At 45.0% G+C, this 117,003-nt stretch overlaps 2 long non-coding RNA genes and 1 pseudogene across 3 annotated transcripts; 1 reads left to right on the top strand and 2 right to left on the bottom strand.

Moving 5' to 3' along the window:
• Window positions 1-1,949: 1,949 nt before the first annotated feature.
• LOC132656911 (uncharacterized) lies at window positions 1,950-10,286 on the bottom strand. Of its 2 annotated transcripts, XR_009594715.1 has the most exons (6): window positions 9,444-10,286; window positions 8,386-8,533; window positions 6,623-6,793; window positions 4,631-4,725; window positions 3,186-3,901; window positions 1,950-3,058 (listed from the first exon to the last, which is right to left on the bottom strand). It is a non-coding gene; the product is annotated as an uncharacterized LOC132656911 (long non-coding RNA). The 2 variants fall into 2 exon arrangements; XR_009594714.1 differs by having other exon boundaries at window positions 1,950-3,901.
• Window positions 10,287-52,744: 42,458 nt separating this feature from the next.
• Window positions 52,745-115,265, top strand: LOC110559855 (uncharacterized). Its single transcript, XR_009594713.1, has 9 exons — window positions 52,745-52,956; window positions 59,341-59,531; window positions 81,876-81,970; window positions 85,162-85,378; window positions 96,469-97,259; window positions 112,722-112,806; window positions 113,249-113,348; window positions 113,756-113,991; window positions 114,889-115,265. It is a non-coding gene; the product is annotated as an uncharacterized LOC110559855 (long non-coding RNA).
• LOC132657053 (large ribosomal subunit protein uL15-like) lies at window positions 77,126-77,572 on the bottom strand (annotated as a pseudogene).
• Window positions 115,266-117,003: the final 1,738 nt, after the last annotated feature.

The raw sequence follows: 117,003 nt of genomic DNA, 5'->3' as shown, positions 1-117,003 counted from the left end.
GTACTCACTGTGTAGACCAGACTGACCTTGAACTCAGAGCTCCGTGTGCGTCTTCCTCCTGAGTCCTGTGCTTAAAGGTATGGTGTGCCTAGATTCCTTCCTTTTAAAGACAGTGTCTGGCTGCAGAGCTCAGGTTAAACACATGCTCAGTCTCTCAAAGCTCTTGGGTTAGAACCATGAGTCAACACGTGGGGCCCAACTTGAGAAATACCGTTCCTGGTGGTCACTTTAAATTAGAGGTTCGTGCAATGCTTACCTTACAAGAGAAATTGATTTGACACTCCTACAAAATTTAGGTTTAGTTTTGAATTTACTTGAAAGGCATCTAAATAAACAAAGAAAGCGAAACCACACCCTAGAATGGTTTGTACAACCGTCAGAGTTCTGATGAATAAGCTCCTGTTACTTCTATGGGTTGCTCTGTTCTGCTTAACGTTTTCCAGAAGCCTGTTGGGTGGAAAGTGGAATCTTGACCTGTGGGATGAGAGAGGCAGCCAGCAGTTCACCCTGAAGCAGGCACTCTAGTCCGTGTATCTAAATCGTAGTACATCCGGAACATGGCAGTCCGTTCATGATCATATGACCCAGAGGAGGGGAGGGGGAGTAGGGGTGGCCTGTGTTAACACTGTTGTTTCTGGCTTCTCCAGTATGTGGTTCATCCGTGACAATTTATTGTTTGTTACGAACATTTACTGTTTATACCAAAAATAACAAGAGAGTTTAGAAACTCTGAACCAGATCTGAATAGACCGTGTAAGCACAGTGTTCTGAAAGGTCATAGTTATCTGAAGGTCAATTTAGGGTTACGTATTAAATTAGAGGAAGATTCTAATTTTGGCTTATAAGCTGTTAGCAGCACAAATCAAAGCCTCTAAAGTTCTTTGCTCGTTTCTGTCCATTTTTTGTAATCAGATAGAGGCCTCTTTCTATTACTGATGCTGTCTCCTTACATAAATCTATCACTTGCAGTCCCAAAGCACTCTGGGGAAAATGTGGGTGGGGACGGGAAGCAGTCTGCCGGCCTGAGCCCTGACCAGTGAGACTTCTGTCTCCACGGCCAAAGAAAACCAACCTGGGATAAACTGCTCTTTCTTTCCTGTCTGCTCTTTCCCTTCTCTGCTGTACGTGGACAGGAGGGACAGTCACCAGAGCCCTGGTGTCTGTCACAGAACTGTCCTGGAGAAACAAAACAAGCAGATTAGCCAGTCTGCATTCAGTGGTTATCCCAAGCCCCAGGAGAGCTGAGAGATGGAAATGGGCTCCAGAGGGATGCAGAAAAACTGATGCATGAGCTGTGCCTCCATGAACCTAGAAGTGAGCTAGGCTAGTCTTACCATTTCATTGCCTTTTGCCAGCTATAGACCATACTCAACAGTTTCTAGCCTCCAGGTTGCTCTACTATTGTTCCTTAAAATGTGTGATGAGGAAGAAAGAGCATTGACATTAAGCCGGTGAACTAGCCTTTTACAACCCCTTCCACTCACAGTAAAAATATGAGCATTATTGTAGATGTGAAGTGCCCACACACAGCAGGGTCCTGACCCAGCATTACATACATGAATGAACTGTCAGAAAGAGACACCCTCATACATTCGTGAGGACCAACACCCAAGATCTTAGAAGACCCAGAGGATAAGCTGTGAGGACACTGGCCTGTGGTCCCTGCCACCTCATCCACTGCAAAATGCTCACTTTCCAGAACAGCACAGCCCTGGCACAAGTGCATGACAGGTCTGCTATTAGGCTCCACCCCTCACTGAACTTACCTATCAGAGAGAAGGATACTACCGCTCACTTAAGAAAGAACAGGAAGTCCAGCCAGCACTGAGGCTTTGCAGCTCAGGCCATTGGATTTTCCTCTTGTCATCTGTGCTCACCAGACAGAGGTCAATGACCAAGTCATCAAGCACAGACATCAGTCTTTCAGAGCAGAAAACAGAGCAGGGAGTTTTATTTCCTGTTGGGTCACATCCTGTTCATGGTGGCAGGAAGGGGGAAGCATAGCCCAACATAGATGGGAAAATAAGACCTTTGGAGGCATTTGCACGAAATGTGTATGTGAACTTTTGGTAGTTCCTAACAATACTGTGAATGAAAGCTCATAAGTCATGGTTTGGGAAGCCCTTAAATTCTTGTCAGATAAAGCTAGCTAAAAGCCACATCTTTATTCGCCTGTGTTCAACCTAACATTATGCAAATCTAAAAAAAAAAAAAGTCTTATTGGTCATCTGAAAATGCATCATAAGCCATGAGTGTTGTCGCTAAGAATAGAGATGCAATGTTGGGAATTTCTTGGTGACAGTCCCTGGGACCATGGGATTACGGACCTTGTTCAGAACTGAGGATGTTGTTGATGAAAAGGGATGTGTGTCAGAAGTCATGGGCATCCCAGAGAACATTGCCCGGGGTACAGCAGGCTTGTGCAGAATTGTGGCCATACCATACTCCCTGCTCATGGCACAACTCATTTTTCCTTGGTTTGGTGGTGATGTAATCTTTTCAAAAGAGCTGCTTCAAGAACAGCAGACATCCCTTGGGGCCTTTGCCTCACCTTCACCACTCTTATCTGCTTTCTCTTCTCTTCTTCATTTTTGTGTTACAGGGGCAGGACGATGGCTCTGGAAGGCTCCCATGCTGCTTCTTAAGGTGTGATGGAAGGGAAAGGTGACTACACTTTCTTGGGACTAGGTGGATAAACAGCAACTTCAGGAAGCTATTTGAGTGGTCCCTCTAGTCCTGGGCTTTCTGGTAACTCAGAAAGTCTGGTGAGTGGTACTCAGGGTTTTGGTTCCTTGCCCCAGGAATCACTCTTTAAGGTTTAAGAACTATGTGCTCAGAAAATCTCATTTAATGGTTTCTTATTTATTTTTATTTATTTACTTTACTTTTTATCCAGCTTCTTTTCACCTCTGTGAAGTATACGTGCTGGAAATGGACCACAGTTGGTGGGAATTTCTCTCCTAGGATCATCCACATTTTATGAGCGTAAAGGAAGCTCACAGCTAGGTAGGCAGCCTAAAGGCTTCATCGGCCATCCAGGGATTTAAGGTTGCAATGACTAGAAAAAGAGATAGACATCTCTGACATCTGAGATTAATATAGCAATGGTTTAAAAATTATAAATCCTTTAATATTACAACAAAGTGGCATTTCAGCTTGTACGAATGAAAAAAAATGCAACTTACGGATAGCTGTCTAAAGAAGAAGTCCTTGGTTAGAGCATTAATTGATGCATGAGTTTAGAATCACTCAGAAATGTTCTCAAGTGCTGCCACATGTCTAAAAAGTCTAGATATCTGGCAGGGTCAGCAGTCAAAACTATGTGCTTCTGTATTTATGCACTGCTACTTCTTTCTTTCTTTCCTTCTTTTGTCTTACTGTTTTCATTCTTTGGGAAGTGTGGGATCTGGAAGATTCCTCAGCTAATCTCCACAGTGCTTGCTGTAGGACACACAATGCATTATACCCTGAGCTTGCACCTCACTTAGTCCTGCTGCCCGGAAACAGGGGGTATCTATCATTGCTCTATAATGCAGAAGAAGGGCTGGAACAGCCAAGGCATGCTTTCTTTGTCTTGCTCTGGGTCACACCTTCAGGAAGTGATACAGCCAGAGCTGACTCAGGTCTTCTCAAACCTGTCCTCTTGTGGCTCAGATTCTCTTGCTTCACTGCCTTCCAACACAGATCCTGGGACAGATATGAGTGAAAAAAGACAGTGTGCTCTAAAGTGGCCTGCGTATCCTTCAGGCAGTGTGGTCTCCGTCTTCCTTTATTCGTAGTCTGGTTCGGAAGCTCCAGTTGATAGTCACTCGTTTCTACAAGCTGGGACAGTCATTACTGGACAGCCTTGGTTACAGAATATAGTTTTATGTAATAGGAAAAGGTCTTTCAGAAACATAATCTGGAGGAAGAGAAACGTCATGAATTTCAGGATGTTTGGGTTCCCCTTAGCCCCCCTCCCCCGCCATGAACTATTTGGTTTCATGTGGGGGAAAAAAACCTGCTTAAGAGGACAAAAATAATTTCCTTTGTAGCTTTACCTCATAAAGCAATAACACATTGTGTTTTTTCATGGAAAGGTCTATTTCTAGAAAGAATGTGGGGCCCTCAGCCTCATGAGTAATAACTATTTGGCAAGATGATGCTTTCCAACAGACGGTCACCCTGAGCCTGTCTTTGGAAGGTTTATGTGTTTTTCCCTCCCATAACTCCCCTCCCATTTACTTATTTATTTATTTATTTAATCTCTTTACAGCCTGATCCCAGCCACCTCCCCCCCCTCCCAGTCCCACCCTCACACCCCTTCCCCTACTCCCCCCTCTCCTTTTATTCAGAGAAGGGGAGGCCGCCAATGGGTACCAACCCACCCAGGCACCTCAAGTCACCATAGGACTAAGCGCATCCTCTCCTACTGGGGCCTGACAAGGCAGTGGCAGGCAACAGAGTCAGACACAGCCCTTACTCCCATGGTTATGGGACCTACACGTTGACCATAATGTTCATAGGCCACATATGTGTAGGGGTCTCGATCCAGCCCGTGCATGCTCTTTGGACTCCGTAGGTCTTCTTGTGGCGTCCTTGACTCCTCTGGCTCCCTCAGTCCTTCCTCCCACGCTTCTACAGCACTCACCAAACTCAGCCTATCGTTTGGCTGTGGGTCTCTGCATCTGTTTCCATCAGCTTCTGGATGAGGCCTCTCAGAAGGCAGTTATTCTATGTTCCTGTCTGCAAACAGAGCAGAGTATCATTACTAGCGTCAGGGGTTGGCTCTCTCCCATGGGGTGGGTCTCAAGTTTTGCTGGTCATTGGTTTGCCATTTTCTCAATCTCTGCTCCATCTTTACCCCTACACTTCTTGTAGGCAGGACAAATTTTGGGTCTAAGGTTTTATGGTTGGTGCCTCACCCCCCTTCCACTGGAAGTTCCACCTGGCTACAGGAGGTGGCCACTTCAGGCTCTTCAACCTCTGCTGTTAGAAGTCTCAGCTAAGGTCACCCCCATAAGCTCCTCGGAGCATATCCTGTCCTAGAGATGTCCCACCCCACCAATTCTTTTTCTCTCTCCTGGTGGTCCCCTAACCCTGCTCTCCGAACACCTGATCTCCACCCCTGTGACCCTCCCCAAGTCCTCTCCCACCCAGGTCCCTCTCTCCATCTATGTCAGACATCTATTTTATTTTCTGTTCTGAGTGAGAGTCAGCATCCTAGCCTGTCGTACTCAAAACCTAATTATTAGAAAACCAAAGAGATAAGTGAACAAGGCTGTGGAAACTTCTTTTATTTTTTAGGTAATGCCTTGGCAATTTAGATGTACCACGCATAGCCGAGAGAGAGAGAGAGAGAGAGAGAGAGAGAGAGAGAGAGAGAGAGAATCACTCCTGGCTTTACAAAAACTAAAACCATAAGAAACTACAGACCCTGCAAGTTCACAGGCCTTCTCCCAGGGAAGGTGACAGACTCTATAGATTGTATGCGGAGTCCATGAAAGGAGATGCTCGGCGGTAAGAAAGGGATGGTCACAGGAAAAAAAGTGTGCCCTATTATTTTTTTCTTGGGCTTCAGTTCACAATTTTTCACTTTTTTTTTAGTTGTGGTACAGGTTCCTGTGAACTCAGGTGTTTAACAGTAAATGCAGCTAGAATTAGTTCCTTCCTCTCTTTCTAGACTAGTCAAATCGATGCCAACACACAAAGATTGACCAAGCTGTAGAACAGTGGGTCTTAACCTTCCTCATGCTGAGACCCTTTGATACAGTTCCTCATGCTGTGCTGACACCCGACCATAACATTGTTGCTACTTCATAACTGTATTTTTGCTACTGTTATGAATCGTAGTGTAAATATCTGATGTGAAGGACATCTGATATGTGACCCTGTGAAAGGGTCATCTAACTCCCAAAGGGTCACGACCCACAGGTTGAGAGTCTCTGGCCTTGGGCGTCATGATTTAGTAGAGTTATAAACATGAGCAAGGATGCTATAGAACTGATTCCTGAGTCAGGAGGATGGCCTCTACCCTGCTTTTACATCATTCCATGGCTCTCTGGGATCTTGTAAATTTTTCCTGGAAGACAATAGTTCAGTCACCCAGAATCTCAGAGAAGTTTTGATCAAATAATTTGTAACTCAATGTCAGAAACTCTCCTTACCAGGGGAAAAAAAACCCTCAAAATTGGAAAAACAAAAACAAAAAACAAAAACAGATTAAACTTAAATATATATCAATAATTATCATTATTCATTATCAATATCAATAGTTATTATTATTGGTATAGGCAAAAATAACACATAGCTTCACACAAGTTATATGTCAGTCTTTACCTCCATTGTGAATAAAGTCACATCTCTGCTGACTCTGAATTTGGCACCCATGCTTTTTGGAGCCACATGTGCTCGGCTATGAATTTTCTTGTACAAACAGAACGAACGTAGTTTGGCTCAGATTTCATCCACCTTATTGGAAGTGCCAATTTAATTGATAACTCAAGTAAGTTGAAATTTCCAGATTTAGAAAGCAGTTGTGGCCATGCCTTCCTTCATTTGTGTTACATATTTATGAACATAAGTGAAAACTCCTTTGAACCACGTATCACTTCCTAATAGGAAGGGGCCATAGTCTGTGCACCTGTGATTCCGCAGCTCTGCCCTGTGTGTGGAAGGAGTACAGAATGGGCTCCCGAGAGGCTTGCTGCTGGCTTCACTTCATTCAGGGCGAGGAGACTCAACTAGAAAGGAGAAGACTTGGTCTGCAAACTCTTCTTGAGAGTACAGTGACCTTGGATCCGAGTGATTGCTGCTACAGGTTTAGAAAAAAGAGAATACTCATGAGAATGGTCTCCGTGCCCTGAGATTTCCTGTCAATGCTGATCGAGTGTCTGAACCAAATGGAATAATCACAAAAGTTTTAAAAACAACAGTTCTAGAGGCAAAGGAGTCGAAGGCACACCACATGGTCTCTGTGCCTACTCAAAGCTGCCTTTGTCTCCGTTCCTGCAATGCTAGGTTTATTCTTCAGAAAGCTAAAGCTGATAGGTCTGGATATAAGCATGTAACACTAAACTCCCAGGCCCCAAAAGATAAGCTCGGTTTTGTTTTTTTTAAAGAACTGATATATTTTTTTTCTGATATAGTTTTTTTTTGAGAATTTTATGCAAGTGCATTTTGATTGTATTTATTTCTCCATTTAATTTAATTTAATTTTTTAATTTAATTTATTTTATTTTTAGTTACACTTTATTTACTTTGTATTCCCCCCTCTAGTTCCCTCCCTCCTCCCCTCCCAACCCCTCCCTTTCTCCCCCTTCTCCACGCATGCCCCTCCCCAAGTCCACTGGTAGGGGAGGGCTTCTTTTTCTTCCTTCTGATCCTAGTCTGTTAGGTCTCATCAGGAGTGGCTGCCTTGTCTTAATTTTATTTTTTAAATTTAATTTGAAATGTTTTAGTTTTATTTTATAGGCATGTGTACCACATACATGCAGTGCCTACAAGGGCCAAAAGAGGGCACCAGATCCCTTGCAGCTGGAGTTTCAGACACTTGTGAACTATCCCACGTGGGTGCTGGGACCAGAACACAGGACCTCTGCAAAATCAGTAACCCACTCTGTAGACCAGGCTGGCTTGAGTTTCCAGAGACCCACCTGCCTCTACCGCCCCAGTGTGGAGATCGAAGGTGTGAGAGTCATCTCTCTAGCCCCATTTGTTCCTTTTTGTTCTTATGACTTAGCAAAAATCCTGATGAGTCCTTTATTGAACATGTGATTTGCAAATATCTTCCCTTAGGTTGTGACTTGTCTTTTAACTTTCTTTCTCAGAGTTTCTTTTAAGATGCATCAAACATAAAAATTACACATGTCAATGGGTGAGTTTTGTATTTGTTTTGATACAGGCACATGTTGTGTAATGTTTAAATCTGATTAACTATATTTATTCCCCCAACCTTTACCATTTCTTCAAAGTGAGTCCTTTCTTTTTTCTGAAATGTATAGCGCATCTTTTTAATTTTCTTAGTGACTACTTTGGAAGACCAAAGCCTGATTTTGATGAAGCCCAATGTTACACTTTGAAATGTATAGGTCATGCCTTTGGTTTCAAACATTGGGCATAGAAAATGTTTACATAACCCAAGGTGGTAATGTCTGTAGTTTTACAATTTAAAATTTTGGTTATGATCTGTCTTGAATTGTATACGGTGTGGGGGAGGGCCTCCTCCTCCTCCTTCTCTTTTATGAATGTCTAATTATTCCATTCATTGAAATTTTGAGGCAGAAAAAGCGTTACTGAACCAAGAGTCGCTCGCATATCACAGTGGTGTCCAGGCGAGCTGACTTGCAATGAAAGCACATCGTGAAGGTCATCAGTCATAACCTGGCTAAGGCTATTAGAACCCACCGTCATTCTCCAAGATCTGTCTGCTCTCTGCATTGGCTCCACGGGCTAGCCAGAGACATGGCAGGGGCCACTACTCCGAGCCCTTCTTCTCTTTCGCCGTGGTTATTACTCTCCGCAGTTCCCTCTAGGGATGCAGTATTGCCTCTTCCTGCAGGGGAATAGCAAGTTCAAGGCTTGCCTGGGCCTTGGCAGAGTGAATTCGGGACCATCCCGGATAACTTAGTGAGACTTTTGTTCATTCTCAAACAAAAGGTTTAAAAGGGACCAAAATGTAGCTCAGGGGTGCAAAGCTTGCCTGGCACGCAGGAGGCTGGAAGTACAGCCCCCCAGTATTGAAACAGAAAAGAGAAACAAAGAGTTCCAACATCAAAAACCACCTTTCTCCTCAAGCTCGACTTTGCAGACCTTCCTGCTACAACCTTTTCTGCCTCACTAAGCCACAGCACTAAATCCGGAATCCCTGCTTAGTGGATCATGGCAACAAATTGGGACTCTTCTAACTTCACCTCATACTCTTTTTAAAATTACCTTTAAAAATTCATTCTTTCGTTTATTACATCCTGACCTGTTTCCCCTCTTTCCTCTCCTACCCAGCCTCCCCCTACTTCCCCCCCATCCCAAATTCTTAATGTCCATCCCCAAATATAGTCCCTAGAATTCTGTCTGTATAGGTTGGAAAAAAAATCATGTATCCTTTTTGGAGTGTAATTACACCTTCATTCGGGTCTCACTTTGTACCTCATGGCTGGGACTTGAACTTAGGAATTTAGGGGCAACGAGGGCCCGGAGGTGGGCTTTGAGGAGAACCAGAAGTGTCTGGTCAGGTGTCCACCCCCGGAAAGGTCATCACGGTTTCCTCAGGCGACACAGTCATGAGCTCTCTGTGTGGGAGCCAGCGGAAGGTCCGCTTTTACTGGCACAGAACGCTCATTTAGTCCCTGTTTGATTTGTCGAGGAGGAAATTCCAGCCCAGTCACTTGAAGGACTCTGCCTTGACCGGGAGTGGTCTGTACCTAGTCATTGAGAGTCTCCGTGAGTTCCGAGTTGTCTGTACGTACCGCCTAAGTTACCCGTTGGCCTAGGCACTGGTAGAAGCTCTCCGTCTTCCCGTCCGGTCTAAGCTTTGGTTCCCGGGATCCTTGGTGAGCATGGAGCCAGTTTCCAGAAGCCCGTTCCTAGCTCACTGCTCCTCAAGCTGCCCTTCCTGCCCACGTCTCTGGTGTCTATCGCTCCGGGCTGACATCTGCTCTCCGTTTTACCAAAGCTCCCACTTGGTTTCTCGGTCGAAAGATGGGGCTGGAGAAAATGCAGGGAGCGCCAGCGCAGTTCAAAGCTTCAGCCCCCGATTACACTGCCCTCGCTGGAATGCCCCTTTCCCAAGTGTGCAAACGCATCTCGAATTTCCCCAGAACCGGGCATTATCCCTTCCTCCGCATCCTCCTTGCCAGCCGCGGAGGTGAAGGCTTATGTATTGGGAGTTCGTAAGCGTTACAGTCTGTGAGTCTCCGCTTCTGGTGCTAAATCTTGTGTGTGACTTGTGGAATGGCTGGCATCCAAAGGAAACAGGGACTTGGTGGTGAAAAGCTGTATGGGCGGCTCGCTGGCTCTGCTTCAGGGGCTGGGCCGCCTCCTCAGCCAAGCTGCCAGGCGACTGTGGGTTTCCTTGAGGCTTTGGGGAAGGCTGGCCTGGGTTTCCAAGGAGAGCTCTTTCCCACCGTCTCCCTTGCCGGGCTCTTACCAATTCTGCCCTTCCCACCAGCGATCAGATCTGTTGGATGACTGAAGGGTACACTCTGGATTGGTGTCCCCACGTCAGAGAGACAGCAGTGAGTCGGAGGGTCCCACACACTCCATCCTCGGCAAGGATCTTCCCAATAGCCAGGCAGCCCCTCTCCTCAGGCTGTTTGCTGAGCCCGGAAGAAGAAAGCGATTCTCGGCAAGCTCCTAGAAAAAGAAGCCCATGGCTGCCGCCCAACCTCACTCCTGTCTTTTCTTTGATATTCTCTCTGCCTGGAACGTCTGGCCTGTTCTCTCCTGTCCTGATGAAACCCTACTTAATCTCGGAAGCTCAATGAAGAGACCATATTTTCTAGGAATCGCTTCACCCTTGTTCCCAAACCCTTGTTCCTATAGCTTTGTGGGCCTGTCTTATCACGCCATATCACCAGAGTGACTTGCTTATCTGCCTAAGTGCAGGAGTTAAAAATCAGGACACAACCCTTTAGCCTTGGCACGTGGGGTGGTGCTTGGCATGTAGGTGCTGCTCTGAACACAGAAATTACAGTGACGGCTTGATATAGTAGTACTAATGGCTTTCCTGTCAGCAGGTGCCAGGCCCTGTGCTGGAAACCCTTGTTTGTGACATCATGGAGTCCCCACCACCCTTTCAGGGGAAATTGCTGGTCTAATCCTAGTTGTGGAGTGGGGTGTATGGAACTTTTATAACCTGCTGAAGTCTCACAGGTGGTAAAGGTAGAGCTAAGCCTGGAACCCTGATCGTACCACATTTAGAAGAACGCCGCTTTAACGGTAAAGCTATAGCAATCTAAGAAAAGCTTTGAGCACACGGCTGAATTACTCTGTTGGCGCACAGGCACCCCAGCCCTTCCCACCGTAGCCCAACATCTCAGGAGGGCTGCTTCATTCTTTGGGCATTGGGTGGTATGGTGGTGATTTGGCCCAGCTTCCTTGCTTATTCATGGTGTCTTTCCTCCCATTTTAAAAGGCAGTAGGGATCAAAAGGTCCTCACGACAGGGAGAAGCTCCTGTCAAGCTTAGAAAAACACCCATCTTAATATCAGGTCAGCATCCTGTCACGGCCACAGTCATGGCTTACCGTTAACCCTAGGGCTGGTGGTATGAACCTGATGAGCACACCAGCTTTCATTTGTCTTGAATCATCTGAGGGCCAAAAGTGGTCTTTCCCCTGCCTTCCTTGTGGAACCGTACAGAATGTGGAGGGATTAGGGTCAGGGAATGTATGATGAACACTGTATGTCTCCTTCTCATTTCCATATTACACATAAGAGAAGGCACCTGCCCCTCTGCGTTGATGCCGTTACAAATGGAATCAAATATCAAAGGATACAGCTGAAGGCATGAAGAAAGTTGACACTCAAATTAATGACCCTTGCCTCTTTCCCCCACTAATTTCCATTTCTGGCTGAACATCTGGCACACAGCAGATGTTCAACTAATATTTATTTGTTGAAATAAATTACATTCATTAACACCTGACATATCTATGGTCTATTTGTGTTTTGAGACAGAGTTTCTCTGTGTAGCCCTGCCTGCCCTGGACTCACTATGTAAAAGAGGCTGGTCTAGAACTCACAGCAATCTGCCTGCCTCTGCCTCCCCGAGCGCTGGGATTACAGCCACCGTGCCTAGCTGCTTCTACGGTCTTTTATGAGCATTTCAAAGGTATTTTCATAGCTGTTGTTTCTGCTGATCCCTGTATTCGTTTTTAAGAAAGATGATCTTAAATAGCAGAAGAATGCATTGACCTACTCAAAATTACCAGCTCCTCAGAAGCAGAGTCAAGGACAGAATCAAGGCTTGTGACTTTGAACCTAGCACTTAAAACAACAGTAAAAGAAGTTTTAAGAGATGTTAAATACCTCAACTTAAAAAAAAATGTGGGTGAATGTTTTGTCTGCATGTATGTTATGTGTACCATATGTGTGCCTGCTGTCCCAGAAGGCCAGAAGTAGGTGTCAGATCCTCTGGAATTGGGGTTACAGACAGTCGTGAGCCGCCATGTGGGTGCTGGAACTGAACCTGGGTTCTCTGCAAAAAAAAAAAAAAAAAACAGCCAGTGCTCGTAATCACTGAGTCATCTCTCCAGTCCCCCAACATCTAAACTGTTTATCTTAAAGCAAATTATACTTAGTTTTGTCCTCTTTTTGACCAGTAACTGGCCTTATTCAGTCCAAGGTGAGCATTGTCTTCCTGCCATTTTATATTAAAACCATCCTATCTAAGGTAATTGTATTGCTCTTGGAGATTTCTACTGATCTTGCTACAAGCCTTCAAGTGGAAGAAAAGTTAGAATTTTTATTTCCCAAATCATTATTGTGCATTCACTGTAAAAGCAATGTATTTCATAATGACGTTTTTGTACTAACATTTATACCTCCTCCTACTGGGTAGCCCTTCCCTTCTCCTGTCATCACCATGCCTTCCTCTTTCTGATTAGTCTCCTTCCACTTTTAGCATCTCTGTCTGTGTGCATGTGTGTGTGTGTGTGTGTGTGTGTGTGTGATCTGAGTTCTCCATATGAGAGAAAACACGATGTTTGTCTTTCTCAGCCTTTCTTACTTTACCTAACATGGTGAGTTCTAACACTATCAATTTTCCTACAATGCCATACTTGCTCATGGCTGAATAAAACTCCATCATGCATACGAAGACACATGGCTTCCTTATCCGTTCATCTGTTGACAGACTCTGAGGCTGACTTTACAACGAAGCTGTCGTGAACTGTGCCACAGTGAGCACAGACGAACAGATGACCCTGTCGGATGCGGACTTGGATTCTTTTGTAAACCCAGGAATGACTGGAGGCCATGAAACTTCTCTTTTCAGGTTTCTCAGGAGCCTCTCTCCTGACTTCCACAGTGGCTGTGCTAGCTCACATTCCCCCAGCAGAGTGAGCAGGTCCTTCCCCACCCTCAAGCCTCACCAACATTTGTTTTGCTTGCTCTTTTATTTTAATGATAACCATTCTGAGATGTGATTTTGACTTGCGTTTTCCTCATGGATAAGGATGTTGAGAATATTTTTTTTCTCATCCATCCGTTTCCTAAATTACTTCAAATCGACATCCCCTTATCGAGTAGCTGCTATGCTAGGATACAGAGACTAGCAAAGCATGACTCATGGATGGCACATTGAAATTTATGCTTGTATAAAATCAGAAACAGACTCTCACCCCTAGGGCCATGAGGGAATAAGAGTTTCAAAGCTTCCAAAGAAGCCGAGGGAAAAGATATTTTGATGGGCGCATCACAGCAGCAGTGGCTCTTCAACTGATCTATGAATAAGTTGTAGTTATTTTTAGAAATTCCCTGGGTGGAAAGCATGGTCTTTTCAGGGCCGGATGAATGCACACATATATAAACACATACATATACAAACACACACACATGCCCACACACATATATGAACTGGATCCACACTGTAGAAGCTCCTGGATGGATGGTGTATTTGGTGGGCTGTAGGGAGTCCAGAAGAGGTGAGGGAGGAAGAGGAGCATGCTATGAGCTGCAGAAGAGGAGCCAGGAGGAAGCTACGGGAATGACCCATGGGAGGCAACTCCTGCATCACACATCCGACTTCACTTGAGGGTGTGACGCCATGCTGGAGGCTGGCGTTGAACTAAAGGCCCAGCCAGGACCAGGCCTGTGGGTACCGCATTCACACACACAGGTCATATAGAGGCCGAGGTACCATTGCATATGTGTGTGTCCCGCTCAGCAGGTGCACAAAAAAGGGAGGGGCTTACAGGGCCCCCGGGGCATCAGGAAAGCTTTCTGGTGGAGTTGGTGCTCAAGCTGAGAATCTTTATTTGCTGGAAAGGAAAGAGCTGGGGTGGAGGAGTTTGCCAGAGGAACAAACTGTTGAGGCACACGTTGCTGAACTTCCAGCAGGACTGGCCCAGTTCCGTTTCTCTTTGTTTTGTATGGTCATCTTGCTTAAAGTAATACTTTTCATGAGCAGAAAATGGATAATGAAGTAGGGAAGAACAACAGAGAAAAGCACCCATTACCTAGACATAATAATTTTGAAGGCTAGAAGGGTGTTTGTGATGGCTGATCTTCCTCATCAACTTGACGGGGTTTAGAATCACTCAGACACCCAGAAGTGTGTCTGTGAGGATGCTTCTGGAAACCATCAAATGAGCAAAGAAGGCCTACCTGGGACAAGGCTGGCTGACACCATCATGGGCTGGGGGCCCAGACTGAGCATAGAGAAAAAACAGGAAGCTGGATGAGTGCTGACAGTCACTGTTCTCTGTTTCCTGTTCCACCAAGATGTGAGGAGGGGACGAGTGCCAGCCTCATGCTCACACCACCCCAGAGCCGCCGCCGCCACCACCATGCCGTCACTAGCAGAAGAACTGCATCCCACAAACCACGAGCCAAGATATATCTTTTCTCCCTCAAATTGCTGCTTGTCAGGCGTTGGGTCATAACAATGAGAAAAGTAGCTGATACAGTATCTTCCCACCTTTATGTGACTGTGTGTGTGTGACTGACTAACAAATGAGTGTGTGCATGTGCATGGTACGCTGTGTATGTGTGTACACACATATCGCATTATAGCATAAGCAGAGAACTATGAACGGTCAGCCGGGATGAGCCCATTTCATCTCTATCTACAAATATGGGCTCTCCTGATCCCCTATCTTTAGGGGTGAAATAAGTTTACATTTCTTTAATGTCCAAACAGCCCTGTCCTAGCATACTTACCAGCCCAGCCTAATAAGACAGTCCAGCCTTCCAGTGGGGGTCTAGAGATATATAAGATAATTTCTAGAGATATATAAGAGATCCCTATATATTTTTGGGCCTGAGCTAATGCTGGCTGCTTCCCATCTGCTCACTGACAGTGAATGTATTTAACTAGGAAAGGCAAATATTTGTAGAAGATTCATTCCAGCTAGACAGTAAATATTTCCTGAGCTACTCAACTTGTCTCTCAGCCACTGCTCTGTCCCCAGTGCTGTAGATGATACTCACCACAGAGCAGGTGTTCAAAACTACGCTTTGTGAAAGGATGAAGTAGAACTTCTACATCTTCAAAGAAAAAAATTGAACATTTTTTTTTATGTGCTCGGTAGCAATGCACACATAAAAAAAGAAAACTTTCCTATAGGTGGTTTTAGAGATAAGAACCCTTAAAAACAAGGAGCTGGGCACATCTTTCATCTCAACAGAGGCAGGTGGCTCTCTGAGTTCGAGTCCAGCCTGGTCTACAGAGTGAATTCCAGGACAGCCAGGGGTACATAGAGAAACCCTGTCTCAAAAAAGCATAAAAACATAAAAACAAAACAAAACAACAAAAACAAACAAACAAAAAGCAACCCCCCAAAACTGATGCTCCAAAAAAAAAAAACAAAAATAAAAAAACCCAAACCCAAAGCAAACAATAATAACAGCAAAAAACAACACACACGTACACACACCAAACAAAAAAAGAGAAACAAAAACAAAACACAACAAGGTTTCCATGGGAGTTAGTGAGCTCCCCAGCAACTGAGGAGATCAAGCAGATGAGAAGACCAAGGCTTGCAAGGGATTCCTGGTTTGAGAGAAATGTTAGACTAAGGGACCACTGACAACTCTCCCAGTGTAAGATTCTGCCATTGGAAACTTTCATTAATCTCCTCTAGTGTGTTAGTAATGTGTTACTAATGAGAATGAAGAAGACTCCAAAGGAGACACAGTTACGAATGAAAACCATATCCGGGATGGGATCCAGATATCTGTGGATAAACAATGAGAGTTAAGCCCCCAGAATGTTGCTCTTGATAAGAGGCAGACGACTTTCAAATGATGGAATTTCGAGAAGTATTAAATGTCAGGCTGTGTTTAAACATTTGTTCCTTAATTTGATCTACCATATCTAAAGTTCACATCGGCAAACGAAATGGCCAAGAATTTGTTAAGACAAGTAAAACAAACTTATTTTTCTTTCCTCCCCTCCCCCTTCTTTATCTTTTTACTTTTATTTTCTACCGAGTCTCATTGCGTAACCCAAGTTGACCTTCAAAATTCAGCCCTCATAGGCATGTGCCACATATCTGGCCGATGGATCTTTTCTCAGACAAACAGAGGAGAAGAGACGGCAGCACTTCCAGAGCACCCTGGCTCGATTCCCAGCACCCACATGGCCGCTCACGACCACGCCCGTGGTCCACAGACAGACATGTAGTCAAAATACCCAGGTGCATAATTATCATGTAAATAGCTACTGCTGTATTTTTCTGTTCCCTTCTAGAGTTCTTAGGCATATACATTTAAATTTTTAAATTTTGTTATTTGTGTGTGTGTGTGTGTGTGTGTGTGTGTGTGTGTGTGTGTGCAGTACTGTACAAATGAGAATGTTACAGGACAATGTGTGGAGGCAGGTTATTTCCTTCTACCATGTGGATTCCAGGGATTTGAACCCAGGTCACCAGGCTTGGCAGCAAGTACCTGCTAAGCCATCTCCCCAGCATCACGTAAGTTTTAGGTAATTGTGAGAGTTCTGTAGGGGCTGTTTTGAGCTTTCAATCGTTCATTGTTAGGTAGACTGGTAGGAATATCTCACTTTGTTGGGATAGAAACTTTGTTCCCTAGAGCTTTGATACCTGTGTCTCATCTTTTCCTTGTACAGGTTAAATGTAACTTCTGAATGGACAACAAGTTTTAACGTAGAGGTTGTGAATTTGGTCAGCATAATGTTGGGGTCACAAAATTAGACTGCAGCTTGCCAGCTGGGTACCCCGGCTGGTGCCATACAGCCTTCTGTCGGGGCCATTGGCTGAAACACCACACCTAACTTCCCAATAGCTAAACACTTGGCTACTGTTTCTTTCATGACCCACCCCCTGTTAGTTTCTGTTTAGGTCACAGCTTATTGTCTGGTACAGCCCTGGTTCTTGTGAATACAACTACGTGGGTGAATGAAAAACTTACTTATTGGGGGATTTTGTCAGTGGGGTGTGTCAGGATCAGGGGCTGGGTTTTGCCAGCCCTAACAAACCTGCGTTCAGCCACCCATCCCTAGCATGCCAGTTAATAGACAGAGGACATTTGTTCAGTGTGGCCACATTAGGAAGAAGAATGAGGCATGACTAATTTCACTAAGTAGTCTGGAGAAGACAAAGCATGTGAAGGCTGAGCTTCACAGTTAGTTGAGGAGCCTCTGGCACTGGAAGAAGAAGGCTTGTGTCACGTACCTCCGAGTTCTTTGTGTCTCAAAGGACTGAGTGGGACATAAGGTACTAATTGTGAAAGCAAAGATGTATATAGAGTGAAAGCAGAGGATCCACTGTGTGTGTAGACAGGAGCAGGACCAAGCAGACCTATGGCTCAAGAATCCCACTGTCCATTCCAAAGGGAAGGGTAGGGATGCTTTGAAAGGGCTGCTCTTTCTTTGTAGATGAGTGATTTTCTTTGCTGGAGGGGGTTTGTACAATCCTCAGGGCAGTCCAAACAACAGCCTTTCTTGGTTGCTGGGTCTCAGAGTTGACTTCCTTGTGATTCATAGTCACAGGCATCTTGTCATGTCTCCCTGCCTTATCTGCACTTCAGACAATGGGAAAAGGAGGGCTTCCAGTCAGGAGGCTCAGACCTTCTTTCCAGTAGGACAATCCCAACCATCCACCTGAAGACCATGGGGGGAAAAGAAAAAAAAGAAGAAAAAAGCCAACTCTGAGCATGCGCGATTTTTCACTCCTCCCAGTGGAGACAATCCTCTGTTGTGTCCTGTACTTCTTTGTCAGAGCCGTAATCACAGCCTCTTCTCAAACCCTTACTGGTCTCAGGTCAGCGACTCCCACACCCACTTCGTGAGCACAGGAACCAACCCAGTTTCTTTCACCTCTTTGTGTAGCTCACACAGGGAGCCCTGGAGGCACTAAAAAAAAAAAGTGACAAGCTGATCCCCAGTGTTCTGATCCCCAGTGAATCCCAAGGATGAGGACAAATTAACCTGCAAAGGTAGGTGCTTCAGGTGGCCGGGCTGTGATGAGGAGAGCCACGGGCACCTGAGGACAACTGTTCTCAGCTCACATCGAGAACCCAGGTTGGTGTGTTTGCTTAATCTCCAGATTACTGTTTGTTCTTACTCACGGGCCAGAGGGAGCGATGGCATTTGTTCCAGGTGAAACTACACTTTCTCTGCCCCATTGTGAGATTCCCCACCCTGGAGTGTCTGTGAGAGAGGTCACCCGGGATGTCTCTGAGAAACCCCACTCCTAACCAGCTGATGCCAACGAGGGAATGGGAAGTCAGTCAAGGTACCCAGCCACTTCCTGGAAGGGGTCTCCACAAAAGCCCTGTAGCTTCCATTTTGCAATTCACTTCTCGAAGAGAGGTGAGAACAGAATGGCGTGCCCATGGTCCGGAAGAGGTGAGTGGGCAGAAAGATGGGGCTTCCCAGCACCTCACAATGGAGAGAATCTGAAATGGCAAGTTGGCTAGTCTCCCCCAGACACGGGTGGCTAAAATCTCCATGAAAAGACCTGGTGTGGCTGCAGCCTTATTCCTCCAGCTGTTTGTGGAGGAACGAGATCTTTACTAGCTTTGGCTGGTTTTTCTTTAGGGTAGACAACTGGGCAGCAGGCCTGGGACAGGCACACCCGGGTTCATCCTGTTCCTCATCCCATCAGGGTGCCTGGCTACCCTCAGGGCTGATCTGCCTGTGTGGACATTGACTCTTCTTGCAAAGCCAAGCCTGGGCTTGGTTTCATTCATAGGTGCAAAACAATAAGGCCTGGATTCTGGAATGAGAACATTAGTCAACCAGGGCATAGCCAGCCCAGCGCGTCTGTTCCCCAACACCTCAAGTTCACTCCCCCGTGCACTAATGTTCTCATAGTTATTTCCCTCTTAGTGGAGAGTTCGAAGACTTAAAACATTCAGGGCCTGGGGAGACAGTAAGCATCGGGACCTGAGTCCAACCTCCAGCGTCCATGTAAGAAGCTGGGAATGGCGGTATGAGTTATAATCCCATTTCTGGATAAATGGAGATTTATCCAGAGGTTGGGGCTCACTGGCCAGCCTGAACTAATTAGTGGACCCCAGGTTTCGATGAGAGACTAAGGAATGACACTTGAGTTTGACCTCTACATTCACAGACATGCCCCACCCCCAACATGCGCACCTGCTCATACATGACCAAGCATGCTCACTTCCGTACAGGTACACAAATGATTTATAACATCTAACTAAACATAATAGGCAAAGTTGCTATTTCAGCCTCTGTCTGATGACCTGCTTGACCTAGCTTTGACAGCTCAGGATCCAGGATGCAGATAAAAATGCCTTATTATTTCTTTCCCACCTTTTAAAAACTCCTTCAGTGGAAACCCTGGATCGGAAGGACGTTCAGATTAATCTGGCTAACCCCTGCGTTGCCCACTGCAGCACAAAGGCACAGACATGTTGTTTCCTGCTGGGGATCCCATTGTTAGCAAGAACAGGAGAGTCACCCATGATGCAGGGGCCCTTCCGAGGTCCAGCTCAACACTTGGCCTGCTACCCCTGCTTCCTTCCTTACCTCTAGCTGTGGGTATTTTGTTACATTCTGCCCCCTCCCCCCAGGCTTTTGTGGGCTTGCTGCCAGGGCACAGCGTTCTTTGTGTAAACCGTACTTAAGAAGAGGGCTGCCCAACTTTCTGTTTGCTTCGAGGTATGGGCTTCGGGCAATGTCTTGAAAATGTGTAGGGGTTCTGCAAGGCACCCTCTGTGCCCTTCCTGGCTTTCAAGGACTAGGGTGGTGAGGTTATTCATTTTTTTAATAGACAGAACAAGCACAGCTTGTGTCCAGAGTACAATGTTACATGCAGACTCTGTTGGGTGGTGTAAAGGGCCAGGGCTCTGGATCTCTTGGGAAAATCATCTTCTCCAATCTAGGGGGAAAAAGTAGAAGGTTTATGGGGTTGGAGAGGTGGCTCAGTGGTTAAGAGCATTGGCTGCTCTTCCAGAGGTCCTGGGTCTAGTTCCCAGAACCCATTTGGCAGCTCACAACTGTCTGTAACCCCAGCTCCAGGGGATCTGATACATCCCCACATCCATACATGGAGGCAAAACACCAGTGCACATAAAATAAAAATGAATAAATGATTAAAAAAAGAAAAGAAAGTACAATGTTTGTCATTCATATGAGGAAAGCTTGAGTGTTTTGATTACTTTTCTACTGCTTAAACAAAACACAGATACCAAGGCAACTTATAGAAGAAAGAGTTTATTGAGGCTTACAATCTCAGAGGATGAGTCTATGACCATCGTGGCAGGAAGCATGGTGGCAGTCAGGCATGGAATTGGAGCAGTCGCTGAGAGCGCACATATGATCCACAAGCAGGAGGCAGAGAGAGCTAACTGGCAAACGATGTGGGTTTTTGAAACCTCATAGCCTACTACCAGGAACACACTTCTAACAAAGAGATGCCTCCTAATCCTTCCCAAACAGTTCCACCAACTGTGGGCCAAGCACTTAAAAATATATGAGCCTATGAGGGCCACTTTCACTCAGACCACTACACTGATTTATAACCTTAGAACACCAGCTGTCACTCTGCCACGATTACTTCGTTATGCGCCATTAGGCAATGTCTGTTATGCTGGGCAAATATCTACTCATCTCATCCTCTTCCCCAAATGGCAGCATCAGATATTATCCCCAAGAGATGAATGATGCTCACCTTCTCATCCAAAATCGCAGCCAGGAGGTGGCAGAGTCTAGAGTTAAGCCAGCTTATATAAGCTTCCATTTCCTCAAATGGTGATACATGCTTTTGAAGATATGGCTGCAGGGCTCCCCAGAGCAGAGGCCACTTGCAGTTGAGTTGCTAGCTCCAGGCGAGTGCTAGGCTTCTGTTCTTCACGTTCAGATTCCGGAAAGGGACAGAGGATACTTGTTTATCTCTCCCTGTGATGGTTGGTCTTGACTGTCAGTGTGATGGATTCCAGAGTCATCTAAGAGATGCAGATGACGTTTGTAGAGATTTAGCTAAAGAAGCCTAGGCTGAGTGTCATCTCATGGGCTGAATAAAAAGGTGAAAGGAGGAAATGAGCTGAGCACCAGCAGTCATCTCTCTCTGCTTCCCGATTGTCTATGGAGGTGAGCAGCTGCCTCAGTTCTCTGTCACCACATCTCCCCTCCCTGACAGGCTGTGTCTCCTCTCAAACTGGACCCCATTCCTTCTTTAAATTCCTTTTGCCAGGCATTTTGTAACAGCAGTGAGAAAAGTAACCGACACATCCCATTTCTGGTTTCACTTCCATGTCATGGGGAAGCGGGAGAAGGGGAGCAGGTCCACCTACCTTCATTCACTCCCTCGGTGTTTGAACCAGGGACCACGGTGATGGAAGGGACTGGACTATGGTGCCATGGGCAGTGTCAGGAGGTTTCAGTGCTGGGTTTGGGCACATAGCTGTGCTTGTTCCGGAGAAAAGGGATGTTGCTTATAAACATTGAGCATTTGAGTTCATTTCAGTGGGGGAAGCTTAGTTTCTGTGGGAATAGTAATCAGGGCGTTAACAAGTCCTTTACCCCCATGTAGCACATGGTGATAATGTATTACTGCAAATACATGTCATTATCATCTTCCAAGATCTTACACAAACATATTCCAGAAACAATTCCTATGTCTTTGAAAGACTGCTTCCTCCACCCCCTCTGGTATCAGAGTAATAGGAAAATGTGACAATCCTGTAAAGAAAGCCAAATTTTGAACAATATTAACATAGGGCTTTTTAAAAGGTTTTATTTTTATTTATTTATTTTTTTTATGGGCATGGGTGATTTGCCTGCCTGTATGTCTGTGTACCACATGTGTGCCTGCTGTGGAAGACAGAATACAGCATCAGATCCCCTGGAACTGGAGTCATGGATGTTTGTGAGCCACCTTGTTAGTACCAGGAATTGAACCCAGGTCCTCTGCAAGGGCAGCCCATGCTCCTAGCTGCTGGGCCATCTCTCCAGTTCCCCACTCATGGTAATATTCCCCCACCATATCAACAGGAATTAATAACACTCCCTGTAATAAGAAAGCACACAAAAGAGGTGATAGGGAAGTCACTGGCTTTTTGCGACTATTGTGAACCCCTTTTAAAGGAAAAGCAGCAAAGACAAACGTCCAAGTTTTACACTTTCTTGCCTCCTCCCCTCCAAGTGTTGCTTTTATTTCCTTAGATGAGGGGATGAGATGAGAGACATGCCCACGTTATACAAATACATGGCTTGGGGCTGATCCCAGAGTGTTTCTTTTTCTGTTCTATCTATACCTAGGCCTAGGAAGCTTCTAACAACCAATGCCAATCTTCTGCAAACCCAAACCTTGAGGGCTTTGGCTTCCAGACTGCTAATTTAGGCCTAGAATGTTTCTGCCTCAGAGACTTACTGCTGAGTAAGCCCACCATTTGTAGCTCTTTCGGAACTCTGGCTGGCTGCTTCAACTCAGCTGTTCTGGCCCAAATTCCTCTCCAAGCTGACTGATTCAATCTGGCTTTCTCTCTTGGCTTCTGACTGAATTGCTCTGGTTGGCCTCAAACTAACTCTGAAAATATGTCTCTAATCTCCTGGCTCCTTCTCAGTGTCTGGCTCCTTCTCTCTGCCACCTGCTTCTGTAAAACCGCCTCAGCAAAACTGCTCCCACGACACTCGCCACCACTCCTCCCCGTGCTGCTCTTGGTAGCCTCTCTTTCTTGTACTGTTCCTGAGAGTTGGGTGTATCCTATCTCTGACTCATTCTTGTCAAATGTTTCTCTGATTCATCACTTTGTCTGCCCCTCTAGCAGACGTCACTTTCAAACACAGCTGCTTCCTTCTATCAAGTAACCTTACTTTCATTGTTCGGGATTAAAGGTGTGTACTAAGGGCATTTCCGTATTCCAGCCAGATCTCATAGCCCTAGAAGGTCTTTAGATGTGATCCCTTGCCAGAGCAGTCATGTTGCTGGATAAAATTCCTCTACACTCCTCCTCCTTTTTTTATTTCCTGGTGCTAGGGATTGAACCCGGGGCTTTGTGTATGCATGCACATTAGACAATCTCTCTGCCACTGAGTTATGCTCCCAGTTCTTAAAACAAGTTACCTCTTCTTCTTTTCTTTGTAGAAAGGGAAGCCCAGAGTAAAATCCTGCCTAGAACATGGGGTGACCGAACCCATCAAGGAAGGAGGAATGCTGCAGGTGAGCTCAGTGGTCCCGGCTCTGTCATTTCCTGGCCAGCCAAGTAGCTCTCAGGGTCTAGCCTCTTTCTCAGCCCCCAGTCTGCAGCACAGGACGACGTAATCCACAAGGGAGGAACGTTTCTACCCTATGCTCATAGTTACTCTGTATGTCGCCTGTGCTTTCAGAATGCTCGATCTTCTATCTGAACAAAATCAAGCTCAGTGGCTCCTATTGGATCATTGTATCTGGACATCTTGGGTCCATGCTTCTCCGTGGAAGCTGTCATCTGCTTGTCACTGAGCTATGGCAGTATTCTCAGACACGTGCGCGAACTTCCACCCAGCCCTACACTCTGTAACCTTAGAAGCCTCTGAAAATGCCTGTGACTACAGGATTTACATGAATGCACATTTACTCTAATACAAAGTTTAGTATAATTAAGCACAGAGTTTAGCCAATTAAGGAGGAAAAGGAGGAGCTCCACAGTGCTTTGCGATGTCATACTCTTGGCCATTCTCATTCAAACCACTACACTGGCTAAGAGTGCTTTCTGCACAAACATGGCGACCTGAGTTAGACCTCCAGTACCCATGAAAAAACAAAGACAGCTATTCATACCTGTAACCCCAGCACCAGGGGGCCAACGAGTAGAGTTAGAAAGATCCTGGGAGCTTGCTGGCTAGCCAGTCTAACTGGATGGTGAGTGCACTGAGAGACTTAACTGACAGGCTAACAGGACAAAGAGTACAGGACACGTGTCCTCCTCCTCTGGCTCCTGTGCATACCCATGGTGTATGTATTTCCTGATACATACACATGTACGTATATACAAACACATGTACTGCACACAAACACACATACCACACACATTCAATAACCATTTGTGGGAGTGAAAGAATGCTTGACAAAACAGGAGAGTTTTTTCATGCTCGCTTGGCAAGTCAGGTGGCTGAGAAATGTGTTCCCAGAGTCTCAAGTTAGACATTGACATCCAGCCTGAGCTTTCCTGTGGGATCCAGGGCTTGAACTCAGGTTTTGGCAAGCACTCTGACCTGCTAGGCCACCTCACCAGCCTGGGACAAATGCTTTCGTATCCCGAACTACAATTACAGAGTTAACAAAGATTTTTGTTTGTGTATTTTTTTCTTTCTTCTGCATTTTCTAAGTAAGATAATTTTGTTAATTCAAGGTTATTTAATTTGAAAGTTTCATTATTTGGGCAAGATCTTTCTTAAATGCAATTCTTAGCCTCTTTTAAGGTCAGGAAAAGACTTTTAATAGGGCTCTTTAAAGTCATAAAAACTCTTTCTAAGACAGGGAACAAAAAATTATTTTTTATTTGCACAATATGTAGCCAGGTTATTAGACTGTTATTATGTCACAAATGCCACAAATATAACTTAAATTCAATTCTTTTACTGAGTTGGGAAATTTATTTGCTATGTTAGTTTGTCTCACAATGCTAAAAGACATTAAAAGTAACCAATGTGTAGAAGAGAGATATAAAAAACATATAAGTATGAAAACATATTTTGATAGGAAAGTATTTTTATAAACTAAAGTAAGAGTTTGGCCTAAGGTAAAATGACTAAATTTTTCTGAAACAAAAAAACAAAATAAGTCCTATCACAAAATCAAAAAGTAAAAGCATGAGCAGCACAAAAGTCACAGAAAGATAAAACTTAAAAGTAGTGTGTACGTAATGATTAAAGTTCATTAACTTCGTAAGGTTAAAATCCTGTTTAAGAGACCATGAAATTTGCTGAAGTTCTTGATCTGCTCTTGGTAACATTTACACAAACTACCTTGAAAAAACAAAGTTTGTGCTTTATCACGATAATTTTGTTTTCTGCCAACTTTAACTACTTAAAAAGCTGAGTCATCTGGAACCGAATAGAAGACCCAGAAATAAACCCACACAGTTATGGACACCTGATCTTTGACAAAGATGCCAAAACCATACATTGGAAAAAAAGATAACATCTTCAACAAATGGTGCTGGTCTAACTGGATGTCTACATGTAGAAAAATGCAAATATATCCATACTTATCACCTTGCACAAAACTAAAGTCCAAGTGGATCAAAGACCTCAACATAAAACCAGATACTCTAAATCAGTTAGAAGAAAAAGTGGAGAAGACCCTAGAACTCATTGGCACAGGAGACAACTTCCTGAACAGAACACCAACAGCACAGGCTCTAAGATCAACAATCAATAAATGGGACCTCATGAAACTGAAAAGCTTCTGTAAAGCAAAAGACACCGTCCTCAAAACAAAATGACTGCCTACAGATTGGGAAAGAATTTTCACCAACCCTCTATCTGACAGAGGGCTAATATCCAGTATATATAAAGAACTAAAGAAGTTGAAAAGCAACAAATCAAGCAATCCAATTAAAAAATGGGGAACAGAGCTAAACAGAGAATTCTCAATAGAGGAATATCAAATGGCAGAGAAACATTTAAAGAAATGCTTAACATCATTAGCCATCAGAGAGATACAAATCAAAACGATCCTGAGATTTCATCTTACACCCATCAGAATGGACAAGATGAAAAACTCAAGTGACAACACCTGCTGGAGAGGTTGTGGAGAAAGGGCAACCCTCCTCCACTGCTGGTGGGAATATCAACTTGTGCAACCACTCTGGAAATCAATCTGGTGCTTTCTCAGACAACAAGGAATAGCTCTTCCTCAAGATCCAGCTATACCACTCCTAGGCATATATCCAAAAGAGGCTCAAGTACACAAAAAGAACATTTACTCAACCACGTTTGTAGCAGCTTTATTTGTAATAGCCAGAAGCTGGAAACAACCCAGATGCCCCTCAACTGAAGAATGGATGCAGAAATTGTGGTACAGCTACACAATGGAATATTACTCAGCAATGAAAAACAAGGAAATCATGAAATTTGCAGGTAAATGGTGGGATCTGGAAAGGATCATCCTGAGTGAGCTATCCCAGAAGCAGAAAGACACACACAATATATACTCACTCATATAGACATATAATATAGGATAAGCCTACTAAAATCTGTACACCTAAAGAAACTAATCAAGAGGGAGGACTCTGGCTAAAATGCTCAATCCCCACTTCGAAAGGCAAAGAGGATGGACACCAGAAGAAGAAGAAAACAGGAAACAAGTTAGGAGCCTCCAACAAAGGGCCTCTGAAAGGCTCTGCCCTGCAGAGTATCAAAGCAGATGTTGAGATTTATGGCCAAACTTTGGGCAGAATGCAGGGAATCTTATGAAAGAAGTGGGAAATAATAGTTAGATCTGGAGAGGACAGGAGGTCTACAAGGAGAGCAACAGAACCAAAAAATTTGAGCACAGGGGTCTTTCCTAAGACTCATACTCCAACCAAGTACCATGCATGGAGGTAACCTAGAACCCCTGCACAGATGTAGCCCATGGCAGTTCAGTGTCCAAGTGGGTTCCATAGTAATGGGAACAGGGGCTGCCTCTGACATGAACTGATTGGCCTGCTCTTTGATCACCTCCCCCTGAGGCGGGAGCAGCCTTACCAGGCCACAGAGGAAGACAATGCACCCACTCCTGATGAGACCTAACAGACTAGGATCAGAAGGAAGAAAAAGAAACCCTCCCCTATCAGTGGACTTGGGGAGGGGAGTGTGTAGAGAAGGGGGAGGAAGGGTAGGATTGGGAGGGGAGGAGGGAGGGAACTAGAGGGGGGATACAAAGTAAATAAAGTATAATTTAAAAAAAAAAAGCTGAGTCATAAAAAAATCTGGCTTTATTTTAAAAACTGTTTTTGTCTAAATTTTGTCTAAACAGTTACTCAAAAGTTCAAACTAAAACCCATTATTTCTTCTTTAAGGTTAAAAAAAAAAAGGATCTCCCAGATGTTCAGCAACCAAAGCCAGGAGGCCTAACCCAAGAGGACAGAAAAGGACAAACATGACTTTTAAGATTTTAGTCATTGTTCTCCAAAGTCATCAGGGAATTAGCAGATTTGGCTAAAGGGGCCCAGCACCTCTGGTAAAGTTTCTTGCGGTCTTTGTCAGAGAGACCATGGAGATCCCAAGAGCTGGAATCTAACTAGCAGACACTTCTGTCGAAGAAGAGAGTCACTACAGGAAAAGTGTCCTCTAAGTGTCCAGGAATGGTCGCATGGTCAACAGCACCCCGATCCAACACAGCAGGCGGTAAAATGATAGAAGAAAAAGCAAACTGCCTTCATAACTCCCTATGAGAAACCTGCTTAGAATCTCAAATGACCTGAACGGAGCAGAAGAAAAGTTAATTTTTTTTTTGTCTAGTTACCCAGTCTTGAACTCAGCAAGGAAGTATAACCAAATAATAACAGCAATAATTGACAGAAAAAAAAAAAAAAACACCACAAGATTTTGAGCCAGATTCTCTTCCTGACCTGGTTCAGACATAGGACTTGGTACTCCTAAACAGTACACAATAGTCATTAGGATAACCAGCTTTGGCTGTTTAAAAGCGACCTCTGTCAGACCTCCTAAGTAACCCAACAGCTGTCAGGTTCTGTGGAGGTACTAATGGGCTCACCTCCCTAGGAAGCAAAGGCTCAAAGAGAGAAGAGAGCTCATTAGAGCAGTAAACCAATGGTTGGTGTAACAAGGCCCCAACTTCTACAGCAGACCCACAGACTCATGGTACCCAGCTCCTGGCTCTGGGATTGATCAAATGCGAGGTGCTTTCCTACCATCTAAGCTCACCCATACTTTCATCCCACTGGACAAATCCTTTCTTGAATGACAAAAATCCCTTCAGGATGTTTGTTTCATCCTTCTGTCAGAACTGATTTGTCTGGCTCCGAGTAAATAAAATCCAGCCCTGTTTAGTGCCTATTTCAGGAGAAGAGCTCCATCACAGCTGGCTCTCTCACAGTCATCCTTGGGCCTCGCTTCCACTTTTCCCCAGTTCACAAAATATACTCTTAGTACCTCCTTTAAGTCTCAGGCCCTAGAGGACCACTCCCACGCCCTGCCAGGACATTGCCAGGCAACTGGCAGACATGAATTGACCATATGTAAGTTTGTTTCCTGGTTTGAGTCTCCTCTACTTTATGCATGTTTCTGAAGGAAAAATAGAACCCAAATCTCCTATATCCTCATGGCCCAACAGGCTCTTATCTTCCTACCAATTTCCCAGTGAGTAAAGGTTTCCCCTTGCACCAGGCCTTCAGCCCTCTTCTTCTCATTGCCAGTTTTCATCATCCCTCTAATAGATTTCTTCTCCTGCTCTACATTTGCAGTTCCTGCCTCCTTCAAAGACTGATCACATTTGTATGTTCCAAAATTCAATAGACCTGGTCAGGACAACTCTCGAGTAACTTCTCCAGACACCTTTAGACTGCCTTGGTTCCCAACTCTGCCTCCCCCCTTTTTAACTAGGCTTTGTGTTTTCAGCCCTTGCCTCCTTAACCTTTTGTTACTATTGACTTCCTCCAGATGACAAGCCATTGAGTTTGAGATAGCATTGCCTCATGGCTAATAACCTAAATAACCGAAACCTGTCTCATACCGCCAAGGACCTGTCGGACTCCAAACGGTGTCACAGTGCGGTGGCCTTTGACCTCTTGTGGCACTGAACCCCACCCATTTCCAAAATGCCTTTTGGGCCTTCTATGCACTGTGGTTCTGAGGCTACTATGGCGAATCAGCCACGCTTCCTCCTTCCCCCACTCAGCTCTGAAGAAGCCCCAGCAGCTAGACTTTTGTCCCTTGTCAGTGATTTGACTTTGTTGATCTACCTGGGGCAGGGATGGAGAGGAGGGGTATATAGAGACAAAAGGCCGAAAATAAAAGTCTCACATTTTGACAATCAGGCCACAGCCTTTTGGAGCCTAATCCGCTAATCCCCCAATATGACATTTTATACAAATGAGGAGTCTTGAGAAAAACTACTTTTACTGTAAAATCCACTATTTAACAAGAAAATCAGAGGTCTGCAGGATGCCTCAGATACAGGCTCAAGTGAATCCCAAGATGATAAGACCAAGTAACTTCCCCTCAACTGCTACAAAGAACTCTGGCCCCCTCACTAAAGCAACATTCTCTTCTGGAGCATTGCTTCCTATCTCTTACAGTGTAGTCTAAGACAGTCTCTCTCTGTGCTAGATTCTTTCTTTGCCAGCATCACTGGTCTTCCAGATGCTCTTGTCTCCAGCAAATAGTTGTGTCCCCTGCCGGGAACTCCTCTGCCAATGCCCAAATGTGGGGGCACTAGTAGCCCAGATGTGGACGGGGTTAAGCCACAAAAAGCACAGAGCAGACTGAGCAGAAACACCAACTACATTTAGGTGGTCACTGCTAAAGGGACAATAAAGAGGACTGCTTTGGCTCCAAGCTCATCTCCTTTCATATTTGTTAGCAGAGAAGGGAAGAAAAATTCCCAGGCTGCTACATGACAGTCTAACACAGGTCATTACCATGACCTTTGACCAGCCAGGCCTGAGGCAAGTAAGCACACTTGATCCCTAGGTCTGACATTGGTAGAAAAGTGCTCCCACCCTGTCCAAGTTGAATAAACTCCTAGTCTACAGAAGAGGGCTTTTGTGCTGAGTGGAGAAATGCATTTCCACACTTCCTGACACTTCCTGACCACAACGTATGAGAAGGGGTGTGAGTCAAAGCCAGAGCTTAATGAGGGACCAATCACCTGAGGCCTTCACATCGTGGCTATTGTTCCTAGAAAGTGAGGGGGATTTCCTTGATCTTTCTAGAACATTAAGTAAAATACACTCAAACATGTGACTTACCAATAAGTGGAAGAGAAAATTGGGGAAGGCAGGCAGGATGATAAGAGGGAACTCTGCTCTAGCACCAACACATATAAATGGCATCACTTAGCATAAAGGAGGAAATGAGGCAAGAATCAAAACCAAGAAGTAGGTATTTCTGAGGGTATGGGTGCGTAAGGGTAAGATTGATGTATCATCGGTGTTAATATCATTACCTAAACCCTAGGTTATTTCCTTTATTGTGATATTAGATGAGAGCAACATTTTTATTTCTTATTCATTCTCTTCTAAGTGTTAACTTAATCTTATGACTCTTTTCCTTCAAGTCAGGCCTCTTGTCTTCTTCGTGGGTGCCTCTTTGAAGAACCTGTCCAGACTGATGAAGGGAGAGCTCCTATTTTGTCCTTTTCAGCCTCTCACTGAAGCCATCACCATGGTATAAGCTGTGGGATTTGAGATGCATCTCCTAGCTTCTCTGAGCTCCCACTGGGATACAGACAAACCCTTCTCAGAGGGGTGCTGGAAAGAGTTAAATGGCAATGAACAGATGTAGGAAAGGGGCTGAGCAGAATAACTGCACAGTGAGCATTCAGAGCATGTAAGCACTTAACATTTGAGTATTTGTTCTTATTAAAATAACAAGTAACTATCTGTACATTCTTAGCTAGATGGCTATGTCCATCAGGGAAGGGACTGCTCTGCCATCATTGCACATACCCTACTACGAAAGAAATCGAGTATAAGGGAGGAGAGAAAGAGAGGAGGGAAATATGGAAGCCAGACACAATATGGCAATGTCTGTTTTGTTCAGAAATAACAGCTCCCAGTAGCCTGAACTCTCCTGTCCCACTAGGAGGGGGTCTCACAACCTTTGTTTTGTGGATGAGGAAACAGAGGCACAGTTGGCATTCGTGAGGCTGGAACATGAGCTCATTCCTAGGTTATTTCCCATTTGTCTGTTGTTACCTGCGTTATCAGCTTCTCCATCCCCTTTAGCAGTGCCCGAGTGTGTCTATATGGCTGAATTCTCCCTCCAGGTAGGAAGTAAGGAGAAAACGGGCATCTTAGTCAGTGTTCTATTGCTGGAAAGAGACAAAAGGGCCACAGCAACTCTTATAAAAGAAAGCACTTAATTTGGGCTTGCTTTCAGTTTCAGAGGCATTCGGGCAGACATGTTGCTGGAGAACTAGCTGAGAGCTCTCCACCCGGATCTGCAGGCAGCAGAAAGAGCCTCCATGCTTGGAACTGGCCTTTTGAAATCTCAAAGCCCACCGTCAGTGCCAAACTTCCCCCAACAAGGCCACACTTCCTAATCCTTTCAAATAGTGTCACTCCCTGGTGACCTAGTATTTAAATCTATGAGCCATTGGTGAGGGGTGGGGCATTCTCATTCAAAACACCACAGTGAGTACTTGGTAAGAGTCTTTCACATCTCCCTTCTGAAAACCAGAAGGCAGCCATGGAAGAATGATAAAACCTTGGTCTTGATCTCATGGACTCCAAGAGACCGAACCCTATCCTCAACCACGACCGTTAATTAATTACCAACTCCAATAGCCAATTAGAAGGCAAGGAAACAGAACCTATTTTTCTTTGAATATAGGTTTGGACTGGTGTTCCTAAGGGTGGTTGCCTTCTTTGGGAGCTGGGAAGACACTGCCGCTGGCCTAAGAGCTGCTGGGTAGCCGCAGCTCAGCTGCTGACAGTATTGGAAAGGAAGCCCATCTCTCTGTCAAGGTGGGTTCCCCGGAGGTGAAAGTGAATAGTGAGGCCTGCTTGGTGCTTGGAAGGGAAAATGCGAATGAAATTGAGGCAAGAGAGACAGACAGGCTGGGTGTTACAATGTCCATAATTCATCTCCATGTAGCCACTGACTGAGTGACCTCATACGCAGTTTGCTGATTTCAGTAAACCCTAGACACAGTTGTATGTCTTTGGTAGGAATTCACACCCTTGAGCAGAAAAACAGTGTTCTAGGAAGCTCGTACTTCAGAAGTGCCTCTTCTAGAACCTTCCATGAACAAACAGTGTCTCTGTCAAGAGCAGAGCCTTTGCTGGTTGGCTGGCATACTTATTGTTAGAAACATCTTGGCATTGATGAAATTAGTGGCTTTGAAATCAGCACAAAGGCTGCTGAGAATGGGCTTTCCTTAGTGAGCCAGGCAGTGCTGAAGATAACGCCTGCTCATCTAAAAACCTCAGAGTAGGTCCAGCCCTTGGTTGAGGAGAATATATGAATGTAATCAGTGCTGTAGCTCCAAACTCTAAAACCCCACATCTGGATGTAGAATCAGAAGACTGTAGTAACTTGATGCCTATTACAAGCTGGGCCTGGCGGAGCATGCCTATAATCCCAGAACTCAGGGAGGTAGAGGCAGGCAGATATCTGTGAGTTCAAGGCCAGCCTGGTCTACAGAGCAAGTTGAGAACAGCCAAGGCTACACAGAGAAACCCTGTCTCAAAAACACCAAAATAAAAATAAAAATAAAAATAATAAAAATAAACAAATAAAATAGAACCAATTGAATTCTGCCCTGATATCCTGCCCGACACATTGTTTATCCAACTGATGACACTTAGGCACTGTAGTAGCCACCCCTTAACCACGAAGGGGCAGAACAAAGGACCACAGGCTCCTTAACCTAAAGCCTAGCGGCTTAAAACAACACTAGTTGCTTATTATCTCCTCTGGTTTCTATGAGTCAGGATTCTGAGAGCAGTTCTTGGCTGCAAGGCCTCCCATGGGGTTACAGTCACATGTTGGCCAGAGCTGTAAACTATCTGGAGTCTGGCATGGGCTGCCAGACCCACTCCCAAGACAGGTCTTTGACATGGCGGCAAGCTGGTGCTCCCGGCTGGAGGGGGCCTTAGTTTTCAGCAAGACGGCCTCTCTAAGGCTTAAACACAACATAGTGAGGCTTAAACACAACGTAGTGGCTGATCTACAAAGGTAAGCATCCTGACAGAGAAAGCCAAGGTGCCCTGGGACACCTAAGCAAGGAGACCCGTTTCCTCCATAACGCTGCTGTGAAAGAAAACAGCCTAGGTTTGGTTCTGTGACGGAAAAATATCTTGACCTTTCTGTTTTAATAGATAGTCTTCTATCCAAATAGTTATATGAAATTTAAGAAGAAAAGGAACAATAAATGAACAGAAATGTGAGCCCCGATGTCCTTTAAAAATGCCTTTACGATTTTCCATGGATTTTTATTTTTTAAGTCAAGAAAAGCAAGCTAGTCATTTTTTTTTTTTTCCTCATTGCCTCAAACTATCAGGTTTGTAATTCTTAAAGGAGTCACTAACTCAGTAAAGTGTGATTCTACCAAATACCCATTGCCTTCTTGGAAGTGGGAGAGTCCTCTGGGGAATGGTTATCGGTAGGCTCAAGGGCAGCAGAAGAGAATAGTCCTGCACCTGGGTGCTGTCTGAGGTAGGGCAAGCAATGGAGCTGGTCCAAAAGGATTAATCTGCAGGTATCAGGAGAGAGAGCGGGCTGGGCTTTGCATCCTGTGATCGGCTTTCCTCCTCAGCTTCACTTCCCGCAAAGCACTGAGCTTTCTTGCCAAGTCATCACCATGGCTTGTGTAGATGCAAGAAGGAAGACAGAAAGACACTTTTATTTTGTTTTTCCTTGGAAATTCACATTGACCTCCCAAAGCAGCACTTTCTCCAAATATAACCGCTGCCATCTGGGTGGCCAGACTGCCATTGACCTGAGCCTTGCCAGCCATGAAAGTTTTCAGAGGAGCAAGCCATTCACCAGGCCCACATTCTTCTGAAGGCCAGAAAACCAGGCACTTTTAGAAGGGGTCCTGGGGCTGCACGAACACTGCCTCAGATACTGGTTGAACACAAGAACTAGACCCCGACCAAAATAAACTAGAAGTGTCATCACAGCTAGCTCAGGTCTCTGTGACATGTCCCTTTTTTTTTTTGTGGTGTCTTTTGTAGGTAAATATTGGTGCATGACTACAACCAAAGCTCCTCCCACTCAGCACTCTGCCCCCAACCTGCATCCACACCCTGAGTGAAGAGTCACATCTCTCTCCACTGGCACGAGAGGCCAAATAATGCCTGGGATGATTTCTTTTAGCTCTTCTAATCTAAACATTAAGTTCTTTAATATGTTTTATCGTATACATGTAGCTGAGAAAATGTAAATCCAGGCAGCCATGCTTCTGCTTTGCATATAAAGAACTCCATTTTAAAAGAGACATAGTTTAGAAGATGTATTGTTACTTTATGTGTCTGGGTGTTTTACTTGTATGGATATAGGGGCACTGTGTGCCTTCCTAGTCCTGGAGGCCAGAAGAGAATGTGGAAACCCTAGAACTGGAGTTACAAGCACTTGTGAGTTGTTATGTGGGTGCTGGGAAACAGACCTGGGTCCTCTGGATGTTCTTAACTGTTGAGCCAGGCCCTAAAAAGATATATATATTTTTTAAGTTTTAGAAATTATGTCTCACTGTTTAACACAGGTTGGTCTGAAACTGCTACGCAGTCCAGGCTGTCTTTGAACTCATGATCCACTGGCCACTTTTTCCCAAGTTCTATGGTTAAAGGCACAGACTGCCATGTCCTGCTAGATTTCATTTTTATTCACAGAAGCGTCTCACCCTTATTAAGGTTGAGCAAAACGGCTCAGAGGGCAGATGTATCATAGGCTGTCTTAGGGGCCCTGTGTCTGTCCTGACTCTGCAGACAGAGGCCTGACTCACCTGCTTGACTTGCTGAAATCATGGATTTGTTAGGTCTGGGAATCGCTAAAAGGAGACCTCAGACTCTGGTGGTAGGCAAAAGCAGAGAGCGTTTATTCTGCAGAGATCGCCAGCATGCTGGGGCCACCATTCCATAGGACGGCGGCCGGGAAGTGGGCAAGCAGACTTCACTTAAAGACAGGATTTCTCTTGTGTTATTAGGTAATCTTTTCATTGATTGGTTGGTGCTGATCGAAGGGATGGGGGGGGTGACTTATGATGATTGGTTCTACAGTTGGGGGACTTCATGGAGTGTCCAGGTAACAAGGAGTGCCCAGGTAACACAGTATCATTTTGAATAGCTAGCATCAAGTGCATGGAACTTTAGCAAGTTAGTATTTCTGGTTTTCAGGGAGGTTACTGAGATACTGCATCTTATTCTCATGGACTATAGTTTTGTTTTCTGAGAAATAGACTCAGGCTGGTTCAGTCTGAGGCCATTTTTGAAGCCTGTCATGGAGTCAGACTGGCTTATTAAAAATCATTCCCCTCAGGTTCTTTTTCTTAGCAGCTATGAGCAGGTCCTGGGAGAGGAACACGGGACCTATGGAAGCCAGGGGTTCTGGCAGAGTGCTCTCTAGCTGTCAGGATGGAACGGCCAACCACCTTAATCTGAGGCACTAAAACCAGGAAAGCCAGGGCCCAGTTGCTTGCTATGTGTCAGGATCGCTTAGACCAGATAAGATGTGGGCTCTGGAGCCCAGCGTAGACAGTTTAAGACTCAATGCCTATTATTTTACTCTCTGTGTAACACTGAAAGAGTTAATGGCCCTGCTTCTCAGTTTTTTTCACAGATGGAAATGGGGATAGTGACACCCGTTTCTCAGCATGGAACAGTGTGTGTAGAGTGCCTGGGGTATGTTGAGCATACAGAAAGTGCTCATCTACGTTAGCTATTATTATTTTTGCCATCACTATTATTGAAATACACTGGCTTTATATCGCCTTAGGAGCGGGACAGGCAGTTCTGTAATAGCAACGATGAATGTACCTGATGTCTGCCCAGATCTAGAGAGAGCTCACATTGGTATTCTTGACAGCTTAAGAAAGCGGAAGCACTTGTGTTACCCCTTTTGGAAACTGTTAGATCAAAATAAGATTGTAGGGGCCGGGGGGTGAGCTCACTTGGTGGAGTCCTTACCCAGCAAGCACAAAGCTCTGGGTTCGACAGAGAACGGTTGTGCAGGGTAATAATCCTAGCATTGAGGAGGTAGGAGCAGTGTAAAACCTACTAAAACCCGACATTAACCTGTGAGTCCCACCTACCCAAGAATCAGGTAACTTCCTAGAATGCTGGGAGTTGTAGTTCTTGGAAAATAACAAAGCCACATGGGAAAATGTGATGGCTATATGGGTGTGTCCTTAAATAGCCTCTACAACGGGGGTCTGGTCATTGCTTTAGCTGGGAATTCCAGGGAGAGTGGTCTTCCCCAAAACCCGTCCTGGTTAGTAGTTAATCAATTAAAGCTTGCTTCAAATTTGGCTCAGGAATGGTGGAATTGGTTTTTCTTGCAAATCTCAGGATTAACAACAGGAAGGCCAGAACACAAGCTTATTGTCCACTCCACAGTGAGTCTGCGGCTTGCTTCAGATATGTGAGACCTTGAAAGCTAGGAAAAAAGGGAAGAAAAAACCAAAACAGAACAGTTACTAACTTTAAAAACCTTGGTTGCTTACAGGACCAAGTTTTAATTATCTGGAAAGTTCTAAAATGGAATTCTTTGATGAGGGAGGCACAGAGCTGTGTGGGCCTAAGAGGCCCTCTGGGCTCGAGCGCCAGGATGCAGAAGTTGCTGTGAGCTGCAGCAACCTTCCCCAGCTCCCACTCACAGGCTCCAGGCACATGTGTTTTCCATCAGTGCTAATATCGGCTGCTTTCCAAAGCTCTCATTTCCTATCGTTTGGCCTGAAAATATTTGCTGAGTCACTTGACCTCACGACTCTTCAGAAACAGCAGTCACATGACCAGAAACTGCTGTAGGCTTACAGCTCAGCTCCAGGCAAGTCTTTTTTTTTCTAACTGTTTCAAGCCCTATTTACAGATTTAGACACAAGGCAAGCCCTGCGGCAAGAGAGACCTGGAGCTGCCTGGGAGGTGCAGGGGACCTGGCTTCATTCATAAAGAGCTTGTTTTCTAGTGAGGAGGGCAGGTCTTTATCCACGGCCGGCCTACGCTTGAGGGCCTGAGAGGTTCTCTAACAAAACAAAAGCTGCACCGCATGACAGAGAGCGGAGGAGTCCTTTGTGCCTGGGAATCAGAAAGGATGGTCCAGCCGTCTAGGCGGAAAGAGAACAGGAGGCTTGAAAGGCCGAGGAAGCTTGAGGTGGACGGAAGGCATATACAAGTTCACAGTGTTAATCCTGAAGGCGCGACATAAGTGAGGTAGAAGTAGGGGCTGTTAGGGACTGAAACTGCAATCTCCCCCCCCACCCCCCACCAGCACGTGTTCTGATCACTTGGCTCCCAGCCTGCAGTGGGGATTATGAAGGCCGTGGAGGTCTTAGGAGACAGGGCTGGGATGGTAGAAGCAGGTCGCTGGGGTAAGTCTTTGAAGGTTGGGCCTGCCCTTGGCTCTGGTCCAGCTCTCCCAGCTCTCTTGTCTGCAATCACGAGATGCCGTCTTAATGCTCCTGCCACCACAGGAGGGAACTGATGGGGTGCCCCCCCCCCCGCCATGCCATCCCTTCCATGACTCGCTTGAAGTTCTTCTGAGCCCTGAGACAGATAAATCTTACCTCTTACCTAAGTTCTTTCCGTCAGATATTTGGTCCCACCAATGCAATACAGGAACCTTCGTGAGGGACAAGAGACAACAGATGCTCAAGTCCTCGCTCCACGACTCTTGCTAGCCACTAAGGCTTTCTCCGCATCCTGCGAACGGTGTACAGGATGTGCTCCTGCCTTACCCCTTTACTTAATCAGCGCTAAAGAGTGCCTGGCGACCTCAAAGGAGAAGGAGGAAGACATTTCTTTAAAAATGCTGTTCTCTGACTGACAAAATTTGCCCTACTTTAGACCACACCAACGACCTAATAAAATGCATGTTTAGGGAGCTGGAGAGATGGCTCATTTACTGCTTTGGTAGCGGACCGAGGTCACGACAACCTGTAACTCTCGTTCCAGACTGGGTGCCTCCTCTGACCTCCGGGGACTCCTGCCTGCTCGTAGTGTGCCCACATACACATAAAACAAGCAAATGTTTACAGTGCTTGTTTATTTTCCTTGGTTGGTGGGGGTAGCCTAGCTCTCTGCAGCCAATCTTATTTTCCTTCCAACTTGACTTTTACCTGACACTTTAGTCTCAGTTTTTATTTCTATATTCACTGGGGGCAGTGGAGTGGAAAGGATCAGCTAACGGAGCATGTAAATTGGGCGAATGACCACCGAGACGAAGCTTTATTTCACACACACGAGGGAAGGCTTTCTGGCCACCCCAGGAAGAAACACTAGTGAAGGGGGAGCCTCCGGAAGCCATTGTATGTGGGATGCAGAAGACAGCTCAGAGAAGACAGTTACAAACAAAAGATGGGAGTTGAGAATGGGAAGAAAGGAGCCTAAGGAAAGTTTCCCCCTATATTGGGAATTGACCAGCAAGGGGACAGCAAGCTGGACTGTAATCTAGCTAGGACTAGACATCATGATTACGGTAACAATGGAAGCAGTGTCATCATAGAGCCCAGAAGAGAAAAAAGGTTGAGTAATACCTTACTGCTTGCATGTATAAGGAAGAGACTAATAACATGTTTTATCTCCAAGGAAAAAAAAAAAAAAGGCCAGCAACCTGAACAACTTAGATGTGAGAATTTCCAAACGGGAGGCTTGGGGACGTTTTTCTTTTCAGGTGGGATTTGTTTCCAAGTCAAAGGCCTTGTGTCACTCCCTTGTGATGGGAAGAAGTCTGCCTCCTTCCTGCCCCCATGCTGGGAAACCAGGTCAGCCATCCTTGGTTAGCAGTTTCCGCTTTCACCAGCACTGCCGCTTTAAGGAAAAGCGGAAGTAGGTGCTGTCATCTGCCTTTGAAAATGGAAATGGCTGTACTAAATTTGTTAGCGACTATTCCAGGTGTGAATAGTAGAACTCGTGTTGTGTAGCAATCAGAATCAAATCTCTTGGAGGTAGGAAAAAAAATGCAGAATCGCTTGTCAGTGAATGACAGGGACAGGCATGCGTTGTTAGGCAATTCCATTGTTCTGCAAACCCTGAAGAGTGTTCTGACAGAAACCAAGGTGGTGGCTATGACACAGTAACCAACATATGTCTTGGGACCATTCCTGTGTATACAGGCCATCTACTGCGATGTCATCATGATCCAAGTGGAAGCATCTCTAGGCACCCAGGAAAGAACATGACAGAGACTTACCTGTAGACCGAGGCTATCAATTTTTCCTCCTCTGCTTCTCTCAGGGTTGATTGCCATCTATATTGCATGCTTTTCTTAGTGTGGTGAACAAATGCCTGGCAGGAAAAAAAAAAAAAAAGTCAAGAAAGATTCCATTTGGGCTCATGGTTTCAAGGGAGACTGTCAATCATGATGAGGACGATGTGGTGTGCCTGGGGCTGATCACTCTGTGGAGTCAGGAGCTTGTGGTGGATGTGTGGATCAGAAAACATTGAGAGAGGGCTGGCTGTAGGCAGAAACAGGCTGTAATCTGCAAGGCCTGTCCTCAGGGTCTATGTCTACTAGTCAGCTTCCTATCCCCAAAGTTCCAAAATGTGGCACCTTCAGCCAGAGACCAAGTGTTCAAACACACGGGCCTGTGTGAGCGCTCCAGACCCAAATGGCTGGCCAGTCTGTTCTTCAGTGTGCTACAGAGACAGTTGGATCATGTGTCTGTGTGCCAACTCTCCATCCCTGATGAAGAAACCTGAGTCCAATTCAGAAAGCACAACCACAGAGCTAAAGCACAAGGCTCCAGAAGGCATGCTCCACTGTCAGGACAGGCAGTTCTGGGAAGGGTGTCATGGACCAGACAGTCACTACCTAAAAACATTTAAAAAATCATGTCGGGCTGAAAACCTGAGTCTTCTCTAAGAACATAGCATGTATCAGAAATGTAGAGACGAGGAGTACATTAACAGACTTAAAGAATTTCTTGGCCCAGATCATGTAGAAATGTCAACATCTAGGACAGGAGACTTGTGATATAACCATATTGCTGATTGAGGCAGCCAGCAAAGGAAACACTGGCCAGCCCTTGGCATTCTAGAAGTGGAGAACCAGCCAGTTGCCTGCCATTGCTTGTTGGCCTTTGGGGTAAGGGCAAGTGTTTTATTTAAATATTTGTCCACCTAGCTGAAATGTTTCACAGTTATTGACATAGTATTGGTTTTGGTGGTCTCTTTTTTAGTATTTTAAATTCTATTTTTGTGTGTGGGTGTGTGTGCATGCGTGTGCATGGGTGTGCCACCATGGATGTGGAGGGCAGAGGACAACTTGTGGAAGTCAGTTCTTTCCGTCCATCGTGTGTGTTCCTGGGATTGAACTCAGGTCGTCTGGCTCAGGGACAGACATCTTTAACCACTGAGCCACCCAGCTAGCCCTCACTGCAGACTCCTAACGACTGACTCTCCTCTCTCATACATGACAATTGCCCTTGTGTCAGCTCTGTTTTTATCTGTAGTCTGACTAGAGGTTTATGTCTTTTCAATGAGCCTGCTTTCAGTTTCACTGCTCTTATCTTTCCCACATTGTTCCTTTTCTCCACCATAGTTAGAAAAAGATATTTACTGAAATCTCTACTTTATCAAGATTTCCCAAGTTTTTACCTAATGTCCCTAACACCTTTTGGGCTTTGCCTGTTTAGATGATTGTGATTTTTCAATTACTTTCCAAGTGGGGTATATCTAATGCCTTTCCTCGTGGTTAAGCTGGGATTATAGGGTTTTAGGAAGAACACAGGGGCAAGGCACTGTTTTCAGCATGTCACGAATAGGGAATCAACACCTGTCACTGGTGGGGTGAATCTTGGTCACTGGTCTCAGTTCTTCGCTGTTACTCTGTCCCACTATCAATGGCGGAAGGAAATTATTGTGAGCAGTCTTCACTCTCCCCACCTCCCCACCCCCCGAGACAGGGTTTCTCTGTGTATCCTTGGCTGTCCTGGACTCACTTTGTAGACCAGGCTGCCCTCGAACTCACAGAGATCAGCCTATCTCTGCCTCCCTGAGTGCTGGGATTAGTGTGCATCCTCACTGCCCAGCTTAGTCTCCACTTTTAATGAATCCAGTGGTATACTTTCTTTCCGTGAGGGCAGAGACTACACAAATTATTTAGAATTCCTTTATTTTTTCTTCTTCATTTATTTCTTTATTCCATCATTTACTTAATCAATAAGGACTTTTGCATATTTAGCTTATAGTTTGGTGCAAATGATATATTTTAACGTTTACTCATTTCAAAATACATTTTAATTCTCCTTGTGACTTCCTTTATGATCTATGGATTACTTGAAAATATAAAATTTGTCTTTTAAGTTTTTGTGGATTTTCCAGTTATCTTTGTTACCAATTTTCTGTTTGATTTCATTTTATCCAGGGGATATACTTTAGATACATCTAAATGTGTTGAAACTTGCTTTGCTACTCACAGTCTGTTCCATATGCATTTGCGAAGAATTCTGCTATTTTTGTCTCTTTATTAGGAAAATGTTCTATATTATATCAACTACGTCAGGCTGGGTGATTATCCTCTAAGTCAATACCTTTAGTGATTTTCTTTCTGATGAGATTTTTTTTTCAGTCACTGAGAGGAGATGGCAACTTATCTAGCTTTAAATTTATATTTGTTAACATTTCTTGCAATTCTGAACATATTCAATTTCCCCTTTATTTTGAAGGAAAGTTACTGGCACTATAAAGGTTATGATTTCTTTGTCTTTTTGTTAATTCCACCCTCTTGTTATTGTTAGAAACTCTTATCTCTGCTGATATTTTATGTTCTGGAGTCTGGCTTTTTTTTTATATTGTCACCTCTCGTTACTATTTACTTCCTTTAGCTTTTCAGTCACTTGTGTCTTTTTACTTAGTGAGTTTTCTTACGGACCACACAGCATGGCTCATCATTTCTGAGCTTTCAGTCTAAGACTGGATCCATTGCTCCAAGTCGGAGGCAAAGCAGAATATCAGGACAGTGGACACTCATGACAAGGGTGCTCACCTCCTGGCAACAAAGAAGCAGAGATGGAGAAGGAACCAGCGACCAGGTGCAATCTCCAAAGACTCACTCCCAGCCATGGCTCATCCTCCAGGAAGCACTGCCTCCTAAAACAACATCACCAGCTGGGGGTGGGGACTCTAGCACATGAGCTTGTGGGAATATGTCAGATTCAAGCCACAAAAATATTACGTTATCTAAATATAAGAACCAGGGTCTGGGATATCCCCCAAAACATCACAGGTGAGTTTTAAATAAAATAGTAGAAGCTTTTAGTTTTGGGAAACAAGCTTAGATCAGGTCAAAACATTGTAAGAATTATTCAGTGTTGAAAGAAAGAAAGATTGTGTAATTGAATATTTATGTTTTTAAGAGATAAAGATTAGATAATCTGACTAGCTCGCCCACTCTGCGTGCGTGTGTGTGTGTGTGTGTGTGTGTGTGTGCGCGTGTGCGCGTGTGTGCGCGCACACATGGGTGTGTGATTGACTGTCCCTCTTTCATTAATTTATTCAAAGTACTTGAAAGCAAATATTTTTAGTGCCTAGTGTTCCTTGAGCTCTGTCCTGGCACTTTGGGAGTTAATATAATAACAAGCTTTCTTGAGGATCTTAAGGGAGAAAAGGGTCATTTTGCCTTATAGTGTAAGGGGATATGGTTTATTATGGTGGGAACATACCGGCAGGAACAGCTCCTAACGGTGGTGGTGGCAGTGTTGGTGGGGAACTTGTTTGCATCTGGGTAGAGCAGGGAGCAGAGAGACAGTAATGAGGTGCTTGGCTGGTTTTTTCCTTCTCCACTCCAGCCCATGGGACAGTACTGCCCATATTCATGGGGGGGTCCTCCCTCTCAGTCAATGCTCTCTGGAAATGCCATCGCAGATGCACCCACAGCTGTGCCTTACCAATAGCCTGGTTGTTTTATAGTCTAATCGAGTTGATAGTGAAAGTCAGTGATCCAGAGGTGAACCAAATGGACCCCAGGACAGAAGTCCAGGACAGATGGGGGTTCTGACCTGCATCCTGGCATACCCACATGCTCTGGGGTGCTTCAGCCAGGCAGGAACCTGTTCCATGTGGCTGCAGAAGGCCATTTCCCATCAGGCAGCTGAAGTTAAGAAGGCAGCAGGGCTCAGGGCTAGTAAGGCCTCCCTCCACTCAGAACAGGTTTCCTCTACAGGTCAGCTCTTCCTGTCATGAAAGCCATTCCAGCTCTGGCTTAAAGCTTGAATGTTGCTGAGGGAACCCAGACCCCAGCTAGGGGAAGTGAGAATGGAACACTGACACCCATTCCAGCCTGCGAACATGCGATTCTAGGAACCCATCACTGTCCCCTCCCAGGGCTCTAGCATTTCCCGTCTGCAGCTAGGATTATCGTCTCTCTGTGTCTTTACCCATCTTGTCATCTGTGGTCCCTCAGTTGCACCCAGAATTATAGCAGAGACATGAGCTGCTATGCAGGTAGGCCAGGCACCCTGCAGTGGGAGATAAACTGTTCCTACGTCCCTTCTGCTAGGGCTGCTTTCTTCAGTACCTGTGGCTCGAGTTTGGGAAGGCTGGAAGCAAAAAGCAGGATAGGCTGTTTGTAAACATTGTCTTACTTGCTTTCCTCCCTGTTTTCATTAGCTTGGAAAATAGTGACGTATGTTTAGCCGAGTGAGAACTCTCCCCTACCCCAAAGATTTCTTCTTAACTAACCCCTCAGGAAATACTGTTTCTGAGTCGGTTTCTAGCCTGGCACTACTCACAACACCTGAGAAGGAAGATTTGGGATGTGTGCCTTTGATTTGAAAATGATTCTGTCTGTGCTCCTGTTGCATTGAAATCAGGAAGTGAGAGGTGTTTGTTTTGTGTGTGTGTGTGTGATGTGTGTATATGTATGTGTCTGTGTGTTGGTGTGTGTATGTATGTATGCGTATGTGTGTGTATGTGTGTGTGCATGTAGGTCAAGGCAACACCCAGTCTTTTGACAGTTGTGACAAGGAGGACCTTTTGGACCAGCAGGCTCCTACCTTACCACATTGAATACACTTAAATCCAAACACGTACTGTGATAGAAAGTGCACGCATTTCTGGCCCCAGTTTTCTCTCATGCTACTACAGTCTATCCTTTTCTTCATAGTCAGTCAAGTTGCTTGAAATTCTTGTAGTGTTACTCACACACCTGCAGGGGTACTGGAGGACTAGTAAGAGATGCCTGACGAGAACAGTTTAAGGAAGATCATGGTTTGAGACCATGAGGGGAGGTGAGTCAGAGCAGCTCCGTTCAGAATTTCAGCAGTGTGTGACTGCTGGGGCTGTCCACATTACCACAGGCCAGAGAGAACCAAGGATAGGCATTGAATATAACACCAAAGGCCCATTTCTAGGGTCTCACTTCCCTAGCTAGACCGTGCCTCTGAAAAGCTCTACCCAGCAAATGCTGAAACTCATAGCCAAACTTTGGGCAGAGTGCAGGGAATCTTGCGAAAGAAGGGAAACATAGAAAGACATGGGGGTGGTGGTGGGGAGACAGGAACACCACGAAGAGAGCAACAGAACCAAAAAAATCTGGGCCCAGGGGGGTCTTATCTGAGACTGATACTCCAACCAAGGATCATGCATGGAGGTAACCTAAGACCCCTGCTCAGATGTAGCCCATGGCAGCTCAGTGTCCAAGTGGGTATGTGAACAGGGACTGTCTCTGATATGAACTCAGTGGCTGGCTCTTCTATCACTTTCCTCTGAGTAGGGAGCAGCCTTACCAGGCCACAAAGGAAGACAATGCAGCCAGTCTAGATGAGACCTGATAGGCTAGGGTCAGAGGGAAGGAGGACCTCCCCTATCAATGGACTGGGGAAGGGGCATGGGAGGAGAAGAGGGAGGGAGGGCAGGATTGGGAGGGCATGAGGAAGGGGGCTACAGCTGGGATACAAAGTGAATAAATTGTAATAAATTAAAAAAGAAAAAAAGTTCCACAGCTTCCTAAAATAGCCCTACCAGCTGGGGAACAAGTATTCAAGACATGAGCCTATGGGGAAACATTTAGATTCAAACTGCCATACGTTAAAATGATAAGGCGTTATGGTGCTCTCATTAATGTCTTAGCAGCCATCTTGGTGGAAATTGCTTTATTGTTTAAAAAAATATCCAGGCACAAAGGCCCAGGGAGTCAACAGAGGATAGGGATGGCTTTGAGGACCCCACACAGAACCCCAGAATGCCCCACCCAGAACCTGAGACTGCATCTAATGGGGAAGGAACATCTTCAGAAGTCACCTGAGCTCTCAGGAGCACAGGAAGTACCTTTGCAGTATGGTTCTGGTTTGTTCACATGCCACAATAAACCACCCAACAGGCACATAGGCCATGAACAATACACTTACATCTCAAAGCTAGAGTTTCTGCGGCATGTCTCTGCCACAAAGTGTCCTCAGTGGCCCCAGCCAGATGGAAAGGGGCGAATTCCCAACTCTACCCACTGCTCTTAACACAGCCTCACAGGCACACGAATTCCTAATCATACTTAATCATTAAGAGCGGTATAGGGGGCTCCAGTTTTCCCCAGCATTGTCATGACTTCCTCCTCAAGGGTTCAGAGAGGCCTTAGTCCATTTCCTCAATTAAAGAGCATTGGTCTGGACCCTCACCAAGTAGGCCAGCTGGGCAGTGAGCACCAAGGGCCCACTTGTCTCTACCTGCCACATATCCACTGTTGGGATGACAAGTGCGTGTCACCATGGCCATCTGTTTGTATGAAATACAGGGGTCTGAACTTCGATACTCCTACCTTCAAGGCAAGCATTTTACCAACGGAGCTGTTTCCCTACTCCCAAGAAAAGCATGTTCTGGTTGTCCTCTCAAAAAAAAAAAAATTTCAAGGACAATATTTACATAGAATATGGAAGGCTCTTGAATTAACCCCAGTAGTAACAAACATACACACACACACACACACACACACACACACAGAACAATGAATTTCTCATTTACAGAGTAAGGGACATAGCCTGAGACAACAAAGGTGAGAAGAGATGAGTTAATGCACACAATCAGGAGGCAGAAAATATTGTCAAAAGGTCATAGAGGAAAGACTCATGCCACATTGCTTGCTATTTTGCTGCTGCCGGCAGAAGAACTGAAATGGGAACATGGCTATAATAGGGACAGGGATGGAATGAGGAGGAGAAGGGCTTTCATAGTACTCTACCACTTGAATGTAAACTTCATCACCTGCAGAGATTATTTTAAAATGAATAATCTAACCAGTGCTCATGTTAGTGAAAACAAAGTTTCTCTTGTATTCCTCTCCCATCTTTGTCCCTCTCCCTTCCCCTTCTCTTCTCTGTTCTTAGCTCCTGCTCCCTTCCTTTCTTCTCCCCCTTTCCTTCCTTCACCTTCCCTGTTTTTCCCTCTTTCCCCTCTGCCCCCTTTCTTCCTCTCTCCTCCTCTCCCTTCCCTCCCTTCCCCTCCCCTCCCCTCTTTTCCCTCCCTCTTCTCCCCTTCCCTTCCCTTCCCTTCCCTTCCCTTCCCTTCCCTTCCCTTCCCTTCCCTTCCCTTCCCTTCCCTTCCCTTCCCTTCCCTTCCCTTCCCTTCCCTTCCCTTCCCTTCCCTTCCCTTCCCTTCCCTTCCCTTCCCTCACCTTTTCCTTCCCTTCCCTCACCTTTTCCTTCCCTTCCCTCACCTTTTCCTTCCCTTCCCTCACCTTTTCCTTCCCTTCCCTCACCTTTTCCTTCCCTTCCCTCACCTTTTCCTTCCCTTCCCCTCCCTCTCTTGAGGCAGCATAGCACACAACCTAGTAAAAAATGACCTTGAACCTTGATTCTCATGCCCTCACCTCCTGAGTACTCTGATGACAGGCTCATGCCATCACTCTTGGTTTATTCAATGCTGGGGACTTAATCCAGGGCCTCTTGCGTGCTAGGCCAGCAGTTTCTCAGCTGATCCACATCGCCAACCCAACTCAAAACTCAGGCATTTCTGCAGCGTTGAACAGAACCAGGCACACCCTCTAATAACACCATTGTATATATTACTAGTCTTCTTGGACGATGTTGAACAGCAGCTGGCAAACTGACCAAGGAGGAGGCACAAGCACACACAAGGCATTCCTTCATTACACGTGGGCATGCGCACGAGCCTGCCCTCGGCACATCTCCCAGTGACTCATTACAATGGACACAGTGGCCACCCAGGTGCCTCGAGTGCCCACATCTTCAGCTTTGGGTCTTTATCGTGATCCTCCAATGGACGTCTGGCTCTGGTGGTTTCTCCATCCCACATGACTCATTTTGGTTTAATTTTGAGGGAGCAACTAAATTAGGCACAGGGACTTTTTCCCTCTTTCCAGAGTTTGAGGCAAACCACACGATTCCAAAGTCCCTGGAGGCAGGCCAGGCCTCTGGAGATGTGCTCCACTGTCTGACTGTCCCCTCCCTGGAGTATCAGCAGTGGTCCCCCCGGTCTAACATGCTCTCTCTCCCTGTGTCATCGCTGATGTTATGGGAAAGAGAACACTGCCTTTGCACAGCCTCTGTGGTGGCTATCCCACTTGACTTAAGAGGGAGTCAGGTTCTTTACATGATTCAATGATGACGCTCCTGGGACATGTCAGTGATTGAACTACATTTTTTTTTTACAGCACTTATCAGTTCCCATATGATTAATCCCAATAGTCCCGTAATCTCTATTTTCTATTGCTTATGAAAAGTCCCGGCCATTCAGTTAGAAGACAGCAAAGAGAGATTTTAATCAAAATAGTTACCGATTTTTAAATTTGTCCCCCTGTGTATTTTTCTCTTTTCATATCTGTCTGTAATACCGGTGGGAGTCTTTTCTTAATCCAGTAGTTGTGGGGATTTGACAAGAAGTTCTTTACTGTCTTCAGGGTTTCGGAGCTTCAGAGATCCTGTTTTGGATGCTGGAATTCAGTATGTGCTTCACTGAGCGCTAGCTGCTATGTGAAAGGGCCCATTCGAAACACGCTGGACGCATGAGACACCCATGGAAAGTTCCTTCTCCGATGAACCCCACTTAACTACTCTCAGGTGTTTGCAGAACAGTCACTTTAAAAAGTAGCCGACAAGCCTGTAATCTCAGCTCCTCAGGAGGCTGAGGGAGCAGAGCTGTGAATTTGAGGCCACCATGGACCATATAGTAAGACCTCCACTCAACAATAACAACAACAAAAAGATGATTTGAAATCAAATGGATTGAAAACTTAAACGTACAATCTCAAACTGTCAGAAGGAAAAATAGAGGAAAGCCTTCACAGAAAGGGCCACGTTTTGGAAATATTCCTCAAGATAAATGAAACAAAGGTAGCATAAATCAGGCTATGTTAACTTACAACCCTGTTTCTCAACAAAGTGGACAGTTACCTGAGTGAAGAGACTACAGACAGAGTAGAAGACAAGAGGTCAGCACCCGGGAGAAAGAAGACACTCCAGAGCCTTAGTAAAGTAAACCAAGCCACCCAGCTGAAAGGTGGGCAGTACAGCTACATAGGCATTGCTCCAAAGAAGAGACACAAATGACTAATGGGCCATTTAGAAAAGCGTTCAACATCAACAAACCTCAGGAAAACGTAAATCAAAACCATAAGGAGATATTGCAAACCCCTGCCACCAAGCAAGAACGATAGTGGTCCAAAAGATCCAAGATACTAGGCGCCGGCGGGAGGTGGAGAAATGGGAATCCTTGCAAACTGTGCACACAGGCATGACTCTGAGTGTGTGCGTGTGTGCGTGTGAATTTGTACAGAGATGGAAAATGACATTACAGATCCCAAGAAACAAGTGAATAAAAATAAAGTTCTTGTATGATCCAGAAATCCCACTCCTCTTTTTATATCTGAAGGAAGTTGAAGGCCAGTGTGTTGAAGAGGCAGCTTCCATGTTTGTTGCATTATTCATAACAAAGAGAAAAGGAAACAGCCAAAGTGTCCACTAGTTAATGAATGGATAACAGAAATATAATAAGCATACACCACAGAACACCATTCAGCTGTAAAAAGAAATTGTGGTATTTGCAACAATACAGATGGAGCTGGAGAACACTGGACTATATAAGTCAGTTGCAGAAAGACAAATTCCACATGATCTCAATCGTTTGTGGAATCTCAGAGATAACAAGCCAGCCTCTCTCTCTCTCTCTCTCTCTCTCTCTCACACACACACACACATACACATACACACACACACACACACACACACAGAACCATCTCACAGCAGGTAGGAATAGAATGGTGGCAACCAGAGGCCTGGGACAGTAGAGTGAGAATGGTCGGGAAGCCAAACAATGGGTGTTAAGTTGCAAGGGGAGCAAGAGATTCTGATGTGTTATTTCTTGTACAGTAGTGTGACTATAGTTAATAATGGACCATCCATTTCAATAAAGCTAGAAGAGACTTTGAAAGCTCTCACCATAGACAGATTGATGGCTAGACAGAGATGTTATATTATAAAAGATATTTTAACTACATTGAAATACTATGAGACACATACATGCCCCACACACCTCATTACAACTTCGTAGCAGCTAACATCAACACATGGGCTGAGGATACAGTTCGGCGATTGAGCGAATTTCACACAGCATGTGCTTCAAATCTGTGTCAGAAAAAAAAATCCATCTCAGGCAGGACTGTGCTTAAGGGACCCAGGCTCGTACATTTAAATTATCAAGAATGTTCATAACAAAGATGCAAGAGAAAAAAATGTCAAATATCCCGGCTGTTACAGCCCAAGGTAGGGTGCTGTTGGCAGCTGATGGGTAAAGGGCAAGAGATACGTTCTATCATGTCCCCTCCTCCCCACCAAACAAAGACTTACCTAGCTTCCAGATGTCACCAATATGGATGCATGAGTGCTCCTGGGTATGCTTGTCGACCAACACGTCAGGGATGTAGAGGTTGAGCAGGTCCGATTTAGAGCTCTCATTCCTGGCAACAAACCTACCAGGCAGAAAACAAGGAGAAAAAGCCCTGAGTGAGAATCTCAACAGGGCTGATGATGACTGAAACCCTGCCAGTGAGAAGGCTTAGTTTTTGTCACAAATCCTTTCCTCCAAACCTTCTGATTTAACAGAACCATGCATTTCTAGATTCCCACCAAACTGTAATAGGGTCATTCCAACTTTGAAACGTATGTTTTTACTCTATTTTATACTTTACAAATTGTGGGGGATGCCTCATTTTGTATTTACAGTTTGGTATAATTGTTCTGATTTCATAGTCCCTAAGCTTGAATTCTAATATTTAGAGGTTATTGGCTCTGTGTCTTAGGCTGATAAAAGCTTAGTTTGGGTCATGGTGGGCAGACCTGATTGATGGGCGTGATAGGGGATGCAGGCATGAAGAGAACCTTGGCAGTTTCCAGGGAGAGAATCTGGAAGAAAACCCAGTCATTTGCTTGAGGTTACAAGAGCAGAGACTGCCAGAGCTAGGTCCTGAGGTCCTTCGAGTCTCAAGTATGGCCTGTGTCTTGGCATGACAATTTAATGTCCTTCTCTGTTTTGGCTCTTTGAGGCAAAATAGACCTATAAATCACAGGGTGGGTGGGGGACAGAACATTGCAGAAACTGTGGGGCCAGGGTGGCCTATTCAAAGGACGGATAAGGAGATAAAACTTGGCAGGAGGGAAGAATAAAGCCTCCTCCGCGCCAATGTCCTTGTGGTTGGATGGAGTTATGTCAAGACCCACACCCTGACAGGAGTGTGACTTTGAGGAGCAGGAAAACAAATCTCTCGTGGCCAACCTAAGTTCCTTCTGTCACAAGTTAAAGCGATGGGTGAAGAAATGTCCATTTAGGGAGATGGTTTGTGTGCGTGGGAAGGCCTGGCTAACAACCGCAAGGTAAATATGAGGGAGGGCACAACACGTGACCACTTCTCCCGGGTCTGCATTTCTCTAGTCAGCGCTTCCCCCCTCCCTCCCTTCTACCCCCACGTTTAGATGGAAACCTGAACCACAGTCCGCCTCCAGTTACTCACTGTGATGACAAAACAAGGCAATATCCCTCAGCAGCTGCTGGGCCCCCTTCCGGGAACGGAGCTTTCTACACCATCTGGATTCACTCAGCCACCTCTGAGGCTCAGGCACATTTGGGCAGAGCTGGGTTGGTTGTGGAGGGAGAGCCTGAGAGGAGAGGGCCTGGAGACTGTAACCATGTCCCTTTCAGGCAGAGACAGGAGGAAAGGACGTGTGACTGAGATGTAGAGCATGCATTTCCACTCAGGCCAGAGCTTTGTCCCCAGAGAAGGGAGCTCCCCACCCCTTCTTTGGTCTTTTTCATTCTTGTTATTTAATTTTTAAAATTATTTATTTATTTTTTTTAAAGTGTGTTTTGGGAGCGGATCTTGCTCCATAGATGAGGGTGACCTCAATTCCATAGCTAGCCTAAGATGGCCTCAAACTCGGGATCCTCCTGCCTCATCCTCAGCACTAGGGTTACATGCATGATCGACTGTACCAGGATCTGCTTTCTGTTTAGGACCCAGATCACATGAAGCTTCCTCTGGGAAGCCTCTACAACTGCATCTTCCATAGCTCATTTCACAGTTATTCTGTCCTGGCAGCTCCACTCCCAGCAACCAAACGACGAGGAAACCAAATTGTGTGTTATGGATGAGGTCATCACAGGAGTGTCTCCCCTCCTGGAGGAGGGCTCCCTGAACCCAAAGGCTGGGGTTCCCTCATGTATATCTCTTCTGCGTTAGTCCTGGACTGAGAGATTCACAGCACTTCTGAGCTGGCTGAAAAGATGAATGGACGGACAGGTACTTGCTCTCCAGACAGGCAATATAAACACAGCCTTCCCTGCTCTGCCTGATAAATCCCACCAGCTTTGGCTCATCACAGCCCTGTTTCTGAGCTGCTCCCTTGTAGAGTTTTTGCTGGCTAGCAGGCTATTCCCAGGTTGAGTGAGGTTTTTTAAAAGAAAATGTGTATTACTTTGAATGTATGGCTGCTTTGCCTGTGTGTTTGCCTGTGTACTGCATGAGCCTGGTGTCCACAGGGGCCAGAAGAGGCTGTCAGATCTTCTGAAATCGGGGTTACAGATGTTGGTGAGCTATCATGTGGCTGCTGTGTGTTGAACTGGGTCCTCTGGAGGAGCAGCGAGCGCATCTCTCCTTTACAACTAAGATTGCTTGAAGACATGTTGCTGCAAGGAAATAATGAGGCTCATCACAGCCTTAAATCTTGGTGTTTGAGAGTGGGAGTGGTGATTAATCATCATTGTTGACTGGGCAGGATTTAGGATGCCATGGAAAGATGCCTCTAGGCATGCTTCTGAGAGTGTTCCCAAAAGGATTTACTTAGAAACGGAGACCCACCCTGAATGTAAGGCGGCTAGCTCTGTGCGGTGAGCTGGGGTGGGGAATCTCAGACTGAACATAAACACAGAGGTGACAGCAGCACTCATCGCTGTTTCCTCACACTGCCTCACGCTCCTGCCACTGTGATGTCACTGCTTCATGCTCCGGCACTATGATGTCACTGCCTCTCACCCCAGTCACTGTGATGTCACTGCCTCATACTCCTGTCACTGTGATGTCACTGCCTCACACCCCTGTCACTGTGATGTCACTGCCTCACACCCCTGTCACTGTGATGTCACTGCCTCACACCCCTGTCACTGTGATGTCACTGCCTCACACTCCTGTCACTGTTTCTTCACCACCATGAAGGACTGTACCCACAAACTGCAAGCCCCCCCAAAAATCCTTCTTTCCTTGAGTTGCTTTTGTCAGATGTTTTGTTGTAACAATGAGAGAAGTAAACGGCACTGTGGATTATTTATTTCTGTGTGTCTTCATGTCTTCATTTCTCCTGGCTCTTTAAGAAAGAACTCTTTAACTGCACAACCTCTTTCCCCTGAAAAGAGGAAAACGGCTGCCGAGTGAGGTGCCAAGTCACACTATATAGTAAGATCTCGGCGGTTGTGGAGAAGGGACTAATGGAGCAAGAGTCACAGTGGAGACCAGGGCTAGGAGAGCTTTCCCAGGGGATAGAGAGACAAACTGATCCGAGTGAAGGCGACAGGAAAGAAAATGGTAAGTTCCTATTTTTAGTATTAAGTAAATGTTTAAGCTTTCCTATCCAATTTTATTCTCTGTAATGACGTCCGTAGTTGAGTAAAGAGTGGAACTGCTTTCAGATCACACTTGTGCTATTGTCCTGAGTCTAGGCTTTGTAAAACTGAGACCTGAAATCAGACAAAAGGGATTTCATAAACAATATGTGCCTTTCACCCAGTGCTTTGCTTGGTCTGTGACTGCCAGAAAGAACAGAATGCCCAGAGCCGATCAGCCCGTGGTGAGGGGAGACAGCCAGGATAAGGAATCACTAGATTTGGAGGGTAAAGGTGAGAGGCCACCAAACAAGGCACAGTCCTCACCTGGCACTTTTAGCTCACGGTCACCCAGTACCCATAGGAGTAGGAAGGAGTATAGAAAGGGGAACTGAGTTTATATGTAAGAGTCAGGTCATAGACTGATAGCAGGGCAGCCTCAAACCAGCATCCACCTAGCCCATACTCGCCCATACCATGGCACTATAGAGACCAGATGGTGACTCAGGGGCCATCATTATTTCCTACACCACAATTAGAGTTTATTCAAAGAAGTCTCTGGAATACAGCCAGAACCCCTCAAAGTTGCTGCAGATGTTAAGATCAGAAAGGGAAGGGTGCTTGACAAAGAGGGACAGTGCAAACAGCTAATTAACTGTGGGAAGAAGGGCTCTGGATCATGACAGCCCCTGAGGGTCCAGACATATTGCTGGAGGGTTGAACTTGAACAAGTGAACAACAAAGGCAGAACAAGGTGGCTTGATGAAGGAAGGCATCATTTTAGATGGGCCACAAAACGATGAGCTTGAAGCCTTGCTCACCACCCACATTTAAATCTGTCTGTCTGTCTCTCTATCTCTCTACCATCTATATCTGTTATCTATCATCTATATCTGTTATCTAACATCTGTCATCTGTATCTGTTATCTATCTAACATCTATCATCTATAAGTTATCTAACGTCTATCTATCTATCTATCTATCTATCTATCTATCTATTATTGTGTATGTGCATGATTGCATATACTGTGACATGCATTTGGAAGCCAGAAGACAATTTTGTGGACTTGGCTCCCTCTTTCTACCTCACATAGGTTCCAGTTATCAAGTGTCTCAGTTACTTTTCTATTGCTGGATTATGCACCTTGATCAAGACAACTCATAAAAGGACGTGCTTAATTTGGCACTCATATTTTCAGGCAGATGGAGTCCATGACCATCATGGTGGGAAGAATGACAGCAGGCAGACAGAGATAGTAATGAAGCCATAGCTGGGAGCTCATGTCTTGAGACACAAGCACTAGGCATAGAGAGACACTGGGAATGGTGAGCCTTTTTGAAACCTCAAAGCCCAGCATAGTGACATACCTCTTAATTCTTTCCACGCAGTTTTGCCAACTAAGGACCAAGTATTTAAACATATGAGTCTATGGGGGCCATTTCATTCAAAACGCCACACCAAGCTTGCATGATAATTGCATTTGTCTACTGAGCCATCTCATTGGCCCCACAACTAACGTTTAAAATGATGTTGGGCTTTAGTTTTATCATCGGAAGAGCAAAATCTTCAGTCTCTTAACTTGTCTGGCCTACCCTGTGCCTTCATTCATTTAATTCTACCAAATATTTTGTATCTGCTATGTGTCAGGGACCAAGATATGCTCCACGGACACAGGGTGAGCAGGTAAGTGTCCTTCCTGTCCACATGGACTCATATTAGCCTGGAGGAATCAAAATGTGGCTTGAGTCTTGGTTAACACTGTTGTCAACATGAGTGAGAATTATCCAGGAGACAAATCTCTGGGCATGCCCGTTAGGACGTTTCTAAATTGGGTTAACTGAGGTGGGAAGACCTATTCTTTTTATTTTTATTTATCTTATTTTTTTTTTTTTTTTGAGACAGGGTTTCTCTGTGTAGCCTTGGCTGTCCTAGACTCACTTTCTAGACCAGGCTGGCCTCGAACTACAGAGATGCGTCTGCCTCTGCCTCTACCTCCCCCAGTGCTGGGATTACAGGTGTTCAATACCGCACACAGTGGGAAGACCCGTTTTTAATGTGGGCAGCTCCCTTCTGTGGGCTGAAGTCCTGGACTGAATAAAAAGAAAGTTGCCAGACGGTGTTGTCACACGCCCTTAATCCCAGCACTCGGAGGCCGAGGCAGGTCTCTGTGTGTTTGAATCTAGCTTGGTCTACAGAAAGAAGGAAAAGGGGAAGAGAAAAGGATCGGAGAAGGGAAAGGAGAAGGAGAAGGAGGAAGGAAAAGGAAAAGGAATAATAACAATATGAAGGAGAAAGAGAAGAAAAGAAGAAGAAGAAGAAGAAGAAGAAGAAGAAGAAGAAGAAGAAGAAGAAGAAGAAGAAGAAGGAGAAGAAGAAGAAGACGACGACAAAGGTGGTGAACTGAGCACGACTGCCCGTTGCCCTCTCCTTTCTGCCCATGGATGCAGCATAACCAGCTGCCTCATATTCCTCCCACCATGCTTTTCCTGCTGTGACAGGCTGCAGCCTCAAACTGTGAGCCAAAACAAACCCTTCTTTCTTTAAGTTTCTCTTGTCAGGTATTTGATTGTGCTATGAGGACAGTAATATAAATCTGCATCCTTGGGTACTTGCCACCTTCTGCCTTCACCTCATTCCTACAGACTGGGCTTTGGCTGACATTTTCAGGACCTACTAGCAGGCACGAAGAAAGGCTTAGAACACCAACTTTAAGACCAATGAGAGGGTAACCTTCCTCATCACCAGTGTGAGTGAATTGTAGAGATGCTAGATGTAGCAGGAGAAGCTGGGTGGGTTCCAGAACAAAGTCAAGAAATGATTGCAGCCTCCTCCTAAGAAAGCTGTACATCTTCCAGGCCTGCTTCAGAGATCCTCAAACCAGGGTTCCAGCAATGCTTATGAGAACACCAGGACATCCGACAGGCACTTCTTGGGAACGGAAAGAGTGATCACAGGAGAACATGGAAAGCAGTGTGCTGAGCAGTTACAAAAGTAAAAATGCAGTAGTTGTGATTTCATGGCATATGTGAGCCAGTTCTTTTATGCTCAGTAGAGAAACGGTTAAGATGCAATTTATTTTCGTTGTAGTGGGAATCATTTACATGAGACGCAGGAAAGGACTTTCTGCCTGGAGGAATAGTTATCTGTCAACAAAGTAGAAGGCTGTAGAATAAAATCAGCATAGCAGATAAAGTGAGCGTTATCTGATTCTTTTCCTTAAGGCCAGTGAACCCAAAGACACACTGCCTGGTTTTTGTTATTCTCATCTCTGGTGTGTAAACAGAGCTGGATGCCTGTAGGCCAAGAGAGGTTCACTCCCACATGGAGATTGTGCAGATTCCCTGTGCTCAGAAGTCTTCATTTCCAGATCATGCTCTACCTTTATCCAGGTTGATCCACGGAGCTGACCTGAGGACTGTCCAAGAGCCCTCACCCCAGAGCTTGAAGCATTCTCGAAGCAATGGAAGGAGAGTAAGGCAGAGTCACTGACAGCCCAAGATGGTTGTGCAAAGCCTGATGATGGGTATTTGCTCTGCCAGTTTCTCTTGGGTTCAGTTAAATGCACCTGCCCTTTATACCTCTAGATCCTATTAGCAACTGTGACCCTGTCCTTCCCTAGCCCTGCACAGACATTAGTCCTTCAGCAAGCTCCTTCCTCCTCCTCCTGCTCCTGCTCCTGCTCCTCCTCCTCCTCCTCCTCCTCCTCCTCCTCTTCTTCTTCTTAAGTGTTGTGTCATCTGTCTCCAGATGGATTCTGACTCCCACACTCTTTGAACCTGATTGGAGGAATTTCTGAAACTTCACACAGTTTGTGTTCCAGTAAAAAGGTTCTGAGCAAAGACTTGGTAATGCTTAAACAATCGATAATACTTCCCAAACTTTCTGGTATGTGGGAGGGACTGGGCTAAACTGTTGGTGTGACATAATCATAATAGCATCTCTTTTGGTAACTATTTTAAAATCCTTGCCTGTCTAGAACCAGTGTCTCTTATGGAAAACATGTTGCCTGAGATCACAGCATGGGTAATTAAATGAAGAAGATTCATTTTTAGATGGATTTTAAGTTTTAACTATCTTTTGTGTTTATTTGTTATTTTCTTTTGAGACAAGATTTTTCTGTTCAGTTCAAGCTGGCCTCCAACCCACAATCCCCCTGCCTCAGCCTTCCCAATGCTGGGATTGCAGGCATCCCAGCATTGCACCACCACACTTGACTTTGAATATCTATGCTTTATGGCCTCTTATATACAATAATCACAAGGGTATTCAATAAAGAGCTGCAACACCGAGGCTTGAGAAAGGCAGGGCTCAGGCATCAGAGAGGAAACCAGCAGCTAGCTCCAGGTAAGAGATTAGCATGGCTGGGCTATGAGGGCAGCAGTAGGGATCATGGGAAAAGGTTGATTTTCTTTTAAGATGGAGCCAACAGGGGACCCCACTGCTGTGTGGAATGGACAGAATGGCTGTGGTAAGCCTGAGAACCCAATCCTACAGTGTAGCCACAAGCTCATTACCAAGGGAGACACAAACCACATCCATGTACACATAGCCCAGTGCTCACTTCCCCAAGCCATCCATGTCTGTGTTACGTAAGAGACAACAGTTTCACTGATAGTCAGGAAGCTCCCGCCTCCCCCGTACCCTTTTCTGATTCAAGGCCTGTCTCCTGGAAGGGTTTTGGGGAAGATCATTCTTTAAATGCCCCCCCCCCTCCCCGTCCCATTGTGATATGATAGTGAAGGCAGTAGATTCCAGCTGCTGGATCCTGGAGACAGGAGTAGCCTGGCCTAGGGACAGGGACAATGAGGTAAAGACTCACAGAAGGGACAGGGCAGAAGGTGGAGGCTTCAATAGCGGGATGCAATTAATATCACAGCTTCAATCCAAGGCACGTGATGCAAGCGTTAGAAGGTGTTAGAAGAACTGAGCCAGGTAGGAAGTGTTTATCTCAGATGAGGTAGAAACTGCTCAAAGCTAAGGGGGTGGCTTTGGAGCTTTCCCCAGGAGACGGTGGAGCCCCTTCCTTTGTTTCTGTCTCGGCAAAGCAAAGAAAAAGATAAAACATATATCATGTGTATAGCTTACAACCCCAGGCATCTGAAATGATGCATTTCAACCATACATTTTGGTGGAAATATGAATATATAAAAATAAGAAAATACTCCATTGATAGTCCTGTTCAGACATATGGCTGCATAAACAGATGTATTTCTTTCCAGCCCACTTGGTATGTACAAGTGAAAGGCTAAACTCAAATTTATTTCTCTTTTTGATTGGATTCAGAGTAAGTCCAAGCCAGTCAGAACAGGTTATCAGACTTTTCTCTCTGAGGTGAAAGCTCTGTGGCTCAGTTAGTGGAGTGCTTGCTGTGCAGGGACCTAAGTTTAGCTGAGTATGGTGGGTGTGCCTACAATCCTAGCAATGGGAAAGCAGAGACAGGAGGGTTCCTGGGGCTTGCTGATCAGTCTGACTGGGCAAATCCCTGAGCTCTGGGCTCGGTGAGTGATGTCAGCTGGGGAGACACTGACATCAATTTTCTCTTTCATACACACACACAGGCACATCTGTACACACACACAGATTTATAATTCAAAACCAATGATATTCACAAAATGCTTATTACACACCAGGCCCTGTTTTATTGGGCTGGCTGCTTTTAATTCATACAGTTCACGACGGCTAGTCTAAATGCCGTCATCTCCGTTTTTTCACGTGGAGGGCTGGCCATCACTTGTACATGGAAAAGTGAGGTTAAACATGGAGGTTGTGCAGCTAGGATGGTTAGACACTGACAGCACTAATCAGACACCACGAGCCTACGGCAGCCGATAAACATGGAAGAATTGGGATGCACTGCGTCTCATTTAAATGACACAGACGTTGGGGAAGCCCTTACTATTGTGATCCTTGCTCTGCTTTCATAGACTATGGCCCACTTCATTCAGCCTCTGGTATCGTGGTGTCACATAAGCAGAGCGGTTCAGTCCAAGGGTGCTGTGGCTGCTGGTTTAGTGTTGCCCACGTGGTGCTCAAAGCCACAGGCGTCTGTCTCACTTGGAAAGGGTATTCTGTGTTTAGGGAACCAAAGCCCCAACTCCTGACTGCATCCAGGACGGAGTTCAGATTATCTAGTGAGTTTGCATTAAATTGTTGAAGGTGCCAAATTCACCCATGAAGTGGTACAACGCTTTCTATTTCTCTGATATTCGCGAGCACTTATTCTGCTCCCGGCCTTGTGCTGTGACTATTCCATGGACAGCTCCCTGGGCATCCCCTGTGAAGATGTGCTCAAGGGCACGGGGCTGGTAAGTGAAGGTGAGTGGAGGCTGATGCTCTTTTCCGTTTCTCTCGCTTCTTATGCAACAGAGCCTGCCTGTCACCAGCGGGTGGCGTGGCCACGCACACCGCTGAGCCTCTGTGGGTTTCCGTTTCCCTGTTCTTGAAGGGTTGGATGTGATGTCCTGCTCCTCCAAAGCAGAGGCCCTCTGCACTCCCTGATCCACTTTATCTCCTCAGGAGGCTGAGATGCAGCCCATTCCCGACGGCTCCAGGGATCTGTAAGTACTACGGTTTCTGATTCGGCAGGGAGTCTACCCTAGCTGGGGACATGGCTGGTGGCACAAGAAAGTGAATAAGTAATTCCCCAAGTGTGATTCAAGCCAGACTGATAAAGCAGCTGCACCAGTTCTGCTTAGTGGAAAATAGATCATCTTAAAGGGACAGCCAACCTTCCTTAGTGTGTGCTGAAAAACCACTTCTCTCTTAGGCAAGGGCTAGACGTGATGGTCAGTGGACCAGTCATCACCATATGACTGCCAGTCCAGTCCCAATTTGCCCCAACACTGATCCAGGAAGCTGTGGGCAGCTGGCAGATATGCCACAGCTCAACCAGAGCATGAACACTTGGAGGGTGTGTTAGCTTTTCCTCCACACAGTTGCAACATTTGTCCCACACGGATGTGCATGAGAAAGTGAGTGTTGAGGAAGCAGCACTTAGGGAGGCAATGGCGAGTTGGATTGTGTAGTCACTGAGAGAATCCGGGCCTGGAGCGGCTGTCCGAGCTGAAGCTGAGGTTTCCAATGGCAAGAGACTGGCTGGGAGCAGAGGCAGTGTGATCTGGAAGCTGACAGTAGAGAACTGAGCTCCCACCAGCCACCCTGAACAAGCACTGCACAGCAGCGAGCTCTTTTAAGTGTTGAGCAGCAGAGTTAAGTATTTTTTGCTTGGTTTTGACTCACAAGTGTGGCATCTCAGAGCCTGTGGCAAGGTGGCATCTGTCCCAGGATGTCTGGCCTTCCATTCCGTCTTATCCTCTGCTGGGAAAACTCCCCTCAGGCTTTGCACTTGACCCATAGTCCATTCTAACATTGCAAGGGCAATGATACCCATTTTCAAGATTTCAGTGTTCCATAGCTGGCAATGGGATTCTCAGCTCCTGAGGCCCAGCTAGGAGCTGCCTCATAAGCTTTGGGGCCTTGTGTGTGGCTACACTCTGGGCATTTTGTTCACATTTTCTCCAGTGCCCACTTCTCATATAAACTCCCCCAAACTTGCCTCCTACAAGTGGGTGGTTGTCACTAATACTTGCTGTCTCCTAATCTCTTTCCAGTGTATTGGGTCACCTTGGGACCTCGGAACTTGGCACCATCTGCCCATGACAACACTTACATGGGCTCCTTGCCTTCTTTCTGTCTTTGAATCCACTCTCAGTACAGTAACCAAGAGGCACACATGAAGTGTGACTTCCTTACTCTCCTGTAGGCTGTCCGTTGCTTCAGAGGTTTGGCCTAATAGCCCAGTTGCCAGCTTGGGCTCTGCTTATCACTTCACTGCTCTCTGCTATTGAAAGACTCTGACGTTAGAAAGAGCAGAAAAAGAAGAACTGAAATTATTAAAATGAAAATCACCAGCACTTTCACTCTTCCACTGTCCCGTCATGAATTCAGAACACTCCAAAAGAATCCTGATACTAATGATGCTAATACCAATCAATCTGAGCAATCTGCTCAAAATCAGTGACGACAAACAAACAAACAAAACCAAATGACCCAAAATAAACCAAGAAGATAACCAAGGAAAGACAGATGGAGGCTTTTCTGTTTTCTCTGGTTAAGGCCAACCTCTCCTTTGTTATTCTCTTACTGGACCTTGCTTGAAACTCTTGTGGTGTTTTTGCAGTCTGTGGTGCTTATCTGTTTATTTATTTGGTGTATCTTTTCCTTTACACATCAGCATGTGGAGTTTCTGGAGGATGCTTTCGCCTGTATCTTCCATGCAGTACATGGATTCTATGCAATGCATACAGATGAGAAGGTTTGCATTATGAGAATGTACTGCTTAAATCACAATATTCTGCCTCTCTGCTTTTCATCAGAGGCATCTGTTTTATTAAGATGGCTTGTTCTGAAAGTATTCCCCCATGTTACACAGGATTAATGCCCTTACTCAATGATTTGCTCATAGAAACCACTATGCAATCAATTCCCGAGAGAAAATTTGAGCAGAGGCAATGCCATCCAACCTCACAAAGAAATAGTACAAATGTCTGTTAGGTGTGTGGTAGAGTCCCATTTCCTGTGTCCAGCACAAAGATGGTTTCTTGCAAGATGTGAGGAATGGTACTCAAATAGACTCCTGCGGGGATGTCAACCTACTAAACCTTTCTAGGAGGAAATCAGCCTTTCCAGGACCCTGTTTCAGGAATAATCAGGTAAGGACACTACATTTATAGTAGAGGATAGTAAGTATAACACTGTTAACAAGAGTTCAAATGCAAATAAGTCAAACTCTCCTCAGTAGCGGTTTGGCTGAGCAACTCAGAATGGAATATTATGTGGCAGGGAAGCAGAGCAGCATATCCGCAGAGTTCTGCATTTCCACAAGGAGAGACATCTGTTATATATTAAGTGGCTCATGCATGTTATAAAAATTGTTACCTGTTTACCTAACTACTCTTTTTTTTCCTTTTAATCTTCACTTAAAAAAGCAAACGAATATGTATCAAACTACAAATGTCAATTATCATAGAATAAAGTTAAGATTACTGATTCCAAATTTTAATTTTATATCAGATCTTGAAGATTTTCCAACAAACAAGTATTACACTTATAACAACAGCCAAAACAACAAATATAGCCTTTTGGTGGAAAGCTCCTTTCTCCTTAAAGGGGCAATTTTAGAAGCTTCTCTCTAGTAGCATATGGGGAACAATTGTCACAAACAATTTTTCATGTTGTTGTTATTGTGAGGGACATCAGGTTGGTGGATTAGTTCTTGCCTGAGGTCTCATATAACATGGGATTTATCGCTTTTTTTTTTCTTTTAAACTTCATCCTTAACTAATTCTAAGAAACTACAACATAAAGAATTTTATGTCTTCCTACTCTAGCGTAGAGAAAAATTACACTCTGTTTCCACTACCAAGGATAAATATTTTATGTATTTTCTCCTTTCGTATATCTCCCCATCTACCTTAACTCACAAACTGTATCTGCCATCTTGGAAGATGTGGATGAGTCTAGATGGGGTGAGGGGTGGTCCAACCTGGGCAGTGTCCCTAGGGTGTGTGTTGCTACTCTGTGACTTTCACTGCACCTTCTGTGCTTGCTCTATTTATTTATTTATTTATTTATTTAATCTTTCTAATAGCCTCTTACTCACACCTCTCTTGGGAAGACAGCCTTCTGATTAGCAGACGGCTCCCCTCCCAGTCCAGAGCCTGACGTGTCTCCTTGCTTAAAGGGTCATTCTGTACCCATTTTCAAGAGGGTGTTCTTCAAAATCTACATTTTCTTTCTTTCAGCAGACACTCTTGACTACCAAAGTAACATCTTACAAGTACCTATTTTTTCCCAACTAGAATATCCTTTTCCACTTTTCTAAATGAGAAGATGAATTCAAGGGATCAAAGCAGCAGGGAGGAAAGTGACAAAACTCACTTGCTCCTATGGGGTTTGTGAGGCCGCTTCACCTCTGACGCCTCTAAGGTCTTGACTCACTGAGGACAGCGCTAGGAGGCCTCTCAGTTCTGGGATGACACACCTGGCAGGCTTCGCTAATGTCCTTATAAGGCAACTGCCATGCCTGGCGCTGGCTGCTTCCCTGGCTCATTCTTTCAATACACGATGAAGCAATGTCCCTGGCCTGGGAAGGGCGGGGAACAGCATGCTGCTGACTTTCTGTAGTCTGGCTCAAACAGCTCTGCTTCCTTTCCTGTTGGATTTGCAGTGAGAAAATCTCATTCTGGAAGAACCTTCAGAAGGAGGCCACTTGATTCCATTTCTCCATTGCAAATTAAGCTTCACTGAGCAGCCATGATGGTTCCACACCCTACCCAGGCATTGGACCTAGGCAAGTGCTCCACCAGTGAGCTGCATCGCTGCCCTGTGCTGACAGTTTAATCTCACCTGTCACTGTTTACAAGGAAAGGAGAAGACCAGTTGTAGTGCGCCTGGATGTCTGTCAACTCAAATGGTTGATTCAAGTCAAATTAGAATTTCAGAGGAACAGTAGATAATTGATTTTAGCATAAGTGTTGTGGTTTAAATATGGGCCAGCCTTCAAAATTCCTGCTGAAACTCCAATGCAACAGTGTTAAGAATGGAGTCTAGAGGAAGCAGAATCAGAGTTCCCTTGGATGGGATTTGGGCTATTGTAAAGGGCCTGAGGGTATGGGTTTACCTTCCCTGTCTCCCTGTGAAGTCTTCTCTGGAACAAGGTGCTATCTGGAAGCTTGCACCTGACTTTTTAGTACATCTGAACCTGCCAGAGCTTCACTCTCAGACTTTCCAACTTCCAGAACAGTTCTGCTGTTTGCAAGCCACACTGGCTGTTGTTGTAACAGAACAGCAGACCAAGACAAGTACTCCTCAGTTTTGCATGGGGCGGATACTATTATTCACTATTCCCCAGAGAACCAAGTTTAACTGGCTATCCAGACCCCCTCCCACCTTCTTCTTATCCTCCCTTTCTTTCTTTCTTTTTTTTTTTTCTTTCTAAATTTGGCAACTCTGGGCCACACCCATGTCCATCACTGTGATGTGTTGTTCTTCTAGAGAGGCAGGATTCCGTCCCCACTGGGCCCTGTTCTTTACACACATGTCTTCAAGGAAGGCCTTCCCTGAGCCCACTTCTCAAGCCCAGCTTCCCGCTTGCTTTATTTCCTCATGGCCTGACCTTACCTTGTGTATTAACTGCCTGTCTGTCTCCTTGCTAGCATGCACTCCTCAGAAACTCAGGGACTCAAGTCTTGTTGATAGCCATTTCCCCCATGCAGCCTGGCCTAAAGTAAAATAATTCCCTCCCTTCTTCTCTCCCTCCCTCCCTCCCTCCCTCCCTCCTCCCTCCTCCCTTCCTCCCTCTCTTCTTCTTTCCCTATTTTCTTTCACTTATTTCTCTTCTCAGTGCATCACTATGAAGGCCAGGCTGGTTTTGAACTTGTGCCCACCTGCTTCATCCCCTGCCAAGTGCTGGGATGACAGGTTTTTTAAGTTCTACCACACCTGGCCAGAAACTAGTCCTTGAATACATGGCTTGTTCTGCATGATCGAAAGAGATCTTGGAGTTTCTGTGAAGCTTAACAAAGACATATAGGAAAAGAAGACTCTGAGATCATTGTGAGGAAAGACTAAGATGATCAGAGAGAAGAGGGCGACAGAAACAGAGACAGAACAGATCGTGAGAAAAGGCAGATCTGTCCTGAGGTCTGTGAGTTCAGAAATGTCACAGGGAGTCTATAAACGGGGTAGGAGGTGGCTGCTAAGCAGAGCATGTTACATAGTTTCAGAGCACAGGCTTGCAGGACACAGCTCCCGGTTGTGTGAACTCCTCTACTCACATATAGTCAGCCCACAGGTGATCCATAGCCTCTCTAGTCCCCAGTTTCTTTAACTGTTCAAGGGGCAGACGTAATATTCACAAGGTATCCGACACAGGATCTCAGATGTACTGCCAATCACATCATGTTCCGTGGGTGTAAATACTGTGTCCAGGGCAGCTGCACTCCTGACCCTGCAATTTCCACTGATCCATCAATTCTTCTATTAATGGCCACCTTTCAAAAAGAAGCACCTTTTCTTTCTTCCTTTTTTTTTTTTTTTTTTTTTTTTGCTTCTGAATCACTGTAGGAGGGTTGTGGGGGCACACGATAGGGATTAAAGATTGGCAGGCAGAGTTGCTATGTATGTATACGGATGCCAGGAGGCCTCTCCTGCCAGCTGAGTGACTCACTCCTGCAAGTCAGCCTTGCTCTGAGAGGATCCAGACTCAGCCACAGCAAGCACCAAGGCTTTGAGATTTCGAGGAAATAAATGAAGCTGCAAGTGTTAAGCCTGGAGGTGTGGAGGGCCCAAGCCATGGAGCACACAGGATGAGATGCTAGCTAGAGTCAGTGCAGAAGTCAGTGAGGCTTTGATGTGGGCAGTCTCTGTGGCGCTGTGTGTCACTCGACCTCTGAACCTCCCAGCCCTCTAGTGAGAAAAGCTAGGACGTTTTCTGCTGTCTCTTACGGGTTTGGATGGCCATGAGCTGAAGGGGCTTTACAATTGGAAATGACTCTATAAAGCCTTGGATCATGGTGATGTCATCATCATTGTCTGCAGGATGGGGGGCTTGGATACTTGGCTGGTGATGTCCAGTTCCATGGCTATCTGAGTGTCACCCACACCCAGCACCTCATTGACACACACCCTTTTCCCTGGCGCCAGGGTCAAATGGGATTAGTGATACATCCCTCTGGGGTTAAAATGACACAAGCTCATACCCCAGGGCTTCCCCAGCACATCCTTGCCAGCGAGGGGTGTGCTTCCCAGCGTATAGCCACTGCAGAGGCAGGAAATTAGTGGTGGCTCTGTGTAAACAGCTGCTCTAAGCGTCAGCAACACAGCACTTTACTGTATGAGTAATGGGTTGTGCTTTTCTTGAAATGGACGTCACACATGAAAGTCCCACAGTCCCAGCACCAACGAGACAGACATGGCCTGGGTAGGCTCCAGCCATCCCCTGACCCAGCCACAATGTCTGGCCAGTTCTTAGGTGGAGCATGATGATGTAGGCAGAGGCAGCCCAGCAGGGACGGAATGTACCAGAGCCCATGGCATTGACCTGAGCTCCAAGGTCCAGCCTGAGAAGTCTGAGAAGCATCCTTCTCTTCTTTGGGTATGTATTGGTGAGAGTCACCATCAGACCCTGCAGGTTCACGCATGCATTCAGCAAAACAGAGTGGTTTTATGAAGTCAGTTGCGGGAATGTATAAATGCATGAAACAGGTTTTGAGTTTCCCTTCCTTTGTGGAATTAATGAACTATGCAGTGTTAGCAAATGATGACGGGAACACAGGAAGACGGGGGTTGGGGGTGGGGAGAGTAATGGCCTGCCTGAGAGAGTAGTGGGTCCAGGCGCACAGGGCTTGTTAAGGAAGCAGCATTTTGATAAAGACCCAACATATCTATATCTGGAAAGAACCTTCTAGATGGAAGAACTAACCTAGCTGCTCCTAGCCATCGCTCTGTGTGTAACTGGAGCCCATTGAACCAGGGAGGACTTTGGAAAAACGAGCAGGTCAGGCCAGGTGTATAGAGGAGGTGACAATGGGAGAGGGAAGTGGCTCAGAGTGAGCTTGTAGCCAGGGCATCCTGGAAGCCCACAGCAGGCAGGATGCCTCCTTTAGGAAAATGATGTAAAGCGAGGCACAGGACTTCAGCGATGAAAACACGTCTATGAGACTCCGGAGCCTCAGCTTCTCTCTTGTGAGTGGAGGCTCTGAGAGGCGTGCTAGAGATGGCCCAACATGGCCCGCTCCTCTAAGAGCACTGCCTCCCTCCCACATACTTCTGTGACTCTATACTTCTGTGTCATTCATCAGGAAGGAAAACAGCACATGGAAATAGAGACACAAAGAAGAGCCAGGAAGGGACCACAGCCAGCCCCCACTCAGTTGAGCTCAGAGCTGGTCAGCACCCATCCGGCAGGGACAGCAGTGCTATGGGTGTGGCTCCTTCTAGAAGGGGTGGAGCCACTTCACAGGGGACATTGGTCTGACCTTGGCAGTTCTGTTCTGGTCCCATCTAGGAAAAGAAGTGAGGAGAGCAAGGTGTGCAACTACCGTGACAGGAGGCTCAGGGGCCTCCCCGAGTCTTACCGCTGAGACCCTTCAGGGAGCAGCAACAAGAACTGGACCCCAGAAAACCAACAGCGAGGCTCTGGTGAGCTCGTCACACAAGCTCCACGCAGGGAGTCTGAGACTCTTCTTTAGAAACCCATAGAGCTTGTGATGGAACAGATAGAGGGAGTGAGTGTAAGGAATTATTCAGAGGCCAGTGTGTCAGCCACAAGCAGTGGGAAGAGAGACTGAGACATTTGGGGAGGTACCTACCTGTCAGTCTATGTGACAGACATGTCGGCCCTGGTTAAACACAAACTACATCCGTTCTCTGCCCCTGCCTCTCCCCTGCCTTCTTTTTTTCAGCAAGAAAAGATTCCACATGAGAGTAGGTGCACACCTGTAAAAGTTAATAATATGATAATTAGAACAAAACAAAAGATGCTAGCTACTAACTTGGTCTAGATAGAGACATTTGAGCAATTTTGGGTATAATATTTGACATTCATCCATTTATTAAGTGGGACTCTTGTCATTGCATAATTTCTTGCTGTCTGGGATAAGTGAATCAGTTCAGAACCACTCACAGCTCATGATGAGTAGTTTTACTTGGGGCCCTGTAGGGAATTTAAGAACTTCACTCTCAAAATGAGACACACTCTCAAAGTGTGACCTGAGAGTGGACACCATGCTCCTCAGCTTCTAACCTTGACCTGCATGGCTTCTTCCCTGGCTCTGGCCTCAGCACCTCTCAACGGCCTCCTGCTGAGTCTGCAAGGTCAATCTTTTCCAGCTTCTCTGGTTCACCCAAGGTGGCCTGCCTCATTGGGCATGGCACTGGTTCATGCCCTTGTAAGAGTCTACAAATTATCACTCTTTCTCTTGTGAGTTCCTCCTGTATTGGTTAGTTTTTGTCAATTTGACACAAATTAGTTACCTGGGAAGAGGGAATCTAAGTTGAGGAGACTGGCTTGTGGGTATGCCTCTTTTTTTTTTTTTTTTTTTTTTTTTTTTTTTTTTTTTTTAGAATTCTATCTGAGAGTTTTATTGCTGTGAAGATCACAATGACCAATGACCATAATAACTCTTTATAAAGGAAAACATTTAATTGGGGCTGGCTTGCCGTTCAGAGGTTTGGTCCATTATCATCATGGTGGAAAGCATGGTGGCACGAAGGCAAACATGGTGCTGAGGAGGTAGCACGGAGTTCTGCATCTGTATCTGTGGGCAGCAGGAAGCGACAGTGAGCCACTAAACCTTTCCTCAGCTGCTGAAACCTCAAAGCCCACCCACCTCATTGACATACTCCCTCCAACAAGGCTGCCTCCTGATAGTGCCACTCCCTATGGGCCTATGGGGGCCATTTTTAGTCAAACCACCACAAATTCTTTTTAGATTTATTTATTTCTGTGTATGAGTGTTTAGCCTGCATGTACATATGTGATTCGAACCCAGGTCCTCAAGATGACCAGCACGTGCTCTCAACCGCTGAGCTATCTCTCCAACCCCTGCAGGGTATTTTCTTGATTGATGATTGATGTGGGCAGTGCTACTGCTGGGCAGGTCGTCCTGGGTTGTATAAAGGAGCAAGCAAGCTGTAGGGAGAAAGTAAGGCATGTTCCACCATGGTCTCTGCTTTGGTTCCTGCCTCCAGGCTCCAGCCTTGGCTTCTTTCTGATGAACTGTGACCTGACAGTTGTACTGTGAAATAAACCCCTTCCTCCTCCAGGTTGGTTCTGGTCAGCCTTTTATCATAGCAAAACAGAAAGCACACTGGGAGAGGTCTCTAACATTTGGAAATATAGCGCATTTTCAAATAAAGAATATAGTCAGTGTCTATCAAGTAAACCAGTGAAAAGCTGTTCTTAAGCGTATGGTGACTGTTTACCTCTTGGAACAAAACCAACATTTTGAAGAGCATAGATGTTCATAGCCATGGGTTCTCTTGCAATTTTGTATCAGCAACATTTCTGATTTATTCCTGAATGTGTTTCTATTGCTTGATGTTGAGTTTGGGTCATAGAGATAAGTAATAAGTAAATGTTCACAGAGTAACCATGGCTCTAAATTAATTGTGGGCTTCAAAACAGCTAGTAGTGAGTAGCTCAAATATTTCCAACACACACACTAAACATTTTAGCTTAGGGACACTCTAGTTGTCTTGATGTGGCCAGTGTACATTGTACAGAGATGTATTGAATAGAAATGTCAGATTATATTCCACAATTATTATGTGTCAATTAAAAATGAATAAGAAGAGGCTTGTTTTATTTTAAAAAAAAACATCTTGACTGTGTTTTTGAAACATATCAAGGTTGCAGCTGTAGAGGAAGAGAGTTTTGTGACTCTGACATGGATCCACTAGCAACATCTAAGTGTTTCCCTGTCTTACCTTCAACGTAAAAGCAAATTAAATATAGCCCCAACAATAGGGGCGGGTGCTCATGCAACAATGGCCTGGTGCCATACAGTCAGGAGAGGAAGGTGATCACCCGGTTTGCTGACATGAATCTGGTTGACGATGACTCAGGGTATTATATTTTTACACATTGATTCGGATGACACTCAATGGGGCTGACTTTAAAGCGGATGGGTATTGGGACAATGATCTTTCTAAGCAGTGACAGACACCCCCACTAAATGGTTGTGAGCCAAATTAGTCAGCTTAGTTGAAAAGAGAGGTTCTTCTGACGACACCCACACACGGAGCACTTGCTTGGGAGCATGGATAGACGCCTTGGTCGCACTAGCATGCTCGAGTTTCATACAAACCCTGTCAGGGCAGGTTACCATAATGTTACAGTTCAGTTCTTAATGATTCAAACCTCAGATTTGGAGTAGTTTTAGCATACTGTTCTTTGTGCTTAAAACAGAAAAATCTATAAATCTGGTGAAAAATTCAGAAGACTATTTGGTGACTAATAGCCCTGTTTCCTCCACTCTGTACCTAGCTTGTTTTTTGTCTGTAGACAGCCCCTGTTTTCAGTTTTACTGAGTCTTACCAAAGATCCTTAATACCTCTGTCTGTCTGTCTGTCTGTCTCTGTCTCTCTTTTTCTCTGTCTCTCTCTGTGTCTCTGTTTCTCTGTCTCTCTCTGTCTCTGTCTGTGTCTCTGTTTCTCTGTCTCTCTCTGTCTTGTTCTCTCTCTCTCTGTTTTAATTTGGGTTATCCCAGAAACAGATTTATACACCAGATCATCTGATAGGCACTCCCAGGAAACACCTGTGAAGGGCTAAGCACAAAACACTGGAAGGGATGACAGCTGGGGAGGGAAAGAAGATGGACTAAATCACCCCCGTGGGCAGAAGAGCAAACCCTGCCAGGGATGCTGCACGCCAGACCAGGACTTAGGACTCAGAGTTATTTCTCCCTCGGGAAATGAAACTGGGTTTTTATAACCAGCTCTATTGTTTTAAGAGCTGGGGAGTGTGGGCAGCCAGCCACGTGGCCAGGCTCAGTGGACTCTGGCTGGCAGGGAAAGCTGCTCAAAGATGTGCCAGGACCAGATGTTGAAGTGAAGCAGCATGCATCGCAAGGTTAGAGAGCAGACGTGGACAGGCAGAGCACCACCATTGCCTACGGCATCATTCTTCAATTTTGATCAAAATTTGAACCTGATGCTCACAGATATGCTGGCCCGGCCCTGTGAATACCCGAGTTCCATGGAGCTGATGATCTGAAGGACACTGGCGTTTGTTGACTGCAAGAGCAGCCTTGCAGAGTCTGACCTCTGTCATTCATTCCTAGTTCCCTTCCCACTGAATCTTGGTCAAGTTTCCAGTCTGGCAATACAAATGACTCCTGCTTGTGGGCCCTTCAGTGCTTAGGTTTCTGTGTCTCCTTGACAACATGTTCATGGGTTCTCAAGGCCTGGGAGACCTTTCCCTTCCCCTTCCCCACCTATTCTTTCTCACCCTCCTATAGCCAGGTGAGTTGATCAGAATAAAACTGCCCTTAGGGGGAGGGTCAGAGAGATGATGTATACAGTGTTTAGGAAGGTGTCTAGTGCTCTGTAGGGGTCTTCTGTGTGTTTGCCTGCCTGTCCACTTCCCTGCCCATTCTAAGGACTTGAGAGGCCTCCCTCATTCCTTGGCCTGAGTTACCTGGAATGATTACTTGCCTGTGTGCCCGCCTCCAACTGCATTAGAAGCTTCATAGTTGCCAGAAGAAGACGTTTCTGCCTCTGATCTCCATTGCTGGCACGTTACCAGTGCAGAGCAAATGCTTCTGAGCTGAGAATATCATATCATGGCCACGCTTGAGTGTGTAGGGATTCTGAGAAAGGTGAGTGCTGGAGGAGTGCTCTTTAGAAGGGCCTTGAGTGAAGTGTTCACAAGTAAGGTTGACTCATTTTTCTTTCTGGGAAGACTTGAGAACTAGGTTTAATTTTCTCAAGAGATTCTCTCTCTCTCTCTCTCCCTCTCTCTCTCTCTTCCTTCCTCCCATCTTCCCTCCTGTAAGTGAATCCATAGTTAATTTCTAAGCCTTTACCATGTGATGGTACTACTTACGTGATGCAGTGGTACACTGGAAGAAGATAACTTTGTCTGTTAGAACTCACATCCTTAGGAGGCACAGAATGGTCCATTTCCTAAAACCTGCCTCTGTTGCCTTCTGATTCTGAAGAGTCTGGCAGGGCTGATGGGAACAGCAGACAGGTTAGGTAGAGGAGGAAGCTGGAGGAAGTCAAGGAGACTCATCATTTATAAACACACTAAACACTGGTCTGTGGTCAGAATATGAAAGTCCCAAAGAAATGGCAGACCCCCTCCTTGAAGATCTGCTGCTTAGAGAGGGAAACCGGAGCTCCAGCTCAGTTATATGTGTGGTTCTCAGCTGGGATGGCCACATAGGCAACAGCTTAACTTTTAAAAATAGTTTTATTAAGAATTTAATTATTAATAGGCAAAAATTGTAAAGACTGGCTAGCATAGGCAGGTCCTGTGTACCGTGCCCCTGCTTTTATCTTTCTCCAGATACCAACACTCACATAATCACCGAACACTGTCACCAACAGGAAACATTAATACAATTAGTACAATTTAGGGCCCATTCAGATTCAGCTAGTTTTTCACAGATTCTGAGCAGGTTTAACATGTGTAAAGTCACATAACAGCCACCAAAATGAAGACAAAACTCTCCAGCACAACAAGGCTATCTCTGGTGTTATACTTCTGCAGTTATAAAGCCTTTTGGCTGAGCTTTGAGGGATCTTTGTGCATTCAAAATGTGAGTCCTGTCACATGTGCAGCCAATGTTCTCTGTCTGTAGCTCTCTCTCTGTGCTTCTCCTCCCCTCTCCTTCCCCTATCTCCACAAGACATTGCAGAGCTGGGACTGAATCCAGGGCCTTGATCATTCCAGGCCGCAGCTCTGTAGGTCAGAGTTATGCCTTAGCCTTTTCATTTTTTATTAAAATAGGGCCTTTGCGGTCATTTTAATTGTGAGAAGGGATAATTAACACCTTTTTCTTTCATTAATTATAGTTTTGGTGTTTAAAACTCTTCACTATACCTGATCCTAAGTATCCTTCATATATTTTTTTTCTCCAAATCTTTTATAATCACATTTCATGTTTACATTTCAGATTCATTTTGAGTTTAATTTTGTGTAAGATCTGAGGCATGGATCAAAATTTATCTCATCCTGTAATGTTCTTCCTCTGTCGACTTTGTTTGGCTCTATGTCAGAAAGGCAGTCCACTTTGTGTGGGGTGGAGGCCTGTGGGCTCCCCCTCCTCCACTCTGACATGTCTATTGTTGTCCTTGTTCGGCTCAGGTTTTGGAGGTGCAGTCATGTTAGTGAGACTTCCCATATGTAGCTTCTGACATCATTAGGAGACACAATCTCAAAGGTAACTCCCCAACTCTCTAACTCTCACAGTCTTTCTACCCCTCTTCCACAATGTTCGCTGAACCTTAGTTATGGAAGTATTTGCAGTTAGATACAGTGGAACTGGGCTCTACAACTCTGCCTTTCTTTTCTGGCTGTGATTTTCCGTAATAGTTTCCATCTACACAAAGAACTACAGACAACTAAGGAACGCTCAGGGTGGGAAAAATAGTCTTCAGCAAAGAGCACATCAGTTGGTTATCTAACACCAAATGGTCAGCCTAGAGAACATATACATGATTAACAATTTGTGAACTGAGCAGGTTGTAGTTAGGAATATGAATATATATATGCATATAATAACAATTCAATGTGAAAAAGAGCCATGGATTTGAGAGCAAGCAGGGCAATATGGACCAGATTAGAGGGAGAAAAGGGAGAAATGTTATGATTATATTGTAATCTTAAAAATAAAAAAAAACCAGTCAGTTGTGTAGATGGATTTATTCATGTTTTCTGTTCTGTTCCACCAATCTATCTGTCATTTCACCATGTATATTATCCTCCTCATCATAGTGACGTAGCGTATAATATAAGCTTTGGTTTCTTTAAAAATTCAGTTATGTTATATATATTTTTTTGTAATCCCAAATGTGAGATGAGGGAATGCTTTTAGTTTATCCATAGCTGATAACAGCATTGTGAGAGGGTTAGTGATCTTTGCCAGCTGGAAACTGCCTCATGCTGGGGTCGTAGTTTTTACTAGATGGAAAACATCCTTGTGCAGACTCTGAGAGGGTATAAATAAGATCTGAGAGTGGGGGAAGGAGAGGGAGTGGAAGAGAAAGAGAGAGATTGCTTCAGTATGTTCCTAGAGAGAAATGCTGAGAACACTTCAAGGAGGCTGCTGCTGATTCATTCCAGCTGCTGCTGATCCATTCCAGCTGCTGCTGATTCATTCCACTGCTGCTGTTTGCTGTATGGCTGGACTGCTGGGATCCTGAAGATGAAGAGTAGATTTGGCCCAAGGAACTAAGTCTAAAGAGGTCTACATCCCCTGTCCCTACTAACCTTCTTTTTCTCCTACCTAGGATTGAGTTTGAAAAGAGGTAGAGGCATTTAAGAACCCCAAAATAAAATAGGTTAAAAAAAATCAAAGCCTATAGTAGTATATCTTAAATAGAATTATTTTTTTCCCACTTTAGTTTTCTTTTCCAAACAATCTTTCAACTATTCTAATTCTGCTCCTTTTCCATAGAAATTTAATAATAATGTTATCTAAGTTTTTAAAAATTCTTGCTGGGATTTTGATAGGAGCTATTTTAAATTGATAAAATAATTTCTGAAGAATTGATGTCTCTATTATGTTAAATTTCCAATCCATGAACATGGTATATTTTCTATTTATTTACAACTTTTTAGATTTCTGTTGTCAGAAAGGTCCATGTTTTGTTGGAGTTGTACCTGCAAATTTTATTGGCGGACACTGTAAATTGTAGTATGTTTTGGCTTTGGTATCCACATGACCATTGATTGTGATATAGAAACAGGACTAGTCTCTGTTGACTTTGTATGCTGAAACCTTTTCAAACTATTATTTAAGGATAATTTGTTTATTTGTTTGCTTGTCTTTTGCCTTTTAGATTGTTTGAGATTGTGTATGAGATAATGAGATAGCACATCTTTGGAAAGTGAAGACAATTTTATTTCAGTTATATGTCATCATGATAATGTTATCTATCCTTGATCCCATCTGGCCAAAAAGTTGTTTCATCCCCAAATACCCTGTTTCCTCACTTGTTTCTGGATTATTTCCCCATTGTTCACTGTGTGCTGAAATAATGTAAAAGACTCACTCTTAGAACAGATCTAGCAACTGTTATTAGGAAAAAAACATCTGGAAAGAATAAGATGCATTCCAAAGCCAAGGAGGAAGAATTCAGGGACTTTTCTCATCAAACCTCCTCCATGAGCAAGGGTCACTGAAGGGTCACTCTGTGTACTCCGTGTTCCCTTAGGTGAAGACCACCCAGGGCTCAGGGGTGACATCTCAGATCTATCTAGAGAGATGAGCAATGCTTTCTCACAAGGTCTGAGTTTCTGAGGCAGCAGGAACTGACCCCTGGGTTTGTGGAAAGAGTAGGGTGATGGTCTCTGAGGTTTGGTGAAGCTCCTGAATCTAGAGGTGGTCTGTGTATATGTTGTATTGGTATGTGTGCATGTGTGTGTGCTTCATGAGCATATAGATGTCAGAGATTGGGGGTGAGTGGCTCCCCAATTGTTCTTTATTTTTTTGAGACAAGGTCTCTCACTGAACCTGCAGCTCACTAATTTGGTTAGGCTGGCTAGCCAGCAAGTACCAGGGGTCTACCTTCTCATGTCCTGCCTGTCCTGGGATTACAGGTGTGTACCTCTACAATGACTTTTATGTACAAGTTGGGGCTGCAACCTCATGATTACAATGCTAGGTATTTTACCAGCTGAGCCACCTCTCGAGCCCAGGTTTTGCTTTCTTTGCCCCTGAACGGAGAAGCTATTTATGTGCTATAGGGACTCACAGAACATGGATTTACATGTAGTTATGGAGAAGGAATACTACCGTTAGTCACAGTAGTAACGAATTTGTATGAAAACAATGAGAAAATTACAGTGAAAGAAAGGACCATTGAAGAGCTTCTCAAAAGATAGTCTGGGGCCATTGTGGAAGCAGGACTCTAGCATGACTCTTAACTGTGTGCTTGGAATGTGAACTTTGGTCTCCCCCACCCTTTGGCAAGAGACATATTGAATGACCAAAACAACAGAACAATTACTCTGTACTCTGAGTCTCAAGAAGTCATTTGGGCTCTTGTCTCATGAACATTTTGATTCTGCTCATACCGTCTTCTCTTTATGTTGTGTTCTGTCTGGTGGCCACTCCATCTCAATATCCAATAATAAGGTGCTCCCAGTTTCCCTCTCTTCAGAACACTAGTTCAGACCTATTGAAACCACATCTCCCAAGCAATCTGAGGCCCTCAGATAAAGTCCTTTTTGCTTTACCGTTCCTGATTTTGGTGGGTATGGACGGCTGAAACATGTAAAGAGAACAAACTCCCTTGGTATCGCCATGAACTTGGTTGTTTTCCTTTTATATCATACTGTTTATTTTTTATGACAAAGTATTGAATAATCCTCGGTTATAACATACCAAGACATTATCCTCTATTCAATGTATAATTGATCTGTTTGTTAAAAGTGAATGTGTTCAAAGAAACTAAAACAGTGAGAATGTATTTTGCTAAATACTTGGCTGTGGATATGTTTACTTAATGTTGAATAGTAATTTTATTTGCTTTCTATAGAAAAGGAATAAAGTTATAATTCCCTTTGAAGCTAAGGCATAATAAGTTAGCAGAGAAGGTAAAAGCAGAATATAACTAAATTCATGTTTCTGTGACTGACCCCAGGCCGTATCCACCTCAATCAATGTCGCAGTAGGAAGCGACAGCCCTGCTTTCGAAGCTTCAGCAGGAGCTACAGGGTTTTATCTAAACTATAAATTCTGGCAATGTAAGGTTGAGCCAAAGACAGTTTGTGCTCCACCGGCGGTATTCAGCTCCTTCACTGCATGTGGAATTTGACCATTTCTGATCCCTTCACTCACTAGTATCTGAATCCCATTGGCCATCTTAATGCTGGCCATTGGATGTCAGGTTGGCACTGCCCGTGCTCTCCAGGAAAACTTTTGAGTCTCAAGGCACAAGGTTGAGTTCTGGGAATCTCAGACACCTTTGTTCTACCTCAGCACTTCTGGACTCTCTTCTTCATGGCCTTGAAATCTCTCCACTACACCTGATATCTTTGTATCTTAGGGTATCTCTTCCATTCTTGGTTCTGATGTTCCCTGACCATTCTGAGAGCCAAAAGGAAATGTCTCCCTTCCCATGATGCATTTGTGGTGAAGAGCAACTACAATTGTCCCTTGAACCTCGAATCCAGGGGTCACAGGGAACCTTGATTTGCTAGTATTTCTTTTTGGATTTTGTGACAAAGAGCACTGGCCCATGGGAGTTTTGATGAACACATACTCTTGGGCTTTGTTTGTAGTCTTCTACAGAGACCTGCCTCTCCAATAGGATGGGGTCTTCATCTCAAATGGCAACAGGGATAGCATTTATTTATTTGTTTGTTTGTTTGTTTTAGAAAATGTTAGCATTTAATTAACCTTTTTGGGTGGCTTTAAGCCACAAGGACACAGGCACCTCCAACACCCTTACTCCTCTCTTCAGCTCTTCTGCTGAAGAATTTGGCCTTCACAGTGACAGGCTGCTTAGGGAGCTTGCCCTTCCCCAGAACTTTGTAGTGGCCTGATCACAGAACATGAATGATGGGAGCAGCTCCTAGTCCTATTTTCTGCAGCATTAACTCGTGTTTGCTCACTGACCAGGTGAGCAAATTTATCCAGGTTGACAGTTGGGCAGAAGCTCCAGATCCTCTTTAAGTTGTAACACCTCACACCAACGTTTTCAAAGTAACCTGGATGATGTTTGTTGAAGTTGATTCTGAGGTGATGCATGCCTCAAGTATTCCCATGACCTCCTGGGTGTTTGCGGTGCTTACTGATGTGGTTGTGACTGTGGCTTACAGGGCCTGGAGTTTCCAGGCCTTCCTCAGGCTGGATGGCATGGTTGCAACAGAAAGCGAGCATCAATGGGGCTTTGAGAGGTAAGCTGGCCACTGTGGAGACATATACTTGGAGGAAAAAAATCACATGTTCAGCAATAGATCTGAAATTACTTTGCAGTCTTTCACTGACACTTGTAAACCTTTTCAATGGGTGAAAGTTGTCCATGTCATTTTTGAAGAAACTAGCTTGATGAGGGAAATAACTCTATAAACCAAACAGCAAGCCTCAAAGCAGTCCTGGATTGATGTTAGTTCGTCTGGCCAGACAGTCCTGCCTAGAATACCTGAGTCATGACGGTGTAAGCTACTGTGCCACTTTGGCTTGTTACAGAGACCAGCAGGATTCTGCACAGAACACCTTCCTCCTAGAAAACCCACTGTCCTCTGTGAGAGCTAACAAAATTCTACGTGTATGAAGGATGCCTTCACGGCATCCGGAGAAGATGAGCCTCTTCTTTACCTCTACTTCAAACTCTATACTGCTTTTATGGAAGCCCCCATTCAGTAGGGCTTGGAGACACTGGCTAGCAACCTTATTGATGCACTGATTTTCTTCAATGACCATAGATAAATTTTTTTTCTTAACCTTTCTGTTTTCTGTTCCACTTGAAGATAGGATGCTTTCTGCCACTCCCTCAATTATTTATTCTTCTAAGTGTGTGTGTGTGTGTGTGTGTATGAATTCAGTAGGTATGGATTTTTTTTTTTTCCAAACCAGGGAAAGTTGGACCTTTTATTCTGTTTAGGTCTTCAACAGATTGGTTGAGGACCACTCCTATTAAGGATAGCAATCTCCTTTACTTTCTATCAATTAAAATGTTCATCTTATTAAAAAAAACTTCATTATAGAAATACCCAGAATAATGTTTGACTAAATATCTGGGCAACCTGTGACCCAATTAAGTAAACACAAAACATTTCCCATTTCATGAACTTAGCATGGACCAGTGAGATCCTTTCAGAAGACTGTGAAGTTTGGAACCATTTTTTTTTTTCCATTACTCCTTAGTTTTTGTTTTTTGTTTTAAATCTGCCAGGATAGATAGGTTGAGAAAAATATCTCCTATTCCCTGTTCCTAAGATTACAGAAATGGTCTTCTCTCATATGCACCAACTATAGACCAGCTGCTCAGCAAATGTCTCACTAAATTCTTTCATGACTCCTCTCCTCTGCTGAATTTACGTTCACAGAGAGGGTCATAAGAGCAGATTATTGGACTTTAAAGACATCAGACTTTTTAGGGGTTTGGGACTAGTAAGTTCAGACAGAGAAGAAAGCACGGGACTGGGGTTTGAGTAATTACACTTCTGACATTCTTTTCTATCTGACTCTTGTGAGGTAGGTCAACAGGACAGGGCCTGAAAAATTCCAGCAATTCCAACAAAGCCTGTCACCACCCGGCTCAGCTCCTTGAGTTTTCCCACATATGTCGGCAGACATTAGTTCTGACACTGGTTGACTCAGAAACTCAACAGCTCAATTCCTGGCATGCTCATTTTTTTCTCACTATTATTAATTCATATTCAAAATACTCTGGTACAGCAATATAGATGGGGGACACTGCACATTTCCAAGTTCAGCTGGTGTGGGGTGGAGATGGGGAGGCAGGCTGGCTCCTGACCTCGTAGAAAGTGCCCTGCCAGCCTGAGCAAGACATTTATTAGGGCGCTAAGTTCCTGCCTAGTAATGTGTCTGGATGTTTGGGGGGGAGGATGATAATCTAGAGGTCTACCAATGATTGTATAATAATGCTTTCCTTTGGTGATTTGTGGCCTCTCAAGTGTCCCTTGTCATTCTTCTGAGATTCCTCCCAGAACTCAATCCAAAGCTGGCTTTATACCAAGAGCGTTAGACTTGAAACCTCTGCACTGCCTCCCTCTTTTTTTTTTTTTTTTTCTGGCCTATTCCTTCCCAAGAATATGGAGAAATTATTTTTCCCTTCTGAGAAATGTGTGTGTTGGTTTTAAAGGGACTTTTGCTATTTTATCTAAAATTGCCAAACAACTGATAAGAATATCTGAGGAGGACAATGCAGCTCCTTGAGTTGTTTCAGACAATTGGTGAGCAGTCAGAATGGATGAATGGTGGGAGTAGCTCAAGAAGATTCATCCAGGCAGAGGCTTTGGAGATGGCCTATTGTCTAAAAGCGGCATGAGTCACATTCTGCCAAAAAGGTCTGTGACCCTGTCTCTAACCACACCAGGTCTGGCCCTTCCTTCTCTAAAGATAGGACCAAAACAATGCCAAGGCTTCACTTTCTAGTCCTCACCTCAGCGGGTCCCTCCCATGACCCCTGACCTTTATTGAGCCTCCCTGGACCTCTAGGCTCATCAAGTTCAACACAATTCTTATCAGTCTTAGACAAAGAGCTCATTTTTGCCAGACCTCCCTCCCCTTGCCTACTCCACACCAGCCACAGCGGGGCCATTGCTGTTTCTTAAATCCACCAAGATCCCTTGGCCTAGAGGCATTTTCAATTATTTATTGTGCCTGGAAAGCACTTCCATCAGATAGCACTGTGGCATGTTCCCCACTTCCTCTGGAACTCTGCTCAAATGTTCCTTTCATAGGGAGGCTTCCCTTACTGCTATTTATACAGTCATTCTGTCTACATTGTACACTCTCTTTCTGTTCTTATTTTTCTCATTAGTATTCTCAAATGCTTCTTCAGCTAGCATGTAATATACTGAATTCATTATACTTTGTTGTGTTTCCATGTTGCGTGAAAGAATAAATAAAGCTTTCTGTAATTAACAGACTAGTACTTAACGAGACAAGTAAGATTATTTATAGTTAACTAACTACTAACTTGCATTTCTAATATCCTAAACAGTTTGCAATAGTAGCTTTCATAAGACCAGAACTTTGCATTACATTTTTAATGAGTTGCATATATACAATACATTAAGCAAGAGTTCAACAAAATAACCTCAAATTTCTGTCAATATACAATAGTCCATACCCATCTAAAATATGAGACTTGTTGTTGCTTTCTAGTCTGAAAGGAGATACAATAATCCACCTTTTATTCTATCATCCCTATATCCCCCTCCCTTTGAGTTATGAAAAATAAATTTATTACATAACACCTTGTTTTTAACAATGTTCAAATTTTTTTTGTATTTGGAACACTTGTGTCATTCATGTGAAATACTTTGATATTATACATTGTATGTTATGACTTTTTATTTTTCTCATCAAAAATCCTAAGGCTCTCTTACTCCTCCTTCTTTGCTGAAGTAAGGGCACCCTAAAAATGCACAAACAGCTTTTTTTAAAAGAAAGTTAACTGAACAAAACTTTAATAACACTACACTAACTGGCTTTAAAATCAGGACAAAAGAATGCTGTAACTTTAAAAAAAAAAAGGGTTATCACTCATGAAAGCATGCTCATAAATCAGCAACCCCAACGAGAAAAATAGAACACCATCTGTGACAATCATTTTAGTTTGTTTGCTGAACCAAACAGGTTTATATATGACAACATATTTAATTACCACCAAACAGCAGCTTTAAGACCAGGTCAAATCATAACCTGAAAATAAAAACAAACCTCTAAGTTGGAGTTTAATCTTTGGGAGTTCTGAAGCCTGTCAATAGAAACTATGTGGTTCTTCTTGGTCATAAAACACTGATTTATATAGACGATGAATCAACCCACTGATAAGACGCTAAAAATAAAGGTGTGCCAAAATAAATTTTAAGTCTCTGTTATTTTGTTAACACAAGTTAAACCTTGTGTCCATGTGTACTATTGGTCAGATAATGCTGTTACACCCAAAGTCACCACACACAAGGACGGACCCTCACCCTAGCACATTTCACAGCTTAAGCTGTCATAGGCCATCACAGAAAACTAAGCGTGGTCATTTTGAACCATGTCAAGTAAACTGTGGAAGTAGCAAACCGGCAAGACAGGTGTGCTAGCACTTTCTTTTCAAGTCTGCCTCCAAACTTAGGTACAGTCTGGGAGCTACCGCCCCAATCTGTGGCAACTGGTGGAACTTGACTGCTGGATGTTGTGAAGATGTGGTTGTGCAGTACATTCTCATGGCCCGTGCCAGGTTCCCGCAGGTTGCTGCAGTCTTCCTTCCCTGTAACATGTAGAGAGACTCTGCAGAGACGCTCTGAGCTTAGGAACGCTTGCGTTGGGGGAGGGGAGGCGGTCAGCATTCCAGAGCCAAAGGCAACGTTGTCGACTCTTGCCTCCCTTTCTTCCCATGATTTTTCTCTTGTCCTGTCTCTGGTCTCTGGTCCTTCTTATTTTCCAGGCTGTCCACTCTGTTCTTTTATCCCACAGAGAGTGTCACAGCCTGATGTTCACACTGCCCTGCCTCTTCCACCTCACGAGTCACTGGACCCGACAGTGGGAGCAGCTTGTCACCAGGTCACCAGGTAACCAGTTACAGAACAGTCTTTCTATAATTTCTGAAGCAGAGAGACATATGTAAGTTAGCCAAGCCCAGGATGTGAATAATACAAGACAGTTTGAAACTGATTCTTTGAAATTTAAAATATTTTACTTATAATTATAGTAACATAAACATTGGAATAGAAAAATTCGAAGTATAGGTAAGAAAAAAAATGGCCTGGGGTTCTAAGCACTCGGGATTTTAGAGTGCACTCTATCCCTAGAATAGATGCTCTTCCATTTAGGAATATGATGTCATAGGCTGTGCCAGGATGCCTGAGACACAGCAATTAATAAAGAATAGAGCAGGCTTTCTTCACAATTATGGAAGCTAGGAAGTCTTTATCATGGCATTGACAGATGGTTGTCCGGTGAGGGCTGCTTTCCATTTTCAAGATGGCACCTCACTGCTGCATCTTTCAGAGGGAAAGAATGCCTAGTCTTCCCATGACAGAAGCAGCAGGGCAAGTAAGCCCAAGGCTTCATAAAACCTCTTTTAGAAGTTCCTTAACCTCATTAACTAGAAGTAGAACCCTTATGGCCCAACGGAGAGACAATGCTATCCAACCTTAAAGGTAGAACGGTTTTGTTGATATCTTGAGCTCGACCAACGGCCCTTGAGAGAGAAAATACAGCTTTGTTGTGACAGGACTAGCCACCCATCTGGAGATTTGTTTTTTTTTTTTTTAATTTTTTTTTTAAGGTAACTGGTGTTTCTGGAAATTCATTGCCATATAGAGATTAGAAAAGCCTAACCCTTAATGTCTTCCCCTAGGGTTGACAGCTCTAACCCAGGTGACAGAAGAGTCAAGAAAGGGCTAAAACGGAAGCTATGAATGACTATCAAGGGCCCAGGGTGGGCAGCACTTTAAAGGTTGAGTCACAGTGCAGACAGATATGTGCTGGGCAGGGAAAGGGAGCGAGAGGGTGTAATGAGTCTAGACCTCACTGAGTTCTCCTCCTGCCACCACCAGCAGCAGCCAGGTGTGACTCAGGAAAGCAAACATATCCTCTCACCTTTGGACAATTAAATAACGATACGGAAAGTTTTTACCTGAATTTTCTTGGCTTCCTCATTGGCCTGTTGGAGCCACCTGTCCCCAAATAAGAATTGAGGCCAGTTTGTCTGGTAATGATGTCTCATGCGTCAGCACACCCAGAAGTCTTGCTGCAAAGCCTGGGAAAATGCACGGCAGAAGCTAGCATTCTGGAGTACGTGGCCCTGAGGATTCCACTCTAGGAGAACAAATTGCTGGTGATCCTTAAGCCTGACCACTAGGTCAGTCCTGAAAAAACAGATTCAAGAAGGGTCATTGTTTCCCTAGGTGACAATAGAAGCTTCCAGATCCCCTCCCCGCCTCCTTCTTTTTAGGGGAGATTATTGTCAAGGGCTGAAGGTGGAAAAAGGGACACTGATTCATCTGTACTCCTGGGTTGGCTGTGGTTCTGAGCAACTGTTAAGCTGGAATTCCTGGTCTGAATCCCTGAAAACAGCCTTGAAATGTTGACTCTAAGCCTTTAAGCGTCACAGTCGCTGGCACGCTGAAGTTTGTAGGCACCTGTTTAGCCTACCCCAGGGGCAACAAGTTTCCAGTGTAGCTCCCCAAATCAGCTCGTTACAAAACAATGTTCAGCTCAGGAGAGGATTAGCAAGAATTCAAGACAAGTGGTTCATGGGATTCTAAAGCTGACAGACTCAAAAAGCCAGAACCACTGTAGGATAGGTAAAGCCCACAGGCCTGGAGCTGGAGAGAAGGCGCAGCAGTTAGGAGCTCTTACTGTTCTTGCAGAGGACCTGAGTTCAGTTTCCGAAACCCATGTGGTAGTTCACCAATGTCTTTAACTCTAGTTTCAGGGGATCTTCTGCCCTCTTCTGGACTCTGCGGGGAATTTCACAAATGTGCACATACACACAGGCATATACACATATCGTTAAATATAATTTTAAAAATAGTAAAATGGCACGAATTCTTAGCAAAAATGTTCTGAAATGTAACTCCACTACACAACACATACACACACTACTATTTTAAGATAGTGGTGGATGGAGTTGGGTTGGAAAGATGAAATGGGGTTTTGTACTGGTGTTACAGGAGCAGAGAGAAATGGGTCTCCATTTAACATGATATTTGAGAAGGTTTCCAGGAGGAAGGGTAAATTTTGGAGAAATAATTACTGTAGTTTTTGAAAGTGGGCATTAAGAAAAGGAAAACAGTGAGAGGGAACAGTGAGAGGAACGTCAGAGGTACAAATCAATGTAGCATGAGACAATTGCATACTGCTTTGTACTCAGGAAAGAAAGGGATTTGTTTGGCCTTGCGGGATCTGGAAATTATTGTAATTCATGTGCATTGAACATGTAGCTCCTGTCCTATTAGCTGTTTCTCTTCTTGGTCTTGCTGCCTCCCAGTAGCCAGAAAGAAAAAAAAAATCTGGAAAGCAAAAAAACTGTCCTCAGATTGCCTCAGGAAGAAAATGGGAGCCAACTTCAAGAAAGGGCATCCCTGGCATGGCCAAGTCACTCAAATGGGGAGTCCAGAAAATGGAGGAGAGCAACTTAATACAAGGCAGCCTCCCTCCCTGGACAACCTAAGCAAGCAGGGAGAGTGGCACATGTGTCTGCAGTGGCTGGCTTGTGGCTGGCTTGCCCCTTTGATTCCTGTGCACCCCTCTGCCCAGGCTCCCAGAACCATGCACTCAGGGTGCAGGTCAGTCCAAGGAGCCAGTATGGCAACAGTATTGCGAAGCTCCTTGCCAGGTCTCATTTCCCCAGTGGCCTTCCTCTAATCTGGAAGGTACTGGGTTTAATGACATTGAACATTTGCAGCGCTGGCAGGACCTTGTACTTCTCTAATAACTAGCGGCGTTTAAAAACCTCCAGGATGTGGAGGTGGGAGCTGGGGAGGATCATATTATATACTGTGTTTTCTAAGTGTATTTGACACAGAAGACCAGTCTCTCTTAATTATTTTCTTCCCTCTCCTTTTCCTTTCCCTCTGACTTCTCCCTTCCCTTCCTTCCCTCTTTCACTGTCTCTGTCTCTGTCTTTCTCTCTCTCTCTTGCTCCTGCTCTCTCTCTCACTCTGGCTTACTCTTGCTTGCTCTCCTCTTGCTCTCTCTCTTTTGCTCTCTCCCCCCTCACTCTCCCTACCCCTACTTCTTTGCATTTCTAAAGATGACACATGGCAGAAGAAAGGCTGTATGATGCCTTTACCTGTGAGAGAGCTATTCTAGAAGTTCAGAAAAGTTCATAAATGGTGGCCTCCATTGACCACAGAGACCCACACTGCGGGAGAGGGGCCACGGCAGGGTAGGCTGCCTGGCACCAGTTGGCAAGGATTGCCATATCGTGCAAGTTCCAGGTGTTGAGCAGCAGTCTTGGCTCAGAGCTGGTGAGTATTCCCTGGTAGGGCTGGGGCCTCTCAAGCAGCTCTTAGGTACTTGGAGGTGGTAAGCATGTCTCATGAGGACTCCCCTTCCCCACAAGAGTAGAGCAACATGCCTGGAGATTGGGCTGTGGTGTGTGGGCACTGGATTCTTATTTATGGAGTTTTAAAGCTGACTAAGGCTGACTATAAACCTTTTTCCTTCCATGCTTGTTTCCTTGGGATTGTCAGAGAAAATTCAAATGGGTCCTTGCAGCAATCACCAGACATCTACTTGCTGTTATACCAGAAACTCAAAGAAGTTGAAGAGAGGAAAAACTAAAATGACATCCTGTCCCCTCCCAAACTGTTCTGTTCTGCGGAATGAAAGTCAGGCCCTCAAAAGGCAACGGCTATGCCTTGCTTCAACACACTGAATGTCAGTAGGTGCCAAAGTCCCTGTCTGTGTGACCAGGCAGCATTCCTTCTGGAGCAGGGGGTGGGGATGGATGAGACAGTGATTGACAGTGCTTTAGAGGTAATCAGGGTGGGAAAACTAGGTTAGGCTCACCCTTCCCTGGGCTCAGAAATGTGTTGTGAGCATAGAGAGAGCACTAGGTTGTAAATCAAGCTGAGATGGAGTCTTGGTCCTGGAGGGAAAGACTGTAGAAAGAATGAAGAGAGAGGAAAGGGAAGAGATGTAGAAAAAATGGTTTGGGGTTGCCTTGTGTAAGATATGGACATCTCATTTGGGCTTCACCACAACCCCTCACAGAGAGTCTGCCTGTCACCCCCGGGTAACAGCTCGTCATAAAGCAGAGGGGTCCAGAGGCTTGCCCACAGCACCCAGTGAGGAGGTGGCCTCTTGTCTTTCCAGCTGAGGGCCTTGGTATAGGTGGAAAGGAAAAGGCAGAGAGAAGAGATGGAAGAGAGATGGTCATGGGAAAGTGGTCAGAGAGGCTGGCTCAGAAGTGCTAAAGAGAGATACTGGCTTGTGGGATCCCGGGACTAGAAACCAAAAGAGCAAGTTAGGGGTAGTCTCAGTTCCTCTTGGAAAGATGGCCGTACCCAGAGATTGGAGCAGGATCTCCAGATGACTGTTCTGTGGTTTCTGTGGATTCTTCTCCCAGAAGCCTGGACTCTGAACAGCACTCTCTTTTCCCCTGATGTTTGCTTTTCTATTTACCTGTTTCCTTGGAGCTGACAGGGAGGGTTGTGGCTCTCTGAGTGGTAAAGGAACTGGGAGAGATGTTCCCTTGAGGTTAAGGAGCATCTTTGACTCTCCATGGGAACTGGGCTTATTAGTCTCTGTCCCTCATAAATGGAGCTTTTGTAGCTGACATCAGACCTGCTATTTCAATGAGGCCACAGGCTTCTAACACTTCATCCTCTGCCAGATGGCCACAGAAGCCTTCGGCCAGAGGGTAATTGGAAATGCACAGCCTAGGCAAATGCCCATTTCTGACAGGAGCAGCATGCTGAACAGCCTAAAGATTTCTAAAATAGTCAAGGAAGGCCAGGTCATGCTGGTTCTCAGCTCTAACCACAAGCTGCATGCAGCTCACCACCCACCCACCACAACCAGGAATGCAGAGCTCCACTCTGAACCCTCTGGAACTAGAGTCTTGTCTTCACAGATGACGCGAGAAAGCCAGTTTTCAGGTTCCTGTTTGGTTTTTCCCCACTTTCAGAGATGAGGACTCTGGCGTGACAGCACTGCTCAGTCACAGTCTCCCCCTTCCCCTTCCTACTCCCCAGGGTGTTAAGGACCCAAGACTCACAGTCTTCCACTGAGACAGGAAGGACAAGGCAGAGAGGATGTGAGCAGCCAGGAGGAGACTCAGGGATGGGCACAAATGAAAGAGAATTCTCTTCCATGTTCCCTTTTGTAGTAATAGTGAAGTCAGGGTCAAGAGGTCATCAGATTCATAACCCAGGACCAGGCCATGCTAGAAGACATCTGGACCCACAAGAAAGACTGTGTGTGCCCTGACTTGGTGGCCCGTGCTAATGGGAATCACATTTTCTAACAGCGATAAAGGAGGCTCCTTCCTGCCCTCCACGGAGGTGGAAGCTTCCAGACAGAGCCATTCTGAATGTTCTAAATGCTGAAAGGCTAACCCTTGAGTTTGTGAGTCTATATCTGGTTGGGGGATGGGGAAGTGGGTGTGTGGGTACACGCCTACACATACCTTTTCTAGTAGCCTGGGTTGTCAGTTCGTATTAATGCTTCTCAACTGGATGTTTTTTGACCACATGAAGTTTACCCTAGGTTCCTCTATAATTCATAATTCATAATTCATATCCCATACAGTTCACCTGCTCCAAATCAACATCTGATGATAGTCTATTCACAGAGTTGTACGACTACCACCACAACTTGTGAATACTTTCATCACTCCCAAAACAAATCTCACACTCCTTACCCAATCTTCCCCTAAGTGCCCCCAAATCTCCCAGTCTTAAGCAGTCACTAATCAACTTTATGTATATAAAGATTTGTAAATAATGAACATTTCATATAAATGGAATCATATAATATGTGTGGGGTTTTCTGTTTGTTTTGTTTTTGTTTTTGTTTTTGTTAGACAGGCTCTCACTATGTAGTCTTGGGCCAGCCTAAGCCTCAAAGTCATAGAGATCTGTCTACCTCTGCTCCTGGAGTGCTTGGACTAAAGGTGTATGCCACTATGCCCTGCCAATATCTGCTTTTTTGACTGTCTTCTTTCGCTTAACATAATATTTTCAAAGTCCATTTATGTTTCAACATGTATTTGTACTTTTATGTAGTAGAATAATATTGTATTGTGTGAATATGACACATTAATTTACTCATTAGTCATGAACATTGGGGTCATTTCCACTACAAACATTCATATACCAGTTTTTATATGAATACATATTCTCACTTATCTTCTGTGTATACCTAAAAGTAGAGTAACTGAGTTATATGATCACTTGTTTAATTTTCTGCTTATTTCTACAATGCACCCCAGGTAGCTAAGCATCAGGGTTCCATGTCTTCACAGACTCACCATTTCACAATTTTTCCTCTGATTATAGCCTCCCAGCGATGTGGATGAGATCTGTATCTCATTGTGTGCTTGACGTTCACCTTCTTAGTGGCTTGAGCCGATGGTCTTGATAACCAAACCCATCATCTTTCAGTGTCTCTCATTCTTTGTTTATTCACTGTACATGAGGACTGAAATGAGTTCTTTTCCAAGTCATGATAGCATCAGCTCCCTGGGCACTCTGGGGGAATTTGGGATGTGTTTTGGTATGTTTGGGGATGCACCACCACTAAATTCTTATCAATTGCTGTTCTTTGAAGGTCTCTGAAGGTTTTTAAAATTCTCACTTCTGGACTAGAGAGATAGCTCAGGGGTTAAGAACGTTTGCTCCCCTTCTACAAGACCAAAAATCTGGTCCACACCAGGCAGGTTACAATTACCAGCAACTCCAGCTCCAGGAGATCTAATACCTTCTTCTGGCTTCCTTGGGTACCTGTGTACGTACAGCCTATACACACAGACACAGACCCATATACATAACAACAGCAACAACAACTTCAAATCTCTGCATCTCTATTTGCAAAAGAAGATTTTCAATAATTAATAGCAAAAATAAAATGTGAGGGAGGGGCTGGAGAGATGCCTCAACAGTTAAGAGTACTTCCTTTCTGGAAAAACAGCTATGTTCAATCCCAAGTAGCTATGCTGGGCCAAGTACAACAGCCTGTAACTCCAGTTGTAGGGGTCTCTGAAGCCTCTGGCCTTCATGGACACCTGTGCTTACATGAACATACCCACACTCGAACATAATTAAAAACAAAGTCTTAAAAATAAAAAAATAAATGAGACAATATTATCCCAAATATCAAATAGTTTGAGACATAACAACCAATTGTAATGTATATAGTCCATAAACTGCACTTGTACTATAGTTTGAGCAAAACGATAGAAAAAACATCTGGGGTGCAAAAAAACAAAACAAAACAACAACAACAAAAGAACCTGAGTGTGCAAAGGTGCTAGATGACACTAAAGGCTTGTTGCTCATTATGGCAGCCATGATTACAGCATTGTGCTGTAGGCTTTCAGAGCATCTACTAAAGTAAGGAGAAAATGACAGCGTCTGGAAATTGCTTCAAAACATATCAGCAAAGAGCTAGTGAATGGTGGCAAAATCCAGATGGGATATAGCAGTTCACTATCTTGTACGTTCTTACTCATTTAGAATTTTTAATAATAACCACTGTGGAGACAATGCCAAAATCTGAATATAGACTGAAAAAAATAGAAAACAGGTGAATCCAGGGCTGTAGAATAAAGCTCATTCTATCCAGTTGGTGCATTTTTACATGTTATTTTTCAAGTAGCTAATTCAAGAATATTACATACAGAACTCTGATTTAAAATCTACAATATAAACTGATGTTTTTGTGTGGGTTCAGGTCTCTATTTCTTTTAATATGAATCCTTCTGACTGGTGTTTGGGTTGCCTGTGTAAGCAGCAGCCAAATGTTACCTCCATAATTGAATTTTAGCTTCTTCAAAGAGAGAGCAAGGGTCATAGACATTATAAAACAATTTATCTTTCTGTATTTTTCACCCACACCACCACTTACATATCAACATTGGTTGTAAGTGCATCCAGGAATTTAGTGTTTTCACTGCTTAGTTTGGTCTTCAACATAACCAACACACGTGCATGTAACTAATTCATATAATGTTCAAATAAATTCCAGTGCTGTGACCATAAGGATTGTTGTAATAACCGGACCTGAGGACAAGTGCAGCTGACTCTTGAGAAGCAGATTGCTTAGCTGCTGGGAGGAGAAGCGCATGTCACAGCTTTCTAACTGGGAGGCACCCGTGAACGCATGGTTAAGAGAATAAAGTGCTGTCCTTTAAACTTCCTATGTTAGAACTTAACGCCCAAGGCAATGGTGTTAAGAGGTGGTATCCTTCTGAGGTAATGGCCTCATGGTTCAATTCACAACCCTGTAAAAGGGATGTGGTGTGTGTGTGTGTGTGTGTGTGTGTGAGTGAGAGAGAGAGAGAGAGAGAGAGAGAGAGAGAGAGAGAGAGAAAAGAGAGTTCACTTCCACTTGATTTTCTCCAATGTGAGGACTTGGGAACAAGGCATCTTCTAGGATGCAGAGAAAGAGCCTATGCCACACACCAGATCTACTGTTACTTGATGTTGAACTTGTGGTCTGTAGGACTTTATGAAGCTTACATTCCTTATGAGTTCCCAGTCTAAAATATTTGTTGTGGCAGCATTGTCCTACTTTCATTTTGGTTACTGTAATAAAACACTCTGACCGAAAGCAATTTTGTGGAAGGGAAGTGTTTATTTGGCTTATACTTCCATCCACCATTTAGGGAAGTCAAGGGGGCGACCCAAGCAGGAAGCTGAAGCAGAAGCCATGAGGACTGCTTGGCTTGCTTGCATGTTCCTGGCTAGCAAGCTCAGCCCAGGATTATCTTCCTGGGGATGGTGCTGCCCACAGTGGATTGGGCACTGGTAAATAAGTTAACAGTTGATAGCCTTGCTCACGGACCAATCTGATCTGGGAAGTCCCTCAATGGAGACTCTAGATGGTGTCAAGTTGATGGTTAGAACTAACTAGGACAAGCATGAACCAAGACAGAGATCATGATGACTAGGTTTCCGCAAGTTTCATTGAACTGTCTCCCGTCAAGTTCTTCGAGTGATGAGCACCTGCATAACAAGCTCGCTGCATCTGAAGAAGACTCAAAAGAGTGCTCTGACTCTGGTTCATTCCAGCTACGAAACCGGGGTGGTGACCAGGAGGCAGAAAGCCAAGGAATAAAGCTTCCCACGGAGGGAGGTGATTGATTTTTAATCAAGCAGTGCTGCCTGCTGCTGCCTTTCCACAAAGTTATTTGTTCAACTGATTCCCTCTGGGGTGAGGCTGGGAGTGGCTGAGTATTTGTTTTCCCTGCCAGGTGGTTTGTCCTGGCATGTCCTCGGAGAATGCAATGTGTTCCTGTGAGAGCATGAGAGTGAGTCACAGTGGATCAAATATGACGTGAGCCATGGAAAGGGCCTCCGTTGGCACTTCTCCAACCTCTCCCCTTGGCCATCACACTGACCACATTCAGCAGATATAGGGATGCGATCGGGCATTGATTCCAAACATCTGTCCACAATTCTCTGAAGCTTAGAGAGATCCCCTAGATCTCTGGGTGAAAATATCAATCACAAAGGTGAAAGCTAACATGGCAATTATAACGTATAAGAGAGACTACTGAGTGAGAATGGATCTTTGATGGCTGTGTAGCCTAAAGTTCAGGGCAGGCTGGTGATGGAACTGTCAGAAGCATGAGCTAAAACAAGCAAACGGATGCTAAAGTCTTAGAAACTGGTACGAGGAAATACATGCTATTTAGGCGATTGACTATGTTGATCATGCTGGCTTTGTGAATTCTGTCTCACACGTCTCCACCTCCTGTACCTGGCATGTTCTAGATAAGAGGGTTCAAAAAGAAACTTATGAAGCTTATCACCAGATTAACACAACACAAGGAACTTTGCTTGTTCCATAAGGAGATTAAAGGTATCAAGAAGATAATGGCTGAAAGACGTAGTAAGGGCTTTGGAGTTGGCCTTGAGAAGCGGACTGGGTGTGATTTATGGGTGTGAGGAAGAATATGTTCTCATGGAGGAGTGGCCAGCTTGTTAGGGATGCAGAAGGGAGTGATCCTGGGGTTTGAAGAGTGTTGGGACATCCAGCTGGCCACAGTATAGAGCTGAAGTAAGGGTATGAATGGATGGCCTTGCTGCCAAAGGCCCAGAACTTTCTGTCCCTTTATTCTGTTGGAGGTGCCAAAGAGTTTTGAGGAGGGAAAGTTTTCCGAGTTTTGAGGAGGGAAAGACATACAAGACCCATTCTCAGCTACTAGACATTCCCAATTCTCACTTTGGATGTAGGGATTTTTCCTACTTCATCCAAACACACTGGCTCTGGTCAGGACCGCACAGGGCACTGACTTTCTTGAGAAATACTTTCTACTCATCGACACATCGTCCTCTTCAAGGTTCTGGTGGCCCAGGGTCAGCTGGCTCAGGAAGCGCAGGGAGGCGTGCAGATTAGACACGCTGAAGATGTTTGCTCACCATCGTTCATTCTTCAGAGAGGTTCAGGCACAGTTCAGTTTCGGGGCTGAAGTCTGATCCAGTGTTGATTTGTATCGGCACCTGTTTTCCCCAAGACTTTAGGCTGTATGTGTTCTTTTGCCGACAGAGGAAGCAAGCACAACTGCTCACTGGGTAGTCTCCCAGCCTTCCTGCTTCCACTAATCCGGTCAGGTGTAACTACAGTTTTAAGAAGCAGCTTTAGAGCTCACCTGCTGTTTTTGTCCATCCACTAAGTATATTTCTCCTTTCTTTCTTTCTTTCTTTCTTTCTTTCTTTCTTTCTCTCTCTTTCTCTTTCTTTCTTTCTTTCTCTCTCTTTTTCTTTCTTTCTTTCTCTCTCTCTTTCTCTTTCTTTCTTTCTTTCTCTCTCTTTTTCTTTCTTTCTTTCTTTCTCTCTCTCTCTTTCTCTTTCTTTCTTTCTTTCTTTCTCTCTCTCTCTTTCTCTTTCTTTCTTTCTTTCTTTCTTTCTTTCTTTCTTTCTTTCTTTCTTTCTTTCTTTCTTTCTCTTTCATTTAGTGTTGTATACATCCCACAGTATCTATGTGACACTCAGAGGACAATTTAAGAGAGTTGATTTTTTTTTCTTCTTCCCACCACATGGATGCCTCCGGCTTGGTGGAATGCGCTTTTACCCACTAAGCTGTGTTGCTGGCCGCAGTAATGGTTTTTATGTTCTTGGTAATTGGGGTCATGTATCTGTGCCTAGTCATAATCACTTTTGACCTGATGACAGCAATTAGATTAAAGGACAGGCACTCTGCACCAATGAAGTGCTTACCTAAGACCGATATCTTGATGCTGGAAAAATGGATACTTTCTTCACCGTCTGGAGCTGATAGACTGTGGTTCCCATGGCAACTGCACTGTAGTCCCCACCTCCCCAAGTCCTCCTTCTTTTTCTCCCTCATAGGTGGTGCTTTGCTTGGTTAAAAAAAAAGCTTCCCACCTATGTATCTCTTTTTCAGAGTGGTCTCCCAGGAAACCCACTGAAGGGGAAAAAGGGTTGGGGAGATAGACATGGGGGTAGATGGTTGATAGACGTGACAGAAAATTTTCTCTTCATCTATAATGTAATTAAAACATAAATATGTAAGTATTCTGAAGCCATTCAGCATGTTTCCTAAAGGAAAGCTCAAACCAACAACCTCCCTTCAGCTCTCAGTAATATTTTAGAATGGGTTCCAAGCAGCTTTGCAGATAGCCAGGGAATAGCCTCTCAAGGACATTTCTAGCTCCATCTTCCTCAAGAACAACCTGCACACCCAAGAGTTGATCTGGAAGATTTCAGAGAAGTTTGCTGTTTGCATTGGCCAAGATTCAATTCTTTTTGCTGAGTGGGCAATGATGACAGATGCCCCTGAGCCAACAAGGAAGCAATGCCAACCATGGCCAGTCTGTTAACTCCTATCACTTGCATTGCTGTTCTTAAGGTCTTTGGCCAGCAAAACTATATCAGTCATACCTAAAGCCAAGACAATGTTATCTTTCTCCAAGAACAGATGTGTGGCCCCAGAGCCTGGGTACCTTGCTCTCATCAACAGGTCATTCTGTACCCTACTGGTCAACCCATGTGCCAGCAAGGCCCTGTGACCACTTGGACAACCGCACACATTTCTCTAATCTTCACAAAGGTACCCACAGAAGGCTCCCCCTGCCAAGAGGACATGCCCCATTCACATAATCCTTTTCTTCTTTCAAAAAGAAAGGAGCTTGGGGCCCAGCATGGGCTTGCCAGGAACAGGGGCATACCTGTAAACTACAGGTTTGTTCATGGTTCATGGAGCGTGGAAACTTAATCTGTTTTCACATTGGCTAGGAATGTGATTGCCTGTTATTTTAGCTCACAGCCACACAAGAAAGATTAGAGCTGGGCGTGTTGAGTTTACCAAAAAGCTCAGCGTGAAACCGAAGAAGGATAAACGCCATGTTTCCTTTCCTCTGTTCTATGCCTGCGTCAATAAGTAGATTTTAGGCACCATCTTGATGACTTCCCTGTGGTAATTTGACCTTCTTGTATATAGGCACTTGTCAATGAAAGTGAGGGACAGCCAAAGGCTGTGCTTCAGTCCTGTTTTCATGGCCCAAGCCCTTTGGTCACTCTGAAGGGACAGATCAACCTAGGTAAGTTCAGGATCAGGACACTTCTGTCAAGTCGCAGCCCTTGCAGTGAGACATGGGCCAAAGAAGTTGGGGTTGGTAAGGAAGTTACCCTGCTTGTGTCCCAAAACTCCCAATCCGAGGGCCACGAAAAGACCTTTTTTGGAGATATGCGAGTCAATGAGAAAAGGACTTGACTTTGAATTGTTCTCTGCCCCTCTTGATTTTACAATAAGTTTAACCAGCGAGTATACAAAACTGGTATAAAAAACTTGGGCCTAAAATATGCTCTCCAGAATGGTGACAATAGTCAATATCACTTGCACAGAGATATTTGGGTCACTTAGTCTCTGATTTTGTCGTTGCTTTCAAGGAAGAATTTTCTTATGGTAAAGGAAAGCAATATGTCATGAATGATTTAGCAGGAAGGAGTTTGCCATCTGGATCCAGGAAGAGAGGTCTGGTTGTGTGGGTTAGAGGGTGATAGGCAGGCACTTGGAGGTGGAGGCGGTTAATGATCGGGATGGGTTAGCTGCTGTCTGTGTTGCAAGCTCACCTTTCCCATGAGCTTGCCCTGGGTTAAGTGGCCAGGCTGAGTACTCCTACCATCTGCTCTGCACCAGTATGTTGGGAGATGCAGATTCCTGGCTTTTGCGGAGCAGAGTGTCTCAGACTTCCAGACATAAACAGCGCATCCCGCAGACAGACACTGTTGAGTCAGGTTTAGGATACAGGGACCCCACAGAGATCAGATGACAGTCACCCCTAAAGAAAATGAAGGCTTCCTGAGCAAACTTATTTTGAATTCCGGAGTTAGTGTGAAGCATCTGGAAAAATAAACCCGGGCGGAAATAAACCCTCTGCTGAAGGGAACACAGCTGCTGCTGTCCTCTGTGGGTGAGGACCCAGAGAAAGCCCTCCTCATAGGAACAGAACAGACTGACTGGTGTGGAGAAAAGAAACTGGGGAACAACAACTCTAGTATTGGAGCATCTCGTATTCCAAAATATTTCTCTGCACAAACATCCTTTGATCACTATACCCATTATGCACCCACCTACCTGTCTCCCTTCCTCTTATACATCCCTTCTGTCTGCTCATCTTATACATTCACCTGCCTACCCATTCATCTGCTCATTATCTACCCATCCATCTCTTTTCCCATACATTCACCTGTCAACCCATTCTCCTGTCTTCCTCTCTGTCCATTACCCTGCCATCCACCCACCAATCCATCCACCTATGCATCCTTCTTCGCATGCTACTATAGAGATAGCACATGTGCTAAGATAAGGATGGCCATTCATCTATACCCACCGACTCATATATGGGAAGGATGGAAAAAGTCCCCTCTAGTATAGGAAATGATTTACAGACATAATAAGACACCAAAGGATGTCAAGGTACCTAAGCTGTTGACTAAGCTGTGCCAATATGATTCAGTCATTTTCTAGTGTCTCAGTTTTCTCCTCTGTAAAATGCAGGAAGCACTCAGTTGCCAACTTGTAAGATTGTGATACAAATTCAAGGAGACAATGGATGTAAAGTACTTAGCATAGTGACTGGCATGTAGTGTGTTCAATAAATTTAATTAGCATTAAGTGTGGGGTGTTTGGCATGTAGTCTGTCCAATAAATTTAATTAGCATTAAGAGTGGGGTGTTTGGAGAACCAGGAGAGAATTCTGCCATCTCAATAGCATATAAGCAAGGAAGATTTCTTAAGAAGCTGAAAGATGTGTTAGAAGCCATGCCAGGCTCTTGGGGCACTTTTCAAATGTCCATCTGCTGGGCATGAAGGGAGAAAACAGCCAAGAGGAGCAAAACCCTCAGCATTTCTTCATGTTTTCCAGAAAGCAAACAATGGCTCAAACTAACACTGTGGCCAAAAGGGCCCTGATGAGGAAAGCCAGAGGAAGAGGAGCGAGCCAAGGAAGAGTAGAGGGACAAAGTCAACAGACCCAGTCCAGGAATCCTGCAGGACTATGATGGAAGGAGATCCAGCTGTGACTTTGAGAGTCTCCAAGCCTGGGGGAGTTCTGGCACTTCTCTATTTAATAATCCCCCAAGGAAGCAACTCATGGAGAAAGGTCAGAAGTTGTGGTGGGACAACAGCCAAGGGTTCCCGCAACCAACATGGAGACTTCTGCCAGCACACAGGAATGTCTGAAGGAAGCAAGGACCCAAGTCAGAAATCAGTTGTCTGGGGGACACAGAGGTCAGAGGACACTGTCCTTGGCAGAAGAGTTGTGAACACCCTTAAATCCATAGGCTCCTGGCCAGCTGGTCCCTGGACCGTGAGGATCAGGATCATGTTGAGAGAGGGATGCTGGGATTGAATTGAAGAGGGTCCTTTCAATTAGGGGAAAGTGACCCAGAAGCATGAACTAAACAGGTGAAGGTGACACCTTGGGGTGACCTGCAAAGGAGGTTTCTGGGGTTCTTTCTGTATTGCTAGAAGGGGGAAAAATCAAGTAACGTCTCAGACCACAGCACAGAACCTTGTGAAGACTGAGGAGTCGAGAGATCACAGAATTCTCCCTGCTAACATAGAAACCAAAACTGGGGAGACCAGCTACCGGGACAAGTGGAGCAGACTCACCAGCGAAGGGTCAACGTGCAGCAGTGGCCGTCTGTGGAGAGCGTGAGTCAGATTGTTACCTGAATTGTTTAGACCAGAGCCCGGGCCCTTTTAGTCATAATAAGCTAGGCCTGGCCACCAGGTCACAACAGGGCAATTTCGATTAAATAAGGTCATAAGAAGTCAAGATGAAGAGCAGAAAAAGGAGAGCCAGTCAGTGTGGCCCCCTCTGGCAGAGGTACAAAGAGGCCCCCTGCGTTTCCAAGTCCGTCTTTCAGGTCCTGGCATGATTTAGTCTAAATAGAAGGCAGGGCACATGCACAACTAACTAGTCCTGGTCAAGGTAGGACCTTGCCATTATAGTTATCTGTCCCTAGTCCCTCCTGTGAAGTGGTTCTGACAGGTTGGCAGAACTGTATGAGATCTCTTTCTGGTAGGCAAGGTCTTTTGGAAGACACCATGAGACTCTTGAGAAATTAAAATCTCTGCAGAATTTTTTTTTTCTTAATAGTCTGGTAGCCAAAGGAAAGGCACAAATGTCATTTCAGAATGTCTTCATGCCTGCCAGGACTATCACATAATTGGTCTAGCTCAGTGTATATCCCCTGCCGTGCTCAAAGAATCCGACCACAGATTGTACTCAGTTATTCTAAGGCCCGTGAAACAACGGGTCAGCCAAGCACCTTCCATTACCAAGGAACCTGTTTTTGCTTAGCCCTGGCTCCTACTTCCTGCTGCCATTGAATATCTTCAGCTTCTCTCTTGGCCTCCCTGCCCCCCCCTTCCATAGATGCTCACCATGACCTGTGTGAAACTTGCCATTCTCCCTCAATTTCCATTAAGAAGGTGCTTAAACCTCCCTTCCCTCTTTTTGAAGGTCTATGAACCCGTCAGAGCTAAGGAAGCCTGGGAGGGGTCAGTCAGGACAAATGTCTTCATGCTCTGAATGGTTTCCTTGTTCTGAGCTTCACAGCCACTCAACTATGTGGCTTTCTTCTCTCTCTCACCCTCCCTCCATTCTCTCCTGCTTCCCTTCACCCCAAGTTCCCACTGAATTTCAATTCAAAGAACTTTAGTTTGTCCCTTCAGCTTAAGGATGCTTAATTGCCTTTTAAAGACACTGTCTTTGGGTGGCACAGGCCAGTAATCCCAGAACTTTTGTGGGTGAGGCAGAGACAGAGACAGGTGGATTTCTGTGAGTTCAAGGCCAGTGTGGTCTACAAAGCAAGTCCAGGACAGCCCAGGCTACACTAAGAAACCCTGTCTCGAAAAACAACAGAAAACAATGTCTTCCCCAAGATTCGGATTTTATCCTCTAATCCTAGAGGCTTATCCAGGGCAGGGAATCCTGGTGAGAGAAGGCTGACATTGTTTTCCTCACTCTCTTGATGTTGCCTGGAGGTACAATGTGAGAGAGGAAGTGTGGTGCTTTTCTTTGGGAAGCCTGTGAGGACGGTTCTAGAAGCAGAGGAGGAAGGAGAATTTCCAACAACAAAGAGATAAAGAAAATGTGATGTATATGTATCAATATCACTCTATATTTAAGTTTTAGCCATCAAGACTGGAGTTATGCCATCTGCGGGAAAGTGGACGCAACTGGAATTAATCATAAGCAAGCAAGTTAGGCCATTCTCAGAAATAGCCATATTTTCTCTCCTTAGTGTTTCCTGGTTTTTACATGGTCACATAAGATCATGAGTGTACATATTGAATGAATGTAGAAGTAAAATTGTCTAAGGGAACAAGGTATAAACAGGCGTGGGAAGGTATGAGGAGGGTGGAGGGACTTGGCGGGCAAGGAAGAAGCCGCGGAGAAGCAGCCCCCAGCATTTGGTTGCCTTTCAGTTCTCTCCTAGCTTTTAAGGTAATTTCAATTTTAACACTGACTCTTTCTTTCTCTCCAGCATATAGATCTGTATGAGAACTTAAAGTTAATTTTTAGAAAGACAACAATGTCAAAGGCGCGTTAGAAGAGTTTGACTGGAAATAATGCATTGCCAACAAAACTGCTACGTCTGTTTTGTAAGACTGATATGATTTTAAGTGTGTAATTAAAATCACTGCTCTGGCAGTCAGTATTCACAAGTCAATAGACGCCGTGTATGAACTGAAGTAGGAGTCATCTTGCACGAGATACTTCCTCAGTGGCTGTATCTTCTCTTGTGGGAATGATGGCTATGTCTTAACCCAGCCTTGCCCAATTCACTCTCAGTTAAAGGGCAAGCTGTCGCTGACATTTTAGAGATAAAATAGCATAGATTCCAGTGGGTGAGGAGGCTTGGCCTAAGCACACAACTGGCACCAGGCGGAGCTGGTTTGAGACACTTCCCTGAGTTCCTGTCAGGATAAAGTCATCGCAGCAGTTGGAAGTGCACAGAAAACTTCCTCTCACCCTGCTGAGACACAGCCCTTCCCAAGAAGACACTCACATTGCTTTGGCCTGCTAAGCGATGAGCACATGAGGGACAACATCACGCCCACAGGGGTCCAGCCCCTCACTGATTCATTATCGGTCTATGTCAGCTGAGAAGCAGCCCCCAGCGTTTGGTTGATTTTCAATTCTCTCTTAGCTTTTTAATTAATTTCAATTTTAACGACTGCTGATAAATCACTCAGGGAGTTCTGGCACGAACTTTCAGTGGGTGTGAGCTCAATGGAAAACTCTGATGACCTGTACTAATAGAAAATTCAGTTAGAAAGAAATGTTAGCATTCCTTTAGCTAAGAGTGGTATGGAGTTTCTGTTTTTGTGTGTGTGTGTCTGCACACAAGTATTTGTAACATGTAGATGTATGTATTGTACACAGGTGTAAGTGTATGTTTATGCATGTTTGTATGTGTGCATGTGTACATGTATGTATGTTCATGTTTGTTGTATATAAATGTATGTATTGTTCATGGGTGCATATGTGCATGTTAATGCTTTTGTGTGTGTATATATGTATGTGTGTTCATGTGTGTGTGTTGTCTGTGGTGGTATGTATTGTGCACTGTTGTATATGTGAATGTTTACGCATGTTTATATGTGTGCATATATAGATGTATGTATGTCCATGTGTGTGTTAATAGGTGTATTGTGCACAGGTGTTTTGTGTATGTTTATGCATTTGTGTGTGACTGTTCATGTGTGTGTGTTGTGTGTATTGCTCACGGGTGTATATGTGTATGTTTATGAATGTGTATATGTGTGCATATATGTATGTATGTATATCTATGTGCATTGAAATCTATCTCAATGCATCTTTCCAGAGCAGAACCATCTCAGGCACTATCATACTCCAGTTACAGGTATGATATTGTTGTCTTCAACCATTAAATTCATCAAAAGTCCTTGGATATCTCTCACTCCATTTTCTTCCCATTTCTCCCCTGCTAACCCGGAGTCATCCCACACAGAGCATGCCCATTGGCCTCACCTGGGAGCACAGAACAGGCCTCCCACAGCTTCCTTTGGAGTGACTAGGTCCTGCTGTTAGGATTGGAGGAGACCAGCAGACCCTGCCTGCAGGTCCTTCTTGCCCATGCGGGATGGGCCAAAGAATTCAGTCTGCAGCGGCGGCCTGCCGAGGAGGACGTCTGGAACCTCTTCAGGCTTCTCTAAGCCTAGAGAGCAGTTCACAGGGACAACCGGGACAAAAGCGTCCATTGCTGGGATCCCGACACCATGCTGTCCCTTGCCAGACTTCCCACAGCTGGCCCTAACAGCATGTGCAGATCTACTCTTCTGAACACGCTTGGGTGTTGCAATGGCAGGATTCCAGGTCTAGACTTTGAGTGCAGTGACAGGCAGGATTGACAGACCAATCAAGAACAAACCTTCATGTAGCCTTTTTAAGAGTTGATTTCTGGGCCTAGGAATGTAGCTCTGTCTGCCTGGAGTGCACAAAGTGCTGAGTTTGAGCCCGGGCACCCCATAAACAGGCATGGTAGGTCTGTAATCTCAGCACCTCATCCACCTCAGGAGGATTAGAAGCTCAAGGCCATTCTTGACTCCACAGTGAAGCCCAGCCTATGTGAGGCTCTATCCCAAAAGTCCACCTTCAAGTTCCTGCCAAATTAGTGTATATCAGAGAGAGACCGGAGGTCCTCCAAAGGTTCCTCATTGATTCTCAGCACCATTTAGAATCTGTTGGCGTATGCATCATTCATTTTTTTTTCTCTATTTCTGCACATGTACAACTTAACACTGAAACCCTTCAATGTAAGCTTCCCATTTGTAAGATAATGTCCAGAATTATGAAGGGGGCTGCACATAGGGCCTTGGTGACCCCTTGGCCTCACTCTGCCAAAGACATCTCTTTCTGAGCCCTTCGGCCATCTTGCCTTTTTTCAGGAGAAGGCCTCCCCTTAGTCCTAGACCTAAGCAGGCTCCTCATCCTTGCTTCAGTCAGATGCTTTCTTAACAATTTCACAATTTCTGAAGGGCTTATATAATCACAACAAAGTGATGGATTATATAACCCAGTAGCTATTTACTCTCCAGTCCTGCCTGTCTGCTCCCAGAGGGCAGAGGTTGGCTGTCTTGACCCCAGGAGCTCAGCACTGTGTGTTGCATAGGTAATAAGCAGACATTAAATAAAGAATGGGGGTCAGGGCAGGCCAGACTGTCTGGACAACCATACTCTGAACAGGGGGAGGGGCCTCCAAGGGGTGCAGCCTGGGTGGCTTGTGAGAGCAGCCAGAGGACAGGCTGGCAGGCCAACTCAACGGGAAGGCTCAGGCATGGACCATTTCACAGCCCTTAGGCTGGGCTCCTCCCGTGTTGAGTGAAGAAGAAAGATCGAGTGTTTGGCTTTCTGGTTCTGTATTTTTCAGAGTAACATGAGATTAAAAGGAGAACAGTTTAGCAGAAAATACAGGGCTGGGGTAATAGCTAAGTCAGTAAAGAAGTGATGTTTCCCCTGATACTTTCCAAAACCCACTTCTAATAATCTAAAAGCCAAGACTGGCATTGTGCATTTGTTATCCTAGCTTTGGGAGGTAGAGGCAGGCAAGTCCCCAGGGCTCCGTGATCAGCCAGCCTAGTCTAGCCTATTCATCAATGAGAACTGTCTCAAAGAATGAAGTGGATGACTTTTGCAAAACAACAGGCAATGTTGCACTCTAGTCTCTAGATATATATGCACAAACTTGCACATATATGCACACATCGCATGTTCACCTACACACACACACACATACACACACACACACACATACACAGGAAACGTAGCATTCATTTAGTCCCTAAGTTCTAGGAAATCCTCATGAAGCACATTGGAGAGGCTGAGCTTATCCCTCACATTGCACAGCCCAGGGCCTCTGCTCTCCTGAGAGCTTTAGGGGATTTGCAGCTCCCCTGAAGGGGTTCTGATGGTTATGAAGTCAGAAAGACGTGGGTTCATGGCTCTGTTTCTTACTTACAGCTGAGAGAACTTAGGCTAATGGCATAATCTTTCCTTGAGCTTCAGTACAGCCTCTGGTAACAGGGTGTAGTTGCTGAGTTATGGAGACTTTAACTGACCCTAAGCAGATACCTCACTGGGGCACGTGAAGGAATACTAGCTAAAGTTACTGGTGGTTTGTAACCAGTTCCTAGAGTAACTTTGATTTCCATCCTGGATATGTTGAGTTGTTTTTTATTTTTTGCTTTTTTTTTAATTTTTTGTTTTTTGGGTTTTTTTTTTTTTTTTTTTTTTTTTTTTTTTTTTTGGTCAAATAGTAAATAACCCGTTGTGAAGAAGGTATTACAGAAGGTTTGTTTCCTACATAATCGGGAGAAGAGCCAGATTGCAGTTCAACAGTCTTCCATCAAGCTCAGTGTAATTGTGGTGCTGATTCAGAATCTTTATGGCTGTGATTACCTCCTGTAATCACCACCGCTCTCCTCAGTGGGAAGGGAGGGAGGCTGTCCCCCACTCTGCTGCCCACAGGAAAGAGTGCCCTCAGGTGTAAAGTCCAATTACCAGCTACAGTTGGGAAGAACACACACAGAGGTACATTCCTGAGCCCTGAGCGCTGGCCGCTGTTTGTCCTCTCCTTATAAGGAGTGAGTTATCATGAGCCTCGCAGGAAGGTTACGGCTGTTTCTCCCTCTTCAAGTGGCTGAAATATCATTTTCCTCGGAGGGGTAGGGTGGTGATTAAGCAGGCTAACCATGCCAGCGCTTTTCGTATCCAAGTAGGAGGATGTTTACAGACCTTGCGACAGAGGTGGGGATTATGTCTGATTCTATGGGGCTCCCAGAAGACACGCTTGAGAGCCTCCCTGTGTCCCTTAGAGGAAGATCAGCCAGAAAAGCCATGTCTCCAGCCCATGGCAGGAAAAGTTGGCCTGGTAGGAGGAGCTGGGCCGTAAAATCGTTGAGGGCTGAGGGCTGTGCCTCGTTCCTGGCCTCATCCTCTGTGTCTTATGGGGAACAGACTGCCCCTGGCTCTCACAGCCATGACGCTGTGCCTCACTACCAGTCAGAAGCACAGGGCTGTAGTGTGCTGCAGGAACCCCCTGTGAATGTGAGCTGAAAGAAAGCCTGTCTCTTTCAGGTGTTTAAGGCAGGTGTTCTTGTCACAGTGATTGAAAAGATGATTAACACAGGCCATCTTGTCTTTCTTTGGCATTCATTATTAACTTGCTGCTGAAGCAAATAAAAACAGTGGGACACTGCGATGAATCCTGGCTTTAGATGAAGATTTTCTGTCAAAGCCTCCCATGCTAGGCACCAGTGCAACCATACTGAAAAGTGATAGGGCATCCAGGAAGTGGGGCTTAGAGGATCAGAACGTTCAGTGGAGTGTTTTCCAAGAGTGATTCGTTATTCTATGGCGAGTATGGTCCCTACATGACCTCTTGCTGCTCCTCTCGTGGCGTGATCATTTCTGCATGCACTACTGCTGTTCTTACACACTCTCCTCACCCAGGATACCGCCTACCATGCTGTGCCTGAGCCAGAAGACACTCCCAGAGGTGAACACATAGAACTGCTTGATCTCGAATTTCTCGTCTTCAAAATTCTGAGCTGAATGGACCTCTTTCCCTTTTAAACGTACTCAGCGTCAGGCATTTTGTTATAGCAGCACAAAACAGACTACTGCACTTTCAAATCTTTGCTTTTCTCTCCTGCGGTGCTTTAATAAAGCAATGGGTACTCTTTGCCTTTTTTCCTGGTCCTTTGAGATCTGAGGGAGACAGAAACACCATTGGGCAGAACCCGTGCTGTTCCAACCACAAGGGAGTGCTCCCAGGAGACCTTGTACTGGTGTCTGAGTAGAACCCAAACTGGGAGCTGAGGGGAACTCAAGGCTGCTGGTGTCAGGGATGCTGATGCCCCCTGCATCTCTCGAGACATCTAAGAGGTTACAGCATTTGAAAACCCACGGTCAGAAATTAGGCCTTTTACATTAACTCTAAGAAGCATTCCACTGATGTTCCTAGAGGAAAAAAAAATTCTACCTTAACTAATGTTGATATGATAGAGCCTAACAAATCTTTAGACTAGTTTTTTACATAAATAGAACAGTTGGACAAGCCATGAAGCGCCCACACACACCATGTGTGTAAGCAGTTATCCAAAACATCTCCAGGCTACTCTATTTCCAGGACAATGTCTCATCCAAGGAACATGACTTTTGTAAGAAAGGACAGCTATGTTTGTCTTCAAAAAGTTACATAGTATACTCACTAACAAAACTAACAAGCTCACCTTCACTTGGAAGCTTCCCAAGGACAGCATGGCCTTCAAGGAGTTGAGAGAACTCTGTGAACACGGGTTCTGCCGCAGATGGGATTTCTGTACTCACTTGCAACATCATGGAAGGACGGCTGGATCTTGACTCAGGGAAATAGAGTTTGCATTATATAAAACACAAGGCATGATTTACTGCGAGGAACCACAATAAGTAATCATTATTGACACATGTGGGTGCATGTTCCTGGAGAGTGAACCTAGGACATGCTGATTAAGTGCTCTAGCCACTGAAGGCTATATTCCTGTTTTATTTGTAATTGTGTGTGTGTGTGTGTGTGTGTGTGTGTGCACGCAGTGCAGGCACACGTGTACCCCACTGCCTTTGGAAGTCAGAAGACAACTTTGAGCTTTTGTCCTTGCCTTCCACCCTGTTTGTGACAAACGACGTTGCTGAAATCGTCATCTAAGTAGCAAAAGTGAGAGTATGGGTTCAAAGGCTCTGGTGAGCACGTGGCAATTGTCAACCGTGACATTGGCAGAAGCGCAGAGCCTCTAAATCCTTACCTCTTTCCAGCGAAAAGTCCGTGTTGGAGACAGGGAAAATCTTTAACTTGTTAGAAGCTGCCTGTACTGACTGCGTGGGTGGAAACCTATTTACTTAAAAATTGAATTCTTGATTCACATCCAGCCTTTTCTAATGATCCATTTAAGGAAAGGGAAGCACTCCCTCATGGGATTCGCTTACAAAGTCTTGAGTAACCTGTAACTGAGTTTATCTAACAAAGGGCCCATCCCTGACTCAGTCTATTGAAGTCAGGAGTCTTGTCGGAATGCAGAGAGCTCCCTAGACAGATAAAGCACTCTTATTTCATCCCAGAAGCATCTTTCTAACAACAGGCAGCACCGAGCCTGCAGATAATGACCATCATGGACACGCTCCTCAGGGTACAAGCTTCACAGCGTGATGCTTCTCTGGTCACACCTCATCCCAATGACATCATCCTTTCCCCCTTACTACAACCACACACACACCCCCTTCCCTAGCCTCAATCTATTTTCTGGAAGGATCTAAAGTCTCTTTGATGAGGACTCTGTTTTCCACTGATGTTGGAAAGACAGTCTGACTGTACATTCACACTCCACTGCCGGACTATCTAAGATGTCTAACGCTTTCCTCAACAGAGTGCTGAGAGGGGGAAGCATGGGGTAGGTAATAATCCAGAGAAGAGCAAAGGGCCCAGAGTGGGAATCTAGGGTCAAAAGGCTGACTTACTGTAGGAACTGGGTCGAGAGTCAGCTCTAGCTCCAAGTCACCAAGGCCTGTCCCTAATCTTGATTGCTCTTTCAGCACAGAGCACCTTTGACCACTGTCTGTTCTTCAGCCTGGTCAGACACAGAGAAGGCCTGCAAGAAAACAGAGCCCTGATTTTCCTTCAATCTGTGACTGTCATGGACACGAGGCCGGTAGTATGCTGTGGTGAATGAAGCCATGAAGTAGTTAGGCCTCATTTAATTTTTTTTCTTTTTAAGTTACTTCTATCTTTTAAGTGTATGCGTATGTATGTGTGATGTGTAGGGAGTGCCATGGCACGTGTGTGGAGGTCAGAGGTCAACTTGTGAGAGTCAGGTCTCTCTACCACGTGGGTTCCCGGGACTGAATTCTGATCATGTGGCTTGGTTGCAAGCACTTTCACCTCCTGAACCACCTCCAGAGCCTAACTCTTCAAATCACTCTTATCTCCCTACGTCTGTGCTCCCCCCTTAGTAAAAACAAGATAGTCAAAATGGGAACTTTCCAAATTTCTTGCTGGTTCTAAAAGACTTTGCTTCCCAAGTTCCCTCTGACAAAGCTGCTTCTTGAGGATTTAATATATCACCAGGCTTTGTTGCTCTTATCCCCCAGGAATGAAGAGAGAGCCAGGGGATACCTAATCTGTCCTTTGGGACACCCCCCCTCCCCCGCACACCTACGGTTGATCAGTGTGTAAACAGCAGTAAGCACCAGACCCTATCTGGACCCTTTTGGTCTTTTCTGCTACCTATGGGACCTTGGGTAATCTCTGTCCTTCTGCTCTTTATCACTCAGAGTGAGTGACAGCTCCTGCATAGCACCGGCTGTGGGAGGTCAGAGCTGATGCCCAGATAGTGAGTGGGATAATGCCAGGCTCATTGCAGTATTACTTCCCCTTCACTGGCTGAGTCATACAAGGTAGGATGTGTTCAGAGGAGGGAGTCCCTGAGTTTCCCTAGACAGTTATGGGGCTCTAGGGCTCAACGGCTATATCAAAGTCACCCCCAAGCACCCCAAACCAAATTGTTCAAGAAGCAATCAGAAAGGGTGGTAGAGTGGTTACCCAAATTTTTACATTATGACCAGCTCAGGGCCCACCACACTTGGGAGACCTAGTTTTCTCTCAGCCACCGGACCATCCATGGTCACAGCTCTCAAGCACTTGGGCAGTGCTTGGTGACCTCAGCTAAGAAGTGATTTCTTTCACTACGCTGCATGTAGTGAAAGAGGTGCTGCATGTCAAGTGCCATGTCTTCTGCTCCTCAACCCCCTCCCCCCAAAAACATGGCAGCAGAAAAGACACAGAGTTTAGAAAGCTCAGAAGGCAATTTGGCTGAGGATGAATGCATTCCTGGAGGCTCAGTCAGCCAAGATCAGAAAGCTGAGGGACTGACTGGCTTAGCTGATGTCACCTTGCATATTTTCCCATTCATTACCATGCAATTTCTTTATATCTTCCAATAAGTGCAAGGGAAAAAAAAAAAAACGTGTCTTTGGATGTGTGTATGTGTGAAATCTAACTCTTAGGAAATTCTTTGAATCATTACAGGACTCAAAAGAAATGTACTTCACGCTCGTAGCCACAGGGAGCTATTTCCCAGTCATGAATGAGTTAGGAGATGTTGGGCAGGAAAAAATGGCTAGCATGCCCAGTGGGATGAATATTTGTAAATTTTATAGAATTAAATTTCTTAATGGGAAACTTACTTCAGTCATGAGTTTTGGTAACTGTCCCTGATTTAATTGCTAACAGCCAGTAGTCTCAAATAGCGATGTAATTCAGTCATTACTTTGACAAGTATTTCACAGTTAGTTCCTTGATGGGAAAATCACCCTGCTCAAGTAAGCTTGTGGGAACTCACTGAGATGTTATAGGTTGCATGAAAAGCACCATGTGGCTTCAATTGCTTTGAACACTTTTTGATAGAGATGGGTCCAGTTTCTTACCACGGAACATTTGTAGGGAGCTTTTCGTCACTATAACAAAATAGCAGAGATGATCAGAAGAGGAAAGATTTCGGCTCACAGTTTTAGAGATTTTTAAATTTTTTCATTTTATTTCTTTTTCATTTCAATCCGTGGTTACTTGGAGCAGGCCCCGTTGCCCGTAAGCCTGTTGAGAGGCAGTACGCCACAGCTGGAGTACACGGCGGAGGAAGCTGCTCACGTCACGATGGCGGATCAGAGAGGAAGAGGAAAGCCCCAAGCGGCAGTGTCTCCCCAGAGCCTGCCCCAGTGGCTTAATTTTCTCTCCCTGAGCTACATCCCTTAAAGGGCTCCTCATTTTCCAGTAGTGCCACATGCTGAGACTGAACCTTCTGGGGCATTTAAGATGCAAACTAAAGCGAGGGCCAGTGCCATCAAGGTTAATGACCTGTGTTTGATCCCCATAACAGGCAGAAAAAGCTGATTCCTGCAAATCGTCCATGTTGCTCAGGTTGTCCTCCACATGAGCACGGCAGCACATGTGAGCCACCCCAGACATAATCAATGATAGTTCAAAACAGGACTGGGACGTGCAACGTCCACAAAACTTCTCTGTCCCTCTGTCAGTTTCAGATGAGGCCACGCTCAGCAAGCTGTGCGGAGGGGCCGCATCGTTCTTGGCACAAGCAATTGCTTCTACATAATTTGCCTGGCGTATGGCACCAAACGCATTGCAGACTGCACTGTGACTCCCTGGTCCTTGATGCTCTACTTCTTGGAGGCTTTGCTCTAGGACAGGTTCATAGCACGGCAGCCTCTCTAGGATGGCTCCTGGTAGAAGCTCCCCTCTGGCCTCAGAATCAGGGAGAGTGGTGTCTTTCCTAGGGAAGCAGATGGAGCTGACTGGGGGTGATGGAGGGGTGCTTGTGAATCAGTTGCTTTTATGTCCTCACCTGGTAAGCACTGGACAGCTGAGAGGCACACTGGCTCCACCCCAACACTTGAAACATTGCCAAATTGGCTTCATCTCGTCCTGTCTCATACCTGGCGTCATCTGCATTGATTAATGCAACAGATAGTTACTGAGTGCATACTACATGCCGAGTTTTATTCTAGATGCTATCCTGACTGTATGAGGCCCAGGCTCCTCCACACAGAGGGCTTACAGCACGCTGGGGGAAATGCACAACAAATGGCAGGTTTATATCACCACATACAGTGATAGTAATAGAATGGAAAGTAAACTAGAGAAGAACAGGGTATGAAAGGGTTTTTACAGGGAAGGCTGTGGAGGACACATGGAGAAGGCGCCATCTGAGCAAAGCCTGAGCAAAGAACTGACTATACTGTAAAACAAAACAAAACAAACATCCTAGGGAGGTCAGAGTCCCAAAGCAAGAGTGCCCCAGAGTGTTGAAGTAAGAGCAGGAGACTGTTGTGGCTTGGAGAAGGTGCAGGAGGACTGCTTCACTTGCTGGTTTGCTGGTTACCTGGACTTCTGGATTTTCTGACTTCAGGTATTGGTATCAGCCCCCAAAAGAATCCTATGAGCCTACCCAGCAGGAAGAAGAAGCCTACATCCTCTTTCCCCTACATACAGTTTTTTTTTTTTTCCCTTACCTTGGGTTGGGGGTGGTGGTGGAAGGGAGGCATAAGCTTTAAGGAACACCCAATAAAGCAGTGTTTGGAAAACTAGCCCCTATGCTTTCCTCTCAGGGCAGCTGGTAGTGTGAGTGGGTACAAGGTTCCTAGTCTTTAATAGAATTTGTGGACAGACATAGGGGATATGTGAAAGATGGGAGGGGTGAAGATGTTTCAGCTTGAAAACTCAAAAGACTAGAGTGTGAAAGTGCATGCTCTCACAGGAGGAAAGGCCAGAGGCTGGATCTGGTCATGCTAAGTGCGAGGGGACTCATTAGGCCCTGAGCGGAGCGTGAGCTTTGGTTCTGGGCAGAAGCACTGGATGGGCAGACATGCTGATGGGTTATAGAGACAGCTGTGCAGGAAATGACAAAGCAAGGACACGTAAGTTAGGGGGGAGCCTGGACAACTATAAAGCCAGCTTTGTTTTCTTGGGTTAATTTTCCAGGCTGGTGTTTACAAATCTTTATGAAATTCAATTAAACAAATTTCCTTAAACTTTTTTTTTTCAGAACAGGTTATACACGGTGGCAACAGGGAAGCTGTCATCATAAGGAGATGCTGTTTAAACATTGTTGAGTTTCCTGTCACATAGCTTGAGGACCTGAGTTCAGTCCCTGAAACCTACAAAAAGCCATGCGTGGATTTTGTGTTTGTAATTTCAGCACTGGGAAGGCAAAAATGGGAGGATTCCTGGTGTTTGTTGGTAAACAAACACTAGCAAATTGGCAGGTCCTACTGAGAGACCCTATCTTTAAAAAATAAGGTGGACAGTTCCTGAGGAATGACACCCACAGTGATTTTTTAGTGATTTCTGTTTCACCCCCCCCACACACACACACACAAAAGGAAAAGCTGAGCTGCCAGCAGTGCCTGCAGCAGCACCAGGAGCCAGTGAGGACAGGACAAAGAGCCTGTCATTGAGGAATTTGGAGGGGAGTAACAAGTATTAGGTGTGTAAATTAGGCACATGATCAAGACAACTTCAGACAGTCCCAAGGAAGGGGGCAGGCCAAGGTGTGGAGAGGTGCTTTGGGAGCTGAAGCTCCACTGAGGCCGTGTTCACTGAACAGATGCTGAAGCGGTGAGGGAAGCTGAGAGGCTGTTCAGGAAGAGCGCCCATGCTTGGGAGCCGCTGGATAAAAGGGAGGGAAGGGGCATGACCTTGGCACACAGGGTGAAGGAGCTAGGCTGAGTGGGACAAAGTGCTAGGAAGGGAAGGCCAGGAAGGAGAAAGTGGCAAGGTCAAGTTGAGCCTTGGCTGCATGACAGGGACACTGGCTTCACTTTCAGGGCCCAGGGCACACAGGAAACCACTGTAGGTTTCCCAGCAGGGGAACGCTGTACTGTGTATTGTGATCTGTCCTGGCTGCTGAGGCTAGAAGGGCCCTGAAAGGGGACAGGGCCACACCTGGAGGATGGCTCGGTGGGTGAGGAGGCAGATGAAGGAGGGCCACAGTGGGAATGCGCATGTATCCTTTGAACTCATGGCTGGTGGACTGACGCTAGGAATACAGATGTCGAAGATGGTACCTGGGTTTGGGTTTAAGCAACCAGAGGACAGTTGTTACTCTACGTGAAATCGGGCAACTAAAAGACAGGTTTCAAGGAGAAGGAAGGCTTCCTTTCAAGACTGTTAAGTCTGAAATAGGGCTTAGTCACTTTACGGTTCTGTGTGTTCTCTCTATAAAGAAAGTCATGGTGTCACTGAATTACTGTTTGTTGAGTGACTGGATAATGACCATTTTGCACAGGAGAAGTCCAGAGTTAGGAGAGAGGTGATTCAGGATAACGACACAACACCCTCGGAAGCTGTTTCTCTGTTGCCTTCATCTGTCAGCTCCGCCACCTGCAGAGGCCTCGTCCAGATGCCTCCCCCATCTCTATGCTATGGTGAAGAATGTGAGGCTCACAGGTTATGTGGAGTATCAATGTGCCCACCCCAGGGGCAGATGCGGGGCCAGAACCTGTGTCTCTTCAACCGCCACCCCACACTAAATTTCTGCCTGTCACCAGAGAGATCCACTCTGGAAGGGCCCGTGTCACACAGAACTGCTTGAGGTCCTTTGTGGCCATGGTGAGTGGTCGGGCTAAGGGTGTAAGATGCAAGTTGAGTGTGAAAGTGGCCATCAGTAGGCAAGAGAAGCCAACTGACACTTCCAGTCATGGCAGATCAAGTTTTGTAACAGAAGCAACATCGCCACAAAGGCTCTTCCTTGCCCAGGGAAGCAGAAGCTTCACGGAAAAAGGGTGGGTCCTGCCAGGAGACCTGTGCACCAGCCCAGCCTCTCTCTGGGTGGTTGGTGTCATGGTTGATAAATGGAAGGACAGGGAGGCCAGTGGGTGGCACCTTTTCCAGGAGTGTGTACTTCCAATGCCCCAGTTTCTGGTCTCTCGGTTTCACAACTGGTTTGGCCCATTCTCGTTAATTATTTTAAAATTTCCACATCGAGGATAGAAATCTAGATCTCATTTTTACAAGCTCAAGCAGCCTTGGCTCTCCTGGACTCAATTTGTGGACCAGGTTGGCCTTAAACTCACACAGATCCACCTGCTAGGATTACAGATGTGTGCCACCATGCCTGGCTGTCTTGTCTGATTCTGAGCTTCATAGAGATGTGGTCATAGAGAATATAAGAATTCTCTTGTGATCACAGCTGTAGAAGATTCCCTCAGATGCGTATTGCGTTCCCTTCATGCGGTCTAGCACTGACAGACATTTGAGCCCATTCCAGGGTAGGGTTGTTTAAATAGCGTGGCTACATACATTTCTGCACATGCACTCACATACATACATTTCTGGGTAAGTTTGCTGCGTACCCATTGAACCTCCCACGGGGGAAACCAGCTCCCACTCCCATCGGAAGTGTTCTGGAACTTCAGCTGCTTCACAGCCTCCTCTCCACCATCTTAGTATTATCCATTCACTTCCTTGTCCCTCGGCGGAGCAGGTGGTGGCAGAATACTGTGATTTCTAATGTGTTATCTCGTCTCCATCTTTCTAGGTTGCAACAGCAGTAACTCAGAAGTTTATAATCAAGAGAAATTTGTCTCCTGGCTCTAGTGATTGGGAGAGTGACATGATGCAGAGTGAGTGCCTGGCGAGGGTCAGCTTTCTGATTCATAGGCATCTTTCTGTGTTCTCACTGGGGTACAGAGGTTATTGTGAGAGACACTGAAACTATACATGAGGCCTCTAACCCCATAATCTGATCAGACTCCCAAAAGTCCTGATACTATCACTTCCAAAGCAGGGGAATAGGATTTCAATGTGTAAATTTAGGGGGGATCCAAACATCACATTATAGTAAGTTCTCTGGTGACTAGAAGCTAGGCATCTTTTTTGTTTTGGTAATTTAGATTTTTTTTGTGTGTGTGAAGTATGCCACGGAGTCTCAGTCTTTCTCAATATTTTACCTCTTGTATTTCTCTTATCATTGATAGGTCATGTTTTTATATGGATATCTCCCCCCCCCCCTTTTTTTAAGGAATTCTATTAGGTAAAATTCATTTGAGATATATGTATCTTTAGTGAACTCTAGCCACTGGCTCACCCAGGCTAGCAACAATGCCTGAACCTCAGTCTTCCTGGAAAAAGCCCACATGGACACGCACTTTCTCGGAAGTGGAATGTAAGCTTTCAAGGATCTCAGAACTCACACAAGGCTGGGTCTTGAGCTAGAAGATGTTAATTGGGGCCCTCAGTCGTTCCACAAGAAGTTTAATATGTCTCCAAGCATGAGTTTAGGAGTTAAGGGGCTAAGTTTCTAGGGTCTGGGAAAAATAGGATATATTAGAAATAATCTCTAAGCCTAAACTTGTTCAAAGTGGCTTGGTTTATGCTTTAGAGTAACCCGGGGATTTCCTGGGAATGAGGTCACTAATCCAGGGGGAATCCTGTCGAGGGTATTCTGGGAGGCACCAAACCTCAGAGGGTGGGGAAAAAATTACAAACTCAAAATTTTCTTCTCTGTGCGTCTTCTATCATCCTGTGGTTAAGAATCCTGATACATTTATGTTGCTTCTTTATTGCTCATAGTGTAGAAATCTCAAGCCAACACAGTTTGAAAAAAAGAGAAGAAAGAGAAGGAGGAAAAGAAGCAGAAGAGAAAGAAGAAGGAGAACAGGAAAAAAGAAGAAGAAGAAGAAGAAGAAGAAGAAGAAGAAGAAGAAGAAGAAGAAGGAGAAGAAGAGCTTGCCACCATTCCCAGGATAGTCTCATCCCAGAGAGACATTTGCCAGATATCTTGGCTGCTCAACTGTTGTGCCCCCCTGGTAAGCAGATAGCTAGAGTAACATGGCAGGTATGAGGCCCTGAAAGAAGAGTGTGGCCAACAGCCAGGTGTGCCAGTCAAATACTTTGTAAACGTCTGGCCTTTACCACCAACTAGACTGGGTCAGAAAAAATTCCATGAACTCTATTTCTTCATCTGATAAAGTCAAGATAAAGATACTTACTTCAGTGGACAGATTTGAAATCCAATGACCGTGAAGTGACACATGCATGAGGACCCTTACTTATTTTTCCTTTACTGATCCTTTGCTGATCCCCAATAGGAGCCCTTCCTTTCTCCAAACCCAGAGAATAACTTCAGTTACTCAGTAAAGTCTTTTTTTTTTCTTATATAGATGACTACAACCTTGAACATATGAATAGATCCTGTTCTTTAATAAACACTTGAATGCCTACTTGAGTCTTGTGCTCCAGGCTAGCTAGGAATGTGGCCCAACTCAAAATCATAAACTTACTTTTAAAATTATGAGACATTATTTTTGCATGTGTGTGTGCGTGGACACACGCACCCACCCACACACTCGTGAGCTCAACTGTTCTGGTTTGTGTGTGTATGTGTGTGAACTTTATAGATAACCACCTTGTGTTCCAATGGCAAAAGATTGGACATGCCGGTTTGAGAACAAAACAGACAAAAGTCTGTCATGGAAATACCAGATAAGGAAGAGACCCTGACCAAGTAAATCGTTACACATAGAGGAGGTTGTCTGTCAGGAATGTGGGGAAGGAGGTTGCATGACTGAAGTGTGAGGCTCCCAAGATATGGGTCCAGGTCATCCTGCAAACTCCAATTCCCAGTTCCAAAGGCTGAATTCCTTAGGTCTGACTTAGCTTTCTAGGCTCTGTACTCAACAGTCATCCTCTTCCTTCCCATTCAGCCGTCTCTGTGATCTCAAGCAGCCAGCAGCCAGGCTCCAGGTCAGAGGCTCAGCAATGGTGACAAAGAGAAGCACAGAGGAGTAGAGGACAGCACTTGAGGTCGCCCAGTCTTCACGATTAGATCACCCTGAGCAGGATGCTCCCCCTGGCTGAGCTCGGGGCCATGTTCTCTTGAGTAAAATTGGACTGAGTCCAGTTTTATGTACTTCAGAGCCCTTCCTTGTTTGTACACGAAAGACACACTCCAGTCTAAACTCACCCGAGACGAACAGCTGCTTATTTCTTGGCAATTTTCCCCTGGTGTTTCTTGTCTTGGTGGAATTAATCCTTGCATAATAACACACATTTCTGTCCCATAAGAATGTTATCTGGTTTGGAGTTTTTTTCCTTGTTTTTTTTCTTTCTTGTCTTCCCTACCACTCAGTGTCCACCTGAACCACCCTTGACCATGATTAGTAAGAATTCCACTGCAGCTTTGTGGCAGTGGCACAGAGGGTGTGCTGTTTAAGTCAGAGGGTTCACAACAGCTGCCACAAGCTATCTCCGGACTTTATGGAATCATTTGTTTTCCAGCTCGTAAACACTGGGCTTAACAGATGGACAAATGACATGAAATCCTGTAAATACGAAGTAAAAGTGCCTTATAAAATTGTACAGTCAAAGATGGCCGGTTGAACCTGCCAAGCCCGCAGAATTGAGATCTGTGAGGGAAGGGCAGGCAACTTCCTTGGAGGAGAAGCAGAGAGTGATAATGTCTACAGTGCACAGTTACAGTGACGGGGCCATGGTATATAAGAACCCAATCCGGTTCTTTCTTTCCCTTTAACTAATCAGCAGCTGGATTCTTAGCACGTTGTAGAGACGGTGCTAAGATCTTATAGACAGTGAGAAGTCTCGGGATCTGGAATCAGGTCTTTTAGATTTCCACTTGAGCATTACTTCAACATCAGTTGTGTGTGTGTGTGTGTGTGCTCTCATTCCTAAGGTTTGGGGTGGGGATATATCTTTGTGGGGAGAGGTTAGTGGCCTAGCCGGCTCTGGGTAATGTCTGACACACGGCTCATGCTCATCAGCTGCCCCTGAGTTCCCAGGCCAGACCCAAATCTCTACCCTTCCCAGCTGGGCTACGTTTCTGAAGAATGAGCGTCCTGTCCAAGCAGATACCCACCGAGAGGCCCAGGGGCATAGCCTCCTCCTCTTCACCCTGAAGTTACCCCCTTCTCTCTGCCATCATATTGCCCTGTCAGTTCTTATCTCTCTGCGTTTGGCAGGCTTAAACTTGTGATGGTATGCACAGAATTGCTTTTATTTTTATTACAGAGTGATGTTGACATATATGGCATTTATTTCTATTTTGAAATAGTTTTCCCAGCTAAACTGATTTGTTTTGTTAAAAAAAAAAAGACATTCACACATGGATAAGATGAGAAGTGTTTGGTCAACAGATTGTCCTTGGGTTTTAAAAATGGCATAACCATTGGCTTGAAACAGAAAGGAAGCAAGGAGGATAGGTTTATGGAAGGGCTTGGAGGGGGGGGAAGGGAAGGAAGACATTGTAATCATATTATAAACTCAAAAATAAAAGAAAAAAGAGAATAGGCTGGAGAGATGTCCCAGTGATTAAAAATATTGGCTGCTCTTCCAAAGGACCCAAGTTTGATTCCCAATACCCACATGGCAGCTCCCCGCTGTGTGTAACTACAATGCCAACAGCTCCAATGCTGTTTTCTGACCACAAGCATGCAGGTGTTGTACAGACATACATGCAGGCAAAACGTCCATCCACATACACTAATCAAACTATTTTTAAAAAGAATAAATGAGACAGCGATGCGCTTGGCTTCTGAAAATATAACTGGACTTCACCAGGAGCAAATACAACAAGCCAGAGGAAGACAAGGCCAAGCCTTGTCCCACCCACCCATCTCAAGCCTCATCTCCACTGACCCTTCCTGTGCTCATGGACTGATGCTTCCCTCCACTCTCTCTCTTGCACCAAGCGCGTGGTCTGTCACATAGATCTGGGAAAGGCTTTTGACAGACTAAATACTGATTATTTTTTTTTTTTACAGCCATCGTACATGTAGGCACAGTTGTGTTTTTGTTGTTTGTTT

This window comes from Meriones unguiculatus, chromosome 10 (assembly GCF_030254825.1).
Source record: "Meriones unguiculatus strain TT.TT164.6M chromosome 10, Bangor_MerUng_6.1, whole genome shotgun sequence".
Classification (NCBI taxonomy): domain Eukaryota; kingdom Metazoa; phylum Chordata; class Mammalia; order Rodentia; family Muridae; genus Meriones; species Meriones unguiculatus.
This window is presented reverse-complemented; position numbering and strand designations above follow the sequence as displayed.